This window comes from Abramis brama (assembly GCF_963993115.1).
Source record: "Abramis brama genome assembly, chromosome: 18".
In the NCBI taxonomy this organism is placed as follows: domain Eukaryota; kingdom Metazoa; phylum Chordata; class Actinopteri; order Cypriniformes; family Leuciscidae; genus Abramis; species Abramis brama.
The window spans coordinates 23,405,533-23,531,097 of record NC_139980.1 but is presented as its reverse complement, the minus strand read 5'-3'; the positions used below and the strand labels follow the sequence as shown (position 1 = coordinate 23,531,097).

Below are 125,565 nucleotides of genomic sequence, written 5' to 3'. Positions count from 1 at the left end.
GATGAGCCCTGCTGACTTAAACATTCACATAAGACTCTGTACATGAACATGGTAAAATGAAAAATCAAACACCTTGGAAATGACAGGTATGTACTGTGTTTCAGGAATGGCACAAAGTTATGTGACTGTTCAAGTCTCTGTCTTTAGATCAGTGTGTTCAATAATGTGTTTTTTGTCATCTGTTGTGTATCTTTGGATGTTGTTGTAAATAAATCCAAACAATCAAAAAGCCATTCTTTTTTAAATCTCTCCTCATTCTTTGTTCTGGTTCCCTCACAATCCCTTCTGATAGGGCCATTATGGGAGGGTCTTTGTCTTTCTCAGGTGTGAAACAAATCAATATTCATGACGATTCACGCCTCCTTGCATAAAGCTTTCTTACACAAAACATTATTTGTATTGTTTTATCTGAATGAGTACGCAGGATGATTTTCACATAGTTTTGAAGCAAATATTCTAGGCTATGTGATACAATTTTCAAAAGTCTTGTGAAGAAATAATCAGTATGGGTTTCATGACCTTATTTCAGTTTTTTTTTGTTTTTTTCACAAACCACTCATAAACGTCATTATATCAAAACTACAAACTTTTACGTACATGCTGCTTACATATTTGTGTAGCAGAGTTTGTGCTGAATACAGTGTAATTAGACTTTAGCCATGAAAATGTCACAAGTAACAGAAATAAGCACAAATGTCAGAGCATGTCAGAACACCTCCAGGGCCCAGAAAACACCTCAGACCCCAGAGGGTTAATGAACGATTCAGGAGCCTGAGGTTGACAATGAGCCTGAGCCCACCATCTTTCTTTGGAATGAGGAAATAGCAGCTGTAAAAGACTGGCTCGGTGTTCCTTAGTGGGACCGTTTCGACGGCGCCCTTCATCAGCAGACACTGCTTGACAGTTTGAACAGTGCCTCCAACAGACAGAGCTGAATAGGGGGTCGGAAGGCAAACACAAGACTTCTTTCGAGTGTGGTCCGGCCTTGGTGGGACTTAGGCGTCTTCTGTGGCTTGGGGTACAACGTTATCTTGGGACAGGGGCCCTGTCGCTTAGGAAAGGGGTAGCGCTCGAAAAAAACGCGTTGTAGTCCAAATGAGCCATTCGTTGTAGTTCTTGGAAAGTGGATTCTGTTAAATAAAATATCTCCCTTAGGAGTGGACTTTGAGCTTTGTAACCTTGCAGGTCTTTTTATGCTCAAACAGCAACATTAGAAAATAAGTTGAAAAAGTGAAAAAGCAAAATAGGACCTCTGTTAACTTACTAAATTTAACAGTCCATGTTAAGTAAATGCAAGTGTAATTTTTCTAAAAATGGTATGTTATTAAATAACTGCTGCTATTTGATGTAATTGCATAGTTTTATAAATAAATTGTTTTGTAGGCTGTAGCCAGGGCGTATCCAGATCCGATGAAGGACCTGTACCTGGACATGATGACAACGCAGTCCTGAAGTCTCAATCAGTCTCTCCCTGTTTACTGAAGTCAGCTGGACCCCGGCCGTATCCAGATCAGATGGTGGACCTGCACCTGGACACATCCATGACGCATCCCTGAAGTTCCAGCCTCATCAGCAATGTGAAGGCCCCATCTGACTTCTGACCTGTAATGCTGCCTGGATCATAATCATACACTGTTTGCTCATTGGCCAGAGGAGAACTGGCCCCCGACTGAGCCTAGGTTTTTTTTTTTTCTCCTTTCTGTCACCTGAGTTTTGGTTCCTTGCCACTGTTGCCTTGGCTTTTGGCTTGCTTGGGGACATTTAATATTCAACAATATTATTGATATGCCTTTCTTTGGGTGGACGATGACGAAATTGTCTTCTAGAAACAAACTTTGTTGTATTATTTTCATGTTATCAATGTGAAGCTGGCCCGAGTCCGACAGATGGAAGCGGGCCGAGAGGTAAGTCTTCGGCAGGTAGTGGAACTGGCCCAAGTGTATTTTGTATCTGGGTTCATAACTTCTAATGTTCATTCGTGTTTATTTTACTATTAACTAGTGGTAAAGAGATGATCAGTTCATGTGCCGAACTGAGGCGCTTGAACTGAGGCGCTACAGCAATCTGTCACGCCACATTAACCCTGTGGCGAGCAGGATGAGGCTGAGGGCCGTGAGAGACTTGCTTATTTTGCTCAATATAAGGATTTATTGAGTCCACATGTCATGTAAAACAAGAAACTGCTTCTAACCACAGGTCGAGAGCTGTCGTTCCAACCACACAGCTTTGTGATGCTGTTTGCGAATGTTCGTTAGAACTATGGTTTCGGGAAACACCAAATCGTTGAAATATTGCTGATAACTTTATGAAACAACAATAGTTGGCCAACGATGCTTTCGGGAAACCCCAGAACAGAGAGCAACTTTGTATAATCCAGTGGTTGGCAAATTTTTTAGTGTTGGTCCCCTGAGGCATTTAACATCCTTATGCGTATACTCTCTTCCACTTAGACTGCAGTCACACCTTTTATCTTAAGGGACAATATGTGCCCCCTTAAACTGAATTTCCAGGGAATTTTTTACTTTTATAAATACCTTTATAAAATAAATTATGTTTCAAATAAAACATTTTCAATAGAGAAATAAGCAATGATGGTAAAAATGAAGCGATACTTTTAAATATTAAACTAAAACCACCAGTAGGTGGCGGTACGTCACTGTCTTTATGAGCGAGTCATAGAGTCATTCATTCAGTAAGTAACAAATCATGGCCTTGTACCAAATGGCACACTTCATATGCACTTTCAGTCTTGTGGACTTTCAATGGCTGCTGCGTGAACGTGTCCGTTAAGTTCATGAGACCGTAAGACAAACACTATTGCAATTGCTCAAGAAAGAGAATGCCAGTCATATGACTGCTTTATCTGTAGTTTCATGACTGATTTAAATAGTTACAAATCTTAAGCATTAATGAATAAGAAAAGTAATGTTCAGCCATTATGATATCGCTTTTAATACTGAAGAGATCTTGCAAATACACTACAACCTCTTGGATGAAATTTGAGACACACTTAGATATCAACACTCATTATACAAACCTCAACAATGGTGACAAAAAAATATCATCGCTAGTTTTAGCCAGCACAGAGACTGAATCATCGCCCTATATTAACTGTGAACTGTTATCAGTGGTTATCAATAGTCCACTTTAGACATTCTACTAACTATAAGTAACTTTTCAACTACATGTCAACTAACTTTCACTAGAGTATTAGTAGGTTGTAGTAGACTGTCAGTAGACTGTTAGGTTATGGTTAGGTGTTAGGGTTCAGGTTAGGAGAATAAGTTAACTTGTAGTTGCCAAGTAACTTATAGTCGGTAGAATGTCTGTTGGGGGAACATCAAAATAAAGTGTTAGCAGATATTAAGCAGACAGTCAACTGATCCTCTAATGACAGTTAGTTGACATGTAGCTGCAAAGTTACTTATAGTTAGTAGAATGTCTAAAGTGGACTATCGAAATAAAGTGTTACCACCCCTGGTTTCCTGGTTTTCCTTTGTGACACCTTGCAGCATGGATAAGCCTCAGGTCATGCACTCACCAGCCTCGCCTTAGCGAGAGGATCCTGTGGCTCCGCCTCCGGCCTCTGATCCCCACACTCCTCCTCGGCCCGTCTGCCTTTTATTTTGTTTTCACTGGTTTCCTATCTTCCTTTGTTCAGTTTTCCCACCACTCTTTAGTTGTCATGGTAATTAATTTAATCAGCAATTATTTCAATTATTTCCTTAATTTGGCTTGTACTTAAAGTCGGCATGAAACGGAAGTTGAGATTGTAATTTTTTCCTTGTTGTGACGTATATCCGAGTGAAACGGCTTCTGAAATTAGAAAAAAAATGTAGGGCGGGGCTTGGTTTCGTTCTTCGGGAATTGATTGGATCGTTGGAGGTTGAGCGTTGCAAACAAAATGGAGGCAGATTTGAATGCCAGTTTACATTCAGTTGTGGCTAAATTTTCAGGCAGGAATCAGCTCATATTTATATGAGCCTCCCGCGAACCAAGATGAGTCAAGTCAAGTTCACCCTCGAGAGCAGAAACGAGACAGACACCGATAGCCGCACCCTCATCGGCTCTGGCCGCACCCTTTCGCCATGGCACGTGACCAAAAGAGAAGAGAGGTCGTTTCGAGGGGGGAGGGAAGGGTAATGTTTTTGATTAAAGATTATAAGGGTACATGAATTTAAAAAAAATAATGAAGTGCACAGATAAATCATTTATAATAAACACTACAATATTACATATAAAAAGAAGATTTGTCAAATTTGATTTCATGCCGACTTTAAAGGGGAAGTTTCTTCGCTGATTTTCACTTTTGTTGTTGCATGTTTTCTGAACGAACTCCCCCTACAGCTGTGGGGCGTATATTTCACAACGTAAAAAAATTCACTTGCGGCACTCTCCTCCCCCTTTCTACCGCTGCTCATGTTCATTTGGTTCACATGTGCACATCTCCGATTATTATCGGAGCCAGCCAATTTAAAATGCAAATCTGACTATATTCTTCCAATATAAGGGACATACAGTCAACGAATATGTAAACCTCAGTTGTCTGGCAAGTTTGCCACATAGATAGCAGAAACCCAGTGCAACAGATAGCAATCTACCGTACTCAAAACAAACCTGTTGGCTCGCTAGCCAGCCAGCTACCGCCGACGGCCATGGACTGAACACATTTACAAACACTAACAATAATAAGGAATAAACAGAAAACAAAGACGAACTTACAATTGCATTAGCAGAAACGCCAGGTCAGCATCTGCTTTGCATGCTTCACTTTCCCTTAGCTCTCGCCATTCTGTGAACACACGACCGATGTTTATTCTTGTGCTGTCCCTCGCTCGGTCAATAGCTTTTTTTCCTCTCCCTCACCTCCTCCGCCGAGAACCGTCTCTTTGGTCTTTTCGCTGGAACATCTGAACAATGATCCATCGTCGCTTGTTCTTATATCTAGCCGGCGTGGCTAACCGGTATTGAGGGGGGCGTGTGTGTTTATGTCGAATTGCCTTAAAGCAGTTTGTGTTTCTCGCTTGTTCTTGCTTCTCACAAGACTTCCTATTTCCAACTTACCGGGACGTTAGTCCCCATGTTGCAAGGTTGGTTTTCCACCTGGGAACGCTAGGAGGAGCAGGTAAAGTCACCATTTTCACGAGAACAGGTTATTTAACCATCCAAATGATTTCTAAATGGTTTTATTAAGATGAAACAGTTGCTAAGTTCCCCTTTAAGTTGATGTCTGTTCACTCCTCAGTTGTCCAGTCTTGTTAATGTTACATTGATGTTTGCTGCCTGTTGTTATTTGATTTTTTCGAGTGTGGATTATTAAACCCGTTTTACCTGATCATCTTCTTGTTTCTTCCTGCAACTGAGTGTGACGGTCAGTAGCACATTATTGTTGGTGTTGTTCTATTTCAACATCTTTGTTTTCTGAGCACACTGTTAAGGCAGTCAGTGTAAAAACTAACAGTGAATCATCACTAATGGTCAGTCATCTCTTAATTATATAATCTAATGTAATTGTCTTAATTATCTAACTCCAACACTGCTTCAGTTTAACACTCTGCACTGTTGACACATGTGAACACTGAGCGGTGTTCATGAAACACAGGGGATTTTGCTGTGTAACATCCAACCTTAAGCCATTTTTTTTTAGCCAGAAAGTTAGTGATCCTTAATATTTAAAGGACATTCGAAGAATGTTATTTAAAGATTGTTTTCTGCCAACATTATGAGAACATTCTTCAAATACTAATGATAATTTTATGGTGATTTCATGAACATTGTTTTGAAAGTGTTTATTTTAACACTTGCATAACCTTTGCATACATTTAAGAGAAACAAATAGGAACAATAGCTATGGGACAGGCTACAAAACTTTCCCATGTTCCAAGGATGTCTTTTAAAACGACACACACAACCTTAGTTAGTTGTCATTCTAAATGTTTAAATGATGTTCCAAGAATGTTTTCTCTCAACATTATGAGGAAATTAAAAAAAAACTTCTACAAACAATTTATAAATTATGTTTTTGTGCCAACCTTTTGAGAACATTATTAAAGACCAGATAACATTGACAATTCTGTAACGTTTGTTCATAACTTTGAGAGAACCTTGCCAGAACGTTAGTGAAAGTTATGAGAATGTTCCCTGTTAGCTGGTTACTGCTAAAAGTAATATTATTACTGTAATGTGTTACTAACGCATTTCTGCACACTGAGCACAATTGTGTTTTTTTGTGTGTGTGTGTGTGTCATAAATAACCTTCTCGTGTGATTTTCAGACAGCAGGCCCTGTATAAAGGTTTTCAGTCTCAGAACACATCGGTTTAGTGTCACACGGACAGGAGGGCTGCAGCTGCTATCACACTTCAATTAAAATGCCAGTTGTAGTGTGAAGTCCTTGGATAGTGTTTCATGACCAGAGATGCGTAATGTATGTGTGCTTGCAAATGGAAGCTCTACACAAAACAATCTATGGCTACAGAACACAATAATACAGATAATGTTGCTTCCAAGACTAATCATTCTAACAATTTCCATGAAACCTCATCAGCTTCTTTATCTTGGTGACGTGTAAATCAGAATTTGCAGCAATGTTCTTTTAACAACATAACATGAATCCAAATGTTTACCTTTTTAAAACATATTTAATACATGTCAGGTAACAGAGACAAAAATAATATACATCAAATTTACCAGTAATGTATAGTTTGGGTATAATCTAAATCCATTTTCAGTTTTATTAAAAATGTACAAAACTCTGTAAAAATTAAAGTATTCAGTAAATACCCTATAAAACACACAAACACTATACTGTGGAAATAAAGGAGACCCCGGTGGGATCATTTTAGTTGTCTCTGATTCTAGAAAAAAGGTTCTGGAAAAAATAAGCAAGTACCGCTTTTCTCCAGAAGGTGGTGATAGTTAGCTAAAAAAAAAATATCGTTTTTGATAGTGAAACGTATAATTTTCAGAATTGCAGTCTGTTGTTTGAGTGGGCCATAGCATAGATACAGCATTGGCTTAGCCAATGGTCTGAGTTGGGGTGGGACTACCTGTTTGGGACTACCTCATTATTTTTGCAACTCTGTTTAATGCTCTAATGAATTAATAATCAGTGACACAGAAATCAATCACATACTACACATTTAATGTGAGAAACTAGCCTGTAAACTGTTTTAGCATTCAGAGATGGCAAGGCCATGTGGGAAAAAATGTAGTAGTTTTCTATGCTCAATTTTACAACAGACTAATATCCTTGTGTGGTGTTCGGGTCATTTTGACCCGGAGAGAATTTTCTTTTACCCAAAAATACTAGTTAATGTTATCGCTTTGGACTGAAACTTAGTGACTTTATTCACAGATGGTATAACTACTTCTCAAATGTTTTTTAACAATTTTCTTACTTTTTTAGGGGGGATTTTGTCACCTTGTTACACTTGTGGTCTTCCCGGTCAAAAATGACCGGCCTACAAAAAATTGCTTATAAATCACTTGTTATGCAATATTATCACCCAATATTGGATTCAATCTTTTTGTCAACTTGTTCTCTTTCAATTAGGACTGGTTTTATATTTCTATTTGCATCTGATTAATCGTAGGCCTCATTTATTTGACAGTAGGCATCTAATTTTTTGAGTAAAAAAAACATTATTTTTTAATAATTTTGGACATTTTAAATAAAATCTGAAGAAAATTGGCACTGTTGATCACACTAGTCTACTTTAATATTTCACCAGGAATTTTGTTTTGAAAAACTTTTATTTTGTACAAAATGACACATTGTCACACTTGTGGTCTTCCCGGTCAAAAATGACCGGCCTACAAAAAATTGCTTATAAATCACTCTTTATGCAATATTATCACCCAATATTGGATTCAATCTTTTTGTCCACTTGTTCTCTTTCAATTAGGACTGGTTTTATATTTCTATTTGCATTTGATTAATTGTAGGCCTCATTTATTTGACAGTAGGCATCTCAATTTTTGAGTAAAAAAAACATTATTTTTGAATAATTTTGGAAAAATCAAATCATTCTGAAGAAAATTGGTACTGTTGATCACACTAGTGTACTTCAATTTTTCACCAGGAATTTTGTTTTGAAAAACTTTTATTTTGTACAATATGGCACAGAGTTACACTTGTGGTGTTCCACTGGGCCATTAAGGGCCATTGTGGGCCATTGTTTCAATGGGCCATTGAAAGTGAATGGGAGAGACCAATGCAAACAATGAATGGAACAACACAAAATATGTATCATTTTAAAGCTTAGAATCTCAGCTTTTTAATGCATCTAATCACTTTGATCAACTCCTAACGAGAGCTGAGTTATTACTCTAAAACAGTGTTAACAGCCTGTGCCCCCCGCAGGCGCCACCTAGCTGCGAAATAAATAATCATAATTTTTTTTCAAAACTATTACCTTGATCAACTTAAAATAGGTGTCATTTGAAATCTTAGAGTCTGAAATTTACAATGAATGTAGCCAATTTGATAAACTCCTAAGTAGTGCTGAGTTATTTGCTGATAAATAGAAAAAAAACAAATTCATAATTTATAAACTACTTTTTTGTACTACATTCAGCAATATGTCAAATACATCATATAGCTCAGATAGTCCTGTGTCATATGTCATTTGAAAGGTCTCAAAGAGTAGAATACAGCAAGCATAATTGTTTCAGGCTTTTTACTAAACTTGAGTGAGGTTTTTATAAAAGAAGCCCTTCAAGAGACCCATTTTTAAACCATATATGGATGATGGAATTTTAGACACATTTCTGCTCGTAACGTCATGAAACATGCTCCGATTGTGGAAAATAACACGTCATTATTTACAGCAGATGCTTACAATTAAAATGAGTCCAAACTCAACATAATCCATCACTCAGAACTAAAGATATTCCTCATAGAGTTTGAACACAAAAAATACCACAGACACACAGACTCACATAGTCAAGCAAGGTAGCTTAGACTTGGCCTTTTTACTTGTATCTTCATGAAACCTTCATCGATCATGAAAAATGACACATCGTTATTTACAGCAGGAGCTCACGATTAAAAAGAGCCCAAACTCAATATATTCCATCAATAAGATCTAAAGATATTCCTCATGGCGTTCTAACACAAAAAATACCACAGACACACCTAGCCAAGTATATCTCATGAAGCTCTCATGTTTGGTTTTCGCTCATAACTTCACGAAGCATGCACAGATCGTAGAAAAATGTACATCATTATTTTCAGTAGACTATCACAATTAAAAAGAGCCCAAACTCATCATAATCCATCACTCAGATCTAAAGATATTCCTAATGGAGTTGTAACACACGAACCCCCACATGCGCTCACAGAGCCTTGACTATAGATGTAGCCTAGCACTTATGTCGCGTTTTAACTCATAACTCAATGAAGCATGCATAAATTGTGGTAAATGGCACATCATTATTTACATGAGATTGTTAAGATTAAAAAGAGCCCAAACTCACCATAATCCATCACATGCACATATGTGTACATAAACAATGAACATGCCCCTGAAAACTTTTCAGTCTCTCCCATTCACTTTCAATGGCCCATTGAAACAATGGCCCTCAATGGCCCAGTGGAACACCACAAGTGTAACTCTGTGCCATTTTGTACAAAATAAAAGTTTTTCAAAACAAAATTCCTGGTGAAATATTAAAGTAGACTAGTGTGATCAACAGTGCCAATTTTCTTCAGATTTTATTTAATATTTCCAAAATTATTCAAAAATAATGTTTTTTTTACTCAAAAATTGAGATGCCTACTGTCAAATAAATGAGGCCTACGATTAATCAGATGCAAATAGAAATATAAAACCAGTCCTAATTGAAAGAAAACAAGTTGACAAAAAGATTGAATCCAAAATTGGGTGATAATATTGTATAACAAGTGATTTATAAGCAATTTTTTGTAGGCCGGTCATTTTTGACCGGGAAGACCACAAGTGTAACAATGTGCCATTTTGTACAAAATAAAAGTTCTTCAAAACAAATTTCCTGGTGAAAAATTAAAGTAGACTAGTGTGATAAACAGTGCCAATTTTCTTCAGATTTTATTTAATATTTCCAAAATTATTCAAAAATAATGTTTTTTTAACTCAAAAAATGAGATGCCTACTGTCAAATAAATGAGGCCCACGATTAATCAGATGCAAATAGAAATATAAAACCAGTCCTAATTGAAAGAAAACAAGTTGACAAAAAGATTGAATCCAAAATTGGGTGATAATATTGTATAACGAGTGATTTATAAGCAATTTTTTGTAGGCCGGTCATTTTTGACCGGGAAGACCACAAGTGTGACAATGTGCCATTTTGTACAAAATAAAAGTTTTTCAAAACAAATTTCCTGGTGAAAAATTAAAGTAGACTAGTGTGATAAACAGTGCCAATTTTCTTCAGATTTTATTTTAATATTTCCAAAATTATTCAAAAATAATGTTTTTTTAACTCAAAAAATTAGATGCCTACTGTCAAATAAATGAGGCCTACGATTATTCAGATGCAAATAGAAATATGAAACCAGTCCTAATTGAAAGAAAACAAGTTGACAAAAATATTGAATCCAAAATTGGGTGATAATATTGCGTAATGAGTGATTTATAAGCAATTTTTTGTAGGCCGGTCATTTTTGACCGGGAAGACCACAAGTGTGACAATGTGCCATTTTGTACAAAATAAAAGTATTCCAAAACAAAATTCCTGGTGAAAAATTAAAGTAGACTTGTGTGATAAACAGTGTCAATTTTCTTCAGATTTTATTTAATATTTCCAAAATTATTCAAAAATAATGTTCTTTTTACTCAAAAAATGAGATCCCTACTGTCAAATAAATGAGGCCTACGATAAATTAGATGCAAATAGAAATATAAAACCAGTCCCAATTGAAAGAGAACAAGTTGACAAAAAGATTGAATCCAATATTGGGTGAAAATATAGTATAATGAGAGATTTATAAGCTATTTTTTATAGTTCGGTCATTTTTGACCGGGAAGATCCCGGGGGTTTTAGGGTTCTGAACACCACACAAGGGTTAATCAATGCTTTTTGATGTTGATTTTATGTATGGACTAGCTGTTCCTCTTAGTGTTGGAAGACAAGTGTGCAGATACTGGAAATATTGGAAAGTGTAGCAGAAAAGGTCAGTCGAAGGGTGAAAATCATGATTGGACCTTATAGCACAGCAGACATAACTGCATGAGTGCCGACTGTGAGCTTTTGTAAGAGCAAAATGCTTTGAAAAGAAGTCTGGAAACAGGAGTAGTAAGAAAGTAGTAGTATAAAGCAGGCTGTGTTGAGGTTGGTATTTCTCTTGGAGGTCCATTTTTTTTTGAGCCAGTCGTAAATACCAGGTGACCAATTACACTGAAGCCAATGGAATACTATGTCTTCACAATGCAGATTAGTGGAAGAATATAGTTACAGCATCGATAAGCAGCAGCATCAACTTAAAGGATTAGTTCACTTCAAAATAAAAATTTCCTGATAATTTACTCACCCCCACGTCATATTCATGTCTTTAGTATTTGTGGTTAATAAGCATATAAACGTTTTTGTTTTATATATATATAAAATGACTGATGGTTTCGCTAGATAAGACCCTTATTCCTCTGCTGGGATTGTGTAAAGCCCTTTGAAGCTGCATTGAAACTGCAATTTGGACCTTCAAACCGTTGATAACAGTTGAAGTCCACTATATGGAGAAAAATCCTGGAATGTTTTCCTCAAAAACCTTAATTTCTTTTCGAATGAAAAAAAAAAATAATTGATGAATATCTTGGATGACATAACAACATTGAAATGTTTAGACGCTCCCGTGTTTGTCACTTAAAACATTTTAAAAGTGAATTCTACCCAGTGAAAACTAGTAAACTACTTATGGGTAATAGAAAAAAAAGCTTGTGTTGTTGAGTTTGTGAGCATTTCAGAGTTGAGTTAACTTAAAAAGTGAACTCCACTAATTCGCTCCAGTTAAAGGCAACTTAAAAAAAATACATGTAATGATTACAGGTAGTCTTTTGAAATCAAGCACCTCTTGTCAAGGCAACTAAAGAACTATTAGCATTTAGCAAATTTTCATCTCCATGTTTGATTTTCAAAGCTAACTACATGATATTAACATTATTTACAATGAGTCTTTAAATGCGAAATTAGACCCTGGACTTCAGATAATTAATAAAAATAAAAAAAAAACATAAAAAATGCCCTCATCATTGTACATTATTGTAATATTATGATAAAAATGCTTTCAAAAGTTGAAAACAACACATGAAAAGTCTTTCCTTCCGAAATGGTTGTTTGGAGAGTTTAATCTGGGCCCACTGTTCAGAGGATGATGTCGGGGTTCTGTTTTGGACACTCTTCATACAAAGCATGTTGTGACTTCTCAGCCGTAGCGCTGGAAGGCAAATGAGGGCATGATCAACCACATTTCATGTGTATGAGCTTTAACTGTGATCTGCTCTGAATAAAATATGTTCTAAATAAAATATTGTGGTTTTCTTGAGGTGCTTAAATAGCTTCGTTGTTTTGATCTGTGGTTTGTTTTATCCAGCCTTCCTTTTTTTCTTTTTTTTTTTAAGGAAGGGAAAAAACCCTTCCAAATCCAGGCAGAGAAAACCATTTTTAAAATGTCCCTGCTGAAGGGGCTGGCAACATTTACAGAGTCCCTACTGTAAGTGTCAACAACTAACCACCACATTTATGTCAAAATAAACTACTCAAAACCACAAGACACTAATCAAAAGTCTCCCAAAAGGTGTTTGACCCTCAATAAAACACTGTAAACTGCAGGAATTCACATTTATGAAATCTCCAAGAATAAATGAAAACTAGGCCCAGGTGGATTCTGCTGATGGTTTCAGCACTTCTGTGTGAATTTCGGGGAGAGTCTGCAGAATGGATTAGGCCTGACGATTAGTCAACATTATCAACAGTAACCACATTTCAACCAAAGGTCAAAATGTTTATCAGTATAGCTGAGGGAAATGCTTATGACTTAACATGACTTTAGCCCTTAAATTGTATTTCGATACTTCAAATGTCACAAAAAAGAAAAAAGAGTTTGGAAATACAGTTTGTTGAAAAAAATAAATTGAATAAATAACTAGAAAAATGCATTTCCGGGGGAACTGCAAAGTGTGCTTGCTCGGGTGCGGTTCACTAACGTTAGCAGGTAGTGGATAAGGGTGCGTTGAAGTTTGCTTGATCTGAGAATTTCAACAATAGTACTTTTTTCAAGATTGTGCAAAAAGATGAAAAGTTATGTGCATTAAGAGACATGTCTGCAATGTAGACTAGTGCCAATGGCTTGTTTATGTGGCTTGGTTGTTGGTTTTGAAATAATTGGTTATGAATATACAGCAGAGAGTGGGAGTGTTTTGGGTGATGAAATAGTATTGAAAAGAAGTTGACAGTCTTCATTTACTGTATCCAATAAGCCAATACAAAACTCACCCAGCTGTTCTGTGGTTGAGTGTTCCCTTTGATTAGGAACAAATTTACTATCTCAAATTAAGGTCTACCGTAATTAGCGATGCTTTGATTGCTGCTGTCAAGATGGTTGTCATCACCTACACAGAAATGCTGATTTTTATAGCCTACCGTCAGTCCTCATATTGTAATTAAATTAAAAACGCTATCAGTTTCACTATTAGCTTACTCTGGCGATGCAATCGCAACAACATGGATAACGCTGTTTGGCCTTGCCTAACTTTATATGACATATGCGCCATTACACATCCCGCTGCCATTTCAGGGCTTGAATTTCGGTGCGGGAATGTGGGGATTGCACATAATTTAAACCATTTCCGCAAGGTTAGCTTTTATAGTGCGAGAAATTCCCGCACAAATATATTTGCTTAATCTCAGAACAAATGATTAAAAAATAAATTCACAGATGCGAGAAAAAAGATGTCAAACTGTCTTTTATTTTCTTTTTATTTTTTATAATTCTTTTTTTATTTTATTTGTATTTCCTCAATCAGCGCTGGACCGGCATTTTCTGTCTTCCGCTGAGCCCTGGCCGTAGACAGATCATGTTTCACGCTGTCAATGCAGTGGTCTGCGTTGCGCTGATCTTATTCACAATATGGAGTGTAGGTGCAGCATTCTAACATTGAGTCATAATGAGCTGTTTGTGAAGAAATTATCCGCTTCCAAATTATGTCATTTTAATCACGAAATTGAAGCATTAAAAAACAATTTGCTCTTTATGGTGTGCGAGTGATAGAGCGCGGCAGCAACGAACCAACTGATCAGCTTGCAGCGTAACAACATTGAATGCTTGGCCGAACAGCTGATCATAGCTGTACAGGGCGCCTTATTATTTTTCATCTCCATAAATATATCTAGTAGTAAAGCTAATGCAAGGGCTATAAATCAATTAATCTTTTGCTGATACTTCCTTGTCATCATGGAGAGCGCAGTTCATGGTTGCATAACTTGCATAGCAACGACAGACGCCACGGGAGAGCAAGCGCGAAAGGAGAGAGTGGCGCGCCCGCGCTTTCCACTTGTTTTTACACATCTAAGGTGCGTTCCATTCGACAGGGTCCATATGCAGTGTTCACTGCTCCCCTACTCCCTGAGCACGGTATATCAGTTGAAGTGGACTTCACTGACAATAACCGCTCATTTGAAACGCCCTGCAAACATCATCAAAGAAAGTCAACGACGGGGTCGCGCAGATTATGATATAACATAAATATATATAGGACTACATTCATATTTAAATTTTTATTATTATATTATATATTTACAATTATATTGCACTATTTTACAACTACCTAAAATAAAATCACTTTACTTCACAAACTAGCTAAGCTGGCTGCATTCACTGAGGTAAATTATAATCATCAAAAGTAGTATATGTAATATTCACAACAATAACCATTAAAATACTGTCATTTGTATAACAATGGCGAAATGTATGAATACCTACACACATATGTAAACTCCTCCATCGTTAGTTATGACCGTTCTGACTGGTGGTGACGTGGTGCGCGAAATGACAGTTGGGTGACCATCGCTCTCCACTTCCTGTGAAGTGATGTATCGATGTTCCCTTATTCCCTATGCCGTGCGCAGTGCCCTTCGAACTGAACATGTTCGCTCCCTTCGGATTAGAATCTAACTTAAGATGGCGGAAAACCTTGTGAAGTCCACTTCGCAGTCCACTTACGGTCAAATGGAACGCACCTCTAGAGCGACGTTGTTGATTGTTTGAGCATGTGACTGCGCATTTCTCCTTGTTTTCTATTGTTATGCGCAGCATATTTCCCGTGCGCACAAACACAGCCACAGACAATGAATTGTTTGTTCGGTTAGCGAAGAAGAGCATGATGTATTTTGTATAAAGTTTTTTTTTTTTTTTTTGTTATTAACTGCTTTGAGAACTGGAAATGCACAATTCATGCATACAAATCTGTATATATTAATAAATGAAGATGATTAAATTAGACCAATGCAAAAAACGAAATTCATGCCTGCATTTATTAAGACAAACCTAGTAAAAACGAATGCAGTATATACACTGACTTGGCAGCTCTGTGAAATGTAATACAACAGTGCCACCTACTGTCTAAATGCATTAACATTAAAAGTGTGAGGTGAAACTCTTGCATAGACATAGGTAAATGGGTTTGTCTATTAGTCTGAAATAAACTTTTTAAAAAAAAAAAATCAGATCTTGTGCTTCCTCACATTGGAGTCCCGAGTTAATGTACAAAGTTTGGTTTCAATACGTGACAGAGTTCCTGAGATATGGACGACTTCCTGTTTGGCGACTACGCCGCTGATTTCGTTTGGCTGTGACGGGCAAACGCTTCCGAAAATCCAAAATCCTTCTAGTAACTTTTGTGAGGCTTGGTCCAAGGATCATGGACGTCTAGTTTCGTGAAGTTCGGACCAAATTTGTGACCTGTGAAACTTTAGTTTCGCTTTCTGTTCAATCCACTATGGCGGACAAACGACATGGACTCGTGATGTCATCTTTGCGAGCAACTTACACCGGTACTGACCATACGTTTTAAAGTTGGAACGGTGTCTCTGTCTCAAAGGGCCTAGGTGCAGGAGCTGGCCAAAATTTTTCTCCCGGGAATAATAATAATAAGAAGAAGAAAACTTAAGAAGAACAATAAGTGTGCTGCTTTCAGCAAGCACACTTAATAATAAGAAAACTTAAGAAGAACAATAAGTGTGCTTGCTTAATTAATGTGGTGTCACAAAATTTAACATGTCCTCATCCATAGTGTTGCTTCTATTAAAGGGCTGTTTTCAAAATTGCTGCTATATGCAGTTTTTGAAAATGTTTTACTTTTCATGTGTTACAAAAGAATAAGATGTCCAATTGTGTCCAAGACCCATGGACTTGGCATCGTCTTCAGATATTTCCTTTATTTATTTGCTTATACTGTATATATACAGTGCTGGTCAGAATTATTTGCCCCCTTGGTAAATATGATCAAAGATGGCTGTAAAAAATACATCTGCATTGTTAATCCTTTTGATATTTTATAATGAAAAAAAAAAAAAATAGATCTAAAATTAATCTAACCTTTTACTGAAGTAAAAGAATTGAAAGTGGGGTGAAAATCACATTATGTGCTTTTTAAAATTTGCTGCCAAAAAGCTCTTTTTTTTTTCTTTTTTTTTAATCTGACCATAGAATGTTTGAAAAGTAACTGACACTACTGGAACTTCAAACGGGATGGGTTCTATGGTCAGATGAAAAAAATAATAATAAAAAAATAGCTTTTTGGTAGCAAACACTTAATATGGGTTTGGTTCATACAGGGACAAAAAAGTACCCCATGTGTAAAATGAAATACTCTGCTGTATCTTTAATGCTGTGGGCCTAATTTTCTGCCAGAGGTCCTGGACATCTTGTCCAGATACATGGCATCATGGATTCCATAATGTGATTTTCCCCCTACTTTCAATTATTTACTTCAATAAAAGGTTAGATTTTTGCATTTTATATATATATATATATAAACAATGCAAATTTATTTTTTACAGCCATCTTTGATCATATTTACCAAGAGGGCACATAATTCTGACCAGCACTGTATATAAGTAAATTATATATTATTATTACAATAATTTTTGTTTGTTTGTTGTGAAATTAGCAATCAGTAAGCTGGCCAGTTTCAATTGCCTCATTACTCTCTCCTTTATAAAAAGTTTTGGGGACATATGGGGTGTGAAAGATACAGAAAGATACAGAATTTGCCAAAATTCTTTATGGAAATTGCTTACAGGCAGATTTCTCTTCTCCATATTGGATGGAAATGACAGCAAACATTTTTATACTCTGTTGATAACAGAACATAATAATTAATAATTATAACATAATAATAATAATTGATAACATTTGGTGGATGATGGTTATTGTGGAATATAAAAAAAAAATTGTTGATGTCTCATCTCACAAATAGTCATTTAATCTCACCTAATGCAATGATGCTGACACAGTATTCATTTAAAGAATAGTATGTTTGAATTCACAGTATAAAACTGTAGGTGAAAAGAATTTGAGTGTCACCATTATGTTCCGTTCATAGACTTTCAGTCGTTTTCATTCCTCACTTGTTTCCCTGTCTGTTTCCCGCCACTAATCTGTTACCATGGACACTGATCACTTCCTCACAGCTGCCTGTCCTTTGTGTTAATCATCACTATGTATTTAAGTTCCTGCCTGTATTCTGTTTATTGTCTGGTATTGTTTGTTTGTGTCTCACACGCTGTCTCACCCGCTGTCTCACCTGTTCACGTGTATCCTGTGTTTCTATTATTAAAGAAAGTGTTTGAAGAACTATTAAAGAACTACTTTCATCTCCGTCTTCCTTGCTACGAGCCGTGACATTGAGTGAAGATTCTGAAGTACACATACGATGGATACTTTGCTATCCCATGGGGCTACAAGAATTGTGAAAGGAAGTGACAAACAATCTTGTCATGTGGGATACTTGAAAGATGGAACTGGTGTTCAATGGTAGCACAATGTAGAGGTTGAATTTAAAAGAACAACATCCAAAAACATGAATAGAATTAGCTGTCATGAAAACCTGGAGCTATCCAGTTAACATTAAAATAAATGACACAATGTTTACCTTGCTCAAAAATGAAAATGACATGTTGTTCCTACTTCCAAACAGAGATGCCCGGCAGAATGACAGCCTCAGTTACTTATTTTTTTTCATTGTATCTTTTTTCTCTATAAAAAAGTGAATAAAAGAGCCTAAAATTTCCTTTTGTGATCCACGGAGGAGGGGAAGTCACACAGAATGAACTAATTTTCATGTGCTTTAATTAATTCAGTTAATTACTTAATACGAATTATGTTACATACAAATTGTTTGTAAATAAACATTATAGCTTTTAGCCTATAATGTGGTGAATTCATGCAAAAGTTGCCAAAATATTTGATTAATCATTATGATAATCATTAAATAAATAAACACCCTTTGTCTACTTAATTTCTCAAATGAACAAAGCTTTTATACAGCTTATATTTTAAACCACGGAGCCCAGCACATGACATGCAGGGAAAAAAATTACCACATTTTACTAATCCGTTCCATCGTTTTAAGTAAATCATGCGCAAAATATAAAAATTTGTTCACTCGTTTTACTAAATCATGGCCATGTTGTGATAATTCGTTCCCTTCTTTTAGTCAAATCAAAATGAGGTATAACAAATTAGTACAACGTGGCCACGATTTACTAAAACGAGGGAATAAATTAGTAAATAGGAGACACGACTTACTAAAACGAGAGAATGACACAATTTACTAACACGGTATATATTTTTGTCCGCATGTCATGTGCGGGGCTTAATCTAACGAATGTTGGAAATTACTCATAGAACTACAATCTAATGAATGAAAACATTAACATATTTGATATATTATAGCTCATGGCTCTGCAGTGTCTCACCTGACCCTGGGGCACTCCACATCCTCTATAGTGTCTGGCAGGGGATTATGGGCTGTCTCAGGCAGAAACATAGTGAGGGCAGCACCTATGAGCGGGCACAGGCCGAATACCACCATGGGGGCGTGATGGCTGATGTTTCTCAAGAGGTAGATGATGGGTGCAATCACTCCACCTGCCCTTGCACACGTCGAACCCATACCTATGCCGTTTTGTCTGAGAAAAAGAAAGACATGTTTCTGTATATCACATCTCAACTGCAAAACTGTATCCTCACCAGTTGGAAAATGTTGTGAGATGCAACACTAACTGCCAATCACAACATATTTGACTATACAGTTATTTTTAGCATGAGTTCAGTTAAACAAACTTGAGAGTGGTGGTGCAGTAGTTAAGGATAAGTACTACTAACCAAACCAAAGTAGAGGCAACTAATGAACTGAGAGTCACTGTGTTTTTTATTGCGATGGAAAGTCTGATTCTTTTCTGTGAACTTTCAGACAGTTAATTTCAGTCATTTACATAATTACACAACGATGTCACATACATGCAATTCTATTATTAAAGCAACCAATAATGACGTGAAACGCGGATGTGTTACATGTCTAAAGCATATATAATGAATAAACTAGTCTTAATCAACTCACCTTTTTACATAAACTATGAGAAACCATTAAAAAAACCCAATAGGTTACTGTTTGTAACACCGGTTGTCTGAAACATCGAGTGGAGAGATCTACCTATAGGGGAAGGGCATCCGTACCTCACCTCTGCAGAAGCATCCAATTGCACCAATTCGGGCTTGACAGACAGGAGCGCATGCTCAATGCCAGGTATGGGACCAGGTATGAAAAGCTGGTCGCTTCTCCTGAAAGAGCTGGTTTGTTTAAGTAAACCCGCAAGGCACATACAGGACACAAAGCGTTCAATCTCTGATCCTCCGGAAAAGGGGAAAGGAGGTGGGTGAAAGGCGGAAAGCTCAATCACTTCGCATGTGAACACTGGGAAGCATTTTGGCATAAAGGCCGGGTTGGGCCTGAGAATAACCTTATCTCTGCTGAGAGAGAATTAAGAGCATGAGGAATAAACAGAGTAAAATCAAATCACTGACACATTTGGCTGAAGCCAAGACCAGGAACAGAGCTGTCTTGAAAGACAGAAGCTTAAGGGAAATATTTCCCAGGGGCTCAAAAGGCTCTAGAGACAAAGCCTCCAGCACCAGGGAGAGGTCCCACTCTGGAACTGCTCTTCTAGTGACTGGAAGCGAACGGCGAGCGCCCTTCATAAATCTATGAATAAGGTGGTGTTGCCCCACTGTAGTGCCGTCAAACCCAACATGACATGCTGCGATAGCTGCTAAATAGACCCTAATAGTACAGAAAGATTTTCCACCATCCATAAGGTCTTGCAGAAAACACAAAATATCAAAAACTGAGAAATTATATGATACCAGCCGGCACCCTTCACACCCATCCTCAAATCCAGTGTGTTTAAGTTTGACCTCTCATGGGCCAGGCCCAGAGGGCAAGCCTGTCTGGATGAGGGTGGTAAATTTCCCTGTTCTCTTGGGACAAGAGGTTTGAGCGTACTGAGAGGGGCCATGGCTGGGCACACCACAGAGAGATAATCTCTGCAAGCCATGGTGCTTTGGTCAAAATCAGAGTCAGGCTCTGTTCTCTCACCCTGGCTAGAGTCGGTGTAATTAGACAAAGGGGACGAAATGTGTAGCACGTCGGGCCACTGATGGGCCAGTGTGTCCACGCCGAGGGGGGGCATCCTCGTCCCATAGCGAGAAGAACATAGGACAATGGGCGTTTTCACGAGAGGCGAAGAGATAGATGGTAGCCTGGCTGAATCTCTCCCACAGCAGACTCACTATCTGAGGATGGAGGAGCCAGTCTCCATAGAGTGGGTTCACCCTCGACAAGAGGCCTGCGCCCCTGTTCAGTATCCCCGGGACATGGGTCGCCCGTAATGACAGAAAGTGCCGCCTGCTCCATATTACAGCTTGTGAGCTAGAGCATGATGGTTGGAGGAGCACATCTCACCTTGGCGGTTAATATGTGCTACAGCTGTGGTATTGACACAGCATACCAGCACTTCCCCGCAAGCTGGGCAGAAAATGATTCAGAGCCTTCCACACAGTGAGGAGCTCCAAATTATTTATATGGACTGAGTGAAGTGTGCTTGGTCACACATTCACTGTTCTGACTTCCTGGGTGGCTCTCCACCCAGTTAAGGACGTGTCTGTTGTTTCCACTTTCCGCAACATGATCGCCCAGAGGGGGGTCCCATGCACGTAAAATTCTGCATTCCTCCAGTGGTGCAGCATCACTGTGACAGAGTGACAGAGCAGCACAGATTGCTTAAAGGGCTAAGATGGAGAGATAAAACCTAATTCATGAACGCACTCATTCTCAAAAGGCCGAAAGGTAGGACCTGGACAGCTGAAGCCATAAGGCCCTGTAACCTGAGACATGTGCTAAATTGTACCCTCACTCCTTCTTTGAATTGTGAGAGGCAATTCATTAAGGAGACAATGCGCTCTCGCGAGAGACATGTGTGCATTGTAATTGAATTCAGCTCCAAACCCAGATATATAACATTCCGAGAGAAATCGCTTTGGTAACACTTTATTTTGATAGTCCGTTTGTTGAGACTTTACTAGTTATTAGTAGCTATTCAGTAGCTTGTCAACAGTGCATCAGTTGACATTCAACAACACTGTTTCAACAGACAAGTAACATACATTCAACTGACTGCCTATAGACTATAAGGTACAATTCAAGTGTTAATCTACAGATTTTACAAAAAAATGCCTGTTGACTGTCAATGTTATTTTGCAACAGGTTATTAACCAATTGTCGACTAACTTTCAATTGTCAACTAACTTTCTGTAGATTGAGTACCAACAACTCAAGATCAATCTGTCAGTTAAAAGTCAACAATCATGTCAGCATATGAAGTATATGATACTGTATATCCTACTCAAGGGGTCTCATGTGCATCAAATTAATGATTATTTTAGCTGATTTAAAACTGTTTTTAAAAAATTGTTAACCATTTGTAGATAATCTATTGATAGTCAACTAATTAAAGTGAAAAACAGTTTATATCAGTAGAAAGTCTATAACCTATCAACAGATTGAAAACACTTTTTTTGTACGTTTGGATAGATGCTGAAACGTATGATACAGACATGTCTGCAACGTAGAATTATTACGAATTCACAGCTACAAAACGTTTACGAATCATAAAGATATCTGTATCATTTCCCTTATACTGTTTTATAGATAAATGTAAGTTCCCTTAACCCTACTCCCAAACCTAAATATAAATTACTCATTTTATACAGAATATAAAAAGAATAAAACACTTTATGGACAGAGATGTGTAGGGAAATGCCAGTTTTATTAATAGCATTAAAATATATTTTGAGCCACTAACATTAATCCTACTCCTGCCCCTAAACCTACCCATAACCATTTCTTAAAACTATGCAGGCTACAATTATGAAAAAACAACAACAGATGTGTAATCATATAATTTATTGCGAAAATGTAAATCGGTACCAAAAGTCGCTCAAATGACGATGTGTTGCAGTCCTCTCTGGCAGTATATAATAGTTTTGTATAAGGGACAGAGCAGAATTTAAGTTATTAATCCATGAAAATGTTAACCCAGCTACCCTCTGCGTGAAGACGGCGCGCGCACTTCTGCATTTCAATGTTGTTTCAACTGAAACACGGCATGCTGCAATCTGTGACGAAGCAGGCGAGAGCCAATGATCGTTTGATATCACTGCCGTCGTAACGCTTCTTGAGGGCGCAATTTTTGAATTTAAATTCATCACGAGCGCGGGATTTGACATTTACTGTCGCTGCTGAGAATGGAGATGGAGATCGCTGGATGTGGATGAAGGGCTGAATTTGGATCTGTTTCTTGCTTGCGTATGGATTATAAAGATTTGGATTACATCTAACGTTACGTTAGCTAATACAAAATATGTATTTTGTTAATTTATATTGTGTTTTGGTGTATTATGGTTCTATAGGAGAAAACGCCTTTTGTGTCTCACCGTAACGTTAAATAAACTAAATGTTACAAAATGGTTAAACGATTAAATAAGGAATTGTTAAGGGTTTAAACTATAGTCCTGTCTGTTAATCCTCCGAAGCGAGTTTGCAGCAGGAACAGAGATTATTTCTTAAATGAGTAACTGTTATAACGTTAAACTGCATTTAATAAATGCGATTTTCTGTAAAACTTACTGTCATGAAAGGCTAAATGTATTAATTAATAATTATTGTTATTTGTTGTTTATAACTTTTGATCTTGGCCTCGGGCATTTGAAATGATGTAGACTATTGAGAGTTTTCTCATTTGGAATGCTCAATATAATTTTTTTCACATAATCAGATGGTTCAGATGTGATCGTGATATCCTAGTAAATAATGGGTTGTATTATTTTTTTTTATTATTTTTTTTATTTAATAAAAGTGATTTTTTTTTTCTTTGATGTGCTGGCCATAGTGTTTGTTCTACTTCAGTCAGGTTAGGTATGCAATCTGTTGATAGGTTATAGACTTTCTACTGATATCAACTGTCTTTCACTTTAATTAGATAGTCCTAAAAGATATCTACTAACACTTACTGGATAATGTCTATTAATAGTCAACTGATCATAAACAATATATTAATCTGTTGATAGGTTATAGACTTTCTACTGATATAAACTCTTTTTCACTTTAATTAGATAGTCCTAAAATATATCTACTAATGCTTAGTTGAGAATGTCAAAGAGAATGACAAGCAACAAATAAGCAACTACATGTAATCTTTAGTTGACTATCAACAGATTATCTACAAATGGTTAAAACATTTTTAAAAACAGTTTTAAATCAGCTAAAATAATCATTAATTTGATGCACATGAGACCCCTTGAGTAGGATATACTGTACAGTATCATATACTTCATATGCTGACATGTCTGTTGACATTTAACTGACAGATTGATCTTGAGTTGTTGGTACTCAATCTACAGAAAGTTAGTTGACAATTGAAAGTTAGTCGACAATTGGTTAATAACCTGTTGCAAAATAACATTGACAGTCAACAGGCACTTTTTCGTAAAATCTGTAGATTAACACTTGAATTGTACCTTAGTCTATAGGCAGTTAGTTGAACGTATGTTACTTGTCAGTTGAAACAGTGTTGTTGAATGTCAAATGATGCACCTGTTGACAAGCTGCTGGATGGCTACTAATAACTAGTATAGTCTCAACGAACGGACTATCAAAATAAAGTGTTACCATTGCTTTTGCTCACATTGCTTTTTTTTACATGTTTAAATGAAATACAATCCTGGATGTTCGCAAATTTTTTACATCTAAATGCGAGCAAAACTGAGGCTATTGTGTTTGGGCCCTCCATAGGAAATGGAAAAACCACCTTTAATGTTGCAAACCAATTTTGTGATATTAAACCTACCGTTAGGAGTCTGGGAGTTACGTTGGATTCCTCTCTCAAGCTTGATAAACACATAAACACTGTGGTTAAATCATGTTTTTATCACTTGAAGCTGCTATCCAGAGTAAAGTCTTTCTTATCACCTTTAGAGCTTGAAAGAACTATACATGCATTTGTTCTGTCCCGCCTGGATTATTGTAATTCCTTATATGCAGGATTACCCAAGTTTTCTATTACAAGGCTTCAAATGGTCCAAAACGCTGCTGCCAGATTCCTAACTGGGGTCCGCAGACATGAACATATCACTCCAATTTTATTGTCGCTTAACTGGCTGCCGGTGCGCTATAGGGTTGACTTGAAATTATTGTTGCTTTAAATGGTCTTGCACCTTCTTATTTATCTGAACTTCTGACTGTGAACGTGCCTGGTAGATGTCTACGGTCCTCTAATAATTTTAATCTGTCCCAGCCACATTCTCGATTAAAGTTGAGAGGGGATCGTGCTTTTGCTGTTATCGGTCCGAGGTTGTGGAATAGCATCCCCTCCTCGCTGAGATCGTTGACCTCCTTATATGAGTTTAAACTTAAACTAAAGTTATATCTCTTGGAACGGGCATTTCCTTAATTTTAATGTTTTATGTGGGTATGATTATAATGTGTAATTGTGATGTTTTTCTTTTCATGCTTCCCTTGTTATGTAAAGCACAGTGGTCAACATCAGTTGTGTTTACTTGTGCTATATAAATAAAGTAAAGAAAGAAAGAAAGAAAGAAAGAAAGAATTTACTCTGAAGACGAGCGTTGGGATGTGACCGAGCACACAAGCAGTGTTTTGCATCACTTTCTCTCTCGAATCGGCTATAATCAGCCATTCGTCTATGTATGTCAGGATTTTGAGCCCCACTATTCCCAGTGGGGCTAAGCCCGCCTTCGCACTATGATCGTAACATATGCCTTGGTAGGCAAAACGAAGAAATTTCCTGTGTGGAGGATAAATGCTTATGTGAAAAAAAGCATCTTTTAGATCGATCAATGTGAACCAATTGTTCTGTTTTACTGAACGAGAGAGAACGCTTTGGGTTAACATTCTGAAATTGTATTTCCTCAAATGTTTGTTCAATACTCTGAGATCCAGAATAGGAAAAAAGAACCTTCAATCTTTGGAATTAGAAAATAAATAGAGTAAAAACCATGATGGCATTGATGCCATGATACCACTCACACCGCCCCCTTCTTGAGATCTCCTCTTTCAGAATGTGAGCAGAGCTCTCTTCTGTGTGAGAAGAAATTACTCAGCTGAAACGCAGGGGTTTTCTGGCAAACTGAATCTGTACCCCTTCATAATAGTTCGAAGCACCCATTCGGGAGCCAACACAGACTGCCAGGCTGTCACATGACTCGTGAGAGTTCCTACACTCACTGTATACTTGCTTAGGGCTGCTAATTCAGCCGGATCATTCATTTGTGATACAATGGCCATCTAGTGGACAGGGGGGCTGACCTTGCCGACAGATAGCCTCTTGAACGGGGAATACGAAGCTTGGCTGGTGGCTTTGCCGTGGGATATTATAGCCCTGCCTGCATTATGGAAATGGCATCCAGTAGCAGGGGGTTAGATGGCCACAAAGAGGGCGTCTGGCGCAGCGCAGGTTTACTAGGAAGGCAAAGTTTGAAAGCCTCTTCCTCATTCTTGTCATCGCAGTACTGTTGCATTAACACGACAGCAGGACCAAAGAGATCCTGGCCAGGCTCAACTGGCGCTCCAGCGATGATCAGGGAGACCAGATAGATTAAGCCACAGTGCACATTCTCCTAAAGCAGGGAGGAGATGTTGAGGCCAAGGCAGACGACTTACAGCCAAAGCAGAGGCTTTATAAGAGGACATGGAAAAGCAACCCATTTTGCTGAGGAGAACAGGTTTGGGGTGGGGCAAGCAGCCCACCTTGAGAGAGGTAAAGGTGCCTGGCAATAGAGGGCTCGATGGGGGGGTCACACATGCCGACAAATTACATATCCTTAACGTCCAGACCCACGAGAGTGTTTGAGGTCGAGTGGGTCTCACCATTAATGTTTCATGTGTTTAGCACATGCAAGGAGGACCAGGGAAACCTGCTTTCTAGGGCCGAGAGGGGGTCCCAGAAGTTTCCTGTCATAGGCATCCTGACTTGATCAGAGGCACGTTGAAGGGCCGGCCATTCGATATTGAGGTGAGCGGCCGGTCGCTCACAAGCCTCGAAGAGGACCAATTGGGGTAAAACAGCGGGAGCGTCCGTCTGAGGCTACACAGATGTGGGATGTCATAGATGACTTTGAGCCTGTGGCACTGGAGTTTCTTGGGGAGCACCAGGCAATGGCTACAGTTCTCTGGTCGGCTTGCAGTAATAACTTCAGCTAACCTGGCTGATAGGACAAACATGTCCGACAGAGGCTATTCCAAAAGATGTGTCCTCCTGCAGAAAATAGTGAAGTCCATAAAACCACAATCTGAGTGTAAAATATTCCAGGGACGTGAAAAGCAAATGACAACTGAGGAAAGGTAGCGCGTGCAGGTGCTTTATGCACTTTGGTACTTGCTCCTGTCTGTCAAGTCAGAGGTCAGGTACGGATGCCCTTCTTGAAATCTTGCACAAAAGATAATTAAAGAGAACCTTTCATTTCACCCCTCATTCAAGTCAACTCCTCGTTCACACATATGCTCGTATCAGCAGCTAATTGGTTCTTCTCGGACATATCTGAGTCAGAACTGTTTCCTCAGTTCTGTGTACTGGTGACTCGAGAACTGTTAAAAAACATTATTTGGTCCGATTAGGTGAACAGGTTCAGCCAGTTCACTAAAAAGAACCAGTTCAAAAGAACAATTTGTTATTAATTTGTTATGTGGTGACCTTATATAGGCTTATTTCACAAAGCGTCTCATACAGGCACACTGCAACAGCAGGCTTGGTTTGTACTTTCATACGGACAGTGTGTATTATGACATTTAGGATTTCTTTTGATATTTGGACATAAATGATAAAATTGGGTTATACTTTATTTTGATAGCCTACTATAGACATTCTTATAACTATAAATAACTTTGAACTAACTCAACTAACTCTAACTCAACTAACAACTAATCTCCTGTGCTTATCTTTGTGGTTGCACTGTTAGTTTTATTATGAAGTGCATGCTGCCTATATAGAGTGTAAACAGCTTAAACCAGCCTAAGGCTATGTTTACACATGGCCGGCTATTTTCATAAACGGACATTTCACCCTCTCCGTTTTCAAAAATAACATCGTGCTCACCTGTCAGTTTTCAGAAAAGTGTTTGTTTACATGAACCCATGTATATATGCCGTCAAGAGCATGCCAAACCTGTAGGTGGCAGTGTAACGAGAAGCCCAAGCCCACGTTAGCCAATCAGAATCCCGAAAATAGCAACAACAGCAACGAATCACTTCCTCTTTCTCTTTTGAACAAAGATGGCGCCAGGATCATCATTCGAATGGACTGACCAGGAGGTAGAGCATCTGTTAAATGTAACTTTAGATTACAAAACCAGAAAATTACAGGAGAACATCGACTGGGAGACGTGCTAAAGTAAATATGCAGACAAACTGACCCTCTTTTTAGAGCACTACCCCAGCGCATCTACTGATGATTTTCCTCATCAAAACGAGGACATTACCCATGCCGTCCTCAAACAGACGAAAAGGGTTTGCACCAACATAAATGCGACTGCTACTATGAATGCATCCATGACCACCATAGCCAAATGAAAATGTAAACATAGGTCGCACTTTTGACACAGGTGCAAGTTCTGTCGCATACTGTGATTTCGGCTGCCTAAAACGTCTCGGTTACGTATGTAACCCTCGTTCCCTGAGTAGGGAACGGAGACGTTACGTCGGATGACGACGAATGGGGTTTCGCTTAGAAAGCCTGTCATCTTCGAGTATATAAAATGAGCCAATGGCAATGAAATGCCATGGGTCTGCGGAATTTGCATAGCGTATCTCCGCCCCACGCCGGGGGTATATAAGGAAGTACGCTGGCAACATGCAGATATGTCTTCACTGAGGAGCCGAGACTGAACTCAGGCGTTCCCAGCGGTACAGCAGAAGTGGCAGGGAGACGTAACGTCTCCGTTCCCTACTCAGGGAACGAGGGTTACATACGTAACCGAGACGTTCCCTTTCGTGGTCACTCCGAGTTACGTCGGATGATGACGAATGGGGTCCCCAGTCTAATCACGCCACCTCGGCTGTCTTCCAGTGCCCTGCGTAAGTCTGAGCTCCCTGTCGTGAGACTAGCACGGACGAAGGAGTCCTACTTAACACAGGAATACCAAGGTACACTGGGAAGCATATCTCAGAGGAAATATGCAATTATGCCCAGCCCTAAGGGGGGGACTTGGAATACACATATGACCCAGAGGGGCTGCATATGGAGTATCACTGGGGTGTCCAGCCGCAGGTGTAATATTTCAACCCCAGGGGTGGCAAGGTGGCTTGCCGAGGGAAAGACACATGCTCAGAAAGGCTTACTGTGGAAATACACATGTGGGGGTCGCCCAGAGGGGGAACCATGCACATGGAGGCACCTAGTCAAGCGCGAAGCTGCCAGTGGCATAACTCTGGCGTTGACGTCGACAGTGCTGGAGGAGACTCAGGGCTTATTAGGCTCACCTGAGGAAAATAATCGCACGTATCCCGTCCGTGGAGAGGAATGGCGAGCAAGCGAAGACACCTGAGCAGAATCTAGTACCGGCTAGTTGAAGCGAGTACATGAGAAGAAACTGGCTCCACTCGGAGATTATAGAATCTCGCGAAAGTGTTGGGTGTCGCCCAGCCTGCAGCTCTACAAATGTCTGTTAGCGAGGCGCCATGCGCTAGAGCCCAAGAGGATGCCACACTCCGAGTGGAGTGGGCTGTCACACCAAGGGGACATGGTTGACCTTGCTGCTGGTATGCCAAAGCAATGGCGTCCACTATCAGAGGGACAACCTTGCTTGGAGAGAGCCTTTCCCTTCAGCTTCCCACCATAACAGACAAAGAGCTGGTCTGAGGTCCTGAAACACCGCGTTCTGTCTACGTAAGCACGGAGGGCGCGTACTGGACAGAGCAGTGCCAAGGCTGGGTCTGCCTCCTCCAAAGGCAGCGCTTGCAGGTTCACTACCTGATCTCTAAAGGGGGTAGTAGGAATCTTGGGCACATATCCAGGCCGGGGTCTCAGGATCACGTGAGAGTTAGCCGGCCCGAATTCCAGGCACACTTCGTCAACCGAAAATGCCTGCAAGTCCCCTACCCTCTTGATAGAGGCCAATGCAACCAGGAGCACTGTCTTAATTGACAGAAACTTAAGCTCCACTGATTGCAGAGGCTCAAAGGGAGCACTCTGCAGGGCAGTTAGAACCACTGAGAGGTCCCAAGAGGGTACGAGGGGAGGACGAGGAGGATTCAGTCTCCTCGCTCCCCTCAGGAACCTGATGATCAGGTCGTGCTTTCCCAGAGACTTACCATCAACTGCGTCGTGATGTGCGGCAATGGCGGCAACATACACTTTCAGGGTGGAGGTTCTCTTTCCTTTGCTCCAACCCTTCTTGCAGGAAGGAAAGCACAACACTGATCGGGCATTTCGTGGGTTCTTGATGTTTAGAAGAACACCAGTTGACGAAGAGGTTCCACTTCAACGCATAGGCATGTCTCGTGGACGATGCTCTAGCGGAAGTGATGGTAGCCGCCACCGCTGGTGGTAGGGTACTCAAACCTGCCTCGTCCCGTCCAGGAGCCACACGTGGAGGTTCCAAAGATCGGGACGAGGGTGCCAAAGGGTCCCCGTCCCTGAGAAAGGAGGTCCTTCCTCAGAGGAATTGGCCAGGGAGGTGCTGTCGTGAGGAGTACCAGTTCTGAGAACCAGGTCCGGTTGTGCCAATATGGGGCAACCAAAATGACCTGCTCCTCGTCCTCCCTGATCTTGCGCAAAGTCTGCGCAAGGAGGCTCACTGGGGGAAACGCATACTTGCGTAGGCCCCGCGGCCAGCTGTGCGCCAGTGCATCCGTGCCGAGCGTGCCCTCGGTCAGGGAATAATACAGGTCGCAGTGGGACGAGTCGTGGGAGGCAAACAGGTCTACCTGTGCGTCGCCGAACTGATCCCAAATCAGCTGGACTGACTGGGGATGGAGTCTCCATTCTCCAGCGAGAGGCCGAAGCCGAGACAGCTCGTTGGCTGCCTGGTTCAGGTCTCCCGGGATATAAATGGCTCAAAGTGACCTCAGATGCTGCTGACTCCATATGAGGAGGTGGCGAGCAAGTTGCGACATACGGCGGGAGCGTAGACCACCTTGATGGTTGATGTACGCTACTGTCACGGTATTGTCTGATCAGACTAGTACGTGCTGACCCTTGAGCAGCGCACGGAAGCGGTGCAGGGCGAGACGTACAGCCAGCAACTCGAGGCAATTGACATGCCAAATGCGCTGGGGTCCTGTCCAGGAGCCCGCGGCAGCATGTCCATTGCACATGGCGCCCAGCCCGTGGTGGAGGCACCCGTTGATACAACAACATGCCGGGAAACTCGTTCTAAGGGCACTCCGGCCCGTAGAAAACTGAGGTTCGTCCACGGGGTGAAGGTCTGACGGCAGGCTGGAGTCACTGGGAATTGGAGCGTGCCGTGTTGCCATGCCCACCTCAGGACTCGATCGCGAAGCCAAAGCTGAAGCGGTCTCATATGAAGCAATCCGAGCGGCGTTGCTGCGGCTGCGGATGCCATATGTCCCAGGAGCCTCTGAAATAGTTTCAGTGGAACCGCACTCTTGTCCTCGAATTGGTGAAGACAAGTCAGCAGTGACTGCGCGTGCTCGCTCGTAAGCTGCGCGCACATGGCGACCGAGTCGATCTCCATACCGAGAAATGAGATCCTCTGCACGGGGCAGAGTTTGCTCTTCTCCCAGTTGACCCGAAGGCCCAGACGAGCTAGGTGCCGGAGCACAAGTTCCCTGTGTTTGCAAACCTGGTCTCGAGAGTGAGCTAGAATCATCCAGTCGTCGAGATAGTTCAGGATGCGAACCCCGTGTTCCCGGAGAGGAACAAGGGCTGCCTCGACGACCTTCGTGAAGATGCGAGGAGACAGGGCTAGCCCTAATGGGAGAACCGCGTACTGGTATGCCCGCCCCTTGAAAGCAAACCGAAGAAACGGTCTGTGTCGAGGTAAAATGGAGACATGGAAGTAGGCGTCCTTCAGGTCGATCGCTGCAAACCAATCCTGCGGCCGCACGCACTGGAGGATGCGTTTGGCCATAAGCATCTTGAACAGCAGCCTGTGAAGGGAGCGGTTCAAGACACTTTTCGAGGACTGGCCGTAACCCACCGGATTTCTTCGGTACAATGAAGTAAGGGCTGTAGCAGCCGGACTTCATTTCGGCTGGAGGGACAATCTCTACTGGCGAAGGGTGTCGACCTCCGCTCTCATGACAGGGGCATTGCCACCGACCATAGTGAAGCGGACTCCCCTGAAGCGGGGAGGAGACCGCGCGAACTGAATCGCGTAGCCGAGCCTGATGGTTCTCGCGACCCAGCGGGACAGTCTGGGAAGCTCTAGCCAGGCCTCCAGAAACTGCGCCAGCGGGGTCATAGGAACCACAGACGTACCGTCGGTGGGGCAGTGAGGCGGAATGACCAGCCCAGGCGAGGGTGGCATAGCAGCCCTGTGCGGGGGCACGGTCATTAGCCGCGTCCTGCCAGAGGAGGCCAGGAGAGGACCAGCATCCCACGGGGGCGTGCTCTGGCAGGGGTCTGGCGACAGAGGGGGATGAGAGGAGCGTGGCCCGTGGGCGGCGCGTGCTGTCATCCACAGCCTCTTGGGGCTCAGAGAAAGAGCATCAGTTCTTTTTGAATGAGATTCTCCCCCAGCCCTCCACCGGGGGAAGGAGTGGTCCTGCTACCAGCTCCTGAAAGAACTGAGCCCTTACTCTAAGCCGCCCGTCTCAGGAGTGCTGCTTAACCAGGTGTTAGTCGGCTAAGGGGCAGAGACAGGCGGTGCCAGCCTCCAGCGACCTCCTCATGGTGAAGGCTCGAGGGGAGGAGCCGCATGGAGGTGGCGTCGGCGGGAAGCAGACTAAGGAGGCCACACGGAAGGATGACCGTCAGTGCAGAAGCCTCAGTCCGCTTCTGGAGAGATCGAAGACTGTTGGGCGCAGTCCTCAACCACCCCGCCGACCAAGCTGCCCGTCTCAAGAGTGCTGCTTAGGCTGGCGTGGCAGTCTAAGGGGCGGAGACTGGCAGCGCCGCCCTCCTGTGACCTCCTCCTGCTCAGGGCCGATGAAGGCCTGAGGGGAGGAGCCGCATGGAGGTGGCCTTGGCGGGAAGCAGACTAAGGAGACCACACGGATGGATGACCATCAGTGCAGACGGACCTGAGTCTGCTTCTGGTGGCCGAAGCCACCCCGCCGAAGAGCCCAGCCTGGGACATGGGGGAGCTGAGAAAATGAATTCCCAGACCCCCTCACATCAACCTGGCTAAGCCCATGTCTGGACCACTCTAGTGGACACCACCTGACCCAGGATCACGCAGGTACCGATGTCGCCCGAGAGCAAGGTCAGTAGTGTGCGCGGCGGAACGACCAGGCCGGGCATGGGAGGCATAGCGTCCCAGCAAGAGGGCGTGGTCGAGTTTCCGCATTCTGTCAGTGTTGGCCAGGGAAGGACCAGCGTTCCACTGCGGCCGGTTCTGACAGAACTCCAGAGTCAGCACTGCCTCGATGGCGAAGGCGACACACAGGACTGCATGCCTGTGTCACAATAGTGACAGAGAACATACAGACCAAGATCGCCTCACGATCAAGGGCAGCGAAGGCGGAGGACGCCCACGGGCCGTGAAAGTCACGTGGACTCCCGCGGGCCGGAAGCATCCTGATGCACATCCGGGAAGCCTACAGCGCTTGGGGGGAGGACGCCACTCCAACCGATGCTTTCAGCTGCCTGGGAAAGCATGGCCATCAGCTCTGGATCTGACTCGACTAACGCTGACACTCCCGAGGGAGGCAACGCAGTCGAATCCTCATTTCCAGAGGAATCAAGCCCGCCTTATGATGCTGTGAGTGACATGACACCATCTGCTGGAATCCCGAATGAAAACACTGGGTCACCAAGAGGAACCAGGCACACACGGAAGCCCCACGGTTTACGATGTGGAGGGGGGCGTGGCCCGAGGAAAGCTCGTCGGAATTATGCCACACCATAACCCTCAGATCACCCTGGCCACCAGCCAAAGTATCCCTCTCGTTTTTCTTTTTAGGAAGAGATAGATTGGGGTGTGGCAGAGGGGACTCTCACACAGAGATCATTGAGTCTCGATCTATAAACATCGCGATGGTCATGTTCCCGCAATGAAAACATGACTCATCCACAAGCGCTGCCGAGCGTGATTAAGCCCAACACGCAAAACAGCGCTCGCGACCGTTAAACAGATGAGTCACGCGCCCACATCCAGTAATACACGAGCGAACCGTCTTGAAAAAGACGTGCCGCGTGCAGCTCTTTTAGAGAGGAAAAAAGCTCAGCAGTGTGCTGAAGCGCCCAGGGAGAAACACACTCACTGTCGGCAGATCACTGCACAGCTCAGCAGCAGGCAATGCGATCTCGCTGGAACACGCCGTCACACAAACACACTGAAGAGCCGCTCGTCTCGTAGAGTGAAGATGATACAGAATGGCTTGTAGGAGTGAAGAAAACTCTTGGCTCCGAAGCGAAAACATATCTGCATGTTGCCAGCGTACTTCCTTATATACCCCCGGCGTGGGGCGGAGATACGCTATGCAAATTCCGCAGACCCATGGCATTTCATTGCCATTGGCTCGTTTTATATACTCGAAGATGACAGGCTTTCTAAGCGAAACCCCATTCGTCGTCATCCGACGTAACTCGGAGTGACCACGAAAGGGAACTTTTCTCAGTTTACATGCAAACGTGCAAACAAAATTTTCCAAAATCTCCACTCTGGCCAGAGTTTTTAGAAAGAATCGTTTTCAGAGGCGAATTCTCCATTTGCGTGTAAACGAAGGGAAATGTCTCCGTTTTTCAAAATAACCATGTACGTGTAAACGGGGCCTAAGAGGGTTTGCTGATCTTAGATGTTTTATTTAATCTTGGCCAAGCTGGTGTTTATCTTATTTACCTCTCAGCTTAATCAGGTGAAAATTGGCCAAAACTCTTGTAATGCCTTCAAAACATACCTAACTTTGCATAGGAGAACAACTAACAGCCATAGGCTGTTTTTGTTTTTTGTTCAGCAGAGTGTGAGCAGTATACAATGAGGTAACTCACTAGTTTTTTGGAACAGCTCAGATTTTAGAACCTTATGATTATTCAGTCTGCATTAATGACTGAATTCTATTACTGTCCAAGTTTTTCATATTTTTCATATTTAAAGAAAGCCAAGCAGCTTTGAGTATAAAGTTATTACACTTTATGAAACACTTCCCTTGTGAAAAAGAAGTGTACTTAATTGTATTGAAAGAGTACTTTTTGTGTGCTTAAAATAATAAAAGTATACTTTTTAAAAAGTGCACTTGCAGATAATATAATATAATTAAAATTAAAGACCACTTAAGTGTACTTAAATGGAATACACTTTAATGACAATATTTCTTAACACACTTAACCCATTTGTGCCCAAATGTTTCTGAATGGTTTCATGCATATAATCGTGTTAATAGTGTCCTATGTGAACATGTTCTGCATTTATTTTCCCCAGTTTTTTCTTTTTCTTTCTTGAAAATCATATTTGAATGTGCGGCAACTATAGTTGCCGGTGGGCAAATATGTTGTATGCACCCCCTCAATGTAAAATATGAATAGGAGGAGAACATTTGGCATTTATCTCAAAATAACTGCTTTCAACAGATCAATCTTTATTCATAAACAAATTTATTATGTATAAAAGTCGAAGAACATTTGATGTTAACCCAAAAAACTGCATCTACTGTAGCTTATAATCTCTTGAATATGAAAACACAACAAATCCATTTGCCTTAACCATTGTGCGCTGTTCAGGGTCTTTTTGACCCACATTTCTAACTTTCATTCTTGGGGATAACATGGATAATTTGACATGGTTTAATGTAAGATTTTTGCCCATCTTTTGGAAAATGCTGTTTTAAAAGTAACAAATTATCACTTTAACCAATAGATGGCTGCAGAACGATTTGCTATTTGATTAACTGAAAGACATCTTTTCACAAGTTTTTCCAGTTGTATTCATATCTACATATTATGAAATCACAATAATAATAAAAGTTACTTTTTGTCAAAGTTTAGGCACTTTTTCACTTTTCTAATATTATGATTAGAATCAAATTAATTTTATCAAAGGACAAAATTCATCCTCAAAATCAGAAACAACACAGAACACACATAGACAGAAATGAAGTGGCACACTTTAAATTTGTAGAATTATATGAAAAACAGATGTTTGAAATAAATGATAATCTCTAAAAACTCCAACTTTTCTCGTTGTAGCATCCTGATCAGGTTTGATTCTAATCATAATGTAACATTATTGAAAAACTTTATTAAAAAAATATTTTTTTTCAGTACAAAAACTGCTAAACTTTGACAAAAAGTAACTTTTATTGTTATAATTGTGATTTCATTATATGTAGATATGAATCTACCTGGAAAAACTTGTGAAAAGAAGTCTTTTAGTTTGAATCTTTTAGTATGTTAAGAGCTCTGCAGCCATCTACTGGTTAAAATGATTTTTTTTTTTTTTTACTTTTAAAACTGCATTTTCCAAAAATCTTACACTAAACCTTGTCAAATTATCCATGTTATCCCCATGAATGAAAATTAGAAATGTGGGTATTTTATAAGGCGAATTTTACATAATTTTCTTTTTTTCTTTTTGGACATTTTGTGGAGTAAAAATTTCCAAATGTGGAGTAAAAACATTAATAAACTGAGTAAAATTACATTTGTTTAAATATATATATTGTTACAAAATTACATTTTGTTGCCTGGGGTCTCTCAGACCCCAAACAGCCTGACTGTAAACCGCAAACGAACAGCGCACAAGGATTAAAGTTGTGGAACATAGTGCAGAACAAAGTGCAGCCATAACAGGGCATTGTGTATCAAAAAGTTAAATGAAAATCAATAAATACAAATAAATAGAATGAAGAAAAAAAATATATCTATATAACAAAACTTAAATTTATGAACAGTAGAGATGTCATTTAAAGGGTTAAGTTATGTTTATGCACTAAACAAGACCAATAACCTTGATGTATTAACCTATTAACACAGTATACCCCATTTTCCCATGATATATGTACTTACAAGGCATTTGCCCACCGGCAACTATAGTTGCCGCTTGGACTTTTGACTAAGTATACAAAAAACTATAGATCTCTTGTAAGATTTGTTTTGTTTGGATGATTCTAGAGACCTTCATGATTATGTAGATATATATATATGTCAACAAAAAAATACTTATTAGTAACATGCAAATGACCTTTCTTTGGGAGGGTTTGCCTTCGCCATGCTTCCTAGAAGTAGGGCTAGGAAGTTGACAGCCTCATGTGACAGGAAGGAAGTGAATACCTTTTTTTTTTTTTTTCTTGAAATCCTTTATTTGGTTGTTTGCTTGCATGTCATTGAGAAATAAAACATCTAGAAAAATACTTACAAAAGGAAAATGACAACTATGCATTGCGGCAACTATAGTTGCCGGTGGGCTTAAAGGGTAACTAAACCCTAAACCAACTTTTTTTAGTTAATGATCTGTAAGAATGGGGCTTTATTACTGCTGTTCATTGATTCAAGTAACTTTTTTGACATTTGGGTATAAAGTGTTTTAATTTTACAATATATGGTGTAAAAACGTCTGAGTGCTGCCCTCTTAAGGTTGAACGGTGGCTACTGCAGTTGAATTTTCCTATTGGATGTTGCGGTGGCAAGTGACGTAAGCGGTGGCAGGTGACGTATGCAGGTTCCAGCTCACCACGCCCCTGGTACGAGCTAGCGTAGATTTATCTGTATTGTACAGTGGGCAGGAGGGTACTTAACGTTAGGTGTAGTGTTGCTGGTTGCAACAGCACTGCTGGACTGCATAGCTTTCCAGCAGACTTGGAAATTAGGCGCCAGTGTTTGCATGCACTTGGCCTGGAAGACCGTGAGTGTGAAACCTGCATTTTACGCGGGATTGCTTCTCCAACGCAATAGAGGTGGAAATGGGCTTCTCCACACAGCTCGCGCTGAAAAGCGACGCAGTGTCAAACGCAGGGGCGGCCTTAAGCATCTGGGGGCCCGTTTCAATAACTAATATGGGGCCCTGCCCACATAAAATGTAAACATGAGCAGAAAAAGCAAGGATTCTTGTTGGTTTGCATCATATTATTTTATTACGCGCACTTTCAGCTTCGTGAACAGGCACCACTGGCATATGTACGTTTCATTTCCTATTCAAATTATTTCCCTGCTCAAAAAAAACAACGTTTTAACCTTACGGAAAAAAGGCAAAGTATAAAAACATAAACTACCGGTATTTATTTACTTCAGATCACCGTTCACGGGGGCGGTAAACGTCGCCATGGTAACCGCGGCGCGACTCAAGTTCGACCAATCAGAGACGTCAGTGTTTTGCTTAGAATTATGGGTAGTGTAGTATTTCTCCAGAAGATCGCAAATAACAAGGTTGATTTTTATACTTTGTGGCTTTTATAGGAGCAGAAACTTTCGTTTCACAACCTCGTAGCTCGTGGTCAATCTAACTTGGATGGTTTAGGGGTCTCCAACCTTGTTTAGCTACTTTTTAAAAATGAAAGTGGCCGAGCTATATGCAATAATTAAATCTCTTAAATAATGTCTCATAACTCTCATATTAACAACTATGCTAACTGTTTTAGACCTAAACGAGTTATTGTAGGCTTATATATGTCACCCTTAATTGACATATAAAAAATTTTTTATTATACTGTACAAACATAATTATTGTTGATTTTATAGTGCATCATAATAACTAGAGATGAAATGGTATGAAAATGTAATTTCATGATTATAGTGAACAAAATGAGCATGGTTATCACATAATCCTGTTCAAAAAGTACTAATACTATACACAATAAAATCAATTCACCAAGTTCTATGTCGAAAACCAGCAAATAACAAATAAACTTACCATCAATATGCACTTTTTGTTTACATAAACATTAAAATAGTAACATTAAAAATGATGGCCAAATTTGAAAGGAGTGTCTTGAAACATGTTATCTACTAACATGTACAAGTTCAAATAAAGTTTTGACAAAAAAGTTTTTATAAAAAGATAAACCTCGCATATTTCAGCCTTTAAATCATTTTTATAAAAAGAATGATTCAAAAAAGACAAAATACTGACATTTACACATAAGCTTATCTTTTATTATTAATAGTAAAATTCGGTCCGATTTTCCCGTGGCGTCTGTCGTTGCTATGTACCATGCGCTCTCCACAACGACAGAGAAGCTTTAATAGCTAGCTAATGGATTTCCACCACCGAAAAACGCTTGCTGTAGCTCTGCTAGAATATTTATTTACGGAGAAGAAAAAAACACCCGTAGTTTGGGTGCACCCCCATCCTTCATATTGACTCGTTGCGCCTGGAAAAAAATGAGCGCGTCGCTTCAATTATTTGAAATAACGAACTTGAGCGCGCAAAAGACGCGATATGTGAACGGCCCTTGGCGAGCGACCTCCAATCAGGCCACGAGCTACTCTCGCGAGCGACGTGTTGGAGACCACTTTAGACATTATGTCTGAAAATAAATATCCTAGGGAGAAAATGAATGGGATTTTCCTGTTCTGTTGGGGGCCCCCTTGGAGGGCGGGGCCCGTTTCAATTGAAACGGGTGAAACATAGGTAAGGCCGCCTCTGGCCAAACGCTGCTACTCCTGCATGGACTCCACCACCGCAGCGGCGTCTTGATGTGAGTGATCATATATATATTTTAATCACAATTTATGGTTAGGCTAAAGTTAATCCTCTGGGGTCGACAAACGCGTCGGCGCATTTTTCTGGATTTTTTCACATAGCGGCAAAATATGAAAATGCCTACAGAGAGCGCACGCTATTGACATCAACTCGATAAAACTCATCAGATGCTGTACTTTACGTCGTCTTGCGACCCTGTGAGCAAACTCTCTATATTAGAGAGTCTGACAGCAGGTCTCAGGTGCACAGTTTTTCCACATATTTTGGAAAATGCATCAAAAATAGATAACCAATATCCATGAAGTTTTGAACAAGTCCAAAACATGTGAAGAAGTGTAGCAGGGGTTTGTTTGCAACGATCACATGCATTCACTCATCTTGCTAGCCAAGATGAGTGAATGTTCTGTATGACCTTTTGCCAGACCACGTCCGATATGTCTTCATCCAAGTCAGATTCCTATCTGTGTTTCAGAATGTCCAGACTGGTCTCATGGTATGAACTGAGCAGTGTGTAAATCCTGCTCAAGACCTGTTTAGTGTCTGACCTACAGTCAAATATCTTATCCACAAGGGACTGAGCGGGACACTGAGGAAAACAATCAGAATTGGCCATAACAAAGTTTCTCAATTGCAAATATCTAAAAAACTGTGATTTTTTTATATTAAATTTCTCTACCAGTTGTTTAAATGAGGCAAACTTATTATCAATGTACAGATTATAAAGTGAACGTAGTCCGTTCAAAGCCCAACTATTAAAAGCCTCATCAGTTACTGAAGGGATAAACATGTGGTTATTTGACACAGGGGCAGCGAACAATAACCCGGTAAAACCAAAAGACCGTCTACATTGATTCCAAATCTTAACTGTGTGGACAACAACTGGATTAGAAGAGTATGTTGAAATTGATTGTTTAAAGGGTAACCGAGAGCAGAGCAATGCTGTAGGAGAGCTGGATGTAATTGAGGCCCTCTCCAAAGTCACCCAGCTTGGTAGAGAAGTGTCCCTTCTCAACCAATACAACCACGCTCTAATATTAGCTGCCCAGTAATAGTACATGAAATTAGGAAGTGCCATGCCCCCCAAATTACGGGGCAGCTGTAATATCTTTTTGTTGATCCTTGGATGCTTTTTATTCCAAACAAAGGATGATAGCTGGCTATTCAGGTTGGAAAAGAATGATTTAGAAAGAAAAATTGGCAGGGTTTGGAACAAGTAAAGAAATTTAGGTAAGATAATCATTTTGACTACATTAATCCTTCCCCCCAGGGAAAGAGGCAAGGATTCCCAACGAACAATGTCTTATTTAAGATTTGCCAACAAAGGATGATAATTAGCCCTATAAAGATTCTTAAAATTGCGTGTTATCCAAATACCCAGATATTTAAATTTTTCCGAACTAACTTTAAATGGGACTGTGCCAGTAAGTTTCCCTTCAAGAGAGGTCACAGGCATCATCTCACTTTTCTGAACATTAACCTTATAGCCAGAAATTCTCCCAAATTTACCAAGTAAGATCAATAACTCAAGGATACTAGATTGAGGGTCCGAAATAAATAAAAGCGTGTCATCGGCATAAAGAGAGACCTTATGCACAAAGCCCATACGATTTATACCTTTAATGACTAAGCTCTGCCTTACGGCAATAGCCAAAGGTTCAATCGCAATCGCAAATAAGAGGGGCGAAAGCGGGCATCCCTGCCGTGTACCTCGTTGTAATTCAAAATAGCTGGATATATTATTATTGGTATGTACCGCTGCCATTGGCGAAGAATAAAGCAATTTTATCCATGATATAAATTTAGGGCCGAATTTAAATATTTCTAAAGTCTTAAAGAGATAACCCCACTCAACCTGGTCAAATGCTTTTTCAGCATCAAGGGAAAGTATCACCTCATCGTCTTTGTGGCCGGGTGGAGTGGGAGCATACAACACACCAAACAGTCGTCTAATGTTAAAAAAGGATTGGCGATTTTTCACAAACCCTGTCTGGTCAGGTGAAACAACAGTGGGAACTACCCTCTCAAGGCGCTTTGCCAAGACCTTTGCGAAGATCTTGGCATCCGCATTCAGAAGCGACACAGGCCGGTATGAACTACAATTTAGAGGGTTTTTATCCTTTTTAAGTAGTAAAGAGATGATAGCTTGACGCATAGATACTGGAAGTGACAAGGTTACAGAAGACTCATTGAAAACTGACAGTAATAAGGGAGACAGCGGTTCTGAAAATTTCTTGAAAAATTCGGCCGGAAAGCCATCCGGCCCTGGGGACTTGCCACTTTGCATGTCTCTAATTGCAAAAACTATCTCAGTTACCGAAATATCTTTTTCCAATTCATCGGCCAGATCCGGACTTACGGAGGGAACGTTTATACCTTCAAAGAAGGTCTCCATATCAGACTGATTAGAGGATGATTCAGGAGAGTACAGTGACTGGTAGAACTGACTAAAACATGAGTTAATTTTCTCATTGTCTGAACATTGATTACCTTGGTCATTGATTATAGCTGGAATATTTTGAGTAACTGATCTCTGGCGTAGCTGATGTGCGAGCAGACGCCCCGCCTTCTCACCATGTTCATAGTACCCATGCCTTGACTTAGAAATCAGGTACTCGGCCTGTTGGGTAGACAGAGTATTAAATTCAGTTTGAAGTGACATACGTTTCTTGACTAGATCTGGCGAAGGGGAATGGCTATATTCCCTGTCCACAAGTAATATCTCGTCTGTCAACAATCGTCGATGCTAAACAAACTATTGTCGATGAAAAAATAATCAATTCGGAAGTACGTCTTATGAACAGAGGAGAAGAATGAATACGCCCTCGAGGTAGGATTGCGAAAGCGCCACACATCAGCCACACCATACGTTTCCAGAAATGATTTGATCGACTGAGCAGACTTAGTAAGGGTTGTTTTTCCGGCTGCACTCCGATCTAAAGATGAGAGCACACAATTAGTATCTCCACCAATTATGAGACTGTGTGTTGACATATCTGGCATATTTGAAAATAATGTGTTAAAAAAGGTATAATCATCCCAGTTTGGTGCATAAACCGAGACTAAGACAACTGGAAGTGTGTACAGTTTCCCTACCACGAGAACATATCGCCCAGCAGAGTCTGTATGTACACTAGAAGCAGTGAATTGAATATGTTTACCAATCATGATGGCCACTCCTCTTGATCTAGAGTGAAAATTTGATTGAAACACCTGACCAGACCATTTTTTACTTAGACGTAGACTATCCGCTGAACACACATGGGTCTCCTGTAAAAATGCAATGTCTGTATCAAGCTGTTTTAAATGCGCTATAACTTTTCTAAATTTTAAGGGACTGTTGAGGGATTTCACATTCCAACTCACACAGTTAACTGGATATTCAGAAGAATGCCTAGTACCTTTTCTGTTAGCCATTTTAAAACTGTGTACAATGATATATACAGATCCAAAGGATCACACATAAGATCCTGACAAGAAACAACCCAATGGTATACAAATCCAGTATAATCCCACCCCCTTCTCCTACAAGAACCAGGAGAAAACAAAACCCCACAACAAAAAGATCCACACATTATAGTGCTTGTATTGAGGAACATAACTCTAACTGCTAGGGCTCCCGACTGGCCCCCAGATATAATTAGAAAAGAAATATCCAAAAAAAAGAAAGTGATACAGTAGTATTCTCAACAAAATAATATAAATGTAAATGTTGACCCTCCAAAATTAGTTAGTTGTAAACAAAGTAGACTACTACCATCCCCTAGAAAACGTTTTCTGTATGCAGACAATGTACATATTTCGGGATATAAAACAATTGTGACAATACAACCTGAAAAGTATGCAGGCTAAGGGAAACCTGGTTCACAGTCAATGTCCGTCATCTGTCGCCACGATAATATTCTCTTTCACATTAACATCAGTTAACATCTTGGCGACTGCTATGGATGAGCTGGAATCCTGTGTCTCGGGAACGCCGAGAATCCGCACGTTGCACCTCCTCATCCGGCCCTCCATGTCCTCACATTTCACCTTTAGTTCCTTTAGTTCCGATTTCAACTCACCCACCGTACTCTGTAGGGCGACAACCTCATCCGACCAATTAGATAAACCGCCCTCTATATCGTTGACACTCGCTTTGACTTGGTCTAACTCCGAGCGAAGCGCCGCGGTGCTGTTTATTATTTCAGATTTCACCGCTCGTAATTCACTCTTAAGAAAGTCAAAGTCTTCTGCAAGGGCATCCTTCAGTTCTGATTTAATCACCGCTGAAATATCAGACTTCAGTGCAAGAAGTATTTCAGTTTTCAAACCAGACGTATCCGTTTCGCTGGGATTTGGTGAGGGTGGAGCCGATTCACTCATGGCCTTAGAAGCATTCCGGTCCGAGGAGGCGTTCGGCCTATCGCCCGCAGGTCCCGTGTACTTGTATTTTCTGAGATTTGTCGCCATTTTCGTAGTTTTTAGAGTCGACTTAACAAGAGGGTCCAATACTAAAACTTCTGGCGTCGAGTTTTGAAATAATACTTTAAGAAAAAACACTAAATTAGGTAAGCATGCCAGGAGCCCTGCCAAACACGTCTTACTGCTTTGCCGCCATAGAGCGCACTTTACAAATGCACTTTGTAATAATAATATCTAATTAAGCTTAACTTAAAGTAAGTACACTTTCATGACAATATTTATAAACACACTTAAGTGTACTTTTTAAAAATGCACGTTGTAATAATGTCTAATTAAGTTTTACTTGAAGAAAGTACACTTTCTTCACAATATTTCTAAACACACTTAAGTGTACTTTTTAAAAATGCACTTTGTAATAATGTCTAATTAAGTTTTACTTAAGGAAAGTACACTTTCATCACAATATTTCTAAACACACTTAAGTGTACTTTTTAAAAATGCACATTATAATAATGTCTAATTAATTTTATTTAAAGAAAGTACACTTTCATGATAATATTTCTAAACACACTTAAGTGCATGTTTTAAAAAATGCACTTTTTAATAATGTCTACTTAAGTTTTACTTAAACAAACATTTTAAATAATTATGATTTTATAGTGTTTTAAAGTTATTAAAGTTAAAGTTATAAGTTATTAAAGGAAATTTTGATGTATTGACTAATATACTAAATAAAATAAGAACTTTAATGGAAAACATGGAAAATAATTGATTTTAATTACAACTCTATTTTTGTTGTCCAAAAATAATTATTAAGTGTGCTTGCTGAAAAAGCAGCACACTTATTGTTCTTCTTAAGTTTTCTTATTATTATTATTAAGTGTGCTTGCTGAAAGCATTACACTTATTGTTCTTCTTAAGTTTTCTTATTATTATTATTATTCCCGGGAGATAAATTTTGGCCAGCTCTGTCGAATGGAACGCACCTTAGATGTGTAAAAACAAGTGGAAAGCGCGGGCGCGCCGCTCTCTCCTTTCGCGCTTGCTCTCCTGTCTGTCGTTGCTATGCAAGTTATGAACGTGAAACATATGATCTGTCTACAGCCAGGGCTCAGTGGAAGACAGAAAATGCCGGTCCAGCGCTGATTGAGGAATTAAATTCGAAAATAAAAGACAGTTTGACATCTTTTTTCTCGCATCTCGCATTCTCGCATTTTTTCTCGCATCTCGCATCTATCCACTACCTGCTAACGTTAGTGCACTGCACCCGAGCAAGCACACTTTGCAGTTCCTCCGGAAATGCATTTTTCTAGTTAAGTGTGCTTGCTGAAAGCAGCACACTTATTGTTCTTCTTAAGTTTTCTTCTTATTATTATTATTATTAAGTGTGCTTGCTGAAAGAAGCACACTTATTGTTCTTCTTAAGTTTTCTTCTTAAGTTTTCTTCTTATTATTATTATTATTCCCGGGAGAAAAATTTTGGCCAGCTCCTGCGCCTAGGCCCTTTGAGACAGAGACACCGTTCCAACTTTAAAACGTACGGTCAGTACCGGTGTAAGTTGCTTGCGAAGATGACATCACGAGTCCATGTCGTTTGTCCGCCATAGTGGATTGAACAGAAAGCGAAACTAAAGTTTCACAGGTCACAAATTTGGTCCGAACTTCACGAAACTAGACGTCCATGATCCTTGGACCAAGCCTCACAAAAGTTACTAGAAGGATTTTTGATTTTCGGAAGCGTTTGCCCGTCACAGCCAAACGAAATCAGCGGCGTAGTCGCCAAAACAGGAAGTCGTCCATATCTCAGGAACTATGTCACGTATCGAAACCAAACTTTGTACATGAACTCGGGACGCCAATGTGAGGAAGCACAAGATCTGGGTTTTTTTTTATTTTTTTTATTTTTTTTATTTCTGGCTAATAGACAAACCCATTTACCTATGTCTATGCAAGAGTTTCACCTCACACTTTTAATGTTAATGCATTTAGACAGTAGGTGGCACTGTTGTATTACATTTCACAGAGCTGCCAAGTCAGTGTATATACTGCATTCGTTTTTACTAGGTTTGTCTTAATAAATGCAGGCATGAATTTCGTTTTTTGCATTGGTCTAATTTAATTATCTTCATTTATTAATATATACAGATTTGTATGCATGAATTGTGCATTTCCAGTTCTCAAAGCAGTTAATAACAAACAAAAAAAACCACTTTATACAAAATACATCATGCTCTTCTTCGCTAACCGAACAAACAATTCATTGTCTGTGGCTGTGTTTGTGCGCACGGGAAATATGCTGCGCATAACAATAGAAAACAAGGAGAAACGCGCAGTCACATGCTCAAACAGTGCGTTCCATTTGACCGTAAGTGGACTGCGAAGTGGACTTCACAGGGTTTTCCGCCATCTTAAGTTAGATTCTAATCCGAAGGGAGCGAACATGTTCAGTTCGAAGGGCACTGTGCACGGCATAGGGAATAAGGGAACATCGATACATCACTTCACAGGAAGTGGAGAGCGATGATCACTCAACTGTCATTTCGCGCACCACGTCATCACCAGTCAGAACGGTCATAACTAACGATGGAGGAGTTTACGTATTTGTGTAAGTATTCATACATTTCGCCATTGTTATACAAATGACAGTATTTTAACGGTTATTGTTGTGAATATTACATATACTATTTTTGATGATTATAATTTACCTCAGTGAATGCAGCCAGCTTAACTAGTTTGTGAAGTAAAGTGATTTTATTTTAGGTAGTTGTAAAATAGTGTAATATAATTGTAAATATATAATATAATAATAAAAATTAAAATATGAATGTAGTCCTATATATATTTATGTTATATCATAATCTGCGCGACTCCGTCGTTGACTTTCTTTGATGACATTTGCAGGGCGTTTCAAATGAGCGGTTATTGTCAGTGAAGTCCACTTCAACTGATATACCGTGCTCTGGGAGTAGGGGAGCAGTGAACACTGCGTATGGACCCTGTCGAATGGAACGCAGGGCTGCCAACTCTCACGCACTGAGCGTGAGACTCACGCAATTGACACTTTTCACACGCTCTCACGCCACACATCCATTTTCTCACGCACAGAAAAATTACGGAGCAAAGAGGTACTTTTAATATTAAACTAATTCTCAGCTCTTAGATTTCGTCAATTTTATTATGAAATTCAGACAAAAATACGTTTGGCGCTTGTAAATGTGACGTGACAGATCGCTGAGCGCCTCAGTTCAAGTGCACGTGAACCGATCATCTGTTACTTTTTTATTTAAAGATGCAGTACAACTTACCGAAAGTATACATAATATCGACCAATTAGTGTTTTTCAACCACGGAAAGAGGTCAATATAACAGCAGGAGAACAATTATGTCACATAACGTTACATTTACCTCAGGAAAGCCATTTAATGACCATGTTAATTGAATAGAAAAAATAACTAGAGAGGAGATTTTGCTGAGCACTATATTACATATTTAGTATATTTTTACTTATGTCAAATAATTGTTATTATAACAAAAACTGCATTATATTTAATTTAATTTGTTATTTTTAACCTTTAATAATACCAGCAGATTGGGCCCTCTATGTTTACAGCATTAGGTGAGATTATTTTTTTAAATAAAATTTAAAATAATCATGTATCCAAATTAGTCAATATTGAATCAAAATCGGAATCAAATCACAAGAATGGAATTGAAATCTTGAAATTTTTGTCAAGCAATAATAAAAACTGTATCCTACCAGTCATTGTACAATGTAAACATTGTAACATGTTGTCACTAAACTTCATAAAATTCTATTTAGTTACCAAATGTTTTGACAATCACAATTACACTTATTGCAACCCATCTGTCTTCTAGTAGCTGTGCCAAGAGAAATCTGAATCATTCCCTTCCGAATCTTGCAGACACGGAGAGTGTGAGTAGGAATTGTCCATGAGCTTTGAGCATGAGCAACTTTTGCTAGGTATTCTGATTAATTATATTGTCATTTTGCCTCCACGTCCCCCCGATTGCCCGCGAGCTTCTCCTCCCGTCCATACGGTAATCTCTCTACTGTGCGACAGAGAGACGCGTGGTTATGACGCAATCGTTAGCCTACTTTTACAAAAACTGCTTCTACGGGGCCATAACATAAGCTACAAGGTAATGGAGCATTTTATACATTGTCGTGTTTCTTTAGAAATAAATAATGGACAAATGGAGTCTTCAAACGCCTCAGATGTAAAGTTATTCGCTGTCAAAGTGACGCCAAAATGAATGGGAGTCAATGGGATGCTAACTGCAGGTGAAGTTCTGCTACAAGATGGTGGCACGCGGCCGGCTTCAACTTCCGGTCGACTTCCTCCCCGCCTGCTTTCCACAAGCGCTTGTTCTCCTGTGGCGTCTGTCGTTGCTATGCAACCGTGAACTGCGCTCTCCATGATGACAAGAGCTGTGTCTGAAATCGCTCCCTATCCACTATATAGTGCACTATTTAGGGTGTCGGCCATTTTGTAGTGGTGTCCGAATTCTGAGTGAACGACATCATTCCCTACATTCTTCACTACTTTTACCCACAATCCTCTCTGAATTCGAGTGTACATACGATGTACACTTGCTGAGACACTATTTCCCACAATCCAACACGATAAGGCGATAGAGCGCGAATGAAAAATAAACAAAAATGTCACCATGGCAACGGTGCACGCGAGTTAGAAAACAATCATTTATAAGACCAGACGCCTGGTTATTTATTTATATATACCGTTATATCTATATTTGAATAAACAAATGTGTTGTGTAGTGTTTTGTTCTCTTTTATTTTCACCTATAAATGTAAAAAGTAAATAAATATGACAAGCAAGTGTTTTTATTATCTTTTTTTTTAATCAAATAACGCAATAAACGTGAAAAATACATACATAAAATTGTTACATATAATTCATACAGCCAAAAAAAGGAAATATTAAAGATGGGTAGGTAATGTTTATGACAAATTGTCCGAGCTCTCTGGCGCGTGATAATTATGTCAGCGTCCGAATTCTTTGCTGATGTAGTGCACTCAACTGCCATTCACTATGTAGGGATTAGTGAATGAGTGAGCGGTTTCAGACACAGCTAAGGAAGTATCAGCAAAAGATTAATAGATTTCTAGCCCTTGCATTAGCTTTACTACTAGATATATTTATGGAGATGAAAAATAATAAGGCGCCCTGTACAGCGATGTTGTTATGCTGCAAGCTGATCAGTTGGTTCGTTGCTGCCGCGCTCTATCACTCGCACACCATAAAGAGCAAATTGTTTTTTAATGTTTCAATTTAGTGATTAAAATGACATCATTTGGAAGTGGATCATTTCTTCACAAACAGCTCATTATGACTCAATGTTAGAATGCTGCACCTACACTCGATAGTGTGAATAAGATCAGCGCAACGCAGACCACTGCATTGACAGCGTGAAACATGATCTGTCTACAGCCAGGGCTCAGCGGAAGACAGAAAATGCCGGTCCAGCGCTGATTGAGGAATTAAATTCGAAAATAAAAGACAGTTTGACATCTTTTTTCTCGCATCTGTGAATTTATTTTTTAATCATTTGCTCTGAGATGAAGCGAATATATTTGTGCGGGAATTTCTCGCACTATAAAAGCTAACCTTGCGGGAATGGTTTAAATTATGCGCAATCCCCACATTCCCGCACCAAAATTCAAGCCCTGAAATGGCAGCGGGATGTGTAACTCTAGCATATGGCGCATATGTCATATAAAGTTAGGCAAGGCCAAACAGCGTTATCCATGTTGTTGCGATTGCATCGCTAGAATAAGCTAATAGTGAAACTGATAGCGTTTTTCATTTAATTACAAAATGAGGACTGACGGTAGGCTATAAAAATCAGCGTTTCTTTGTAGGTGATGACAACCATCTTGACAGCAGCAATTAAAGCATCGGTAATTACGGTAGACCTTAATTTGAGATAGTAAATTTGTTCCTAATCAAAGGGAACACTCAACCACAGAACAGCTGGGTGAGTTTTGTATTGGCTTATTGGATACAGTAAATTAAGACTGTCAACTTCTTTTCAATAGGCTACTATTTCATCACCCAAAACACTCCCACTCTCTGCTGTATATTCATAACCAATTATTTCAAAACCAACAACCAAACCACATAAACAATGCCATTGGCACTAGTCTACATTGCAGACATGTCTATTAATGCACATAACTTTTCACCTTTTTGCACAATCTTGAAAAAAGTACTATTGTTGAAATTCTCAGATCAAGCAAACTTCAACGCACCCTTATCCACTACCTGCTAATGTTAGTGCACTGCACCCGAGCAAGCACACTTTGCAGTTCCCCCGGAAATGCATTTTTCTAGTTTGTTAATGTATTTTAAATATGTTTAGTCTATAATATATACTTGTGCATTAATGCACTTGAAATGTATTTTTCCAATACATTTGCTTGTACATTATAATCAAGTACAACATATTGTTGACATTTTTGTCTGTTTTATACATAATATTTGACAATAAAATTTAATTTATGAGAGGAGTCTTAGCATAATAGTAATGTGTTGTACTTTACAACTGTGAACAGAATACTTTCAATATCATTATGTTGTTCTTAGTCAATTAAACACACATTTAATTGTAATCAGACTACACTACACTGAACAAAAATACTGATTTTTAGTTAGGTGAAAGAGTCAAGTTTTGTGAATTTAGGCTACAGAGTCTAACAACACAATGAGTTAGAACAACTTCAACTTAAACAGAAAAGCTGAAATAAATAACCCTTTTATATACTGTCTATGGAAATAACATTTAACCATGCATGAAATATACGAACATGTTGTTTAATGCGCATGCGCCGGAAATACTACGTCATGATGACGCACTACTTCACTAGAGTTTGAAAAATGCGCTGTTAGGAGCTGTGTGCGCCTGCGCCCTCACATCTGCTCTCTGCTAAGGATTTGATGCGACGTGACACAGTGGCTCCTGTCTCATCAATTTTTCCTGTTATTTTGGAGGTATTATTGTTACAACAACTTAATAATATGCACACGAGATCTGTAATGCAAATGTATATGCCGCAGATATTTCGAGTAATGACGTTCGGGGTTGTGAATATGTTGATATGCAGCCTGTCCGCCATTTTGTGAATGCTGCAACACGAGGTGATTGTGAAATGCGTTTAATTCGATTCAAATTGACTCCATTTACAAGGTTATAGTGTTCATTATGAATTTACTTTAAAATTGTGTTTGGTTTATTAAGTTATGTATACATATAAAGATCGGATGCACTTTCTCAGGCAAATGTTTCAGACATACATTCAGCTGATGTAATACTGTGTTATTTCCTGCCGCTGCAGAAAGAAAAATGAATGTTAAATATGTATGGTTTACATATGTTTATAAGGATCTTATGCATAACATGTTCAGTCAACATAATTGTTATATGCACAAAATATTCTTTTGACTCATTTGAGTAGATGTACAAGAGTCTGTACAAAATGTATTGCCAAGACAGCACACCTTGATCAAGCTAAAACACTACTATCAAGTCACTAACTATCCCTATAGCTTTAATGCTTTGAATCTTTTCCACCTGTGCATTTACATATGCCCCTATAATCACCATGTATTTTACAGGTAACAAACCAAAGGAAGAAGGCTGCAGCATTGCTGTGTCAACCGTGGTAAATAGCCTACAGGAACATCCTTCATGAAGATAGATGTGCGGCAAGCTTAAAATTCAAGATTACCTTTCTCAATTTGCATGGGTCTTGGGTTTGCATGGGTCATTTATCTATATTTGTGTAACTGATAAGTTATGTTTAATTCCCTGTAAAGTAGCAATACAAATGTTCTCTATTTTTAATCACTTTAAGCCCAGTCAGTGTCAGTGAAGATGGTGTGGTCAGTGGAATCCTGGTGTTTGTGGGAAATAGAAGGAACCTTGCCCAGCACTACGGTGTGACCCTGATGACTGAGGTAATTCATCACACATTCATCAACAGTTAGCAGTCAAAAGTTTACGTACGCTTTGCAGAATTAACTGCTTCATCAGGGTAGTACTAAATAAAAAGAGAACATATACATTTTTGTGATCCCTCTTATTGCTAAAATTATTAACATTTTGCAGATACTGCAAGGTGTATGTAAACTTTAAAGCGCAACTGTATATCTATCACTTTCATTCATTTGAGCCAAATATAATAATGGACTGGATCTGTTTTATAAACAAATGTTTTCCTTCTGTTTTTTTGTTTTGTTTTGTTTTTTTCTCAAGGTATTTTTTCTGACTTTTCTGTCTCTTTGGAACATTTCCATTCACATTTACTCTGGAGAGCTTCTGGGATATTGACATAAACAGCACTTTCCAACAACTTCAAAAAAAATTGTGACATGATTTTGGTTTTCTTGTTTTTGTGCCTTTGGATTTCTTCAGTTTTTGTTTTGTTTTTAGACAAACTTATATTCACTGTAATGCAGGAGTAAACTGATGTCCAACAGGTCTCTCTGTCAACAATAGCCCGTATCCTTAAAAAACATCAAGTTCTGATGAAACAACTGTATAAAGTGCCATTTGAGAAAGTCCTGCGGCGTGAATATGTGGTGGTACGTTTCGTTCACTGACTGTAATATTGTGTACTGCACACATCACCTTTTTACTGTACATGTAATTTTACTGTATAGCAGACCTACAGTATATTGATCTACACAATGTGATCTTTTGCTGTATTTCAGAGAGTTTGCAAATGGATGCGGAGGAAGTCCCGCATGAGTTTATATAAATTGATGAGGCTGGATTTAACCTGACAAGAGTGATAAGAAGGGGAAGAAACATCATTGGCCACAGGGCTATTGTCAATGTACCAGTGCAACGTGGGGGTAACATCACCCTTTGTGCTGCCATTACACAGAATGGGGTCCTCCACCGCCATGCCAACTTGGGTCCTTACAACACTGACCTCATTCTTACATTTTTAGACAGATTACACAATATTATCACAGCAGCAAACCAAAGGGACCAGATGCAATACATTGTCGTCTGGGACAATGTAGCTTTCCATCGTTCTGCTCTGGCCCAAAACTGGTTTCATCAACACCCACAATTTACAGTTCAATACCTTCCCCCTTCCTAAAAACCCCATCGAGGAGTTCTTCTCAACATGGCAGTGGAAGTTTTATGATCTCTGGCCCTATGTCCAGATGCCCCTCATTCAAGCTATGGAGGAAGCATGTGATCAAATTGAACCAGCATCCATACAAGGGTGGATTTGTTAATCCAAAAGATTCTTCCCACGTTGCCTTGCAAATGAAAATATAGCCTGTGATTCTGACGAGGCCCTGTCGGTACTGAACTGGATATGTAATTTATGTTACAGTAGTTCAGTAATACTGTATGAAAACTGGAAAATGTTTTGTTATGAATGTTTTGTTGAAATGTTCAGTATTGACTGACTATTGACTGATATTTTCAGTGATCTGGTGTTGGTGAATTTATTTTTACACTTTCTCTGTGTAAATGCTAAAAGTGTTTTAGGTTGAGCACAGGAGTGTTTGACTGATTCAAACAGAATCAGCCCATATGATGGTTGTGTTTATGTTATGATAACAAAATAAGGTTTTTATAAGACATTGTATAGTTTTGACGAAAGTGTTCCATTTTGCAAATGATCTGAGGTGTTGTGCTACTTTGGTGTAGTGTTGTGCTATTGTGTGAAGGGGTTTGAAAAACCGGGCCCTGTTTGCAAAATTGTGCTTAAGCAATTGAAAAAAACTGTAATATGAACTTAATTTGTGATACATTTGAAATTAAATGCACTTAAGCGGTGAAAACATTACATTTAATTCAAACTTAAGTTTATTGTTAACTGACATTAAAGTACATTTTAGTTCACATTAATTGCTTGTCAGTGCATTGAGCAGTGCACTTTAAATCAATTTTAAAGACACTAGAAGCAATTATGAAAGTAAATATAAAGTTGTATTAAAGTCCCACTTAAGTGGTACCAAAAAATCACTCTTAATGACAACTTATTGCATTTTATTTCAACTTAATATGTGATATATTTCAAATCAATTATACTTAATGTGCATTCAGACCAGTGAAAACATTGCATTTGAGTTACACTTAAGTGTATACATTTAAAGTATATTATTTGTATAATAAGTACACTTTATAAAAGTACACTAAAGTGCTTTTTTTTCCACAAGGGTTGCCCTTGCTCACCTGATGACTGTTGGGAAGACCTCTGCTGAGTAAATGTACACAATGGACAGTGATGCTGTGATGCCAAACTTGCCCACCATGGCAAGTACAGTGCGAACAATGGACAGATCTATGAGAAAAGAAATTAAGGATGGGTGAGGTTTGTTATGAAAGAAAGAGATGATATTGTTTCACAACACCTGATTGCCTGGAGGGGAAGGTTACCCACACTAATCTTTATTTTGAATCCTTATTTCAATTATGGTATTTTTTTTCCCTCCAAATTATATAAACAATTTGTGTAAGTCCCGGTTTTTAAATGTGGCCCACAATTCTCCAGGCTTTGCTCCATCAACAGTAGTAAACATGGCATGATCACTGAGGAGCTATGATATCATTACATCAAATGGAGACTGGTCTGTTTATTGGAGGGAATTATTATGTATCAAGTAAAACCAATGGTAACTTTTCCACACTGTTGCTTTGCATGCCAACGTCCTTTGGGTATCTTTATTTTTCCAGAGCATCGGCAAGAAACCACAAACTAGGAAAAGGACGTTCTTAAATTTGAAATGTGAATTTCTAGATACAGTATCTCAACGGCCTATAGAGAAACAATAAGCATGCTCCCCTTTTATTTCCCACCAACAGTGTGCCAGAACTGGTGCTCAACCTGTAACTGTTTCTACTACAGAAAAGGTGGTTCTGGGCTGAAAAAAGGAAAACCTGCAGATCTCAAACCAGGAAACACTAATGTCAAAGGCACAATGTCAGTAACCAACTTAAGTTTTCAGAAGTACTAATACAAAACAAATATAACTGGCACAACATTAGATCAATTATAACAACCAGTGAAAAGGGGGACCTTTGGAGTCAAAATGATTTTAGAATTCTATTTAAAGGTTAGGTTTTTCACCTACCATCTGGTATGAATATGGTTAGAAGGCAGGCCAGGCCGCCTACTGTCAAGAATGCTAACTGGGATATCCTGCGTGAGCGGTTTAGTGTGAAGAGAGTAATGGTACGTGCTGGCATCTCCACCAAGCCAAATATCATCTGTGTCAGGTAGATATTCATACCAAAGTCTGAAATATTGAGTGACAGCCCATAGTAGACCAGGACGTTCACAAACCTGTAACAAACAAAATCAGCATAATCAAATGCCACCATCTTGTGAAGCAGGAATGTAGTAATTCCTGTTATGAAGCACCCTCTGTAAGTTCTAAAAATGAATGAATGAAAGGGGGAAAAAACAACAACTTCAGAACTATGGCAGAAGGTTTTATTAAACATAAAGAGAAACATGCAAAACTTAGGGAAATGAGAGCCACATTTCCCAGCAGGAAATGCTGGAATATACGACTGAATTAGAGCATTACCAAACCCCCTTTACTCAACAGCTGCAAATTAGCTTCAAATTCATACTTACTTTGTATTGTTACATTTTTACACTGAGAATTCTAGACCTGAACTTTGAACATAGGAATGGTTCCTAAAAGTCCAAATGTTAAATAATTAATTCTCAACACAATTTAAGTTGGGTTGTTTACAGTTAACTGTGCATTTTTACCACAAGTAGAAGAGAATGAGGGACTGCTTCCTCATTCTTGGCGTTCGGACCAGATCGATGACAGTGTACTTCCTCAGGTGTTGCATTTTCTCCGAGTTTTTAGCGCTCTGCAAAACAAAACAAACCCATTTTAACTTAAGGTATTCTTAAACTACATAACTCCATAGTACAAGTTGGAGACTATTTTGAATATTCATTTCTGACGAGAACTGTAACTCTGTTACATGCCAGATGCAAATACAACTCCATAGCTCCATAATAGGTAAGTTCATCCAAAAATGAAAATTCGGTCACACTTTATATAAGGTGTCTTTAACTTCTATGTACTTATATAAAAAAAAATAAGTACAATGGTACATAGTTTTGATTTATTGCAAAAGGGATATGGGTAAGGTTAGGGACAGGTTTAGTGGTACTGTATGGGTAGGTTTAAGGGTGGGTTAAGGTGTAAGGGAAGGGTTAACAGTGTAAATATAGATGCAATTACTGAAATGAATTAAAGGTATAATTACATGCAGGTAATTATAATAATATAAGTACAACGTAAAAGCATGTATGTACACAATAAGTGCATTGTATAAAATGTTTACTTTAAATGTTAGTACATATTAGTTAAAGACATCTAATATAGAGTGGGTCTGAAAATTCTTCTATTATTTACTCACCGTCATGTTGTTCCAAACCTGTATGCCATTCTCCCCCAGAACAAAAAACTACTCATCACTCTTCCATTCAATTACAATTACAATGAATGTGGACTTTGTGTCACAAAACACAAATGGACACAAATGCAATATGAAAGTATCATAAAAGCAGTTCTTAGTCCACTATTTTAACTCTTCTGAAGCCATATGATTTGTGTGAGAAACAACAAAATGTATGTTATTCATTTGTAATCTTTCCCTCCAATAAGCTCCTAAAGCCTACTAAACATTGTAAAAAAATTTGGAATCCTTGGCAGCTGGCTGCACACCGGACAAGAACTAACAGGTATTGCACACCAGATGTGTCATACATTATTCACATTCTCAAATTCACAGTGGCAGTCGAAAACAGTAAATCTAATCCTCATACAGGCAAAAGTTCACTTCAAAAATTAGCAAAGTGGTGTCAAAGGTTAGGTTGGTGGTGGGTTAGGCATTTGTCATCTCTTCCCTAACTTCCGGACTTCTCCAATCACTCTGCTTAAACCCTGCACCTTTCTTACTATCACCTGCAAGCTTACATTCAGATCTGCCTCCATCCAATCAACAACTTTTTAAATAATCTGTTTCACAGTATGTCTGTTAAGTATGTCTGTCACAGAATGGAAGAAAAGATCAGAACATTTGGGGATGTTTCCCTTGGACATACCCAGTTCAGGTCATGGAGTACCCAACTAATCAGCTCATGAATTAATTCAGTTTTGTTAAATAAGGTAGATCTAAAATGAGCAATGCTGGGGAAGGTCTTAGAAGGGTTTGAAAACCCTGGCTATAGGATGCTTTTGTGCTGTTTTTTGAAGCTAGAGGTTCTATTTATTGTATTTCATTTTCATTTTTTGCTCCATGGGATTAGAAGTGACATAAGTAAATGAATGATGACAAGTTATTATTCCTTTAAGATTTCTTTTCAGCTCGATTTCCAAGCTAAACCTAACCCCATGTTGTGTTGTGCAATATGAATATGATAATAGTATGCTCGATTGCATACAGAGAGGCCTTAAAAGCTGCTAGATCTGCTTATTTTTCAACCCTATTAGAAGAAAATAAACAAAACCCTAGGTATTTATTAGAAACAGTGACTAAACTAACGAATAATAAAGCTTCAAGCCCAGAAGTTTACAAGCAGCACAGCAGTAATGACTTTATGAACTTCTTCACTTATAAAATTGATATCAGGGAGAAAATTATAAAAATGCAACCGTCTACTACAGTATCGCATCAGGGAGTGCATTGTAGTCTCTCTAAGGAAAAATTTGATTCATTTATTGCTATAGGAGAGGAAGAATTTTCTAAACTCGTTAAATCATCTAAATCAACATGTATGTTAGACCCTATACCGACTAAACTACTGAAAGAGATGCTTCCAGAGGTCATAGATCCTCTTCTTAATATCGTTAATTCATCTTTGTCATTAGGATACGTACCATAAACTTTTAAGCTGGCTATGATTAAACCGCTTGTTAAAAAAACGCAACTTGATCGTACAGAATTAGTCAATTACAGACCAATCTCGAATCTACCCTTTCTGTCAAAGATACTAGAAAAGGCGGTAGGGCATTAGTGCTGCATTTGATACTATTGACCACAACATTCTGTGGAATGGAATTGCACTAGCATGGTTTAAATCATACTTATCTGACTGTTATCAGTATGTAGCAGTAAATTAAGAGATGTCTTATCGATCACAAGTTTAGTATGGCGTACCACAAGGCTCAGTACTAGGACCGTTGCTGTTCACTCTGTACATGCTACCCTTGGGAGATATCATTAGGAAGCATGGCATTAGTTTTCACTGTTATGCTGATGATACTCATCTCTATATTTCTTCACGCCCTGACGAAACTTACCAATTCACAAAATTAACGGAATGTATAGCTGATATAAAAAATTGGATGACTAGTAATTTCCTACAATTTAATTCTGAAAAAACAGAGATTCTAATTATTGGACAAAAAAACTTCCTCACGTAATAACCTAGAATACTGTCTAACACTTCATGGCTGCTCTGTTAAGTCTTCGTCGTCGGTTAGGAACCTGGGTGTGCTCTTTGATAGCAATCTTTAATTTGAAAGTAATGTGTCTAGTATCTGTAAAACCGCATTTTTCCATCTTAAAAATATATATAAATTACGTCATCTGCCCTCATTGACAAATGCGGAACAATTAGTTCATGCGTTCATGACCTCAAGGCAGACACACTCTGTTCAAAACTAGACTAAAAACACATCTCTTTGACCTAGCATACACATAACACATTATAGACTTTTATAATTAAATTTTAAGCTGCATAGATTAGATCAGATGGAACCGGGAACACTTCCCATAAATCCTGATGTACTCGTTACATCAGAAAAAGAATGGCGTCTACACTATTATTAGTCTCCGTTTATCCCGAGGTTTACCGCAGTCTGCCGGATCCAGATCTGATGAAGGACCTGCGCCTGGACGCGACAACAACGCAGTCCTGAAGTGTCAACTAGTCTCTCCCCTGTGAAGGCCTCTGTCACGGGTCTAGGGCCGAGAACACCCACCACTCCGGAGGAGCTACACCAAAGTACACCAAGAGGCCAGACAATGATGTGATATAAAAGCTTAATTCTTTTTATTGAATGTAAAAACAACTTTAAAGGAATGTCACTGACACAGAACTCCTCGTAGGGGCTGCTCGTTGAAACAGGTCGAAGGAGTCTTTGATGGAGGAAGACTCAGGCCAGCCGCCAGTTGGCCATCTACTTGTACGAAATAGCGGTAAGGGGAAACGGAGGACGTGAGTGTGACGGCCCCAGGGCCTCGGACAGGGTATTTGTGTGTGTGTCTCTGTCTGTCTTTTGTTACAGGGTGAACTTCCGGGTGGAGTGGAGTTGAGGCCATCAGGCAGATTAGGGGCAGCTGGCCACTGTCTCTAGATGGAATAAATCCCGCCCCTTTCTGATTGTTGGCAGATTTGGCTGTTTGCTTCCTCCTGGTTCCCAGCACGATGGCGTTTTCCTTTGCTGTGTTTTGTTTGTGTAGTGTTTAGTTAATCTGGTATTATGTTTTGCTGGTTACGCATGTTAAGTGTTAAAAGATATAAGTCGCTGTGTTTTCATTTAATTCATTTACTTTTGTGAATAAACACCCTTTCCTGGTTATTTCTCGAGCATGGTTTCCTCTATTTGTTGTGGCCTTTGAGCCAGGCCATAACAGTGAGCTTTCAGGTAAGTAGCAGCGGATGACTGGGTATCTCTGCTCGTGGGACCACAGTGAAGGGGAAGGGAGGGGAATTGGGCAAAGGACCAGGACCTTCCGATGACGAACAGCAGACAACAATTTGCGCTGGGTAGAGGGGCTACAGGTAGACAGCAGCAGACAGTGGGCTTTCTCTTCTCACAGGACAGCGTCAGATAACTGAGTGTCACCTTCCTTTCACAGGTCAGCGGGATTGGACAGAGGACCAGGACCTTCCAATGATGAGTAGCAACGACAGAATGTAGTGGGCAAAGGGCAGTGACCGTCAGATAAGGTCCAACAGACGACAGTAGGTGGTAAGCAGGACACAAGGGACTACAGATAGATAGCGGCAGACTGTAGGCTTTCTCTTTTCACAGGACAGCATCATATAACTGAGTGTCACCTTTCTTTCACAGGTCCGTGGGGATCGGACGGAGGACCAGGGCCTTCCAATGATGAGCAGCAAACAATGTGCGGTGGGCAGAGGGCAATGACCGTCAAATAAGGTGCAGCAGACGACAGTAGGTGGTGGGCAGGACACAAGGGACTACAGGTAGATAGCAGCAGACGGCGGGCTTTCTCTTTTCACAGGACAGCATCAGATAACTGAGTGTCACCTTTCTTTCACAGGGCAGCAGCAGTCGGAAAGCAGCGACAGATAACAGGATCTCTCTGTTCACAGAACAGCAATGGTGAGTACAGAATCCAGCAGTTAATAACTGAGTCTTCTCTTAGGACAACAATAGCAGAATGCAGTGGCGAATGATGGGATCTCTCTGTTCACAGAACAGTAATGGTGAGTACAGGATCCAGCAGTTAATAACCAAGTCTTCTCTTATCACAGAACAGTAGTGGCGGGTAACAGGATCTCTCTGTTCACAGAACAGCAATAGTGAGTACAGAATCCAGCAGTTAATAACTGAGTCTTCTCTTACCACAGAACAGTAATGGCGGAATACAGCGGCGGATGACAGGATCTCTATGTTCACAGAACAGCAATGGTGAGTACAGAATCCAGCAGTTAATAACTGAGTCGTCTCTTCCACTGGACAGCAATGGCAGAATACAGCGGCAGATAACAGGATCTCTCTGTTCACGGAACAGCAATGGTGAGTACAGAATCCAGCAGTTAATAACTGAGTCTTCTCTTACCACAGAACAGTAATGGCGGAATATAGCGGCGGATGACAGGATCTCTCTGTTCACAGAACAGCAATAGTGAGTACAGAATCCAGCAGTTAATAACTGAGTCTTCTCTTACCACAGGACACTAATGGCAGAATGCAGGTCTTCACAACGACACAGGGCAGAATTTCTCCTTTCTTTACCACAGCGGCATGAACTGGGACACCTGTACAGAGCTTTACCCACAGCGGTTCAAATTAATTCCTGACGCCCCACCGGCTAGACGATCCCCAACAAAGCTTTCAGAGTGCTGGTAGCATTTAATTTTCACATATTTGTGCATGCATCAAACCACTTTAAATCTTCACACGTGCTCACTTCAATCGTCAAACACTGCAATGACACACCACTTCACAGTGAAAAGTGTACCTTCACTTCAGCTCGTTGGGGCCGGCAAATCCACTGTTGTGATCTTCAAAGGGGGATATCAGTTTTGACGAACGATCCGCAATTCAAAGCCCACTCGTTTCGCTCACAATAACAACCGTCTTTGCTTCCGCCGCTGTCCCACCGCTTTTACCTCTCTTGCTCTCGTCACTCACACTTTAATCGCAACCGCTCTGCTTCTCTGCACCCCCGTGTCTCTTCAAACTGTCGCTTTTAAATCCCCCGTTGGAGACACGCGCTCCAATGGCTGCTTGATTAGCCGCTGCAGCTGCCGCTTGTCAATACCGGCCTGATGTCGCACCGGAAGTCTTCCCCCAGGGGAACTCGTTCCGTTCCCCAAGGTTCCCGTTCGTCACCCGGTGACACCTTCCTCCCTTTACCTATCTACAGATAAAGCGTTGACGGGATAATTCCGGTTTGCGTGGCTACGGGGAAGCAATAAAAATTCTGTGTTATATATTTTAAGGCCAGACAAGTAGTTTGTTGAGGGTTGGTTTGTTGAAAAGGACTACATGCCTGCGCACATATATTCAAACGCGCATACCTATAGACTGAACTCGTAATACGCATATGCACGCCATCGGCGTTCTCACAGGTTCTCGTTTTTAAAGTTTGAGTAGAGAGAACTTAAAGAGTTTTCTGTTAAAACGGTGTCGTGTTAGCGGCCCCTAAGTTAATAACTAATGATCAATGTTAAAAGCGCTATATAAATGAAGATGACTTGACTTGACTTGACTTGACTTGTGACAATGGGCACATAACGGTAGTGCCTGAAGCCGAGGAGGAGTGAAGTGATGCTTTAAATCTTCTTTGAAAACAAGTTTTGATACACGGTTTGTTCACTTTACATGCAAGTGTCATATGGAGAGATTATGGTCCATTTTATTTCATGTTGTATGTTCGTGTGTGTATTTGGCACTGTTTGTTTTTCCTTTTTTCTTACTTGATTTGGTGTTTTTTTGTGATTTTGGTGATTGTTTGACCATGATTTAGAATGTGGGGTAACGCCCCCGTATTCTCCTGGGTGCCTGGACCACAGCTAAATAGATGGACAGCTGTTGGTAATTGCCACGCCAAGTCACAGACTGTTTAAAAAGCGAAGGAACTGAAACAGTGCGTGTCTGCTACCCCGTGAACTCTGCTTGTTGCAACTCTGTTCCCCACGTTTACTGCTGGATGGTAGTGGCGATTGCCTTATTTCGTTGCCACGAGTGTTGCATGGATCATAGTTTGCTTGTGTTGAAGCCCGAAGTTTGTTGATGTGCCGGTCCTGCTATTCACCCGGTGGCTGCTGTGTGTCTTCGTCTTCTCCTCTGCTGCGCTAAGATTGCTGCCGTCCTCTGCTGCGCTAAGATTGCTGCCGTCCTCTGCGGTGCTGTCCGGAGCCTGCCTCGTCCGTCCTGGGCTTGTGGTTTTGTGGAGCGTTGTTCAACAGGACTGGGAGTCAGATTCGTCTGCTCCCAGTTTATTGGTGAGTGACGCCCTGTGTTAAGTTGTTGCCTTGCCGCGTCCAAAGTTAAGATCCACGTCTCACTTAAATTGGAGAGTTTGTCTGCTGTAGTCGTATTATTTTATATATATCTCTATCCTATGCATTTTCACGAATTGCAGTGATTTAATTGGGTATTGCACGATTAATAGTTCTTCTAGTGTGGTGTTGTGCTTATGCTGTGTTTGTTATCTACTGTGGAGATACTGGCGGCTTTCTTTCTGTTTGTGTGAGTGTTGTGCTGGTGCATGCGAGTGATTGACAGGTGGCCTGCTGTAGACGCCACTGCCTGGCGCGAGATGGACTTGTGCTAGAGGAATCGCTTATGGACTGGGCACCTAGCTACGGACTTCCAGTGGATTTTTGAATGTGTTTGTCCGATGTCCAGCTTTTAAGCTTGAGTGAGAGATTGCGTGTGTGCGTGGTGCACCCCTTTTTACTATTGTATTTAGAGATTATAATAAATATATTTTTATATTGAAACTGTTGTCTTGGTGAATCTGTTGTGTTGCTCCCACCAAACTAAAGGAACTTGCAAGTAAAAGATAAGGTTATTTTATTTAATAGAGTCCCAGCTCTCCAATTGGGTGGCATAGTCGAGCTACATTGCTTGTATCACACAAGTGATACAAATAGTCAAAGAGATACAAAGAGTCAAATAGTACGGAGCCCCTAAAGGGACATGGTGGTGGGAAAAAATTGGGATGGGTGAAAAAAATATTTTTAAAATCTTTTGCGTTCCCCCGAGAAACTTTGCGTTCCCTCGCCAAGATATTTGCGTTCCTGCGCAAAGATATTTGTGTTCCCTAACAAAAACTGTTGTGAGCTCTGAGCTCTAAGCCAAGCTACCACTGGGCCAGGCCTCTGCAACAGTAGTAGCAATAGCCTAGCTACCACCAGGCCAGGCTTAGGCCTCAGCAGCAGCAGTCCAGCTACTACCAGGCCAGGCTCAGGCCTCAGCAGCAGCAGTCCAGCTACTACCAGGCCAGGCTCAGGCCTCAGCAGCAGCAGTCCAGCTACCACCAGGCCAGGCTCAGGCCTCAGCAGCAGCAGCCCAGCTACCATCAGTCCAGGCTCAGGCCTCAGCAGCAGCAGCCCAGCTACCATCAGTCCAGGCTCAGGCCTCAGCAGCAGCAGCCTAGCTACCACCAGGCCAGGCCTCAGCAGCAGCAGCCCAGCTACTACCAGACCAGGCTCAGGCCTCAGCAGCAGCAGCCCAGCTACTATCAGGCCAGGCTCAGGCCTCAGCAGCAGCAGCCCAGCTACCACCAGGCCAGGCTCAGGCCTCAGCAGCAGCAGCCCAGCTTACCACCAGGCCTGGCTCAGGCCTCAGCAGCAGCAGCCCAGCTACCACTGGGCCAGACTACGGGCCCAAATCCGGGCCTAGTAACTGCAGCAGTGTAGTTACCATCAGGGTTACTGGTCATGCGGTATGTAAACAAAGATGTAAACAGAGTTGGCAAACTGTTACCTCACTGAAATGATAAAACAGTCATTAGATGAAGGTAATGTAGTGGGAGCAGTATTTCTGGACTTGAAAAAAGCCTTTGATACAGTGAACCACGAAATTCTTTTAAATAAATTAGAAAATTGTAACTTGTCACATGATGCAATAACTTGGTTTAGATCATATCTAGAACACAGGCAGCAGTGTGTTAAAATAAATTCCACCCAGTCATCTATTCAAACTTGTCGAATCGGAATTCCACAAGGTTCAATTTTAGGCCCTTTACTTTTTAGTTTATATATAAATGATCTTCCAGACAGTTGCAAAAGGGTAAAATGCCAAATGTATGCAGATGACACAATTATATATGTCTCAGCAAAAATCCCTCAGATTGCAGCTGAGATGCTTTCAAAAGAACTGGATGGTGTATCACAGTGGCTCCGAAATAATCATCTGACCCTGAACTATGATAAAACAGTCTCTATGTGCTTTTCAATAAAAAGAAAGGTCAATGAAAATTTTAGAATAAAGATTGATGAGAAGGAGATAGATGAGGTACATGAATTTAAATTTCTAGGGGTTACTTTAGATTCTCATCTTAAGTTTGATAGTCATGTAAAGAGACTGTGCAGAACTGTCAAGACAAATTTAAACTGCTTCCGATTAATAAGACAATATATACCCATTAAGGCAGCACAGCAGTTTATGCATTCTATGATATTTTCTCATCTATCGTATTGCATTACTGTTTGGGGTCAGGCCAATCAAACAACAATTACACCCATTAGGTCATTATATAAATAGGCATTAAAAGTAATGGACCAGAAACCTGTAAGATGGCACCATTGCCTCATTCTAAGGAAGCATAATGTTTTGAGTTTGGACAGTTTTGTAAATTATTCATTTCTAAAACCACTTTTTAAGTGTGTGAACAACCTTGCACCAGAAATATTCTGTCAACTAGTAGCGAAACAAAAGAGTGGAATAAGAACTAGAGGCACAGTAAGTGGAAACTGTATATAGCCGCAAAACGTAGAACAACATTTGGTCAGACATCATTTTCAGTAAGAGGCATAAAATTGTGGAACGCCTTACCATCAGAAATTAAAACACTGACAGAACTCAAGGTTTTTATACACATTTAAAGCAATGGCTGAAATTGAAACAACTCTGTGAACACTGACTGTGCAGGATACAACACAATGCATACAAACATAAAGTTGCATATGTTAGCATGCACAGACATATGCATACTTTTGTGTTTTTGTATTGTTAAATGTGTCTAGACTCTGTTTTATAGTGATTTCTACATCCATTTAAGCCAATATCTTATTTCATGTATGGGATGTATTTATTGTATGTATTTTAATAGTTATAATTTTTTTATTCAATACTCTGTAATTTCTGTTTTAATTTTACAAGCCTAACCAGGGACAGGGGTTGCAAATTAGTCATGGCTATAAACCTGTATGCATGGCATCTACTTTGTATTTTTTATAAAGCAATGTTCTATGCATTTGTCCCTGTCAAATAAACATTAAATAAATAAATAAATGACATACACTTCCTGTTTAATGATCCGCTGGCAGTGTTTCAGACAGCTCCGTACATTAACAATGGAGCAGTTCATAGTGTTTGAACTTGGACTCAAACATAAAGAAATGCAGTTGGTTAGTGCTTAGGAGTTCAGTAAGGATGGCAATATATTCACAGATTTGAACTTCCCAGACCAATAACTCATGAACTCATTGTTAAAACACAAATGACAAACACAAATGATTTACAATCATAGTAACGTAGACACACGAGCTACAACCAAATTTTCCTCAAAACGAGCTTTATATTATAAATTGATCTCTATTTGCAGGCTGCTGAAAGACAAGTACGAAAGGACCATCTGCAAAGTGCAAAACCCCCAAAAAACGTTAAATAGTCATTAACTTTAATGTTACACACTGTAGTGTCACCAAATTTAGTTTACAGATCAATGGTCTCCTACTGGTCATACTACAACACTTAGTTTGATAAAATGTGTTTTTGCACAACCATAGCTTTTGCATGATATTTGGTTACTGAATTTGATGGCATTACACTGTATAACAGTGTGAAATTTTTGAATATTTTTTCTAATAACGGTGAAGTTATTGGTTTTGTTTCATAATAAATAATCTTAACAACTATGAAATATTGAATTTCAATATTGAATAACAATTATGCATATCAAACTAAGTGTTGTAGTATAACCAGCAGGACAGTACTGATGTGTGAACTGAATTTGGTGACAGTACAGTGTGTTAAGGGGTCGCACACCGGACACGCAGCTCAGCGCCGCGCCACGCCACGTCTAGGACAACTCTCACCTGAAAATCCGATAACATCAGCAATTTTCTGATTTCTGTAAATAAATATAAAACTAAATGTATATTGCAGCACAGGGTGAAGTCCGTATATACATTAACTACGATTTGAGACACATAAATGTAAATTTAATATAAAACTATGTAAATGGCGCTCTGTGGCGTGGCAGGATTTTGAACACGGTCCTGAGCCGTTGCTGGGCGCCACGGACAGACGCCGCCGGTGTGTGTACTCTCATAGAGAATAATGTGTTCGAATTTAAAAGACGTGGCGCTGCGCGGCGCGGCGCTGAGCTGCGCGTCCGGTGTGCGACCCCCTTTACAGTGAAGTTATTGAATATTCTTCATAATATAAAATGTGCAAAACGATTTGGGGTTTTGCACTTTGCAGATGATCCCTTATTCGGACTTGTCTCTCAGCTGCCTGCTTGGAGACCAGTTTATATTATAAAGCTTGTTTTGAGGAAAATTAGGTTGTAGCTCGTTGTCTCCGTTTCTATGATTGTAGGTGTCACCCGTGTTTTAACAATGTTTAGCTCACGAATATATTGATCCGGGAAGTTCGAATCTGTGAATATATTGCCAACTTTACTTAACTCTTTAAGCACTCACTGACCGCATTTCTTTATATTCGAGTCCAAGTTCAAACACCATGAAACGCACATTTTTAACGTACGGAGCTGTCTAAAACACTGCCAAGTTGGACTTTAAACAGGAAGTGTCTATCCGAGGCGAGCTCACCACAGTTTTTGTAAGGGAACCCAAATATCTTTGCGAGGGAACACAAAAGATTTGATAAATACATTTTTCTCCCATCCCAAATTTTTTCCACCACCACGTCCCTTTACAGGCTCCGTAAAATAGTCATGTCAGTATAGTCAAAAATCTGACTAGGAAGACTAAGAGTAAGCCACACCTGACAGAGTTCAATGTTGTTGTCCACCAGAGGTTTGCCATTAATAAGTGCCGCCTTGCGAATTAGATCCAATGCCTCATCATGCTTCTTATTGGCCATTAACCAACGGGCAGACTTAGGAAGCACCCTGAGAATACACACACACACAAAAAAAAACATGCTTAACAGGAACACATCTACACATGCAAGAACCTAGGCTCCAGTGGCCTCAAAAGTACCTGGACAATTTTGGACACTTATGTCTCATGTCTTTACATAAGATACATTTATAAACATCCCAAATTGTCCTTGTCCGCTCTCTCCTTCCCTCTTCCTGTGCAGTATTAGAGAAGTGAATATGTGCCTATGTGGCCTATTTGTGTTTCCTGTAGAAGAGTTTTCAGCTCCTCTGCAACTCACCAGATGTAGAACACGAAGAGGAAGCCAGGGGCAGATATGGCCAACTGCAGTTTACGCCAGTCACGGATGAGGTAGGCCACCCCTGCAAGGAGGATGTAGCCAAAACCAAAGAAATAATCTGTGATGATACCTGCCAGCATGCGCTTTTTGGGGCCCGTCCACTCAGTACCTTCAAAATTAAAAGACAAAATGCAGACATTATACGATAATCTCCACTCACATTAAATCAGAAGTCCCAGTCCCAGAAACAATTGAGTGGTAGTTGAGCTTTCACACAGCTTTTTTATCTACATTTAACCAACGGTTAACTAAGGTCTCCCATATATGAAATGGATTCTTGGCTCAAAATATTTTACTGCTAAGATTGTTAAATTAACAGATATTGTTATACACCCCCAAATCAAAAAAGGACTAAAATATTGCCTGTCTGTATGGGAGTTAAGGCATATAAACTAATGCAGATCAGTCACACAAGCTCAGAGAGCTTTGAAACTTGGCATGTTTGTAGTCAGGAAGTTGCTTTACCTACTAGAAAAGACTGGATGTGAATATCTTGATGTATAGAATAAATAGAGACATATAAACACATACCTAAAATAAGCGGACATGCAAAAATTTAATATTTATGCAGAATGTTTTCATTTATTTTGTGGTTGCTTTGCCAGGGATTATCATAGAAACAAATATGATGGCTTGTTGGAAAGATGGGGTTGTGCTGAATCCAGCAATACCAAATATGTAAATATAGCACGACAAATCAGGGTGTTCTGTCACTCAATGTATGAGGTGTCTAAAATGAAAGAAAATGGAACACTGACATAATTTAGTCCAAATCACATTATCAGAGGTAATGGTGAGAAATTCTAATATAAGATACATTTAATAATGAAACATTTCATATGGCACCTTGTACTATATGAAAACAAAGATTGATATCGAAAGATAAGACATTACCATAGCACAAACAGGAGAACAGGAGTCAGGATTGCAGTTTGACCTTAATGAGCCTTTTAATAAAACTATAACTTAAAGGTATAGCGGAGAATTTTCTTTTTCCGGGTGGATCATTAAGACTATTGGTCCACCTAATTGTCAATCATTCTGGTGATATGTTTACGTAAGGCCGTTGTACGCGCTCGTCCTTTCTGCGCATGCGCACTTTCAGGTGTATTATGTGTGGTGAGCTGTCTATGGGTGAGCTATGTTTTCAGCCATTCATTGAAGCTCGCCGTTCTCACCGGGTTTTTTCAAAATGTCTGAGGGTCGTAAGAGAAAAAGTGTCTACGAATTGTATGACAAGAAGAGAAAGGCCTCTGAAGAAAGAAACAAGACCAGAGTGTTTTTGGGACAATATTTCACACGCTGGCATGTGCTAAAAGCACAGGTTGGGCTTCCCACTGACTGTGCATTCACTCCGGACGCGAATAGCGCATCAAATTCACGCCTGCCGCGTCTAGTTATACGCTTAACCACTTTGTGTTAATTCGTAAAAACAAAAGTTTGAAGCGAAATTTCCGCACGTCACGTGAACAAAATCCTGAAAAAAAATCAAAATCCTGAGGCGAAAGTTTCGAAACCCGTTGGCGGCCATCTTTTTTGATGTTAACCTCGCCCACACCCACCTAATCTGTCATTTATTTTTGTTTTGATAATAAATGGAGCCAGCCTCCAAAAGTGAAACCTGTCCTGTGATATTATTATTATTTTTTTTTTTATACACTAAATTGTGTTTGTTGTCTTTACATTAGATTAATAATCTTTCATATAATCTAGAATAGATATGGAATAATTTATTCCATATCTATTCTAGATTATATGAAACATTATGAGTACCTCTCATATATTGAAATCGAGTTATGTGAAAGATTTGCTTTGTTGTGCATTTTAGTCATATTACAAAATAATTTATTGAGGCCAAACATAAAATAACATTATAAACTGTCACTTCACCACGTGACAGCAGCAAGCAGGCTCCTGATTGGTTAACGCGGCGCGAATTGACGCAGAAGTTCAGATTTTTCAACTCGGGCGGCAGACGCGAATTCGCGTCAAACGCGTGAATGCACAAATAGCACTAATAAAATCATTTGCGCTTAACGCGGCAGACGCTCAATTCGCGCCATTCACGCGAACGAGGCGTATTCGCGTCTACCGCGCCGCGCTCTATGCCCCATTCGCGCCGCAGGAATTTTTTTACGCGCATAACGCGTCTTTGCATTGACTTAACATTGAAATCACTGGCGCCTGACGCGCTATTCGCGTCCGGTGTGAACGCACCATAAGGGAGAATGAGCTAGAGTTCTCAACGGGCCTTAAAATTACAACCCGACCTGACCCGGCCCGTGGCTTTTAAAGGGATACTTCACTTTAAAATAAAAATTCATTAAATTAACCAAACAGTTAACTGGAACCATTGACTTCCATAGTAGGAAAAAAATATACTATGGAAGTCAATGGTTCCAGTTAACTGTTTGGTTACTGACATTCTTCAAAATATCTATCTTTCTGTGCAGCAGAAGAAAGAAATTCATACAGGTTTGAAACAACTTGAGGGTGAGTAAATGATGACAGAATTTTCATTTTAAAGTGAAGTATCCCTTTAAAGCCCGGACCTGATGTAACCGGACACATTACCATGAATTATCTGCCCGAACCCAGCCCGCGGCCCGACGCCGCGTCTGATTTTTTTTTTTTTTCTCATACACGTATTATCATGACCAGCAGACGGGAATTCATATCAACCTTTAATGTTCACGCCTTTTAACAATACAAACAACTAAAACAATAAACTTTAAATATATAAATAGGCTGTAGAAGCGATGGTGAATTCACCTGCGACAAGTTTACTTTTCACTAGTGATGCACCGAAATGAAAATTCTGGGCCGAAACCGAAACCGAAATTTTAGGATGCTCTTGGCCGAAAACCGAAACTGAAGCCGAAAATGGCTTCTTTTAAAAATGTATATATACTGCTTGAATTTAATGGATCTGAAATGAAAAATCACAATATAATAATCAAATTTTATTAACAGTTACATAACAAAACATAAAATATTTTTAACAATAAATATAAATAATAATACCAAATAATATTATTCTTCAAGTTTTATGTTCCATCAAATAAAATAGTTTTTTAAAAGTTGTGCAAAAAAAATCCACAATTTTGGAGATTTTTGCAGAACAAATGTTACATATTGCAACTTTGGTGTCCTCTCGTATAGGGCTGTCACTTTTGTGAAAAATAAATCCTGTTCGATTTTTGAGACATAGTCTAAGTGTTCATTGAATCGTTAGTAAATTGCCTATATTTGGCGTTGATCTGTTTTCAACGCCAAATATAGGCAAATCCACGGACAACTAAACAGGCATTAGGACGACCGTAAAGAGGGCGCACAAGTCAGCAATGTGGACTGCCATAACATCAATGAAAAGCATTACTGAAGGCTACATATTATGCACTATATTATGCAGAAATAGGCTATGTGTGTGTGTGTGTGTGTGTGTGTGTGTGTCAGAACCTGCAGTTGCTGTGTGACGCGCGTTCGCTGCGAGCGTATACTGTAGTGACGAGCTGGACGCGCTCCGAGAGAAGGCCGTTAAAATCGATTCCCTATTTTCGTTTTCGAAACTCGTGTTGGTTGGTCCGATCGATTGTGCAATAAGTGACAGCCCTTTGACATGCTTAATCTTTGATAGGCAGACGCGTGATAACAGCTCGACCGTGAGTGAAACCTAAGCGCTTGCGCACGGATGGGAGGGGCGGGTGACATTCATTTTCGGTTAAACGTTTTCGGCTGTTTTTTTTTATTTCGGCCCGAAACCGATAATGCCATTTCGGCCGAAAATTTTCGGCGGCCGAAATTTCGGTGCACCCCTACTTTTCACCAACTCCATCTTCTTGTCACGATCCACACTTAATGAAACAAGGGAAGATCCAATAGCAGTATAATCATTTATTAAGGGTAATCCAAATCGTAGTCCTCCAGGCAGAAATCCAAAATCCAAATAAGCAATCCAACATGAGACACAAAAACAAGAACAGGCAGGAACAGAACACAGAAGTGGCGTGATATACAACAAGGACTCCGTAACACATACTAAAACAGACAGGGTATAAATACACAGGTAAATGACAATGCTAATGGGGAATTGGCTGAGTGTAATAATGAGTGACAAGGGACAGCTGAGTGCAATGAAGAGACAAGGATCATGGGGAATGTAGTTCAAATGTGACAGACACCGTGGGGAAGGAGGACATCTAGTGGTGACCCAGGGAACACAACCCAGACACTGTGACACTTCTTCTCTCCAGGCTAAAGGCGTGAGGTCTGCCCCCGCCCCTCTCCGTGGTGCACGTTGCACGCAGCAGCCAGACTTTCTTTACGGTGAACAGCAGCGATGATTAATATATATTTTTTTTTCAATGAGCGGAAAAGATTAAGCCCGAGGTCCGACCCGACCCGAGTCATTTGATTATATTTTCGACCCGACCCGTTGAGAACTCTAGAATGAGCCCTCTCTTCTCAGGATGTTTTTTTTCTAGCAGGAACCATTTGGAACATGAACTGCTTTTGGTAGCCATGCTGAGGTCAGCCCCCCATGATGTTACAACTGCAACACACCATTGTCACTCATCCACTTTATCATCAGTGACAAAGTGGGTCATATCTGGACAGTCTGGGAAAGGGCAAGAGCAAAACTCTGTGCAGGTCAAGCCTACTGAAAGACACTAGCATTTGGTGGCATCGTTGCAGTTTCCGTCTTTACAGTAGAGGTGGGTGATGTCTCTAACTTCTTTAGGTGCTGGTGCCTTCAGGAACATTACAGGTTCAATGCACCCATCTTCTCTGAGCCTCCATCCTCTACCAACTGGGTTCCAGAGAAGAGGTTTGGCCAGGTGGCTGTGACGCCACACTGCTGTTTGGTACAAGGCTCTCAGCACATGTTGCTGGAAGGCATCTTCTGTTGGGGGTAGATTTGCTGCTGACAAATCTGTGGTAGACGCTAGTGTACCTCAGCTCATCCAGGTTGGTTCAAGGATGCCCATCCACCTTTTTCTTTTGGCCATACAGGAGGAGGGCACACCTTCTTGCCACAGTGTGCTTTGCTTCTTGCAAAAGCCTTTTCCAGGCTACCAGAGAGTCCAAATTTGGTAATTTCCTGTAACTTACAAAGATGGGTCTTCAGTCTTGTGAAGTCAGTGGCCTTCCCAATTCTGTACAAACTGCTTGTGGTGTCACAACCCGTAAGGACGTGGCATGCAGGTAAACACTCACAAAGCACTGCTCCAAGCTTCTGAGCGATCAAACAGATAGGGACAAATCCTTCCTTAAGGCCATGTCCAGAGTGCATAAACACTGCTGAGGATCCAAACATCCCTTTTCTTGAATAGTACAAAAGCAAAACTAGTACATCTGTATCATCACATTTGATAATTAGACGAGAATGTGATTGTGCAAAATGTATTGCATGTAACACCAGCCTCGTGTCAGTCTCCTCCTGATCACTGCAAGCAGTCAATGCCTGACTTGCTAACCCTCTTAACCTCCTGAGCATTTTCAAAGTCACCTGCCAAGATGACAGTGTTCCCTGAAGAAATTCTCGTTGGCCCAGTACTGGTGATATAGGTGCTGACAAAGCTACATAGAGCAGCCTTGTTTCCGCTGATCCTGGGGTATTTTATGTAGTTTGGAAATTTTGTTTGTCCTGTGAAGATATGTGTTTGTCTGCTGGTGTGAATGGTGCCTCTTCTTTGTTTTCCAAGATCTTTGACTGAGTGTTGGTGGTCATATCTATCAAACACTATAACGACCAACTGTTATAATAATAATTTGTTACATTTATATTGTCACAGTGTCTGGTTTATGTTCCTTGGGTCACCACTAGATGTCCTCCTTCCCCACGGTGTCCATCACACTCTTGAACTACATCCCCCATGATCCTTGTCTTTTCATTGCACTCAGCTGTCCCTTATCACTGATCATTGCACTCAGCCTGTTCCCCATTAGCATTGTCATTTCCCTGTGTATATACCCTGTCTGTTTTAGTATGTGTCACGGAGTCCTTGTATTTCACACCACTTCTGAGTACTGTCGTTAGACCTGTTTGTTTGTTCTTGTGTTTGTTGGATTGCTACCTTGGTTTTGACCCCTGCCTGGACTGTTATGAGATTGGATTACCCTACATTAAAAACCACATACTGCAAATTGGATCTACCTCTCTTCTGTTCTTGTGTGGATCGTGACAGAAGGACTCCGTCAACAAGGATCCAGCGGTATGTTTTTTAATGTCTTTTCCCCAGCCATCGAGCGGGAGAGGAGAGAGGGTTTTGAGGGAACCCGCCTAGTCATTTTTCGTGGGACCCGGGGAGGTCGCAGAGGAGTGAGTGGTCGAGAGGGAGTCCAACACCACTCTCCACCATGGCCCCCCTTCGACTCTGGGATGGTGAGGGACGAATTGGAGCCACCGTCTCACCGTCGCAGACGGAAAGGGGGTAAGAGATGCACGTCTGCCGAGCCTGTGTCTTCGGACAGGATGGCCGCCGTCGAGCCTGTGTCTTCGGACAAGATGGCCTCTGCCGAGCCGGATCCAGTGTCTGCGGACAAGATGGTTGCCGCCGAGCCTGTTCACGTCACGTCTGCCGAGCCTGTGTCTTCGGACAAGATGACCGCTGCTGAGCCTGTGTCTTCGGACAAGATGGCCGCTGCCGAGCCGGATCCAGTGTCTGCGGACAAGATGGTTGCCGCCGAGCCTGTTCATGTCACGTCTGCCGAGCCTGTGTCTTCGGACAAGATGGCCGCTGCCGAGCCGGATCCAGTGTCTGCGGACAAGATGGTTGCCGCCGAGCCTGTTCATGTCACGTCTGCCGAGCCTGTGTCTTCGGACAAGATGGCCGCCGCCGAGCCTGTGTCTTCGGACAAAAGGATTGTCTCGGAGCTGCCCACCATCAGTCCTGCCACGGCCAGGAGGGCTGTCTTTCTCTTTTACGCAGTGGCGGTATTGCATGCGTGGAAGAGACACAGCAAGTCTGCCGATCCAGAGACTGTTCAAGTCACGTCTGCCGATCCAGAGACTGTTCACGTCACGTCTGCCGATCCAGAGACTGTTCACGTCACGTCTGCCGATCCAGAGACTGTTCACGTCACATCTGTCGATGCAGAGACTGTTCCTGTGCCGGAGGCTGTACCCGTCAGCCCTGCCACGGCCCAGAGGGCTGTCTTCACTTTTTATTTGGTTGCTGTCTGGCGTGCCTGGGCTGCACACACTACCAAGATGGCAGCCTCCAGTCCGGTTGGAACCCCGGACACTGTGCTGAAGCCGGTGTTTGTTTCTGTTCCTGAACAGGTGTCCGTATCTGTTCCTGAGCCGGTGGTGTCTGTTCCTGAGCCGGTGGTGTCTGTTCCTGAGCCGGTGGTGTCTGTTCCAGTTCCTGAGCCGGTGGTGGTGTCTGTTCCTGAGTCGGTGGTGTCTGTTCCTGAGCCGGTGGTGCCTGTTCCTGTGCCCTGGCCACCCGAGGGAAGGTCTCCGCCCTGGCCACCCGAGGGAGAGTCTCCGCCCTGGCCGCCCGAGGGAAAGTCTCCGCCCTGGCCGCCCGAGGGAAAGTCTCCGCCCTGGCCGCCCGAGGGAAAGTCTCCGCCCTGGCCGCCCGAGGGAAAGTCTCCATCCTGGCCGCCCGAGGGACTGTCTGCTCTGCCCTGGCCGCCCGAGGGACTGTCTGCTCTGCCCTGGCCGCCCGATGGACTGTCGTCTCCGCCCTGGCCGCCAGATGAACTGTCACTCCCTGTCCCCGTTTCCCTCCATGGACCTGGCCCCCCATCCCTCCCCCTGATCCTCCACCAGTCTACCTCCCGCCTGGACTCTTGTTTGTCTGTCACGTCTTGGAGCGTCTGGTAGCCGCTCCGTAGAGGGGGGGTTATGTCACAGTGTCTGGTTTATGTTCCTTGGGTCACCACTAGATGTCCTCCTTCCCCACGGTGTCCATCACACTCTTGAACTACATCCCCCATGATCCTTGTCTTTTCATTGCACTCAGCTGTCCCTTATCACTGATCATTGCACTCAGCCTGTTCCCCATTAGCATTGTCATTTCCCTGTGTATATACCCTGTCTGTTTTAGTATGTGTCACGGAGTCCTTGTATTTCACACCACTTCTGAGTACTGTCGTTAGACCTGTTTGTTTGTTCTTGTGTTTGTTGGATTGCTACCTTGGTTTTGACCCCTGCCTGGACTGTTATGAGATTGGATTACCCTACATTAAAAACCACCTACTGCAAATTGGATCTACCTCTCTTCTGTTCTTGTGTGGATCGTGACATATATAGCGTTTTTCTGGGTACTCAAAGCGCTTTATGGGAGGGGGAATCTCCTCAACCACCACCAATGTGCAGCATCCACCTGGATGATGCGGCGGCAGCCATATTGCGCCAGAACGCCCACCACACACCAGCCTACTGGTAGAGAGGAGACAGTGATGAAGGCAATCAGTATATGGGGATGATTAGGAGGCCATGATGGACAGAGGGCAAGGGGCAAATTTGGCCAGGATGCCAGGGTTACACCCCTACTCTTTTTCGAAGGACATCCTGGGATTTTTTAATGACCACAGAGAGTCAGGACCTCGGTTTAACGTCTCATCCGAAGGACGGTGCTCTTTGACAGTATAGTGTCCCGATCACTACACTGGGGCATTAGGTCCCACACAGACCACTGGGTGAGCACCTCCTGCTGGCCTCACTAACACCTCTTCCAGCAGCAACCTGGTTTTCTCAGGAGGTCTCCCATCCAGGTACTGACCAGGCTCAGCCCTGCTTAGCTTCAGTGGGCAACCAGTCTTGGGCTACAGGGTGATATGGCTGCTAATATCACTGTTACCTTTCTTTCCCATTAAAGTTGCAATCTTTTTGACAGCCAGTAATCTTCGAAAGAGCACATTTGAGTCCATGTGAACCTTTGTAGATATAATGACTCCAACTGATGTTTCCATGTACTTGAAGGTCGCACACTGGTTTCTTTTCTCTGGCTCCCAGAAGATCTTTGTTCTTTTTGATTTTGCCAGACATTGTTCAATAAAGATGTATCTGTTTGATCGCTCAGAAGCCTATCTGTTTGATCGCTCAGAAGCTTGGAGCACTGCTTTGTGAGTGTTTACCTGCATGCCACGCCCTTACGGGTTGTGACACCACAAGCAGTTTTTACAGAATTGGGAAGGCCTAGCCTGGGTTTCCCCATGCTGCATTGCACGCAGCGCAATTTTATTCACGCTGCGTCTACCACAGATTTGTCAGCAGCAAATCTACCCCCAACAGAAAATGCCTTCCAGCAACATGTGCTGAGAGCCTTGTACCAAACAGCAGTGTGGCGTCACAGCCACCTGGCCAAACCTCTTCTCTGGAACCCAGTTGGTAGAGGATGGAGGCTCAGAGAAGATGGGTGCATTGAACCTGTAAGTTTCCTGAAGGCACCAGCACCTAAAGAAGTTAGAGACATTACCCACCTCTACTGTAAAGACGGAAACTGCAACGATGCCACCAAATGCCAGTGTCTTTCAGTAGGCTTGACCTGCACAGAGTTTTGCTCTTGCCTTTTCCCAGACTGTCCAGATATGACCCACTTTGTCACTGATGATAAAGTGGATGAGTGACATTGGTGTGTTGCAGTTGTAACATCATGGGGGGCTGACCTCAGCATGGCTACCAAAAGCAGTTCATGTTCCAAATGGTTCCTGCTAGAAAAAAAACATCCTGAGAAGAGAGGGCTCATTCCCCCTTAGAGTGTTTGTTTTGTTAGATTGCCATTTGTTTGATTTAAGACAGTAATTTAATTTGTATTGTGTTGAGTAAAGTTATAGTTTTATTAACCCTCTGAGGTCTGAGCTGTTTTCTGGGCCCTGGAGGTGTTCTGACCAAGGTTATAATCGTTAACGAAAACGAACGAAAAAACGAAAACTAGGTGGGAAAAAACATTGTCGTTAACTGAAATAAAAATAAAAACGAGGCATTACAAAAAAACGATAACTAACTAAAACTGTAATGTGTGTCTGGCAAAACTAACTAAAATAAAATAAAAGTATAGAGTAAATGTCCTTAGTTTTCGTCTTTGTCAAGGTAACGCCATTTTAACGCTATTTAAAACACGCAGCGTATTCGTTCAGCTGCATTTCCTTTCCCTGCTCTCCCTCCTTCTCTCTGTCACTCATGCGTCTCTCACATGCGCGCGCACACACACACACACACACACAGCCCCTCCCCTCCGTGCACACCGCGTCTCCATGAGAACGAGTGTTCGTTCGACGTTGAAAGCAAGTTCGCGAAAGGTTGGCATCTCTATCTCGTGAACACCTTTACACAATCACACATTAAAAAGTGGTATAAAAATATTTTAAATTCTGAATATAATTTTGTCACTGTGTTAATGTCGCCCCGAGAAGCGATTGCGCCTTCTTTAGAAAGTTAACTAGTCGCAAGTTTGAGGTAAAATGCACTTTTTGGTTGTGGTTGTCAATATCAAAACACTATATAAGCTGTGATTCAAATATTAAATAATGTTATGTCTTTTTTTTTTTACTTTTACACTAAATGTTTGCTGCTTTAATCCAGATGAGTAGGCTATTGACTGTATAGGGTAAATTTTGTATAGAGTGTGAATTCTGTATAGAAGATGTGTAGATTTTTGGTACGGCGTGTGGATTTTGTAAGAGGTAAAGGAATTTCAATGGGGTGTGATTTTTTTTTCTTAAATTGTATGATGTTTTTGTTGAGTTATTATTACACAATACTTTTTCTGACCTTTTTGAATCTTGCCCCTGACAAATAACCCAAATTACAAAAAAAGACTAAAACTAACACTAAAACTAATAAAAACTAAACTAAAACTAAGCATTTTCAAAAAATAAAAACTAAACTAAACTAGCAAACCCACTTTAAAAACTAATTAAAACTAAACTGAATTTGAAAACAAAAAGTCAAAACGAAATAAAAATAAAAACTAATGAAAAATGCAAAACTATAATAACCCTGGTTCTGACATGCTCTGACATTTCTGGTTATTTCTGTTTCTTGTGACATTTTCATGGCTAAAGTCTAATTACACTGTATTCAGCACAAACTCTGCTACAATAATATATCAACAGCATGTATGTAAAAGTTTGTAGTTTTGAGATAATGACATTTATGCGTGGTTTGTGAAAATACAAAAAAAAAAATCTCACTGAAATAAGGCCATGAAACCCATACTGATTATTTCTTCACAAGACTTTTGAAAATTGTATGACGTAGCCTAGAATATTTGCTCTAAAACAATGTGAAAATCACCCTGACTGCTCATTCAGATAAGACAATATATTGATTTAAAAAATTTACGACGTGTTTTGTGTGAAAAAGCCTTATGCGAGAGCTCATTAATATGTAAGCTTTTCTCACCTGAGAAAGACAAAGACCCTCCCCTAACGGCCCTATTAGGAGCTATCAGGCCCTGTCATTCTGAGCAACCTTGCACAATACTGTAAATGAGGAGATTTAAAAAATAATGGCTTTTAAATTGTTTGGATTTATTTACAACACAGCATCGTCCAAAGATACACAACAAGTGCCAAAAAGCTCTTATTGAAAACAATGATCCAAAGACAGAGACCTTTGTGCCATTCCTAAAAACATTGTACATACCTTTCATTTCCAAGGTGTTTGATTTTCACTTTACCATGTACAGAGACTCATGTGAATGTTGAATTCAGCAGTCCTCAGTGTCATCTGGGCCCTGAAAAAAAAAAAGTGAACATACTGATATCAAGAGAAAGGCCTGCACGATTTTGGGAATAAATTTTAGATTTTTCTGGTTAAAATTGCTTTTTAAAATTCACAGAATACACACACACACACACACACACACACACACACAAATGTTTCCAACAATATATAATGAACAGTGAACACCAGGTTTGTTGTGCCTTGTAGGCATAAGCTATGCACAGTGCTGGATAAAATAATAATAACCTATAACAGTATAAATCTTCCAAAAGATTTCAGTAACAACTAAGCTAGAGAAAAATATATTGATCATCATGTTACTTCAAATGTTTCCATTCGTTATGACGATATGAAATGAGATAATAGTAAAAACATGAAGCTGTTTGCTTTTCAAACGCGATCGCGATCCAAAATATGATACATTCAAATGCGATCACGATCCAAAATATGATACATTCAAACGCGATCGCGCTGCAAAATATGATACATTCAAATGCGATCACGATCCAAAATATGATACTTGATCACGATCCAAAATATGATACATTCAAACGCGATCGCGCTCAAATATAAAACATTATGGTTACCATATACATATCTACGTTTGAGCAGATATCCACAAACACAGTAACAGTAAACACGGGTCTAAATATTATAATATTCACCATCTAGCAACAGTTCAACTGCAATGTGAAATTTATGCAACAATGGCAAACTAATATGTAAGAATTTCTTACCTTATCTTTCTTGTCTTCAAATCGCGTTCTTCTTCTTCTGATGTAAATCCAATGTAAGCTCAGGCACGTCTTTCAAACTCGACGAAAAGTGAAGTGAAGTGTTTTGTTGTTGAGGTAATGAGGGCGATCGCGATCCATGTGGAGATTTGCATGTGAATCTCTTTTGCGCGAGTGGGCGTGGTAAATTAAAAAATAATTAGGAAGCGTTTGAGAAACTGGACATCTTGTTGGTTTTATACAAATTACTTAAACAGAGAATATTTGTTTTCGTTTTGAATCCGATCATTTAAAAGTACACACTTAAATGTTTATAAAGGTGTATGGCTCATAAATGTGTGACAAGTATTTGCTGAGTTTTGTTTCAGTTTATAGACGTGCTCAAGAAAAAAAAGTTCACCGCGACGGAGAGGCAGAATGCACACCCTGTTTATTTTCTTTATTTTACAAAAGCACAATGTTTTGATTTGATTGTAAGTGGACACATACAAAAGTAGAAATATCACAGATTCTTTTTTTATATTTCTTTTTTCTGTATGACCATAAATGACGGAGAAATTTAAGTTTATAGTGCTACAATGTGGAGAAAATCCAGCAAAACGCGCCGGCGCGTTTGTCGACCTCAGAGACCAGGCTCATTAAGGTCAAATTGCAATTCTGACTCCTGGGGCCTCATTTATAAACGTTGCGTACGCACAAAAGAAGGTGTACACCGCCCTCTACGCAATAATTGGTATTTATAAAAAGCAAACTTGACGGGAAAATATGCGGTCCTTCACGCAAACTCTGACCCAGGCGTACGCACAAAAACGGGTGAAATGAGAAATGGCGACACCGTCAGCAGATGGAAGAAACATGTGAAAGTGTGTGAAACTGTAGACCATTGTGTAAAATAAATGGCAATACTGCCTCTCATAAATAACATGAAGACTTCACAAAGCAAGTCTTACAATTAACAGCCTTACACGGACACCCTTTTGATCGATCTGCAGTGTAAAACAAACAAAATCAAATGAAGATTACAACAGAAATGCAAATTAACACATATTTGCAAAAAGAAAAGTGAAATTTGTTCTGCAATAATATTGGCATGTTATGCAATTCATCCTCATAACACATCTGTAGCTTGTCAGATGCAATCAAATGGATGGTAATAAAATGCCATGATGCCATCACAATGCGTAATGACGCACAATGGCTGATCTTGCGCTTCACGCTTGCGTGTGAGTGAAGTTTCGTTTCTTGGTTTTCCTCTCTGTGTTTTGCCATGATTTCGCAATCGATGAATATTAACTTGTGGGCGTTTCACGGACTATTTATGGGCAACTATGGGCGTGACATGAAGCCGCAAAAGCTGCACTACATTTAGAATTGATTGTGATTTATTAAAGGGTTAGTTCACCCAAAAATGAAAATTCTATCAGTAATTACTCACCCTCATGTTGTTCCAACCCCGTAAGACCTTCGTTCATCTTCGGAACATAAATTAAGATATTTTTGATTAAATCTGAGAGCTGATCACTACTCCATAGGCTTCTTAGTGATTGAAACTTGCTGCAGAAAAGTTATTAAAGAGATCGTTAATATAGTCCAAGTGACTACATGTCACGGTTCATAAATCCATTGTCTTCTTCTTGTCTCGTGTTCTGTTGTCATGTGTGTGTTGTGCATTGATTGTGTGGGCGGGTCGTCTGATCAGCGATCATCAACAATTAAGCTCATCACTCCCGTCACCAGCTGCAGCTCATCTCATCACCCCATAAATACTCACCACTTTCTCATTTCCCCTGTCAGATCGTTGTATGTGGTTTCCCGGTTGTGTTCCCAGTCTTCGTGTCGAGTTTGTGCCTGCCTTGTTCCTGTTCCTGTTCGTGTTCACTTGGATTTGGATTACTCGTCACCTGGGATTCTCACCGTACCACTTCACCGTCTTCACTGGAACATCTGACCATCGGGGTCCCTGCGTTACCATCCTGTGTCTCAGCTGATCATTGTTCTTTGTTTATCACACTTCAATAAATGAGTATACTTGCAATTGCTTCCTCATCTTTTACCGTTACAGAACGATCTGACCAAAGGCATGGAAGCAGCGAGTGGTTCCTCCAGTCCTATGGAGGATTTTCTGAATCAATGCATGAAGAGAATGGACACGCAGGAGAAGAATCTCCATGAGACAGCTCGCGCTGTTCAGGCTCTGGTAACGCAGGTGTCCGGGCTCACCCAGCAGCTACAACAACCACAGGTTCCCGCTGCGCCACCCGCACCGCCGATTCCCCCACCACCATCAGCGGACCCATCCCAGTCAGAGCCCCGCCTGCCGATTCCGGAGGCTTACGCAGGTGAACCCAATTACTGCCGATCTTTTCTGACCAGATGCTCTATGCATTTTTCTCTGCAGCCCCGTACTTTCCACGACGAGCGAACCAAGGTCGCGTTTGTTCTGGCGCTTCTGACTGGGAAAGCGGCGCTTTGGGGAACGGCGGTGTGGGAGAATCAGGAAGAATGCTGCTCCTCGTTCCAGAGGCTCTCCGAAGAAATGAAACAGGTGTTCGACCGTTCCGTGTCCGGACGTGAGGCTGCCAGAGTATTAGCCGACCTTCAACAAGGAGAAAGATCCGTATCTGACTTTTCGATCGAGTTTCGCACTCTGGCAGCCGAGAGCCAATGGAACGAGGAGGCGCAGTGGGACATGTTCCTGCATGGGCTGGCTGACCGCGTCCAACGAGAAATCTACGCCATGGACCTTCCGGCCAGATTGAGTGATCTCATTGCCCTGGCGATAAGAGTGGATGGTCGTCTTTCTCGAGCTGATCGACGTCTTCAGTCCCAGCGGGTCCCGGGAGGGATCGAGGGACGCGGTCAGCCCCGTCGAAGATCACGAGCCCATGCAGGTGGGTCGAGCCCGGCTTTCCCGGGAGGAGAAGGAAAGGCGGAGATCCCTGGGCCTTTGCATGTACTGTGGAAGAGCGGGACACTTTGCTTACAGCTGTCCGTTAAAAGGCCCAGCCCGGCAGTAAATATGAGGCTACTGTCGGGTGGGATCTCTGCCGAGAAGACCTCATCCACATCTACTCTCCTTCCGGTAAGGCTCCGATGGTCCTCTCACCTTCACGACTGTCGAGCACTTCTGGACTCTGGGGCTGAAGGTAATTTCATGGGCTACACTTTTGCACTCAAGTTTCAAGTTCCCCTCAGATCCCTCACACATCAGATTGCAGTACACGCACTCAACGGTCAAGAACTCCCCACCATTTCACTTGCCACCGAAGACATCACCCTCATCACATCAGGCAACCACACCGAAACCATCTCATTCTACATCATGGACACTCCCCTTGCACCCATCGTCCTTGGTCATCCCTGGCTCACCCGTCATAACCCCAGAGTGGACTGGTCATCACAATCTGTGTCTTCGTGGAGTAGCTTTTGTCATAAGTCTTGTCTAGTGTCTGCCTGTCCGTCTGTTTCTGTCCCTGTGTTTCAGGAGGAGACAGTGGAGTTATCTAACGTGCCCGCGGAGTACCTGGACCTGAAGGAGGTGTTCAGTAAGTCTCGGGCTGCTTCTCTTCCTCCGCATCGTCCCTATGACTGTGCTATAGAGTTATTACCAGGTACGTCTCCGCCTAAGGGCAAGTTATATTCACTCTCTGTTCCGGAGAGAGAGGCCATGGAGAAATACATTTCTGATTCTCTAGCAACGGGGTTCATCCGTCCTTCCTCTTCTCCAGCGGGGGCGGGATTCTTTTTGTGGGGAAGAAGGATGGGTCGCTGCGACCTTGTATTGACTACCGGGGGTTGAACAACATCACGGTAAAGAATACTTATCCTTTACCGTTGATGTCTTCAGCTTTCGAGAGGTTGCAGGGAGCATCTATCTTTACGAAATTGGATTTACGAAACGCTTATCATTTGGTCCGCATCAGGGAGGGGGATGAGTGGAAGACCGCTTTTAACACCCCCAGGGGGCACTTTGAATACTTGGTTATGCCTTTCTGCCTTTCCAACTCCCCAGCGGTCTTCCAGGCACTTGTCAATGACGTGTTACGAGACATGGTCGATCAGTTCATTTATGTCTACCTGGATGACATATTGATTTTTTCTTCGTCTCTCCAGGAACATGTGCAACACGTCCGACAAGTGCTTCAGAGGTTGCTAGAGAATGGGCTTTTTGTCAAGGCGGAGAAATGCGTTTTTCATGCACAGTCTGTTCCTTTCTTAGGTTACATCATCTCGGTTGAGGGAATGCGCATGGATCCTGAGAAGGTTAAGGCTGTGGTGGATTGGCCAAACCCAGATTCCCGTAAGGCCCTACTGAGGTTTCTGGGGTTCGCCAATTTTTACCGGCGTTTCATTCGCAACTTCAGCCAACTAGCCGCACCTCTGACCGCCTTGACCTCCCCCAGTACTACGTTCAGGTGGTCAGACGCAGCCTCGGCTGCGTTTGCCAAACTGAAGGGTTGCTTTGTTTCAGCCCCTATTCTGATAACCCCTGATCCATCACGTCAGTTCGTGGTGGAGGTCGATGCGTCAGAGGTGGGGGTAGGTGCAGTGTTATCCCAGCGTTCTCCTTCAGACGACAAGATGCATCCTTGCGCGTTTTTGTCACATCGTTTATCCCCTGCCGAACGTAATTATGACATTGGCAACAGGGAGTTGTTGGCAGTCAAGTTAGCATTGGAGGAGTGGCGCCACTGGTTAGAAGGGTCGGGGGTACCTTTTATCGTCTGGACCGATCACAAGAATTTGGAATACATTCGGACTGCTAAAAGATTGAACTCCAGGCAGGCTCGGTGGGCTCTTTTTTTCGGTCGTTTTGACTTTACTCTCTCGTACCGCCCGGGTTCTAAGAACATCAAACCCGATTCTTTATCGCGCATTTTTGACCGTTCCGAACGCCCGTCTACTCCCGAGTGCATTTTACCAGAGAATCTATTCATCTCTTCACTCACATGGGAGGTCGAATCGAAGGTCAAGAGGGCCTTAGAAGGGGTAACGCCTCCGACTCGTTGTCCACCGAACCGTTTATTTGTGCCTGAGGGTCTACGGTCCAGCGTTATTCAGTGGGGTCATTGTTCCAATGTGGCTTGCCATCCAGGAGTTAATCGTACTCAATTTTTAGTCAAGCAACGATTCTGGTGGCCTGGTATGGCTCGTGACGTTCACAGTTTTGTTTTGGCTTGTTCAGTCTGCGCCATGGGTAAGACTTCCAATCGGCCCCCGGATGGGTTACTTCAACCGCTGCCGGTGCCTTCGAGACCCTGGTCCCATATCGCTCTAGATTTTATCACCGCCCTCCCACCCTCCCAGGGTCACACGGTAGTTTTAACCGTGGTGGACCGGTTCTCGAAGGCGGCCCATTTCATTCCCTTGCCCAAATTACCCTCAGCCAAGGAGACAGCGTTGATTGTCGTTAACCACGTCTTTCGGCTTCATGGCCTCCCGACAGACGTGGTTTCTGACAGAGGACCCCAATTTGTGTCCAAATTTTGGAGAGAGTTTTGTAGACTTCTGGGGGCGACTGTCAGCCTGTCCTCCGGGTTCCATCCCCAGAGCAATGGTCAGACCGAACGAGCCAACCAAGATTTGGAAAGAACGTTGCGATGTTTAGTGTCCAAGAATCCTTCCTCTTGGAGTCAGCAACTGTCTATGGTGGAGTACGCCCACAACACGTTGCCAGTGTCATCCACGGGCCTATCACCGTTTGAGTGTAGTGTAGGGTACCAGCCACCTATTTTTCCTAGTCTGGAATCCGAAGTCGCGGTCCCCTCCGCCCACGCCTTTGTCCAGAGGTGTCACCGCACTTGGACTAGAGCCCGTGAGACTCTACTCCAAGTGGGGGCACGCACCAAGGCCAAAGCCGATCGCCACCGGCGTAGGCCTCCCGTATATGTCGTCGGTTCCAAAGTGTGGCTTTCTACTAAGGACATTCCGCTCCGCTCCGTTTCTAATAAACTTGCACCCAAATTCATTGGCCCGTTCTCTGTCACTAAAATCATTAGTCCGGTGACAGTCCGCCTCAATCTTCCTCCAGTGTACAGGAGGATTCATCCCGTCTTTCATGTGTCTAAAATTAAGCCCGTTTTTTTTGCACGCATTAATCCGCCAGCCCCGGTTCCCCCCCCGCCGCGACTCGTAGATGGGGAACCTACTTATTCGGTTAATCGTGTTCTGGACTCGAGGCGAAGGGGACGCGGATTTCAGTACTTGGTGGACTGGGAAGGTTACGGTCCGGAGGAGAGAAGTTGGGTACCTGCTAGAGACATTCTGGATCACTCCCTTATCGATGATTACAATCGACAGGTAAGGGAGCCTGGGAACGCCAGGAGGCGTTCCTAGGGAGGGGGGTACTGTCACGGTTCATAAATCCATTGTCTTCTTCTTGTCTCGTGTTCTGTTGTCATGTGTGTGTTGTGCATTGATTGTGTGGGCGGGTCGTCTGATCAGCGATCATCAACAATTAAGCTCATCACTCCCGTCACCAGCTGCAGCTCATCTCATCACCCCATAAATACTCACCACTTTCTCATTTCCCCTGTCAGATCGTTGTATGTGGTTTCCCGGTTGTGTTCCCAGTCTTCGTGTCGAGTTTGTGCCTGCCTTGTTCCTGTTCCTGTTCGTGTTCACTTGGATTTGGATTACTCGTCACCTGGGATTCTCACCGTACCACTTCACCGTCTTCACTGGAACATCTGACCATCGGGGTCCCTGCGTTACCATCCTGTGTCTCAGCTGATCATTGTTCTTTGTTTATCACACTTCAATAAATGAGTATACTTGCAATTGCTTCCTCATCTTTTACCGTTACACTACAGTGGCTCAATCTTAAGTATATCAAGCGACGAGAATACTTTTTGTGCGCAAAAACAAACAAAAATAATGACTTTATTCTACTATTCATTTCCTTCTCTCTGGGCCTCGAGTTAGTTTACGTAGTGTTTAAGCGTAGCGCGTCTGTGTTGCACGTCACCACGTAGGCTCACTATTGGTCGACGCTTGTCATGTGTGTGATGCGTGGTGACGTGCAACACAGACGTGCTGCGCTAAAACACTACGAGGCCCAGAGAGAAGGAAATGAATAGTGGAATAAAGTCGTTATTTTTGTTTGTTTTTTTGCGCACAAAAGTATTCTCGTCGCTTGATAAACTTAAGATTGAGCCACTGTATTCACTTGGATTATATTAACGATCTCTTTAATAACTTTTCTGGGCCAGCAAGTTTCAATCACTTAGAAGCATATGGAGGAGTGAGCCAGCTCTCAGATTTCATCAAAAATATCTTAATTTGTGTTCCGAAGATGAACGAAGGTCTTACGGGGTTGGAACAACATGAGGGTGAGTAATTACTGACAGAATTTTTATTTTTGGGTGAACTAACCCTTTGAGGGAAAACTGCGTAGGATGTGCGTGCGCACGGTTTTATAAATCCGAATATTTGTGTGCGTACGCACGTCCTATGTTTCACCCGTACGCCAATTCTGACGCAAATCCTACGCAAAGTTTTATAAATGAGGCCCCTGTTCTCCTGTTTGTGCTATGGTAAGGTCTTATCTTTCGATATCAATCTTTGTTTTCATATAGTACAAGGTGCCATATGAAATGTTTCATTATTAAATGTATCTTATATTAGAATTTCTCACCATTACCTCTGATAATGTGATTTGGACTAAATTATGTCAGTGTTCCATTTTCTTTCATTTTAGACACCTCATACATTGAGTGACAGAACACCCTGATTTGTCGTGCTATATTTACATATTTGGTATTGCTGGATTCAGCACAACTCCATCTTTCCAACAAGTCATCATATGTGATTGAAAAGAAGGTTCTCTGCGCTTCTGTAATCCACAAACAATCCGGTGCAACCAGGGCAGGACAAAACAAACCAGACAAAAGGAATCGCCGGTGCAGCACAGATGTCTACTAATTAAAATACTTATTTAAGGTGCATAACAATAAATGACTAACGTTTCGATGTAAAGTTACATCTTCATCAGAGTCCTTGGAGAGAATGAGCAATGAAGCCATTAATAAGGATCATCAACAGGTGTGATAAAGGGGGCGTTGGCCACCCAAAAATACACCCCTCTAAACCACGGTGTCACACTCACACATCAGTCATTAAAGGGCAAGTACCCACATACCGATCAAAAAAATAAAAAAAATGAATACATCAATACAGTTGATGAATGAAGAAATAGAATATTTTTTACCAGTGCGGGGATGTGAAAAGTCTTTTGCATTGGTCGAATTGGAGCATTGCGCACAGTTGCCACATTTATAGAAACCCAGAGGTGGGCTGGGAAGTCAAGTAATAGAGGGTGGGATAATCATATCTGAGTGGACCAATCGGTCGCGAATGTTGCGGGCGCATCTGAAAATAAACCTGGGCGGCTCAGCGCAGATGTCTTTGTGTGTCGGGTCACTGTTAAGAACGTGCCAATGTTTGCGAATGATGTTCTTTATTCTTCCTGCTGCTGGAGTGTAGCTAGTGGAAAAAAATACTTTAGATGTCGTGTGAGGCTTACATTTTTTCTTTAACAATGAGGCACGGTCTGTATTAAAAGCCCTATCCCATGCTTTAGAAATATCAGATTTATCATAACCTCTTTGATCGAAAAGACGCGCTAGGTGGGCTGCTTTTGACATAAATTCACTTGTGGTACTACAATTTCTTCTGACTCGTAGGAACTGGCCCACTGGTATATTGCAAATCAGATGAGGCGAGTGATTACTGTCTGCTCTTAACAGGGTATTCCTGCTAAGAGGTTTACGGTAGATAGTAGATTGTAAAATATTATTTGCGTCCTTAGAAATAGTAAGATCTAAGAAATCAATGGACTGCTTGTTAAATTCCATAGTAAAAGACAAATAATCTGTAGTAGAATTTACATAAGTCAAAAAATGATTTAACTCACTAGGTGTGCCCTTCCATATTAATAGAACATCGTCTATATATCTGCGCCAAAGTGATATTTTAGAATGGAACGGGTTATTTTCAGTAGTCTGTATATATTTTTCTTCCCATAGACCCATCACCAAACAAGCATATGAGGGTGTAAACGAGGACCCCATTGCAGTCCCCTGAAGTTGTAAATAGAATTTGTCATAGTATTTGAAAAAATTGTTAGATAGAATGATCTCGACAAGATTAACAAGAAATTCTGATGGAGGCAAAACACCAGTGGGGCGTTTGGAAAGGTAATACAATATGGCTTGTAGGCCTATATGGTGGGGTATGCATGTATAGAGACTTTGTACATCCAACGATACAAGGACATCATTGCTTTCGCACTTCCAATTATCAATCAAATTCAAAACATCAGTTGTATCCCCAAGGTATGATGGTAAACTGTGAACATATTGTCTTAAAAAGAAATCAACAAATTGTGAGAGAGGCTCGGTTAAGCTTCCTATGCTAGATACAATAGGGCGCAAAGGAGGATCATCAAGTCGTTTGTGAATTTTGGGTAGACCATAGAATACTGGACATCGAGGATGGTCAATAAGCAGAAAAGCCTTTTCCTTATCAGTAATCCAGCCTTTTTTATGAGATGTATCAATAAATTCATTAATCATATTTTTTGTGCTGGAGGTAGGATTGTGAAGGAGGGGCTGATAATGTTTTTCATCATTTAATAATTTAAATATACCACAATCATAGTTCTTTAAGCCCATAACCACAAAGAGCGTAGCGCATCCAGTTAACTTTTTTCCATATTTTTATTTTTAGGAGGAAAGGGCCTACTTATTTTAGCCATGTCTTGCTCAACTAGCTGACTAAAAGTGACAATGGTGGGATTTAGATTAGAAGAAGGCAAAAACCTTGATTTCTTTTTAAAGGGGGTCGTTTCTCTGGGGGTCTCTCTAGTATTAGAATCATAGTTTTTGCATACAGTATGACCGTTGGATAAGACATTAGACCTAGAAAAGAAATGTTTAAGATGAAGCTGTCTAAAGAATTTGAATGAGTCCACTTTAAGAGAGAATGAATTTCTTCATTCATCAACTGTAACAGTACTCACGTAGTATACCTTCTAAAGTGTCCCTGTGGACTGGTGTACATAGGTAAAAAAAAACGTCAACTTAAACTAAGGATAGCTGAACACAAAACAGCAATTCGTACTCAGAACTTAACATATGCCATGGCGAGGCACTATAAGCAGGCCAATCATGGTTCCCCTGTATCATTGAAGTTTTGGGGAATCGAGAAAATCACACCCCCACCCAGAGGTGGTGATATTATCAATAAACTCCTATGCAGGGAAGCGTTCTGGATACATACACTTAACACTCGAGAACCTTTAGGTCTAAATGAAGAATTGAGTTTAACATGCTTTCTCTAAACACTTAAGCATATTAAAATACAGTACCTAAGATGAATATACTTTTATTCCCATTGTATTGTGAACTTTATATTAAATTTTTTATTTTTTTTTGATCGGTATGTGGGTACTTGCCCTTTAATGACTGATGTGTGAGTGTGACACCTTGGTTTAGAGTGGTGTATTTTTGGGTGGCCAACGCCCCCTTTATCACACCTGTTGATGATCCTTATTAATGGCTTCATTGCTCATTCTCTCCAAGGACTCTGATGAAGATGTAACTTTACATCGAAACGTTAGTCATTTATTGTTATGCACCTTAAATAAATTTTTTAATTAATATTTTAGACATCTGTGCTGCACCGGCGATTCCTTTTGTCAAGTCATCATATGTGTTTCTATGATAATCCCTGGCAAAGCAACCACAAAGTAAATGAAAACATGCTGCATAAATATTAAATTTTTGCATGTCCGCTTATTTTAGGTATGTGTTTATATGTCTCTATTTATTCCATACAACAAGATATTCACATCCAGTCTTTTCTAGTAGGTAAAGCAACTTCCTCACTACACACATGCCAAGTTTCAAAGCTCGCTGAGCTTGTGTGACTGATCTGCATTAGTTTATATGCCTTAACTCCCATACGGACAGGCAATATTTTAGTCCTTTTTTGGTTTGGGGGTGTATAACAATATCTGTTAATTTAACAATCTTAGCAGTAAAATATTTTGAGCCAAGAATCCATTTCATATATGGGAGACCTTAGAGATGAGGAAAAACATTGTTGGGTTTAGTTCTACCTCCGGTAGGGGTATCTCAAAAACTAAAGGACTTTTTGACCATTTGTCACTAGCCTATAGAAGGATGTAGTAATATTTGAGTCATAACTATCTAGAACCTTTCACAAATCTCCAAAGCTTACAGTGACTTCAGTCATTACTAGAGAGTCATCATGCTTTTCACTTTAGAATACTGATACAGATAATTAGTAATTCCTTCTGAAGGATTTGGTAACACTTTTGTCATAACTAGTGGGTTAACATGATCTTCACTTTAGAATTAATTATACATTATGCCTTATTCACCTTAATTATGAACCTGACCTGTATATAGAAGTCCCTTAATAGTATGAAACAGTAATTACTAATTAGCTAATAGTGACCTACCGCATTCAACTGAGTGATATTACATACTAATTTATCAGAGTTTCTTGTTAGTTAATAGTAGTTACAAGAGTGTTAATATTGCGTTACTCGTTTGTTCCTGTGTAGTTATTAATTAATAAATGGAACAGTATTCTAAAGTGTTACAATATATTGTTATTATCAAGAATATCCTCTCGCTACTAATATGATAAGAATTGCTTCAGTTTCTTTTTAACAGTCAATTTTCTCTATTTCCAGATAGCTTGACAAAGTAGAACAAGATTTTGGAGTCTTGGATCTCTTACTTACCCAACACAAATGCATTCATAATCACTGCAGACACAGTCATGCCCACCACGAAGCGAAGCAAGACATAAATGTAGAAATTTGGGGCGAAAGCGACCCCCACTCCAAAGATGGCCTGTACTGCTAAACCAGTCAATATGATAATTCTGCGGCCATACCTGAAACAGCACAGAAGCGTAGTTAATTAAGCTCAGATAGTCATTAATTTCCTATAAAATAGGTTCTGATGTGTCTACCCTTGTGAAAAAGAAGCGTGCTTAATTGTATTGATTGTACAGAACACTTGTAGTGCACTTCAGATCTAAAAAGTAAAGCCTATCGCAGAGAATATAATATTTAGGAAATAAAAGGCCACTTAAGTGTACTTAGAGTACACTTTCATTACATAATGACTAAATCGTTATGTTTTGATAATCTTTTGTCATGCTTTAAATAAACTGTAGTGTGTTATTTGATAATACAATTAAGGTTAATATATTTTAAATGTACTAAATTGCAGCTTTTACCTATGTGCAAGTACAAATATATGTCAATACATGATTGAAATATGCAATTAAGGATCTGAAAACATTACATTCAGTTCACACTTAAGTATGTTATTTTATTATTTTCATAATAAGTATGCTTTTTAAAAATATGCTAAAGTGTACTTCTTTTTCACAAGGGTGGACTGGACTAGTCTGTTCTAAAATGGCTGCGTATAATATTTCACGCATTCCTGTAGCTCAAACAGTAGACAATGGTGCTAGTAACACAACATGAGTTTGATTACCAGGTAATGCTTGGACTGATCAAATGAACACACCCAGGATGCAATGTAAGTTGCTTTGAATAAAATAGCCTGCCATGAAATGTATACAGAAACATTTAAAATCAAATCATCTTTGATTTCAAAGGCAATGCATCGAATCAATCAAAAACCTAATATTTGAGAGGGTCCTTGCTACAGACTGCAGATGTAAAGCATTAAAATATCCAATCCATCATGAAAACACACTATGCAGTGGATTTGATCCTTTATGTCATCGTTCCACAGTCTGTAACGAGGAGTACTTGTAAGATTTTGTCTTAAAATCATATGACCCAGACTACATTAATTACATGTGCACTTCACTTGCATTGAAGATAAGCATGATTTGTGCTGACCACAATAATGTTTGTGTGGTGAATTACTGGCTGCCAAGTGCATGAAACCATCAAAGTTTAATTTTGAGCTATAACCTATTTTGGTACTGTTTTGGGTCCAATGTAAAATCTGGGTCTTGAAGCAACCACTGTCATACAGTAGAGGGTTCACAGTCTCATCAACACATCAATATCAACGTCTGTCGTCTTTGTCCTATTTTAGAGAATTCCATTCTTTATTCTCCCTTCAGTTCATTCAGCAGTTAATATTTTCACACCACAGTGCTGTTATTGTCTCTTCAACTCTGAAATGTGAACATGTGCTGCTTATTAGAGCCGCTCTCTAAAACCACTGCCTTTCCAATACCTCAGAAACCTTCTGATTTAGCAACAGTACAAGAAGGCATTTTAAGTCAAATCACCACTTCTCCCTATAAATATCAGTAAATAAAACCAAGACCACTTAAATAGAACTCCACATACTGGACAGAAGCCATCCTAGACGTCTCAAAGATGTGACCGAGCATTAACTGTGTTTCTCACAAACAGAGTCATATTTGCCAGCTTGCTGATTTGCTGTGTTTAGCTGAATGTGTGTGTTGTGGATAGAGTTTTCCAGAAACCAGTTTGTGTAAAATATCCAAAACTTCCTGGTATTTAAGCTTGTCAAGACACGCAAAAGTTTTTACGCATTTAAAGTTACTTTGAGGTTCTGCAACTTACTTATCAGCAAGGGAACCAAACAGCACAGCTCCAACCAGCAGCCCAAACATATAGATAGAAGAACCAATGTTGTTCAAAGTGGCATTTCCACACACAAGATCCCACTGTAATATAAGGTGACAAGGAAAAAAGAAAATTAAACAGTGTTATACTTCATAACCAGGTCATACAAAGTTATGGTGGCTGGTTGTTGTTGGTCCAAGGTCATCTATCAGTCCTAACAAGCTTGGCCAAGATGGTCTTCTAGCTCAAAACCCAGTCCACTATTTGGTACAGTACTACCAAAGTTTGGTACAGTACAGTAGATGGACTAATCGTCCATCTAGATTAACTAATGACAAGCTTATTACCATATAAATCAGCTACTGGAAACTGACTTCAGTTTAAAAAAAAAAAAAACTTTCAGCAGGGATTTGAGGAGTCAACTTCTAGGAAAAAAACATGTGCAAAACTTGTACCTTTAGGGGTACAACAGCTTGTCTTTGACGCACAACTTTGTACATTATCTAAAAGGTGCATATTAGTACATTTAGGGCCAGATTTACTAAACAGGGCAAATTAGCTTAAGAGCACAATTCCAAAATAGCGCAGATGTGAGTGGAAAGTTCTGCAAATGATCTACTGACGAAGTGCAAATAAAATAAAGAACACAGATGCAGCCAGATCATTTCCATAATGAGCAACACAATCTACCAAGAGAAGCACAAATTAGCGTCTGGTTTAAGACATGCTTTTTTTGGTCGGTAAATAATGTTGCAAATACCAGTAAATTGACTAGTGCAAACATTAGTAAATCACCATAAATTATTTAAATAATCTCCTCCCATAAATTTTGCGTCTGAAAAGAAACTCCTTTTTAACGCCAACAGAGGGTTTGCACTGGCGTAAGCTGTTAGTATATCTGGCCCTTTGAGTAGTAATATGTCTCCTTAAGGATTATATGAACCATTTAGGGGTAAGTAAGGTACAAAGATGTCCATTTGAGGGTACTGCCATAGTGACAAGCTACTGCACTCCTAGAGGAATTTTTTTTTGTACATAATTATTTCAGAATCACATTTGGGGATTAACTCTCATCTCCCTTCACCACAGAGCAGAGTGTCTTTGGCAGGATCTTAGAATTACTTTGGTTTAGAAGCTTTCTCTTCTCACTACATACACCTGGACTACAGAAAGTTCAGTGTCCTCTGTGACCCTTCCCCAGGCCTTTCCTCCACCTCAGCCCAGCAGCTGGACAGCAGACAGCAGTATCAGATAGTCAGCTCCTGTTGTGAGGTTGGGCCCAGATCCAGTGTTTGTAAATCAAAACAGGTTCTGAGGTCCTGGCCAAAAGGTCCTGCTGTAAGCAACCCATCTCACTGGTCACATGTCCCAAAAGGAACGCTGTTCCATTGGTCCATCTTGCAGTCCTGTGAGCTATATCTCTTTAATGAAGCAGATTTAGATGTCTTCACTACAGGAGGCCAGAAACTCTCAATGCATGCAGTCTGCACCCAAACCATCTAAACCACAATACATGACTAGCTCCGACAGCACCAGAGAGAGAGAGAGACTTAGAAAGCTTCATGCGAGAGACGTTGTGCATGTAACATAACAAAACTACCACATCCTGTTATACAACCAAAATATTTTAAGATTAGTACTCACCTCTGTGACAATAGTGCTGAGAAAGACTTCCTTGCTGAACTCCCATCCTGCGCAGCTGTTTGAGGTAGACGGGTACTCTGTAATTGGTAGACTATGATTAAGCTGGGACAGAGGGCCATCCTGAAAGGATGTGCAGGACTCCCCAGGAGCAATGCTGAAGTTGAGGCCCGGCCCAGGGCCACCACTGTTGCCCGTTGACCAGGCGGATCTGCACAGGTGAGGGGGCACGGCCCCAGTGAAGACAGACACCAACATGTGGAAGGCCAAGAAGATCTGTGGCAGACAGATCCAAACATAAAGCGTCTTCTGGAAGCGTCCAAACCCTCCGATCCGGTCCAGGACCTCATCAAAATTCATCCTGCCTGTATTGAATGTCACTTCATAGAAACTCACACTGTATCTATTCAGGTGAAGCTGACTGGGCCCACGAGTCTTAGGACAAAACAGAAGTTGGTGTGTAAGAGAATATGTCTGTAATGCTCTAGATAATGTCAGGTCAGTATTATGATATTATTAATGCTATGTGATGGAGGTCTGGTTTTGGCCAGGAGTGACAGGCGCCTGTGAATGGCTGGTTTAGTTCTCCTCACACCTGTAGCAGAGAGAGAGAGAGAGAGAGAGAGAGAGAGAGAGTGAGTGAGAGTGAGAGAGAGAGAGAGAGAGAGAGAGAGAGAGAGAGAGAGAGGCGGAGAGCGCTGCAGCAGAGTTCTGGCTGTTTGAGTTGTTTGAGGGAAATATAAGGTGGGGAGTGCTGGGAGTGACCCAGATATCTGAAATGAACCAGTGAGCATGAGAGGGAGGGACCATTGTGTGAAGGGGTGGAGATGATCTATTCCACAAGGGGAGTATTTCACCCTATCTCTCTATCTGCATTACAAACTCAAGTGCACGTTCGTCTCCTTGCCAAACTCCCCCCTCCACTGATTTCTTCCTCTTTCTTTTTGTTTCATTCACAGACTTTATGTCTGTGTGAAAGAGAAGGGTGGAAGTATAAGAGAAAAAAAATGAGGTTTAATTGTTAGTTTGTCATCTCTTTCAATAAACATCTTGTTTTGTTTTTCAATGTAACAAAATGTAACAAAATTGTAACAAAAATATAACAAAAGAATTTGTTGCACACAAGAATTAAGTCTCCTGAGCTGTGAAAAAGCAACAAACTTGTCCTCTTTAGTGAGGTATTTTGACGCTAAATGTGCCCTTTAAGTGGATATGTACAAACATGTATGCAAGATTATTCTGAAGAAAGGCAAATTCTGCATGATAGGGGCCAGTTCAGGACCAAGCAGTTGATAAAACTGAGAAGACAGCCTGCTCTTTTGTGATGATCGAACTACCTCTTGCTATCCGTTTCTTTGCCTATTTTTCATCAAGTCTTTTTGGCTGGAGTCAGGAGTTTGAGGATGGAACAGGTCAACTGGACAGATAATGTTGAGAAAAATGCAAAGGGCTAGTAGGACCATAGAGAGGGAGATGAAATTAATTAAGGGGGAGTAATGTGGCTGCTGTATTCCGGCATTCTTCAGAGAGGCGTGGATGTGGGTAAGCCACACACCCATCCACACTAACTCAATAAAAGGGTGTGTCTTAAATTAAGGGAATTTGTAATTGCCAGGGGCTGGATGCATTGACATTTAGAACTTTTTTTCCATGCCTTGATTTATTTTACCTATTATTTCAAATGTCATTTTTTGCTTGGATTGTCCCAGAACACGACTTTAAATCTTAAGATAGGAAAGTTAATCAAATATTATTACATTTTAAAAACTATGGCAATTTAAATTGGAACACAATCAATTATCAATTAATCAACTTTAACACATAATATCAGTCCCCTGGTTGTGGCATCATTTCTCTTATAACCAACAATACTGGCCCTTACAAAGTTTTTTTGTTTTGTTAGTGTACTTGGTTAGAAAGGTGTCACAAGTATCGATAAAGAGCAAGGATAATAATAACGGAATCTAAACAATGTCACCTTATTACATCATGACATGACAGGCCAAGTTTCTGAACACTCTGTACTGTAGACGTGTAAATACTGGTAGTTATGTATTCTTGTAGTTTGACTTCAGAACGTTAAAGAAGTTCAGAGCAAGTTGTTTTTTACATGTTTGTTTCATAGAATATTCTTTTTTCAAGGTTTTGATTTCTGAATTTTAGTGTATGTTTTTATAGTATATCAAACACGTTAGATTTTTCATTATATGGCCCCAAATGTGAATTACATTTGAATGACATAGGAGAACTGGAATGCAGGTCAACAGGAACCACACTGTAGCCCCTCTCAGCAGGGTTGAAATGCTTCCTTATACTTCTGTGTTCAGAGTATTTAAACAGACCTCTTCTGTCGTAGGTTGGTCTACAGAGCAGGTTCTAATGAGAATACAGCATGCAAAGACTAACAGTGCCTGCATTCAGTTTTAAAAGCTATAGTAATTATAATTTACTGCCATTCCTCGAAACACACATATTTTTACACAGAGAATAAAAATACACAAAGTGCTAGTGTAAAGTGCTCATGGGGAACGATTTACCAGAATTCCTCAACTTGTTTCTGAATTCATATTTTGGGGGGAAAACACTTATTGAGCAGGATTACAAAGTTAGTTCTCTGCGCTGGTCTGTTTCATTTGTGAAATGAGTGTGTGTTAACAGAGGTCAAATGCCTAATATTTCATTGATTAGAGCCCTATCCAGCTCTGCCATTTTCTTGGTTGTTAAAAAACTGTTAAAAGCTTTATTAGGGAGCAAGAGGAACTCCAAGACAGTTTGAGCTAATGCCACAGAGGATTTCCAAAGTATTGCTATTGCACTTCTTGTAAAGAGGAACTTTATATGAAAAAAACCTTGTGCTGTCAAATCGATTATTGTGATTAATTGCATTTAACATAAAAGTTTTTGTTTACATAATATATGTGTGTGTGTGTGTGTGTGTGTGTATGTGTATGTTAATATTTATATATATATATATATATATATATATATATATATATATATATATATATATATATATATATATATATATATATTATATAATTGTCTATGTGTGTGTGACACACACAGATTTTCTATTTAACAACATCACGGTTAAATTACAAAGATATTTGAGAATTAAATCTTTGATGTGTTTTTTTTGTGTGTGTGTGTGTGTGATTTCAAAGATTTCATTCTCAAATATCTTTGTAATTTAACCATGATGTTGTTATATAGAAGCTATTTGCTTGGTCAGGTAAGTACAGAATACGGAACGAGCTCTGTGAAAGCTAAACTGATGCTGTGAATTAACAAACTTAATTAATTTCTTATCTGACTGACCCATCTGAAAGTGAGCATAGTCACAAAAATAATTATCTTTAGGACTGGACAAACAAACAAAACTAGAGGGTCTTCACATTTCGTGGAAAAAAAACACGAAAGGCCAGAAAGGCCTTAAAAACTGCTAGATCTGCTTAATTTTTCGACTCTCTTAGAAGAAAACGAACACAACCCTAGGTATTTATTTGATAGAGTGGCTAAATTAACAAGAAATAAAGCTTCAACTCTGACTTTTTCAAACAATACAGCAGTAATTACTTTATGAACTTCTCTACTTGCAAGATTGATATTATTAGGGAGAAAATGATAACTATGCAACGTCCACTACAGTATGTCAGATTCAGATTCATTCCTTGACAAAATGTTTAAAGTAATAGAGTTTAAAAAAAAAAATGGTATTACATTGCAGGTTCTACAGGTCTGTCTGTTGGTTTCTTGAAGTAGTAGCTGTTATTTTCTACTAAAGAACTTTTAAATAGTTCTCAAATGACAAGCTTTTCGATCATTTATTATTTGGTTAGTATAATTTATTATTTCTTTATTATTTTGTAATATTTATTCTACTTTGAACTTTTGCACATTATAGCACTTGCTTAAAGTTAAAGGAGGAGGAATCCCCCCCGAGGCCAAAATGCAAAAGCCTATCTAATTAAAATGTTGACTGACATGTTCAAAGCCTCCTCTGTTACTAAACAGAGCAAGAGGTTGTCAAGACTTGCAGTTGTGACACAGCTTAGAGGTGTTTCTTAACAGGTAAAATCTCTTTGAGGGAATGCCAAACAGACTGTACAGACAGAAGAATTAAGATTTTCAGTGTCAGTGTTTCCAACTGACTTGCTTTTTTAGTCATAAGAACATGAACATGTAATGCAGCTCTCTAAAATATGTATTGTTTGCTTGAATAGAGTAAAACATTTTACATTTGAGCTCTTAATGAATCAAATAGTGAATTCTGATTCTTTTCTGCAAACAATAAAAAAAACAAAACAACATTTCATCCGTGGTTTTTTAGGTAATCACGTAATTATGACATTCCGGCATTGTGTCTCTACTCTCAAATTCATTAAAGCTATATGTGGACAGATTTTTCTGTGAAGTTATAATAATACAGTTGTTTAATTTCTTCAGTGAATTGAATTCTTCAATTTTATTCAATGAAATTTCCTATCTGCTGATTGACTGATAGAAACAAACAAAGAGGTATGTTCTGTGTGTCCATTTATAAGCAAAATGTAACATCTAGTCCTTAAGAACATCCAGCAACTTAATGTCAAATAACTGACATGCACAAAATTATTTCCAGATTGTTGTATTTGTTACATATGCTGCTATAAACCTTATTCTTGGTTTTTTTTCCATTCAAATCATATGACTTCATATGAAACCCCACCTTGTAAAACAGTTACAGTTTTTCGTGCGATCAGGTTAGTACTGTTACAACAGTTTCAGTGTACTGTTGACTCGAGAACTGCCATGATCGAATCATTCAGTCCGATTGTGAACTGGTCAGAGAAGTTCATTTCAAAATGAGCACTGCAAAAACAGACATCATTAATAAAACACTTGATTTTTTTTTCCTTTTTTTCTTCTTCAAAATACTTTTTTTCTTATGTACATGTATGTTACAGTAGGTCACAATCATAGAACCGTCTTTAAACATGCATCCTGTACATAGGCTATTTGCTTCTTTCGGCTTAAAACGCTCCTTTCATCCCATCATGAACAGTCATACCATCAAGTATGTATACCATACTGTACATTTTTCCAACATGTTTTACTTGTTTTAATCTCTGCTGTTGTACTGCATACATTAGAACATTACAGGTTTCCCCCTCAGTCAAATCTGGTACTCATTTTCACTGACACAAACTATTGTAAACAATCATGTTCAGTTTGGTGAACTAGTTGATGGACCCCATTGACTTCCATGGCAGGAAAAAAAACTGTCAACTGTCTGGTTTCTGACATTCGTCAAAATATCTTCCTTTGCGGTCAGCAGAAGAAAGAAATTAATACAGGTTTGAAACAACTTGAGGGTGAGTAAATGATAACAGAATTTTCATTTTTACGTGAACTATTCCTTTAATGCCTGTAATGATTCTGAGGGTTAATATAAGTATATTGTCTGAAGTATATCTCTATCAGTGTCATCTATATTGTTACAAATTGGTTGTTGTGCTTATTAAATACTCAAAAATGTATATCAATCCATGCAATTAGTAGAATGCTTAAAACGCCAGAATTTATAGTCAGAATGGATAAACCCTCCATGGCAAACAGTTCACAAGTAAAACCAATAAGAAATTTGTCACAAGTTCCATAGCTCATCTCAATGGACTTAACATTGATTGAGTTGTCAGACACTACAGTTATTATATTATTACTAAATGATATAACAATAATATTATACTCTCATTTGATGGAAGCCCTTGCATTACACAATGAGATTCAAGATGCCCCCATGTGGCAAGATTCATCTTTATGCAAGAGTTACAAAACAGCAGTAATGAGTATGTAAGAAGTATACACATAATCATATTTCAAGATGGAATAATGTGGGCTGGCCATAGAAAGGAAAGTAGACATTACTAATACTATCACACAGACACAAATCAGGTTTTATGTTGACACTTAAAGCAATAATTCAACCCAAAATTAAAATTCTGTCATTATTTACCATCATATAATGAAACCCTCATGACTTCCATGCCTCATACTGTTTTTTCTTCTTTCTGTGAAGTAGAAAGGGAGTTTTTGTTCTTCTTTTTTTAATTCTATAAAGCACTGTTAGGGTAGTCCATAGTCCAAGTCTTCTGAAGCCATACGATAGCTTTGTGTGAAGAACAGACTAAATTTCAGCTGTTATTCACTGATAATCTTCCCCTTTGCTGAAGCTTGTCTCTAGTGAGATTTTCTTTAAAATAATAATAATAATAATGTCACTCCAATGTCATTGATGTTAAAATGTATTTTATTTTAATGTTTAATTTTTCCATTTTCCATTTTATTTTAATTTTTAATTTTTCAGTCTCTCCCTATGGAGGATCCCTTTACCACTCTACAGATAAAGAGTTGTCGGGAAAATTCATTTCGCGTACCTACCCCGAAGTGATAAAATAAAATAAAATTCTGTATCAAAATTTATAAGGAAAGACCATTACTTTGTTTAGGCTTGGTTTGTAGGGAATTCCAAACCTGCACACATATATTCAAACGCACATAACTATAGAACCAATTCTTAATGCTCATGTGAATGCCATCAGCGTTTATCACAGGTTCGCGTTTAAAGTCTCTGTAGAGAGAATGGTGTCGTCTTAGCGGCCCCTAATTTAATAACAAATGATCGTTGCGACGGAAGCGAATCAATCAAAACTAACTTTAGCTGGAAAAGAACTTTATTAAAGAACCGCTATAAAGCCAAAACAATCTCTGTTACCTTAAATTATACGTTTATCTCTGTAAAGCTGCTTTGAAACAATCTACATTGTTAAAAGCGCTATATAAATGAAGATGACTTGACTTGACTTGACTTGGACCATTTTTTTAATCTGGACAATGGCGATTAAATGTGATCTATAGTGGAGAAGATTTTCAGAAAAATAAAGAAAATGTTCGTTCCACACACAAAGCTATCGTATGGGTTCAGAAGACTTTCTGATACATTTACGGTTCCCTTTCAGTCGCTCATGTTCGACGAAACGTCGACGTGACGACGTAATTGGGATCACTTCAGGGAGCACTATCAACTTCGAGTGTCTACAGAACGAGCCAATGAACGTTGGCGTGCGTGAATCGCGTCACGCGCCCCCGCCCCGCAGCGCGGGTATAAACAGGAAGCGGGCGCACGCACACATTGTCTTTCACTTTGGAGCCGAGCTTCTATGAGACTTCTGTCTATAAGAATCAGCGCTGTTGAAGACTTCAAAGGAAGATCTCTCTCTGTTGCAGTGTTGGTGTGACGGTGCGATCAGCGGTGGCCGCGAGCATTGCAGCTCACAACTGCTGTTTTCACAGCACTATTGTTTGTGTCTGTGTGTGTGTGTCGGTTCGGTGGGCGTTTCCCGTGTGTGTGCATTCACACTGCGGCTACCCCTGGGTGCCTCAGCACTAAGAGAGTGTTTTTTCCAAATCTTTTTTATTTTTACTAAAAGAGCAACACAAGCGTGACCCTGTGTCTTTTTCAAGATGTCATTCCGCTTGTGCGTTTCTGGATGCCGTCGTTCCCTGGCGCCAGCAGATGGCCACAGTAGTTGCCTCTCGTGTTTGGGCATTCAACACGCTGAGGCAGCTTTTGTGGATAGTTCATGTTCCCATTGCGGGAATATGACTATCTCAGCGCTTAGATCGAGACTCGCTTACCTCAAGGGAGGTGCAGTCCCCTCGCCTATGCCCCGATCTAGTGTTTATTCTGCCCCGCAGAATAGACCTACTTCGGTGCATGACCAGGGTGATCTGAGGGTTACCGTGAAGACTTCCCCGTCGAGTCAACCTCCGCGGGCCCCTCACGCCTCACAAGCGCTGTTGCCATTGGGGCCCCTTAGTGAACGTCTTGGTCCTTCTCCGGAACGGCCAACCGTTTCCTTTGGGGCGCCAGCTGATGACCAGATGTCAATCGCAGCATCGGAGGGGGAGCTTCAGTCCTCTGGAGATGACGACTCGGCTGCGTTGCCCCCTTCGGGGCGTGTAGCGTTCTCCAAGACCGATCCAGAATGGGCGGCTATGCTTTCCCAGGCCGCCGAGAAGGTTGGGCTTGCGTGGAACCCTCCACCACGTCCCGAACCTTCTCGGTTGGACGATTGGTTTCTCGGGGCGGGCCGTGCTGGTTCTCAGTGCGCCGCCCCGGTACCTTTCTTTCCGGAGGTGCATGAGGAGCTTTCTAGGACGTGGAAGGCACCGTATAGTGCCCGAAGCCGTTCTAGTGGCTCCTCCCCCCTCGCCACCCTCGACGGTGGGGCAGCTAAGGGGTATGTGGATATCCCCCCAGTGGAGCGGGCGGTCGCGATGCAACTGTGTCCGGCGTCCGCTTCCTCTTGGTGGGGTAATCCACGCCTCCCGTCCAAGGCCTGTAAGTTTTCGTCCGGTCTAACGGCGAAGGCTTACAAGGCCTGTGGACAGGTTGCTTCCGCCCTCCATGCCATGGCGCTCTTGCAGGTCCACCAGGCCCAGGCGCTCATGGACATGAACGAGGGTGGTTCTGACCCAGAGCTCCTCCGGGAGCTCAGTGTGGCAACCGACCTCGCCCTCCGGGCGACGAAGGAAACCGCACGTTCAGTCGGTCAGGCGATGTCCACCTTGGTGGTCCAGGAGCGCCACCTCTGGCTCAACCTGGCGGATATGAGGGACACTGATAAATATCGGTTCCTGGATGCCCCTCTTTCCCAGGTTGGGTTGTTCGGCGACGCGGTCGAGAGCTTTGCCCAACAGTTCTCGGCCGCACAGAAGCAGACGGAGGCCATCCGGCACATCCTGCCCCGGCGGACCGCTGCTGCTCCCACCCATCCGCCGGCCGCAGACCCTCCGTCTACTCGTCGCCGAGGTCGGCCTTCTGCGGCGTCCTCCGCTCCCGCTAAGCCCCAGCAGCAGCGGCAACCATCCAGGCCTCAGCGTGGAGCAAGCCGTAGGAAGCCGACCCCGCCCGTCCAGGCCGCTGCCAAACCAGGAGGCAAGCGACGGTGCAAACGACCATGAGACGGGCGGCCCGGAGGTGGATCAAGTTGCTCTTCAGGAGATGGTGAAGGCGCCACTCCTTCCCCCGGTGGAGGGCCGGGCGGAGAATCTTTTGTTTCCTTTTCTTTTTGTTCCGCCACATTTTCAAAAAAAGAGCAATTTCTGAAACCTCTGGGCCCCAAGAGGGCGCGCTTGGCAGTCGACGACGCCGCCATGCCTTGTCACTCCCGAGCCTCTCTTTCATCGCCAGCGAGCAGCAGTGGCTGTGTTCGGGACGCGCTGTCGCCTCCGCACACTCACTCTGCCCTTCGACGGAAGCAGGTATGTGCTGCACCACACACTCAGACCCCACTTCGGGCCGCTGTGCCGTCCGAGTCGGGTCCCTGCATTCCGCCGCGCTGCCCCACCCCGGGTACGTCTGTGGTGCAGTTGGTCCCGCTTGCTCAGTCTCTGGGAGCCTGGTTAACGCTTCCCAGCCCGTCTCGCTGGCTCATCCGTACCATCAGACTCGGCTATGCGATTTAGTTCGCCCGGCGTCCCCCTGCTTTCAAGGGCATTCTGTTCACCCGTGTTCTGGCGGACAATGCCCCTGTGCTCAGGGCAGAGATCGCAGTCCTACTGGCGAAGGACGCGATCGAGCCGGTCCCTCCAGCCGATATGAAGACCGGCTTCTACAGCCCGTACTTCATTGTACCCAAGAAAGGTGGTGGGTTACAATCAATCTTGGACCTGCGCGTCCTGAACCGGTCCCTTCACAGGCTACCGTTCAAGATGCTTACGCAGAAACGCATTTTCAAATGCATCCGTCCCCAAGATTGGTTTGCAGCGATCGACCTGAAGGACGCGTACTTTCATGTCTCGATTCTCCCTCGACACAGACCGTTTCTTCGCTTTGCGTTCGAGGGACGGGCATATCAGTACAAGGTCTTACCCTTCGGGCTGGCCCTGTCGCCCCGCGTCTTCACGAAAGTCACGGAGGCGGCCATTGCTCCCATGTGCGAGCGTGGTGTTCGCATCCTCAACTACCTCGACGACTGGCTTATTCTGGCCCAATCGAGAGAGCAGTTGTGCGAACACAGGGACATGGTGCTCAGTCACCTCAGCCACCTAGGGCTTCGGGTCAACTGGGAAAAGAGCAAACTCACCCCCGGGCAGAGGATCTCTTTTCTCGGTATGGAGTTGGACCCGATCAACATGACAGCGTGCCTCACCGAGGCCCGTGTCCAGTCAGTGTTGAACTGCGTCAGCACGCTCAGATGCAGAACAGTGGCACCACTGAAAATTTTTCAGAGGCTCCTGGGGCATATGGCATCTGCAGCCGCGGTTATGCTGCTCGGATTGCTTCATATGAGGCCGCTCCAACACTGGCTCCATGATCGAGTCCCGAGATGGGCGTGGCAGAACGGCTCGTGCCGGGTCCAAGTGACTCCGCACTGTCGCCAAACTCTCAGCTTGTGGTCGGACCCTTCGTTCCTGCGGGCAGGTATTCCCCTGGAACAAGTGTCCAGGCACTCTGTGGTCTCCACGGATGCCTCTGCCACCGGCTGGGGGGCCACGTACAACGGGCATGCAGCTTCAGGTCTGTGGACGGGGCCTCAACTGCAGTGGCACATCAACTGCCTCGAGTTGTTAGCAGTACGTCTTGCACTGAGCCGTTTCAAAACACTGCTACTAGGCAAGCATGTACTGGTCTGTACGGACAGCACTGCGACCGTTGCGTACATCAACCGCCAGGGTGGTCTACGCTCCCGCCGCATGTCACAACTCGCCCGCCATCTCCTCCTCTGGAGTCAGAAGCATCTGAGGTCGCTTTGTGCCGTTTACATTCCGGGCCTGCTCAAACGTGCAGCCGACGAGCTCTCACGGCAGCAGGTGCTACCGGGAGAATGGCGACTCCATCCCCAGGTAGTCCAGCTGATTTTCAGGCGCTTCGGGACCGCTCAGGTAGATCTGTTTGCCGCCCCGGACACGTCTCACTGCCAGTTGTTCTATTCCCTGACCGAGGGGACCCTCGGCACGGATGCTCTGGCACACAGCTGGCCCCGGGGCCTTCGCAAAGTATGCGTTTCCCCCAGTGAGCCTTCTTGCACAGACCTTGTGCAAAGTCAGGGAGGACGAGGAGCAGGTCTTGTTAGTTGCGCCGTATTGGCCCAACCAGACCTGGTTCCCGGAACTAGTGCTCCTCGCGACAGCCCCTCCCTGGCCCATCCCTCTGAGAGAGGACCTGCTCTCTCAGAGACGGGGCACCCTATGGCACCCGCGTCCAGACCTCTGGAAACTCCATGTCTGGTCCCTGGACAGGACGCGGAGGTTCTAGGTGACCTACCCCCTGCGGTAGTTGACACCATCACTTCTGCTAGAGCCCCCTCTACGAGGCGCCTCTATGCGTTGAAGTGGAACCTGTTCGTTGACTGGTGCTCCTCTCATGAGGAGAACCCCTGATCTTGCTCGATCAGAGCCGTGCTTTCCTTCCTGCAAGAAGGGCTGGAGCGAAGGCTGTCTCCCTCCACCCTTAAGGTGTATGTTGCCGCTATTGCCGCACATCACGATGCTGTTGATGGTAAGTCTTTGGGAAAGCATGACCTGATCGTCAGGTTCCTGAGGGGAACGAGGAGACTGAATCCTCCTCGCCCACTCTCTATACCCTCTTGGGATTTGTCTCTGGTCCTTTCGGCACTTCAGAGACCACCCTTTGAGCCTCTCCCGGATAACTCTCACGTGATCCTGAGACCCCGGCCCAGATACGTGCCCAAGGTTCCTACCACTCCCTTCCGGGACCAGGTAGTGAACCTGCAAGCGCTGCCTTCGGAGGAGGCAGACCCAGCCTTGGCTTTTCTTTGTCCCGTTCGCGCTCTGCGTCTGTACCTGGACAGAACGCAAAGCCTCAGGACCTCAGATCAGCTCTTCGTCTGTTACGGAGGCCAGCAGAAGGGGAAGGCTGTCTCCAAGCAGAGGATGGCCCACTGGATAGTGGATGCCATCGCCTTGGCTTACGAAGCCCAAGGCGTGCCCTGCTCGCCTGGGTTGAAAGCCCACTCCACTAGGGGTGTTGCTTCTTCCTGGGCGCTGGCACACGGCGCCTCGCTGACAGACATCTGTAGAGCTGCGGGCTGGGCGACACCTAACACGTCCGCTAGGTTTTATAGCCTACGTGTTGAGCCGGTTTCTTCCTGTGTGCTCGCTTCAACTAGCCGGTAACACCGAAGTTCCCGCTCTAGTGTCGGCTTGCTGCGCCACTCCCTTCCTAGGAATGGATACGTGCGCTTTTTGCTCCAGTCGAGTTCCCCAATTGGCGAACCCTGCGAGTTCCTCCGCACCCCTTCGGCAGTCGGACGTTGCGGAGCGTCCGACGCCAGGCCTAGTGCTCGTATGCTTGTGTAACTTGTGCTAGGCTGGGTTCCATATGTGCTGATCCCTGCGGCGATCCCATATGTGTATTCTTCCACGACCAGCTCTCTGCGGTGAGCCCGTGTCTTTCCCTCGGCAGAGTCTGCTCTGCCGTCACTGTCGGTGTAGTCTCCCCCTTCGGGTGGAGCCACCCCAGTGACATTCCATATGTCGCACTGCCCCTTCGGCCAGTCCATATGTGTATTCTCCACATGTTACCTCCCTTCGGGCAGGATGTGGCTCCGCAGCGTTCTTTCCCCTGGAAAGGTACACTTTCCCAGTGTTATCCAAGAGTTCCACTGTGTGGGGTATAATGGAACAGCAGTTGAACTCCCTCTACGCAGGTCTTCCGCCCCAGCAGTTGGGGGTCTGAGAGTCTTGCGTAGGGCGCTGGATGTGGCAGCAACCGTGGCGTTTTCCATGGGATCCCAATTACGTCGTCACGTCGACGTTACGTCGAACGTGAGCGACTGAAAGGGAACGTCTTGGTTACTAATGTAACCCTCGTTCCCTGAAGGAGGGAACGGGAGGCGTAACGTCCCGTCGCCACCGTTGCTGACCATCGCTGCATGGCCGTCACAAATCTCGGCTCCTCAGCGAAAAACAATGTGTGCGTGCGCCCCCTCCTGTTTATACCCGCGCTGTGGGGCGGGGGCGTGTGATTGATGATCAGTAATTAATTATAATTATATATAATTATATGGAATTGGAAGATATGGAAGAGCTATGTGAAGATTCTTCATAATTTCACATTTTTTGTCTCACATCTTATGTATATAATGAGTAAAAGAATTTTCCTTTTTGGGTAAACTATAGTGTACCTAATCCAGGGATTTTCAAACCGGTCCTGGAGCATTCCCAGCACAGCATGTTTTTGTATGTCTAACACACCTGATTCAACTGAAATCTGTGTCAGATAAGGGAGACATACAAAATGTGCAGTGCTGGGTGTCCTCCAGGACAGCTGTGAAAACCCCTGACACAATTAATCAATCAATCAACAGTAAACTGTGTAATTACATGTAATCACATGCAATACTAAGTATACGGTAAGTACACTTAATAGTTAAAACACCTAATGTAAAGTGGGTCCTGGCTTTGTATTTATTTGAAGGTTCGAGTTTATGTTAAAAGATCAGGTGATGAAAGGGATTATATGATTCTCCTACAGTTAAAGTCTCTATAGCCTAATAAACTAAGCCAACATGAATCCAGCTGGCTGTGGTATCACTTAGTCAAAGTGTGTATGCTGTGCCTTTAACGTTTTGGTCCCTCAAGGTCCTAAACACAAACCTGCTGCTTGTGTAACAGCATCACATGCACGTGAGAGAGCATTAGGTATGCGTATAAGTGTTTGTGTAATGTTCGTATTTTGCTCACATGTTCGTGAGCGTCACTCAAAAGGCATTTGCTTGGACCCATTTCTCATTTAGCCACTGGCTTCCTGTGGAGCCTTTCAACTTGTGTCACGCATGTGAAATACGAGATCCCAGATCCCAGAAGGGATCACTGCTGCCAGTTCAATATCTCAGCATAGCATGAAGTATACCCATTAAAATAAACAAAATAAACAGCATAACATTTGACAACAAGGAGTGATATAAGATGAATGAAATAAAATAACAGTATGTAGACAACACAATACAATAAAACAAACTTTTAAATTTAAGAAAGTGGTTGCGTGGACATTGCTGGATGGTTTCCAGATGGTTGCTCACTCGCACAAGTCAAAAGAGCTAACTCCAATTTCTCCCTAGATATATAGGATGTTTTTTTTTTTGTAAAACTAAAATTTTTAGCCAAATTGTTTAGAAAAGTAAGAGCACTCTCCTCAACAATTCACACATTTGAGGTACCATTCATGAAGACTTGGGTACAGAAATTTAATTCTTAGAGCCAGAGGTTTGTTTAAATCTCTAACCATATGGGCAATAATAATGGTTTCCTTAAATAACACCAATAATAAAAAAATTAAAGTTGCATTATGTAACTTTTGCCTTTCTATCTCTTTTTAAAACATAAAAGTGCAAATTACTTGCTGAGTTTTTTATTTTTTTATTTTTTTACATGGGTTGTGCTTCAGCACTGCTCCTCTTTGTGATGAACATGTGATCACCACATCAGAGCCGATCTGTCATTGTACATTGACATGACAATAAGAAGTATATCCTATTATGCATATATCCCAACAAAAATGTCCTTTGAACAAGTTACGCATCTGCTGCTAGTAGCTATTGAGCCACTGAAATGCCTTTACTGTTTAGCAGTAAAAAAGTCATAATTGTCAACACTTCTCAAAAGCCATGCCGATTAGAGCCCTGCATTTCAGCCCGAGCCCGACGGGCCCCGACTTTTTTACGCCCCTAGGGCCGGGCTTCGGGCCAATTTTCACGTCATAGTTAAAATGCGGGCCGGGCCTCGGGCCTTTTTTGGGTTATCCTGCTTTTTATATTTTTAGACATTAATTTTAAAAAATATGAGAAGTTGACGTTGACGATAGAAAAACAAACATAGAAAGAAATTTCGTAACCTCATAACTTATGGCGTTATTTTCCTGTCAAATGTCGAGAGCGCATTATTGTGAAAGTAGGCTACATTAATATAATGCGCGAGCGCGAATCTCTCTGCTCGCACATGGAATATAATGTGCCGAGCGCGAATCTCTCTGCTCGCACACGGAATATAATGTGCCGAGCGCGAATCTCTCTGCTCGCACACGGAATATAATGTGCCGAGCGCGAATCTCTCTGCTCGCACACGGAATATAATGTGCCGAGCGCGAATCTCTCTGCTCGCACACGGAATATAATGTGCCGAGCGCGAATCTCTCTGCTCGCGCGCGGGAACTGGACGTGCCCTGCACTTAAAACGTGTTTTAAATACTGGCCATTATAGCCATCAGCTAATCTTATAGTTACACTGACATAAGACTGACATGACAGTCTGTCTCACGCACACAGAAGGTTTCCCATCAGCGCGACTCACGATTCACCTCATGTGCAAATAATGGAGAATATTAAGAGAAAAATCGCGTGCGTGAGAAAATTTTGTGATAGAAGAAAGGAGGATTGGGTTAAAACCTTCCACTGTGGATGCTTAGCTATTCTTTTTCTCCACGATGCTCTGTTAGAGACTGTTCTAACTTTTCGTTTGATTGGACTATTTTCGTTTAACTGTTGGAAACCTCTGATGTTTTTCGTTTGATTGGACTTTGTTTTCGTTTAACTGTTGGAAACCACTGGAAAAAAAGAATGGCCATGTTCTGTGGTGCATTTTTGAGGTAAGATAATCTGCAAGTTTGTTTTTAATTTATTTAATTTAATTTGTTTATAGGCTATTGCTCATTTCGTTTGCAAGCGCTGTTGCGAGCAGCCTGAGCCTGCCTCAGTATTAAAAAAAAAAATACTCACTGTGGTTTAATAAATAAATATTTATTAAACTAACTGTCTGTGTGATATGCTTGAAGTTTTTTATATCTATTGATTATTGTAGACAAGTAAGTATTATAGCGTTGATTTGAGAGGCTCAATTGATCAAACATTTTTTTCTTGCTGTCGGCTCGGTTTGCTTGGTCGTCATTTAAAAATAAAAATGCTCCAAACATTTGTCTAAATTAACCTAATAAAGAAATGAAAAGAAACATGAATTTACATAACTAACAAAGAAACATAACTAACAAAACTGAGCTAATTTAATGGCTGCAAAAAGTGCAAATAGGGCAGGCTGCCGCTGTGTAATGAAAAAAAAAAAAAAAAAAAAAACGGGCTCGGGTCGGACTCGGGCTGATAATTCTGATGAGCTGTCGGACACGGGTCGGGCTAGGGCCTGAGCGTCTCGGGCCAGGGCCGGGCTCGGGCCTAAATTTGAGGCCCGTGCAGGGCTCTAATGCCGATATTTACTCTCGTTGTGAAGGTAGGATGAGGTACTCTGGATGAGGTAGGGAGATAGTTCTGAACACTGATTTTTTATGTATTTGCTCAATAACTGACTTTTTTTTAACCAAGTAAAAGTTACATACAGCAGCTTTAAAGTGATGTAATAACCATATACAGACGTTATATCCAATGAAAAACTCTGGCGTCACTCATGGTTGAGTAACATTAAAAAAAATAAAAAAGGTACATGAGTTGACAGTTGGCTTTACATCATTCTGGGGCCAGTTGTTCAAAAGTAATCTAATCGGACTTTGGCTATCGGATTGTATCAAATCTTGAAGATTGGTTGTTAAAAAGAAAAAGACAAAAAAAAAAGGATTCTGAAATCAGATTAGATCACAAAATCCAATCTTGGTTTTGTTCTGGGTCAATAATCAGTTTGTGTTGTTCAAAACCTTTTAGTAAGATTGGGATACCTTTGATCAAAAAAAAAAAAAAAAAAAAAAAAAAAATCTGGATTATACTGATCCCATCAGAAGGGTAGATTTCAGGAACAAAAATGTAATAAAACTTAAAAATTTGTCAAAAAATACAACATTTGTATCATGTAATATATACACACACATATTTTTTATTTTGCTCTTGATTAGTTTTACTCTTTCCTCGCCAGAATTTTTTTTTTTAAGCCACCGCCAGCATTTTTGATCATTTTCACAAAAATGTTATGACCCCTGGAATATTTTGCTGCATGAATATCTAAACATGCCATATATCAAAGGAAATAACAGACCCTGATGTATTCTTTTTTTATCAACACTTAAATATGGGTAAGTTTAAGAAAAAAGCAGAGAAAATCACGTTTTTGTATGGGATTGTTTGGATGGGATTCAGAAAGATGATCTAAACATAGATGGAATAAATTGAGTCCATCAACACCCCGAATGCTTGCACAGTCCTGTAACTCATCCTGGGTCGACATTTCACTCAGTAACATTAGGTAGTTTTGATCAATATTCTGTTTAATTTTGATGATATATGATATGATATGAGATCACTTGTTTCTGCTTCTTCGCATGTGTTTTGATCAGGAGATTCAGAATGATTTACTATTACTTATAATTACAATTTTTTATTATTACTGTACTGTTTGTAAACTACATTGGCACAATCATAAGAGATGAACCAGTGGAAAGTGATTTGCAAGCGAACACGAAGTTTCTCGGGTAAACACTACGTGAAACTTTTCTGAGAGAATGCAAAAGCATTGAAATGTTTTTTTCCCCATCTAATTTTTTCTATCCCCATGTCCCTTTAGGGGGTCTGTAGAGCACTAGTAAAAGTGTGTATCTGGATCAGGGTGTAACAAAGGGACAGTCAGGCAGGCAGAGGAGCAGGCTGGGAAGATGATCCACATGCAGCTAATTGGTAAAATCCACAAGAGGAACAAAACACAGGGAAACTAGGGTAAATCAAGAAACACAAGGCAGGAGAAAGTTATGGCATGATACAACTGACAAAACACAAGAGAGACACAAGGGTTATTTATACAGATGACAAAACAAGTTTAACAAGGTAATGAGAGGGAGTGGCTAATAGGAAACACCTGGGGAAAAATAATCAACAAGAAAGACTACAAACTGACTACAAAAATAACAAAGCAACCACTTCAACATAAAAGTCCAATGACAGACACAGAGCACATGTGACACAGGGTGATCCAATCCAATTTTGCATTGAAAAACCGGCACAAAAGAAAGATAGATTACCTGATCCTGGATATCTGAACATGGAATTTCCAAATCCAGATTAAACTTTTTGAACAACTGGCCCCAGGTGATCTTATAAAAGAGGATGGGCTGCTTGACATGTGCTTTACATTGCATGTGTGCACATAAGGTGGTGTATCTAACATTCAAATCATCAAGGAGCTAGTATAATACCTGGAGAAAACTATTAGTACTGCAATTCATTTCAATGGCAGTTGCAGTACTTGGCTAGACATTACATAACTTCTAAAAATATAAAAATAAAATAATTTCAGCTTTTAAGATTCCTCCAAAAAATGGTAATGGCCAAAACATATTGTGAAATATTTGTGATAATGGCATATGCCACCAACAGGCAAACTGGACCACACTAACCAACCAAACTTTGGCTAAATTTATAGTCAAGTCAAGTCATCTTCATTTATATAGCGCTTTTAACAATGTAGATTGTTCCAAAGCGGCTTTACAGAGATACAAGGATAGTTTAAAGTAACAGAGATTGTTTTGGCTTTATAGCAGTTCTTGAATAAAGTTATTTTCCAGCTAAAGTTAATTTGATTGATTCACTTATGTCGCAAAGATCATTAGTTATTAACTTAGGGGCCGCTAACACGACACCGTTTTAACAGGAAACTCTACACAGACTTTAAACGCGAAATCTGTGAGAACGCTGATGGCGTGCACATGCGTATTACGAGTTCAGTCTATTGGTATGCGTGTTTGAATATATGTGCGCAGGTTTGTAATTCCCTACAGAATTTTATCACTTCGGGGTAGATACGCAAACCGAATTTTCCCAACAACGCTTTATCTGTAGAGTGGTAAACGGATCCTCCATAAGGAGAAACTAGTTGGCACTTTAGCACCCCGCTATAACATCGGGTCCAGGCGCAGGTCCTTCATCAGATCGGGATACAGCCTGGATCCGGCAAGCTGCGGGAAAACCTCAGGATAAACAAAAACACTAAAATTAGCGTAGATGCCATTCTTCTTATGATGTAACGAGTACATCAGGATTTATGGGAAGTGTTCCCGGTTCTGGCTGACCTCATCTATGCAGCCTAACATTGAATTATAGAAGTCTATAATGTGTTATGTGTATGCTAGGTCAAAGAGATGTGTTTTTAGTCTAGCTTTGAACTGACAGAGTGTGTCTACTTCCCGGACAATGGTAGGAAGACTGTTCCAAAGTTTTGGTGCTAAATAGGAGCATGTGCACGCCATCAGCGTTCTCACAGGTTTCGCGTTTAAAGTCTGTGTAGAGTTTCCTGTTAAAACGGTGTCTGCTTCCCGGACAATGTTAGGAAGACTGTTCCAAAGTTTTGGTGCTAAATAGGAGAAGGATCTACCGCCAGCAGTCGATTTTGATATTCTAGGTCAGGGATGGGCAACTTCGGTCCTGGAGGGCCACTGTCCTACAGAGTTTAGCTCCAACCCTGAAAAAATCACCTGCCTGTAATTTTCTAGTAATCCTGAGGGGACCTTGATTAGCTTGTTCAGGTGTGTTTGATTAGGGTTGAAGCTAAACTCTGTAGGACAGTGGCCCTCCAGGACCGAAGTTGCCCATCCCTGTTCTAGGTATTATCAACTGGCCGAATTTTGAGATCGCAATAGATGTGAAGGACTATAATGCGTTAAGAGCTCACTCAAGTACTGTGGAGCTAAACCAATTTTTCCTTAGGGAGACTACAATGCACTCCCTGATGCGATACTGTAGTAGACGGTTGCATAGTTATAATTTTGTTCCTGATATTATCAATCTTATAAGTGAAGAAGTTCATAAAGTCATTACTGCTGTGTTGCCTGGAAATTTCTGGGCTTGAAGCTTTCTTTTTCGTTAGTTTAGCCACTGTTTCAAATAAATACCTAGGGTTTTGTTTATTTTCTTCTAATAAGATTGAAAAATAAGCAGATCTAGCAGCTTTTAAGGCCTCTCTGTATGCAATCGAACTCTCTTTCCATGAAATGCGAAATACCTCTAGTTTTGTTTTCTTCATTAAATAAGACTGAAGAGCTTAGCATTTTAGGGCACAAATGGGAGGAAATTTTCAAAGGTGCTGACCGAGGGTTAGACTAGGTTTCCAGTTCCCGCTCTTCCAGGAATTCATATAGAGCAGACAGCACCTGATCTTCACTAACCTTTTAGGGAAAATTGTAGTGTTCAGTGAAACTTTAAATGGCTTTACTACTTCCCTCCTAGAAAGGTCACCATATTCCGGTAATCTTGGAAACCATTTAATTACACTGCTGTGCTATTGTTGTAATTTTCAGGTTTGGCTTTAATAAAAGTGTATGATGAAGGTGTAAACAACAAAAGCAGACTTTAATGCAAAAAAGGGAACACTCAGGAGATCACACAGAGTAATAAGCAAACAACCACATAACTAAAGACGATACACTGAACAGAACAGACTTAAATACACAGAGACGTAATCAGGGAGAACAGAAACAGGAGTGTGGAACTAACAAACAATCAGAGAAACTAACTAGTAGGAACTAAGGCAGGTAAACCAGGAACAGAACACAGTGAAACAAAATCAAAACTTTACATTTACAAGTCTTAAAGGTACATTTAACGGTCATTGAGAGAGGTGGAAAATGTTTTCCTTTATCTAGAGCCAGAGTAAAATGCATCATCAGCACGCTTTTGTCAGTACAATTTGTGTTGTTGGCTAACAAAGCTATACAAAGAAAGCCTGACACTTTTCTCTCTGCTGCTTGTTTTTGAAATTATGTGACAAAGTCATGTATGCAGGGTTCAATCTTATCAGGGGAAGGATGGCACAGCATAACTGTAATGAAATCCACTGATGGGGAGCCAGAGTTGAGAACCCAAGTGCAGTTTTATTTACAAACGGTAAGCCAGATACACCGTCAGGGCAAACCGTTCTCTTTGCTTAACCGTTCTATTCCATGCTGATTCAGACAAGTCGGTCTGGATATGGTTTCATTTTCCACTGTGGCACTGATAATGGAGCTCTTTGGAATTTTATACAAATGCATTAGTTATTGCCTTCGTAACAGGAGAGTTTACAGATGATATGTGATATAAATAGCGACCATGTCATGGAGGTTGATTAGACATTTCTTTTCAAGCAAAATTCACTTTTATAAGGTGTTTGAACACCGATGTGTGTTGGCAATGTGTGTGAACAACCAGCCTATAATGGTAAAAATCCACTAACTATTTTTTATAATTCCCATGAATCAAAAGCAGTCTCTTCAAACAAGCTAATTCAGATTCCCCTCTACAATAACGTAATTGTTGGGAGGAGCCCCGCCCACAGCCGGTGACGATGCCCAACACAGCCCTGAGTGAGAATCACAGAAGCATTACAAGTGTTGTGTTTTGGGAGGTACCATTTGGAGGACATTGTGGTTAAATTTATTTTTTTTCAAAGGAAATGTCCTAAAGAAAATTGCTAAAGAAAAATTGCGCAGATCCAGGCAAAGTATCTCACGTCATATGTTGTGAGTCCTTCCAAATTGCCCTTCTGAAAGAGCTTGTTTGTACAGCTAATTTTGCTAAAGCTACCATTGTTTAAAGCTGCCTGTTTTCACTGATGCTGCCCTCATGTGCTATCAGAATTATCGTAAATACGAGTTTCCTAGTTAAAAACTGCACATGAACGCCATTTGAAGTCGCAGACCTGAATGTGATGAGCTACTGACAGTTTCTGATATTTTTAGAGCGTGAGATTGTCCTGTTTTGGTGTTGTCGGTATGCCGTGGCATGAGCTCTTGAAGCTCCGCCCTGTTCTTGAAAGGGGGCCGGGAGCATCAGCTCATTTGCATTTAAAGGGCCACACACACAAAAAGGGTTTTTGCTCACCCCCCAAAAGTGGCACTGTTAACATGCTATAACAAATAATCTGTGGGGTATTTTGAGCTAAAACTTCACATACACACTCTTGGGACTCACATCAGAGACTTATTTTATATCTTGTAAAAAGGGGCATAATAGGTCCCCTTTAGATGTATTATTAATTTGTGTTAATGTCACTCAAATAACACAATTAGCCAGCTAAGAGAGAAATTGGCAGCCAGGCAACAGACAAGTGACCAATACCGAGTAGCGACGTCACACCAGCACAGTAAATATAGCACAAAAAAATAGCACAGCCAACCGTGCTGAAAATTCTGGGCAGAGAATAGTTTGTAATCATGCCGTGCCATACCAGGCTAAAGTGGAAATACAACTGGAACCATTCCTAACTGTTCTTAGAACCGTTCTGCCCAAAAGTGTAAAAGCAGCTTTAGCTACTCAAGAAACAATGGAAACAAGGGATATACATAAACAATGACTAATGATTAACAAGATATACCTGAAAGTAAACAAACAATGAACCAATCTGAACAAAACACATGAAAACAAAGCAAACACTTGCCAAGATCACATGAGGGGGAAGGGAATCACATGACATGACATGACAGGAAACATAACTATGAGAACTTCAAAATAAAAGACATGAAAACATGAACATGAACAAAATGAACAAGACGTGACAATAACCTGTACAAGCAGGTTTATTTTTAAAAATAGGAAAATCCAAGCAATCCAACACAAGGTGTATACAAAGCAAGGTGTAAAACCCTCAAAAACTGAAGAGGAAAAAAGAAAGAAAATAATATATATACTACTGGGAAACAGCATAAAGTTGACATCAATTCTGATTTTGGTCTGTAGCTCTGTATACACAGAATATGCAGGACAACAAGCTGCCTGCATGACAACAAGCTGCCTGCATTACAACAAGCAATACAGCCATTATCCTAAGTCAGAGGTAGGCTACTCTTGCCCTTGAGATCCACTTTCCTGCTGAGTTTAGCTCCAACCCTAATCAAACACACCTGAACAAGCTAATCAAGGTGTGGCAAGCAGGGCGGGGCCAAGAGCCGCGAGAGAACGGGCTCAATAACCTACGCACCGGACCAGTCTCGTATCTCTCGCGGAGGAGCTTCTATGGAGCTAGACTAACATTAGCGTAGATGCCATTCTTCTTATCAAATCAAATCAAATCAAATCAAGTATATTTGTATAGCGCTTTTCACAATACAGATTGTATCAAAGCAGCTTCACAGTATTAAATTAAAATAAAATAATACAACAAGGTTTGTTTCTAGTGGAATTTATTGATTGATAGAATAAAATTAAATATCCCCAAAATATCCCCAACTGAGCAAGCCAAAGGCAACAGTGGCAAGGAACCGAAAAAACTCCATCAAGTGGCCTAATGGTGTCCTAAAACTCCATCAGGTGACCTAATGGAGAAAAAAAAAAACCTTGGGAGAACCCAGGCTCAGTCGGGGCCAGTTCTCCTCTGGCATTTATGAACTAGAGGCCGAATTGTAGTTTGAACTGTAAGATTAACAATATTATATGAATGCCTGGCCGAAAAGATGCGTCTTTAATCTAGTTTTAAACTGGGAGAGCGAGTCCGAGCAACGAACAGTATCAGGAAGACTATTCCAGAGTTTCGGAGCCAAATGTGAAAATGCTCTCCCTCCTTTGGTTGATCTGGATATCCTAGGTATGACCAAAAGCCTCGAATTTATTGATCTTAAAGAGCGCGATGGATTATAGGGCGATAGAAGATCCGTTAAATAGACTGGAGCTAAGCCGTTTAGGGCTTTATAAGTCAGTAGCAATACCTTGTAATTAATACGGAACTTTATAGGTAACCAATGCAGTGATGATAAAATCTGTGTTATATGATCATATTTTCTTGATCTAGTAAGAACTCTAGCGGCTGCATTTTGGACTAACTGTAGCTTGTTTATTGAGGATGCAGGACAACCAGCTAATAAAGCATTACAGTAATCTAGTCTCGAGGTCATGAATGCATGAACTAACTTTTCTGCATCAGAAACTGATAGCATATTACGTAGCTTAGCAATGTTTCTAAGGTGGAAAAAGGCTGTTTTTGTAACATACGAAATATGATTTTCAAAAGACAGGTTACAATCGAGTATAACACCCAGGTCTTTTACTGTAGAGGATAAAGTAACAGGACATCCTACGATGTCAAAGTTGTATTGTGAGAGGTTCTGTGGGCGGTTTTTTGAACCGATAAGTATTACCTCTGTCTTGTCCGGATTTAATAAAAGAAAATGATGCGTCATCCAATCTTTTATATCTTTAACACACTCTGTCAATTTGGATAATTTAGCGTTTTCATCCGGCCGTGATGAAATATATATTTGAGTGTCATCAGCATAACAATGGAAACTAATTCCATGTTTCCTTATAATATTTCCAAGTGGCATCATATATATTGAGAATAATAGAGGGCCTAACACAGATCCCTGCGGCACTCCATAGTTTACTGGAGTTATGATCGATTTTTCTCCATTCAAATAGACAAAATGGTAGCGGTCAGATAAGTATGATCTAAACCAGCTTAATGCTTGTCCTTGAACACCAGTATAATTTTGTAGTCGATCTAAGAGTATTGTGTGATCTATAGTATCGAACGCAGCACTTAGATCAAGTAAAACTAATATTGAGATACAGCCTTGGTCAGAAGCTAAAAGTAAATAATTTGTGATTTTAACGAGCGCGGTTTCAGTGCTATGATGCGGCCTGAATCCTGACTGAAACTTTTCATAGATATCATTTTCTTGCAAGAAAGAGCCCAGTTTGAGCGGACACAACTTTTTCTAGTATTTTAGACATAAATGGAAGATTTGAAATGGGTCTATAATTTGCTAGATTATTATGATCTAATTGTGGTTTCTTAATGAGAGGTTTTATAACTGCCAGTTTAAATGTTCTTGGAACATGACCTAAAGATAAAGATGAGTTAATAATATTGAGGAGAGGCTCTTCCACTACAGGTAACACTTCTTTCAGTAGTTTAGTTGGTATAGGATCTAATAAACATGTTGTTGTTTTAGATTAAGTGATAAGTTTATTTAACTCTTTTTGTTCTATAGTTGTAAAGCACTGTAATTGTTCTTGCGGGGTGATAATTGAGGCTGAATTATAAGGCGCGATTGAGGATTGAACGTTTACAATTGTGGTTCTGATGTTTTCTATTTTCTCAGTGAAGAAGTTAATGAAATCATTACTACTAAACTGTAACGGGATATTTTGTTCGGGTGACGTCTGTTTATTTGTTAGTCTAGCCACGGTGTTAAATAAAAACCTTGGATTGTTTTGGTTGTTTTCTATTAGTTTGCGGAGGTGCTCAGCCCTGGCCGCTTTTAGGGCCTTTTTATAACGTGACATACTGTCTTTCCACGCAATTCTAAAGACCTCTAAATTAGTTTGTTTCCATTTACGCTCTAAATTACGGGTTTCTCTCTTTAGAACATGCGTAGTATTATTGTACCATGGTGCTTTAATTTTCTCTCTGACCTTTTTTAATTTAATGGGTGCAACAACATCCAATGTTCTAGAGAGAATGGTGCTCATAGTGCTAGTTGGTTCTTCTAGTTAATCTGTTTGTTTGGGTTCAGGCAGCAGCTGAGACAGATTAGATAAGCAATTTGAGAAATTATCTATGGTGGATGGAAGGATTGTTCTGCCTGGTCGATAACGCGGCGCCGCATGACATATTACAGCAGTACGTAATATGCAAGTTACCAAGTAATGGTCAGTGACATCATCACTTTGTGGAATGATATCTATATCGGTTGGATCGGTTCCATATGATATAATTAAATCGAGTGTATGATTAAGACGATGAGTTGGTCCGGTGACGTTTTGCTTGACCCCAAAGGAATTTAATAAATCTATAAACGCAGCCCCTAACGCATCATTTGAATTATCTACGTGTATGTTAAAATCTCCAACAATTAATGCTTTATCTACATTAGAGCTTTAATTCTCTGCCCGAGCCCGAGCCCGGACTCGACCCGACCCGACCCGGGTCGGGCCGATATTTCCCGCCACTGTCCTCGGGCCGGGTCGGGTCGGGCCCTTGATAAAGCACGTCACGTGTCATGCGCAGCATCTCGCACTCGCAGTCTCGCACGCGTGACGCATCACACCTGCTGTGCGTGCTGTAGGCTATTCTGTTGCTATTCTAAGTGCGACATGGATCTTGAAGAAGCAAAGAAAAAATTAAAACAGGAGAATTAACTTTGAGCAAGTTTGGAGGAAAATCGGAGGTATGGACACATTTTAAACTAGTCGTGGGGAGTGACAACATAATGTGTTGGCTTTGTCTCGTGCATTAAATGCGCACGCTGCTCGCCTATGACAGCAAAAAAACGGGGACTTCGACGATGAACAGACAAGCAGTCTTGCCATGACAGAAATTATTATAGTAGTCAGCCTCAGGCCTCAATATCCGCTTTTGTTACTTTTCCGATCCATTTCTGAATAAACAAACAACGCAGTTTGCATGCTTCTTCCTTGTCACATTAGGTCTATTCATTAAGATAATAATTAATGAATGCACGCACAATTATGAACTTGATTAATGTTACAGATATGTTTTGCACAAACAAATGACTTTCAACTTACATGTGCAAAATTCAGAATTAAATGAATGTGCTGCAATTTGTACAAAAAGAGTCTGTAGTAGCCTACGTGTTTTAGCCATTAAATAAGCACATAGTTTCAAGTTTAAGTTTTGTTTTGAAGAAAGCTTTTCTTTAAAGTGAATTTCGTTTAGTATAAATTGTATCTTAATTTTAATACATTTTTCATCAACCAATTGCCTGGATTTAATACATAAAAAGCAATATAGCAGACATTATAATCATGACATGAAGTCGCCGGCGCGCCGCGGTCACTTACACCATTTGAAACTCGTAACACACGCTGTCACCGAATTTACAAATGCACATCTTGCTTGTTGCTCACACACGTTTAAATAACAATATGTTGAAGTAACATTATTAATTATAATTAATCTTTAAGAATATTTGATTGAATGCTGAATGTTGTGCTTGTTTAATTTAATAAAATTAAAACTTTAATTGTGATAATTAAAATAATTGAATATTGAATATTGAGTGGCCAATTTTTGCTCATTTATTAATAGTATGTATATAATATAGCCTATATAGCTGTGCAGCTCCCCCCTGTAGCCTTAATAATCTAGCACAGCAGCACCTGCTTAAAAAAATTCTGGCGCCGCCCCTGGTTATAACGGCCCACGTATTAAAAATGGTCGGGTTTAAATCGGGCTCGGGCTCATAATTACAGTGAACGTGTCGGGTCGGGCCGGGCTCGGACACAACGTGCTTGGGCTCGGGTTGGGTCGGGCTTGATTTGTTGGGCCCGATTTAAGCTCTAATCTACATTGACCAATAGATCTGAGAGAAAATCTGCAAACTCTTTTAGGAAATCAGCGTAAGGCCCAGGCGGTCTATATACGGTAGCCAAGGCTAGAGATAATATGGATTTTTTTCTAACATCTAAGAGCGTAACATTTAGTACAAGTACTTCAAACGAAATAAACTTATAACCCGTTTTCTGAGTAACATTGAGAATATCTCTATAGATTGTTGCAACACCGCCGCCACGACCAATCAGACGTGGTTCATGCTTATAGGAGTATCCAGATGGAGTAGACTCATTTAGACCGAAATAATCATTTGGTTTAAGCCAGGTTTCAGTAAGGCAAAGTACATCGAAGCTATTATCTGTGACTATTTAATTTACAATAACTGCCTTAGGTGTGAGTGATCTAATGTTTAGAAGACCTAGCTTTAAAAATTGTTTTTGTTTACTAATAGCAACATTTTCTGTTTTAATAACAATTAGATTTTTCCTAGATCCTGCAGTAGAATTATTATTTGATCTCACTAAACGAGGAATAGACACAGTTTCTATGCAATGTTCTACACTAGTATTTATATCATTTAAATTGGTGCAGGAGAGACTATGATTTGGACTTTTGGTTACTAGTCATTTAATAGTATTTAACATTTTGGAGATGTTATCCGACAGAAGATCCACTCCGAATCTGCTTGGGTGTAAGCCATCGGCACGGAAAAGCCTAGGACGCTCCCAAAACAGATTCCAATTATTTACAAAGAGCAGTTTCTGCTCATTGCACCATGACATTAACCATTCATTTAGCGTGAATAGTCTACTAAACTTTTCATGTCCTAGTCGGTACGTGGGAAGCGGTCCTGACACTATGATCGTTGTTTTAGGCGATGTGCTGCGTACCGTATCGATCAGATTCCTGAAGTCTTTCTTCAGAACCTCTGTCTGGTGCAGCCTGATGTCGTTCACTCCCGCGTGCAGGACCACAGTTCCGACGCGCTCGTCATCGTTCAGAATCTCGGGAACGCGAGCAGCAATTTCAGAAACACGAGCACCAGGAAAGCAGTGACTGTGCACCTTACTTTTACCTAATGTAGCGTGTACGTGCCGAACGATGGAATCGCCGATGATCACAGCATCGCGTTCGGTTTCGCGAAGAGGGGAGAAGCGGTTTTGTGTGGATAACTCGAAAACCGGGAGGGGCGGAGAGAGTCTTGGTCTAGACCTGACTCGCGTCTTCCGCTGCGGAACCATCCAGGCTTCGTGGTGGCGTGTTGGAGCCGGAGTGAACGAGACCATGGCTGATCGCGACCTCAGCGCTCGGGACCGATGCTGAGTAACGCACGGAGTAGACGAGGTCGGAGTCAGCGGGTTAGTAACGTTAATCACTGATTTGTGTGCATCGGCGCGTGATGTTTCAAGAGCTAACCGCCGGTCTATCAGCTCGGCCTGTCTCACTAAAAGGTTCGTGGATCTGTTTCTCAACAGCTTCCAGCTCAGACTGCAACGCGTGCAGCTCAAATGTATCTTCACCTGCACCAAGAGGTAGACTACTTACATCTGATATATTCGCCATGTTTGTTTGTAAGTGAGTGTGGAGAAGACGCGTTCAGCCGTGATCCACGGACGTAACCTATAAGAGTATCCAGCGTTGGATCACTAATAGGCTTGAGACGCGTCTGCTCAACAGTCCGCGTTGTAACTATGACGTTTGAGCAGTAGTGCTTCTCAGTGAGGAAAAGTAGAAAATGTTCGTTGTAAGTGAGTTTAGAATTATAAGAATTATAAATCAATCGATAGAGCTCCAAAGACAACAACGCGTTCAGACGCGACGCATGCGCATTCGAATTCCGGAAGCAAACGAGTTAAACAAGTGCCATTGTCAGTGCCATTGTTCTTATGATGTAACGAGTGCATCAGGTATTATAGGTCAGTTCCGGTTCCGGCTGACCTAATCTATGCAGCCTAATAATCATTTAACTGATTTGAATAATAGAAACGTAATGTTCTATATGAATGCCAGGTAAAAGATATACGTTTTTAGTCTAGATTTAAACTGACAGAGTGTGTCTGCTTCCCGGACAATGTTAGGAAGACTGTTCCAAAGTTTAGGTGCTAAATAGGAGAAGGATCTACCGCCAGCAGTCGATTTTGATATTCTAGGTATTATCAACTGGCCAGAATTTTGAGATTGCAGTAGACGTGAAGGACTATAATGCGTTAAGAGCTTGCTCAAGTACTGGGAAGCTAAACCATTTAGTGCTTTGTAAGTAGTCAGCAATATTTTAAAATTGATACGATGTTTAATAGGACACCAATGCAGTGTTGACAGAACAGGGCTAATATGGTCATACTTCCTGGTTCTAGAATGAACTGTAGCTGCTGTGTTTTAGACCAACTGGACTTTGTTTATTATGCATGCAGGGCAACCACCCAGTAGAGCATTACAGTAATCTAGCTTTGATGTCATGAACGCATGAACTAACTGTTCCGCATTTTTCATTGAAAGCATATGTTGTAATTTAGATATATTTTAAAGATGTTTTTTTTTTTTTTAAAATGTGCTTTTACAGACGCTAGAAACGTGGCTTTCAAATGAAAGATTGGTATCAAAGAGCACAACCAACGGTGAAGACTTGACAGAGCAGCCATCAATTGTTAGACAGTATTCTGGGTTAAAGTTGTCATGAAATCAAAATTGACCTTATTTATTTTGTTAGCGCATATTACTAGTCTTGTGGTGAACAATTAATCCAATTAAATTAAATGTGGTGAAAAGTTAATACACAGAAAAAAAATAGTTTGTTGTGGTAATCTTTAATCAAAATCAGAAAAGTTACTTCCGGTCTGGAATGGCGTTCCTTCTCTGATGACGTCAGTTTGACGGCTTGGGTTGAAAACGCTTAACCACTCCCCTCAAACC

General features: G+C 41.2%; 1 protein-coding gene across 1 annotated transcript; it reads right to left on the bottom strand.

Moving 5' to 3' along the window:
- Positions 1-10,673: 10,673 nt before the first annotated feature.
- Positions 10,674-95,760, bottom strand: LOC311068587 (organic cation transporter protein; the record flags this gene model as incomplete). The annotated part of the gene is made up of 10 exons (XM_084091122.1): positions 10,674-12,414; positions 18,957-19,169; positions 54,016-54,124; positions 54,915-55,126; positions 55,565-55,671; positions 67,260-67,386; positions 67,659-67,827; positions 91,912-92,066; positions 93,757-93,860; positions 95,404-95,760. The coding sequence occupies 10 exons, from the start codon at positions 95,758-95,760 to the stop codon at positions 12,342-12,344; spliced, it is 1,626 nt and encodes a 541-aa protein (XP_083947248.1). The 3' UTR covers positions 10,674-12,341.
- Positions 95,761-125,565: the final 29,805 nt, after the last annotated feature.